Below are 144179 nucleotides of genomic sequence, written 5' to 3' on the forward strand. Positions count from 1 at the left end.
CAGTGGGTAGGATGCTCAGTGGGTAGGATGCTCAGTGGGTAGGATGCTCAGTGGGTAGGATGCACAGTGGGTAGGATGCTCAGTGGGTAGGATGCACAGTGGGTAGGATGCTCAGTGGGTAGGATGCACAGTGGGTAGGATGCACAGTGGGTAGGATGCACAGTGGGTAGGATGCTCAGTGGGTAGGATGCACATGTATTCATTGACTAGTCTAAAAATAACTTTGATAGTGTCCACTGTCCAGGCATGGTCAGCCATCTTAGTAAGAGAGTTCTTTGTCTGTTCTCATAGGGGGAGTTCAACTAGACTCTATAATAGTAGCATGTTCTGCCATGTTTTAATGTTATGTGTCCTTAAATTCTTGGATGCAGATATGTTGGCCACAAAAGATAGATTAGTAACTGTCTGCGGGTTCATTTGGTTACATTTGGACGGTCAAATTAACACCGGAGATTTGACTGTGTGGGCTTAAAAAAAAAGTGACTTGTTCTTCTGATAATGTGATGACCTTAATTTGAATTTGTGCAACTCTCCTTGAGATCAGGCTGAGTCAGGGTATACAGCAGTGAGCATGGTAGCTGGACATGGTCTGTCAGGGTACCGCGGTGTGTCATGCCCTAATCCTCTCCAGTAGACAGCTCCTTGACGCTCCACTAACTCATCTGAACATGCAAATGATGACCGCTGCTGACCCTACCTTGATCACGGACCCGGTCACCCTGTTTGTGTTTAATTGGATGTTGAAGTGCGTGCGTGCGTGCGTGCGTGCGTGCGTGCGTGCGTGCGTGCGTGCGTGCGTGCGTTGCATACAAAGGGATGTACATAGCACGCCATGATAGAATAGTGGAACTCATAGCAAAGAACATATCAAAATATCATGCATCCTCAGTGAGAATGTACAAACATTCCTGTGCCATTCCATCCATGTTCCAACTCTGTGAACCCAGACATCTTTGACAGCTAATACACCAGATGCTGTTGTGGTCGATGAAGAGTCCAGGGAAGTGTCTGTATTCGAGATGGCCTGCACTTTGACCACAGCCTAGAACTAGAGGATGCCTTTATGACCACGGTCATTAAATACAATCTCAGAGCTGGGCTATATACGTGCAGACTATTTGTTTTTATATTCGGCAGCCTAGGGCATACCCACAGACTGGTTGTTAGAGGGTTCCAACAAACTTGGGATGCCCAAAAAGGAGGCAAAAAGGCTGGCAAAGTATTGTAGTGTCTCTGCTATAATTGGCAGCTGCCACATATAGCGGAGACGCTGCTACTTATGCCCATAGATAGATGCTGAGTGACATGCCTGTTGTACCATGAAAATGACATAACTCTACTGCACCTTTACTGTGTGTGTGTGTGTGTGTGTGTGTGTGTGTGTGTGTGACTGTGTGTGACTGTGTGTGACTGTGTGTGTGTGTGTGTGTGTGTGTGTGTGTGTGTGTGTGTGTGTGTGTGTGTGTGTGTGTGGTGTGTGTGTGTGTGTGTGTGTGTGTGTGTGTGGTTGTTGTACATGTAATAACTGCTGTCAGTGAGAAACCACCTAACTCCAAAATTAATGTACATTTTTCAGGAAATTTAAAACAATGCAATACTGGTTGGTATGGTAATGTTGGTATTGTGACTTTATATTATGGTCAAATTACTTGCATGAGATTGGGAGAGGTGGTGGTTTGAGGGTCCATTGGAGTTAAGAGGTTTTTTTTGCTTTCTTTTTTTTTTTTCGAAGTGCTTTTCATTGCTTCAATATTTGTTTGAGCAACACACAGACGTAACAGGTGTTCGATAGCATTGATGATTCATGAAAAAAGAATAATCAAAAACCTGGGAAAAAATGGAGTTAGGTGTTTTTCTCCCGACAGCGACGATATGTAATATTGGTGAACATGGGAACTCTCCGGGACCCCATCAAGGACCCCTGGGGCTTTCCCAGGGGAGAAAAACGGCACATCGCCCACATAGAAACGGGTCCAGTATGAACACAGTGAAAAAAGTGTTTTTCCCTTTACGTTCAGAATGACAGGAGAGACTTATATCTTACGTTATGTACTTTCAACTAACTCAGCAACTTTTAAGTAAAAGCTATAAATGTGCAGCATAGAAATTGCATTATTTCCCTTGACCTATGGCACTTAACTGCATCGTAGAGGTACAGTAACACTTATTCAGGACAGCACTGCATTTTGACATTATGTTGAGCATGACATTTCACTTTTTACACGCATGTTTGCAATACCAATGGATAGCGGCGCGGTCTTGATACCAGAAGGTTCCTAGTTCGAATCAGCCGTCCGACACGTTAAAATTACCACCGCTGAAGTGCCCTTGAACAAGGCATTGAACCACTACGATGAAATGTGTTCTATGAGCAGGGCCTGGCTGGAAACAAGTTCTTGAGCTTAGCCCAGATACCCTGGGTAAATATAGATTTCATTTCATTTCATTTCAATCAGCACGTATAGAGACCTTTTCATTTTTTGAAGCACTATAGTCCTCGTGCTTGCCTGCCAACCAATGTTATTTAATTTGATTGTGTTACTATATTGAACAGTGTTGATGGTGATAGAATGCAACTGTGAAAATTAAATCAATTATGGCTCTCTGCATCTTGGATAGTCTTTTTTAAACAAGGCTATATAAAAAGACAAAATCCTTAGATGAGTGGTTTTCAGCAGAGCTGTGCAAAAAAAGCAAAGACGACTATAAATTGTTCTCGTTCATTGCAAACACCATTGCAGTGTGACTGGATGGTTTCATCATCATAACCTTTATTTAAACTCTGAGTACATTTAAAATGTAGCCGAATACAGAGCAGAAAATCAGCAATATACAACAGCAAAATTAAATATATGAATCAGAAGGCAGTTTAGTTTAGTTTGCAAGAGGCCAACTCCTTTCACCTGTGCAATTTCCAGCCTCTGCCTCAGCCAATTGAGGCTCAACCAATCAGGCTCTGCCAGTGGGCCGAAATGATTGCCAAGTACACTTTTCACAGTCAGTTTGCCCACTTCTCACAGCCAGGTTGCACTCTTCACACACAGGCACACAGCCACAGAGATCTCCAGCTATGTGCTGTGTCACACAGCCACAGAGACCTCCATCTATGTGCTGTGTCACATAGCCACAGAGACCTCCATCTATGTGCTGTGTCACATAGCCACAGAGACCTCCATCTATGTGCTGTGTCACACAGCCACAGAGACCTCCATCTATGTGCTGTGTCACACAGCCACAGAGACCTCCATCTATGTGCTGTGTCACACAGCCACAGAGACCTCCATCTATGTGCTGTGTCACACAGCACATAGATGGAGGTCTCTATGTGCTGTGTCACACAGCCACAGAGACCTCCATCTATGTGCTGTGTCACACAGCACATAGAGACCTCCATCTATGTGCTGTGTCACACAGCACATAGAGACCTCCATCTATGTGCTGTGTCACACAGCACATAGAGACCTCCATCTATGTGCTGTGTCACACAGCACATAGAGACCTCCATCTATGTGCTGTGTCACACAGCACACAGAGATCTCCAGCTATGTGCTGTGTCACACAGCACACAGAGATCTCCAGCTATGTGCTGTGTCACACAGCCACAGAGATCTCCAGCTATGTGCTGTGTCACACAGCCACAGAGATCTCCAGCTATGTGCTGTGTCACACAGCCACAGAGACCTCCAGCTATGTGCTGTGTCACACAGCCACAGAGACCTCCATCTATGTGCTGTGTCACACAGCCACAGAGATCTCCAGCTATGTGCTGTGTCACACAGCCACAGAGACCTCCAGCTATGTGCTGTGTCACACAGCCACAGAGACCTCCATCTATGTGCTGTGTCACACAGCCACAGAGACCTCCAGCTATGTGCTGTGTCAAATGCATCCAGGCTAACAATAAGCCATCCTTACATAGCCGACACAGCAACACACGTCTATAATTGAGGACTTCCGTTTGACAACACGGCAACAATTGCATCGTTCCCAAGTAGGCCGGTGGCCGACTGCGACGGGCACGTACAGGTCTAGTTATACAAACCCGAGAGATCTCTCGTTGGCAAAGACGGTTGCGAGCATGAATCCCGAGACTTTGCGTGTGTGGCAAATATTGTGTTAAATAAATGATCTGGTTTCTGAAGCTGTGGGGTCCATAAGCATTGTGAAATATGACAATTGAACGCTGTATTAATTGCCTTATTGAAATTCAGTTGGCTGCAGAATTCCCGCCTCTCCCTAACTCAGACCCTCGAGTCCTGCATGCCTGTCACATTGCTGAGCGTGCACATCTCTAAATACAGTCCTGGAGTAGGAGAAACGCTGCACCCCAATATACTGTAAATACAGTCCTGGAGTAGGTGAAACGCTGTACCCCAATATACTGTAAATACAGTCCTGGAGTAGGTGAAACGCTGCACCCCAATATACTGTACATACAGTCCTGGAGTAGGTGAAATGCTGCACCCCAATATACTGTAAATACAGTCCTGGAGTAGGTGAAACGCTGCACCCCAATATACTGTAAATACAGTCCTGGAGTAGGTGAAACGCTGCACCCCAATATACTGTAAATACAGTCCTGGAGTAGGTGAAACGCTGTACCCCAATATACTGTAAATACAGTCCTGGAGTAGGTGAAACGCTGTACCCCAATATACTGTAAATACAGTCCTGGAGTAGGTGAAACGCTGCACCCCAATATACTGTAAATACAGTCCTGGAGTAGGTGAAACGCTGCACCCCAATATACTGTAAATACAGTCCTGGAGTAGGTGAAACGCTGCACCCCAATATACTGTAAATACAGTCCTGGAGTAGGTGAAACGCTGCACCCCAATATACTGTAAATACAGTCCTGGAGTAGGTGAAACGCTGCACCCCAATATACTGTAAATACAGTCCTGGAGTAGGTGAAACGCTGCACCCCAATATACTATAAATACAGTCCTGGAGCAGGTGAAACGCTGCACCCCAATATACTGTAAATACAGTCCTGGAGCAGGTGAAACGCTGTACCCCAATATACTGTAAATACAGTCCTGGAGTAGGTGAAACGCTGCACCCCAATATACTGTAAATACAGTCCTGGAGTAGGTGAAACGCTGCACCCCAATATACTGTAAATACAGTCCTGGAGTAGGTGAAACGCTGTACCCCAATATACTGTAAATACAGTCCTGGAGTAGGTGAAACGCTGCACCCCAATATACTGTAAATACAGTCCTGGAGTAGGTGAAACGCTGCACCCCAATATACTGTAAATACAGTCCTGGAGTAGGTGAAACGCTGCACCCCAATATACTGAACACAGTCCTGGAGTAGGTGAAACGCTGCACCCCAATATACTGTAAATACAGTCCTGGAGTAGGTGAAACGCTGCACCCCAATATACTGTAAATACAGTCCTGGAGTAGGTGAAACGCTGCACCCCAATATACTGTAAATACAGTCCTGGAGTAGGTGAAACGCTGCACCCCAATATACTGTAAATACAGTCCTGGAGTAGGTGAAACGCTGCACCCCAATATACTGTAAATACAGTCCTGGAGTAGGTGAAACGCTGTACCCCAATATACTGTAAATACAGTCCTGGAGTAGGTGAAACGCTGCACCCCAATATACTGTAAATACAGTCCTGGAGTAGGTGAAACGCTGCACCCCAATATACTGTAAATACAGTCCTGGAGTAGGTGAAACGCTGCACCCCAATATACTGTAAATACAGTCCTGGAGTAGGTGAAACGCTGCACCCCAATATACTGTAAATACAGTCCTGGAGTAGGTGAAACGCTGCACCCCAATATACTGTAAATACAGTCCTGGAGTAGGTGAAACGCTGCACCCCAATATACTGTAAATACAGTCCTGGAGTAGGTGAAACGCTGCACCCCAATATACTGTAAATACAGTCCTGGAGTAGGTGAAACGCTGCACCCCAATATACTGTAAATACAGTCCTGGAGTAGGTGAAACGCTGCACCCCAATATACTGTAAATACAGTCCTGGAGTAGGTGAAACGCTGCACCCCAATATACTGTAAATACAGTCCTGGAGCAGGTGAAACGCTGCACCCCAATATACTGTAAATACAGTCCTGGAGTAGGTGAAACGCTGTACCCCAATATACTGTAAATACAGTCCTGGAGTAGGTGAAACGCTGCACCCCAATATACTGTAAATACAGTCCTGGAGTAGGTGAAACGCTGCACCCCAATATACTGTAAATACAGTCCTGGAGTAGGTGAAACGCTGCACCCCAATATACTGTAAATACAGTCCTGGAGTAGGTGAAACGCTGTACCCCAATATACTGTAAATACAGTCCTGGAGTAGGTGAAACGCTGCACCCCAATATACTGTAAATACAGTCCTGGAGTAGGTGAAACGCTGCACCCCAATATACTGTAAATACAGTCCTGGAGTAGGTGAAACGCTGCACCCCAATATACTGTAAATACAGTCCTGGAGTAGGTGAAACGCTGCACCCCAATATACTGTAAATACAGTCCTGGAGCAGGTGAAACGCTGCACCCCAATATACTGTAAATACAGTCCTGGAGTAGGTGAAACGCTGCACCCCAATATACTGTAAATACAGTCCTGGAGTAGGTGAAACGCTGCACCCCAATATACTGTAAATACAGTCCTGGAGTAGGTGAAACGCTGCACCCCAATATACTGTAATACAGTCCTGGAGTAGGTGAAACGCTGCACCCCAATATACTGTAAATACAGTCCTGGAGTAGGTGAAACGCTGCACCCCAATATACTGTACAGTCCTGGAGTAGGTGAAACGCTGCACCCCAATATACTGTAAATACAGTCCTGGAGTAGGTGAAACGCTGTACCCCAATATACTGTAAATACAGTCCTGGAGTAGGTGAAACGCTGTACCCCAATATACTGTAATACAGTCCTGGAGTAGGTGAAACGCTGTACCCCAATATACTGTAAATACAGTCCTGGAGTAGGTGAAACGCTGCACCCCAATATACTGTAAATACAGTCCTGGAGTAGGTGAAACGCTGCACCCCAATATACTGTAAATACAGTCCTGGAGTAGGTGAAACGCTGTACCCCAATATACTGTAAATACAGTCCTGGAGTAGGTGAAACGCTGCACCCCAATATACTGTAAATACAGTCCTGGAGCAGGTGAAACGCTGCACCCCAATATACTGTAAATACAGTCCTGGAGTAGGTGAAACGCTGCACCCCAATATACTGTAAATACAGTCCTGGAGTAGGTGAAACGCTGTACCCCAATATACTGTAAATACAGTCCTGGAGTAGGTGAAACGCTGCACCCCAATATACTGTAAATACAGTCCTGGAGTAGGTGAAACGCTGCACCCCAATATACTGTAAATACAGTCCTGGAGTAGGTGAAACGCTGCACCCCAATATACTGTAAATACAGTCCTGGAGTAGGTGAAACGCTGCACCCCAATATACTGTAAATACAGTCCTGGAGTAGGTGAAACGCTGTAAATACAGTCCTGGAGTAGGTGAAACGCTGTAAATACAGTCCTGGAGTAGGTGAAACGCTGCACCCCAATATACTGTAAATACAGTCCTGGAGCAGGTGAAACGCTGCACCCCAATATACTGTAAATACAGTCCTGGAGCAGGTGAAACGCTGTACCCCAATATACTGTAAATACAGTCCTGGAGTAGGTGAAACGCTGCACCCCAATATACTGTAAATACAGTCCTGGAGTAGGTGAAACGCTGCACCCCAATATACTGTAAATACAGTCCTGGAGTAGGTGAAACGCTGTACCCCAATATACTGTAAATACAGTCCTGGAGTAGGTGAAACGCTGCACCCCAATATACTGTAAATACAGTCCTGGAGTAGGTGAAACGCTGCACCACAATATACTGTAAATACAGTCCTGGAGTAGGTGAAACGCTGCACCCCAATATACTGAACACAGTCCTGGAGTAGGTGAAACGCTGTACCCCAATATACTGTAAATACAGTCCTGGAGTAGGTGAAACGCTGCACCCCAATATACTGTAAATACAGTCCTGGAGTAGGTGAAACGCTGCACCCCAATATACTGTAAATACAGTCCTGGAGTAGGTGAAACGCTGCACCCCAATATACTGTAAATACAGTCCTGGAGTAGGTGAAACGCTGCACCCCAATATACTGTAAATACAGTCCTGGAGTAGGTGAAACGCTGTACCCCAATATACTGTAAATACAGTCCTGGAGTAGGTGAAACGCTGCACCCCAATATACTGTAAATACAGTCCTGGAGTAGGTGAAACGCTGCACCCCAATATACTGTAAATACAGTCCTGGAGTAGGTGAAACGCTGCACCCCAATATACTGTAAATACAGTCCTGGAGTAGGTGAAACGCTGCACCCCAATATACTGTAAATACAGTCCTGGAGTAGGTGAAACGCTGCACCCCAATATACTGTAAATACAGTCCTGGAGTAGGTGAAACGCTGCACCCCAATATACTGTAAATACAGTCCTGGAGTAGGTGAAACGCTGCACCCCAATATACTGTAAATACAGTCCTGGAGTAGGTGAAACGCTGCACCCCAATATACTGTAAATACAGTCCTGGAGCAGGTGAAACGCTGCACCCCAATATACTGTAAATACAGTCCTGGAGTAGGTGAAACGCTGCACCCCAATATACTGTAAATACAGTCCTGGAGTAGGTGAAACGCTGCACCCCAATATACTGTAAATACAGTCCTGGAGTAGGTGAAACGCTGCACCCCGATATACTGTAAATACAGTCCTGGAGTAGGTGAAACGCTGCACCCCAATATACTGTACAGTCCTGGAGTAGGTGAAACGCTGCACCCCAATATACTGTAAATACAGTCCTGGAGTAGGTGAAACGCTGTACCCCAATATACTGTAAATACAGTCCTGGAGTAGGTGAAACGCTGCACCCCAATATACTGTAAATACAGTCCTGGAGTAGGTGAAACGCTGCACCCCAATATACTGTAAATACAGTCCTGGAGTAGGTGAAACGCTGCACCCCAATATACTGTAAATACAGTCCTGGAGTAGGTGAAACGCTGTACCCCAATATACTGTAAATACAGTCCTGGAGTAGGTGAAACGCTGCACCCCAATATACTGTAAATACAGTCCTGGAGTAGGTGAAACGCTGCACCCCAATATACTGTAAATACAGTCCTGGAGTAGGTGAAACGCTGCACCCCAATATACTGTAAATACAGTCCTGGAGTATGTCATATATTAATGTGATTGTTCATCATAATAATGATATGTGGTTGTGGCTCACGGGCACCCGTAGCAGCCTACATTTAACGACAGTGCCGTAAAGCACTATCGAATGTTGACAGGTACCCGGTCTGTCTGTACTATGTCTGTACCTGCTAAGAGTTATAATATAATAAATATACTGGAACATACAGTCGTTGTACGCCTCATCGATACATCACATGGTGTCAGAAAGTAAAAGTCGGGAAACGGAAGAAGTGAACGGTGAACGCGATGGCCCAGTTTCAACCTCCACCGCATCTAAGTTTGCAAGGCAATCTTGCTGAAAACTGGAGGAGCTGGATCCAAAGGTTTGAGATATTCTGTGTCGCCAGCGGAGTCGCAGAGAAAGACGAAAAAGTGCAATGTGCTACGTTCCTTCATGTCGCGGGAGAAGAGGCGATTAAAGTTAGCAACACGTTCGTCTTCGCGGCAGCGGAGGGAAATAAACTTGATGCGCTGAAGAAAAAGTTCAAGGACTACTGTGAGCCTAGAAAGAACTTGGCATATATAAGGCACATCTTCTTCACGAGAACTCAGAAGCAGTCGGAGCCGATAGATTCCTATGTGACGGACTTGAAGGACAAGGCGAGAGACTGTGAGTTTGGAGATCTGCATGATTCACTAGTACGTGACCGAATTGTGTGTGGCATAATCAATGACCAAGTGAGAGGCAGACTGCTAAGAGAAGGAGATTTGTCTCTAGAAAAAGCCATTGATATATGCAGAGCAAGTGAATTAACAAGTACTCAAGTCAAAGCACTGACGGAAGAAGTTGAAATGAACACTGTCAAAACGTTCAGAAAAAAAGACTTTAGAGTAAAACCAAGGGCAGAACAGACCGGGGTAAATTGCAATCGATGTGGGTTCAAACATGGAACCAATAGATGCCCTGCTATGGGCCAGATTTGTAACAAATGTCAAAAGAAAAATCACTTTGCCAAAATGTGCAGATCACAGAGTCAGTCAGGCTCATGGAAGCCACAAGACAGATCACAGAGTCAGTCAGGCTCATGGAAGCCACAAGACAGAAGAAGAATGAATGCTTTAGAGCAAAGTGAAGAGGAAGATGACATGTTCATTGGCACGCTCCGTGTGGAGCATGAAAAACACATCAGTGTGATGGAGTCTGTTGCATCAGAAAATAAGGAAGGAAAATGGACGGAAAGCCTGAGAATTAATTCAAAAATTGTGACCTTTAAATTGGACACAGGCGCAGACTGTAATGCCATGTCAGTTAACACATTGAATGCTCTTGACGTCAGAGGCAGGCTCAGAGCCAGTAAGAGCAAACTGGTTGCTTTCTTTGGTCAGAAAATAGCACCACTGGGCAAAAGAGCTCTGACATGTGAATATAAAGGCCAAAAGCACAACATTGAGTTTGAAATCATACAAGAAGAGGTACCAGCTATACTGGGCGGGGCCACATGTGTGAAACTAGGCTTAGTGAAGAGAGTGCATGAAGTGAAAAAAGAGGATGACATCCTTAAAGAGTTTGAGGATCTGTTCGATGGACTGGGTTGCATACCTGGTCAGCACCATATTCAAATTGACCACACTGTCACACCTGTCGTGCATGCTCCCAGGAGGATTCCTGTGGCACTTGGAGACAGAGTAGTGGAGGAACTACACCGCATGGTGAAAATGGGTGTGATAACAAGGCAGACAGAGCCAACGGAGTGGGTCAATAGTATGGTCACTGTTGTGACACCTAAGAAAATCCGTATCTGCATGGATCCAAAGGATTTGAATGAAGCTATTAAACGGGAGCACTACCCATTACTGACTGTAGAGGAAGTAGTTTCCCGTATGCCAAACGCCAAGTACTTCTCTGTGCTAGATGCAAATAAAGGCTTTTGGCAAATCAAACTTGATGAGGAGAGTTCAAAACTCTGCACCTTTAACACCCCAATAGGGAGATACAGGTTCCTGCGGTTGCCGTTTGGGATCTGTTCCGCACCAGAGGTGTTTCAGAGGGCCATTGCTCAGATGATTGAGGGTCTGGAAGGTGTTGTAAATATTATTGATGACGTGCTTGTCTGGGGAGACTCTGTAGAAGAGCATGATCACAGGCTCAGGTTGTTATTGCAGAGAACAAAGGAGAACAACTTGAAATTGAACAGAGACAAGTGCAAAATCAGAACAAACGAAATAAAATACATTGGACACAAACTCAGCGCCAGTGGCCTGAAAGCCGATGATGAAAAGGTCAGAGCAGTGACACAGTTTACACCACCACAAGACAAGCAGGAATTAATGAGGTTCAATGGCATGATCCAGTATCTCGCTAAATTTATTCCTAACCTGTCAGAAATCAGTGCTCCTTTAAGAAAGTTACTTGAAGGGGACACAGAGTGGCATTGGGAGGAGCCACAAAAGAACAGTTTTGAGAAACTCAAAGAGCTGGTCACAAATGCTCCAACTTTGAAGTTTTATGATGTGAATAAACCAGTAACTCTGTCAGTAGATGCCAGCTCAGAAGGCATGGGAGCAGTCCTACTGCAGGAAGGACAGCCGGTAGCGTATGGGTCAAGAGCACTCAGTGACTGTCAGCGCCGGTATGCGCAAATTGAAAAAGAGTTACTTGCCATTGTCTATGGATGTGAGAAGTTTCACCAGTATGTCTATGGAAAAGTCATTCAGGTCGAAAGTGACCATAAACCACTGGAGAGCATCTTTAAAAAGGCGTTACATCAAGCTCCAATGAGGCTTCAGAGAATGCTGTTGAGGCTGCAAAGATACAGCCTTAAAGTTAGTTATCGTCCAGGAAAGGAGCTTTACATCGCTGACGCGCTGAGCCGCGCATTTCTCAATGAGCAGAAAGAGGAGCTACTGGAGAAAGATTTGGAGGTGAACTTAATCACACTACCAGTGTCAGAGGAGAAACTGCACAAGTTCAGGTCAGCAGCTGCAGAGGACCCCGAAATGCAGTTACTCAAAGACGTCACGCTAAAAGGCTGGCCCAAGGAGAGAAATGCAGTACCAAAACTGATTCAGCCTTATTGGACTTTTAGAGAGGAAGTCACACACACATCTGGGCTGATGTTTAAAGGAGCAAAGCTCATTGTTCCAAGTCAGATGAGACAGGAAATGCTGAGCAAAATACATGAGTCTCACTTAGGCATTGTGAAGTGCAAAGAACGAGCCAGAGACATTCTGTATTGGCCACACATGGCTTCACAAATTGAGAGTCTGGTGTCTCGGTGTGCCACGTGCAAGGAGAACCAGAACAGTAATCCAAGAGAACCTTTGATCTCACACCCACTTCCAGAAAGACCGTGGGAGAAAGTGGGCACGGACCTCTTTCATTACAGAGGAACTGACTTTCTGTTGTGTGTAGATTATTTCTCTAAATTCCCAGAAATAGTGAAACTGAAAAACACCACCAGTAACAGTGTCATAGTAGCACTGAAGTCCATCTTTTCTAGGAATGGAATTTGTGACATTTTAATTAGCGACAATGGGCCTCAGTACGCAAGTGCTGAGTTTAAGAACTTTGCTAACCAGTGGGAGTTCAAACACCTCACGTCCAGTCCTGGTCACGCCCAGTCCAATGGACAAGCGGAGAGGGCAATACAGACTGTTAAAAACCTGTTGAAGAAAGCGGAGGACAGTCATGGTGACCCCTACATTTCACTCTTGGAATATCGCAACACACCACTGGAGGGGCTAGGTTTGTCACCAGCACAGCTGCTAATGGGCAGGCGGCTAAAAGGAAAACTGCCAACTTCAACCTCACTGCTTACTCCAAAAGGATCCGACCAGGTACACAGCAAGCTGAGAGAGAAACAGGATAAGCAAAAACTATACTTCGACAGGCAAACCAAAATCTTGCCTGATTTGCACGCAGGAGACAATGTCAGGGTGCAAAAAGGAGAGACCTGGCAGCCAGCTGTGGTCCTGCACCAACATGAGCAGCCAAGATCTTTTGTTGTCCGTACACCTGATGGGAGACAGTACAGGAGGAACCGAAAACATCTGCGGAAAACAAATGAGGAAACTTTTCATGACACTAATGAACAGGACATTGATATGAACTCAGACTCAGAGACACAAGACTGTGACACAAGTGTCAGCCATGAAACACCAGCAGGTTCACCAGAGCACACAGTTGTAGACCGACCAAACACAACTGGTGAACAATCTGAAACACTTTCATATCATACCAGGTCTGGTAGACAGAGTAAACCACCTGTCAGATATGGGTATTGACTGAATATGAATTGATAATTGAATCTGTGGTTCATGAATTGATACTCTGCACTTAAAGGGTGACAATTGCAGGAATGTAAAGTGATTTCTTTTGTTTTATGGGCACTTTTGATTGTTATGTATGAAATAAGAAAAAAAAACAAAGACAAAAAAAAAAAAAACACAGCATGTAAAAGAAAAAAAAAAAAAGGAAGGAAGGAAAAGAAAAAACATAAAAAGGGGGATGTCATATATTAATGTGATTGTTCATCATAATAATGATATGTGGTTGTGGCTCACGGGCACCCGTAGCAGCCTACATTTAACGACAGTTAGGTGAAACGCTGCACCCCAATATACTGTAAATACAGTCCTGGAGCAGGTGAAACGCTGCACCCCAATATACTGTAAATACAGTCCTGGAGTAGGTGAAACGCTGCACCCCAATATACTGTAAATACAGTCCTGGAGTAGGTGAAACGCTGCACCCCAATATACTGTAAATACAGTCCTGGAGTAGGTGAAACGCTGCACCCCAATATACTGTAATACAGTCCTGGAGTAGGTGAAACGCTGCACCCCAATATACTGTAAATACAGTCCTGGAGTAGGTGAAACGCTGCACCCCAATATACTGTACAGTCCTGGAGTAGGTGAAACGCTGCACCCCAATATACTGTAAATACAGTCCTGGAGTAGGTGAAACGCTGTACCCCAATATACTGTAAATACAGTCCTGGAGTAGGTGAAACGCTGTAAATACAGTCCTGGAGTAGGTGAAACGCTGCACCCCAAATACTGTAAATACAGTCCTGGAGCAGGTGAAACGCTGCACCCCAATATACTGTAAATACAGTCCTGGAGTAGGTGAAACGCTGCACCCCAATATACTGTAAATACAGTCCTGGAGTAGGTGAAACGCTGTACCCCAATATACTGTAAATACAGTCCTGGAGTAGGTGAAACGCTGCACCCCAATATACTGTAAATACAGTCCTGGAGTAGGTGAAACGCTGCACCCCAATATACTGTAAATACAGTCCTGGAGTAGGTGAAACGCTGCACCCCAATATACTGTAAATACAGTCCTGGAGTAGGTGAAACGCTGCACCCCAATATACTGTAAATACAGTCCTGGAGTAGGTGAAACGCTGCACCCCAATATACTGTAAATACAGTCCTGGAGCAGGTGAAACGCTGCACCCCAATATACTGTAAATACAGTCCTGGAGCAGGTGAAACGCTGCACCCCAATATACTGTAAATACAGTCCTGGAGTAGGTGAAACGCTGCACCCCAATATACTGTAAATACAGTCCTGGAGTAGGTGAAACGCTGCACCCCAATATACTGTAAATACAGTCCTGGAGTAGGTGAAACGCTGCACCCCAATATATTGTAAATACAGTCCTGGAGTAGGTGAAACGCTGCACCCCAATATACTGTAAATACAGTCCTGGAGTAGGTGAAACGCTGCACCCCAATATACTGTAAATACAGTCCTGGAGCAGGTGAAACGCTGCACCCCAATATACTGTAAATACAGTCCTGGAGCAGGTGAAACGCTGAACCCCAATATACTGTAAATACAGTCCTGGAGTAGGTGAAACGCTGCACCCCAATATACTGTAAATACAGTCCTGGAGTAGGTGAAACGCTGCACCCCAATATACTGTAAATACAGTCCTGGAGTAGGTGAAACGCTGAACCCCAATATACTGTAAATCCAGTCCTGGAGTAGGTGAAACGCTGCACCCCAATATACTGTAAATCCAGTCCTGGAGTAGGTGAAACGCTGCACCCCAATATACTGTAAATCCAGTCCTGGAGTAGGTGAAACGCTGCACCCCAATATACTGTAAATACAGTCCTGGAGTAGGTGAAACGCTGCACCCCAATATACTGTAAATACAGTCCTGGAGTAGGTGAAACGCTGCACCCCAATATACTGTAAATACAGTCCTGGAGTAGGTGAAACGCTGCACCCCAATATACTGTAAATACAGTCCTGGAGTAGGTGAAACGCTGCACCCCAATATACTGTAAATACAGTCCTGGAGTAGGTGAAACGCTGCACCCCAATATACTGTAATACAGTCCTGGAGTAGGTGAAACGCTGCACCCCAATATACTGTAAATACAGTCCTGGAGTAGGTGGAACGCTGCACCCCAATATACTGTAAATACAGTCCTGGAGTAGGTGAAACGCTGCACCCCAATATACTGTAAATACAGTCCTGGAGTAGGTGAAACGCTGTACCCCAATATACTGTAAATACAGTCCTGGAGTAGGTGAAACGCTGCACCCCAATATACTGTAAATACAGTCCTGGAGTAGGTGAAACGCTGCACCCCAATATACTGTAAATACAGTCCTGGAGTAGGTGAAACGCTGCACCCCAATATACTGTAAATACAGTCCTGGAGTAGGTGAAACGCTGCACCCCAATATACTGTAAATACAGTCCTGGAGTAGGTGAAACGCTGCACCCCAATATACTGTAAATACAGTCCTGGAGCAGGTGAAACGCTGCACCCCAATATACTGTAAATACAGTCCTGGAGCAGGTGAAACGCTGCACCCCAATATACTGTAAATACAGTCCTGGAGCAGGTGAAACGCTGCACCCCAATATACTGTAAATACAGTCCTGGAGTAGGTGAAACGCTGCACCCCAATATACTGTAAATACAGTCCTGGAGTAGGTGAAACGCTGCACCCCAATATATTGTAAATACAGTCCTGGAGTAGGTGAAACGCTGCACCCCAATATACTGTAAATACAGTCCTGGAGTAGGTGAAACGCTGCACCCCAATATACTGTAAATACAGTCCTGGAGCAGGTGAAACGCTGCACCCCAATATACTGTAAATACAGTCCTGGAGCAGGTGAAACGCTGAACCCCAATATACTGTAAATACAGTCCTGGAGCAGGTGAAACGCTGCACCCCAATATACTGTAAATACAGTCCTGGAGTAGGTGAAACGCTGCACCCCAATATACTGTAAATACAGTCCTGGAGTAGGTGAAACGCTGAACCCCAATATACTGTAAATCCAGTCCTGGAGTAGGTGAAACGCTGCACCCCAATATACTGTAAATCCAGTCCTGGAGTAGGTGAAACGCTGCACCCCAATATACTGTAAATCCAGTCCTGGAGTAGGTGAAACGCTGCACCCCAATATACTGTAAATACAGTCCTGGAGTAGGTGAAACGCTGCACCCCAATATACTGTAAATACAGTCCTGGAGTAGGTGAAACGCTGCACCCCAATATACTGTAAATACAGTCCTGGAGTAGGTGAAACGCTGCACCCCAATATACTGTAAATACAGTCCTGGAGTAGGTGAAACGCTGCACCCCAATATACTGTAAATACAGTCCTGGAGTAGGTGAAACGCTGCACCCCAATATACTGTAAATACAGTCCTGGAGTAGGTGAAACGCTGCACCCCAATATACTGTAATACAGTCCTGGAGTAGGTGAAACGCTGCACCCCAATATACTGTAAATACAGTCCTGGAGTAGGTGGAACGCTGCACCCCAATATACTGTAAATACAGTCCTGGAGTAGGTGAAACGCTGCACCCCAATATACTGTAAATACAGTCCTGGAGTAGGTGAAACGCTGTACCCCAATATACTGTAAATACAGTCCTGGAGTAGGTGAAACGCTGCACCCCAATATACTGTAAATACAGTCCTGGAGTAGGTGAAACGCTGCACCCCAATATACTGTAATACAGTCCTAGAGTAGGTGAAACGCTGTAAATACAGTCCTGGAGTAGGTGAAACGCTGTAAATACAGTCCTGGAGTAGGTGAAACGCTGTAAATACAGTCCTGGAGTAGGTGAAACGCTGCACCCCAATATACTGTACAGCCTAGTAGTTCTCAAAGTGTGTTTTCTTTCCCCGTTTTTTTTTAAGATATATTTTTGGGCTTTTTCTGTTTTTATTGGATAGTGTACAGCATGGGTGGGCAACTGGCGGCCCGGGGGCCACATGCGGCCCCCACCTTCACTTCATGCGGCCCTCATGTTAATATAGTATTGATTTCAGCTGTTACAATTCCAAACCCGCTTTAATTACTTCATGACTAGTATTAAATGACTAGTAGCCTACTTAATGACTAGTATTAAAATGTGATTGTCTTTTTGTGTCCAAATAGTTATGTTAACATAACTATAACTAAATGCATTTGAAATTCAATAATAGAGGTTACTTTTCAGGATTCCAATTAAAAAAATAGCAACAAAAATATTCAGGTTTTCAATTCAAATATAGCAAAAATAGCTGATCTACAAGCTTGTAGATCTGCTATTTTTGTAATAATATGCGCTGTGGCCCTTCTGGAGTGAGTGTGGAAATATATTGGCCCTCGCCATCGTCAAAGTTGCCCACCCCTGGTGTACAGTATGGTGACAGGAAATGGGGAGAGAGATGGGGTTGGGGTGACACACGGCAATGGTCGTCGGGATCGGAAGTCGAACATGCGACACGCTGTCAGGCAGCCTAGGTGCCCGGACCGCTACACTTGCTGCCCGGGCCTTTTCCCCCATGGGGCGATATAGCCCCTCCTATCAGGGACGAAATGTTCTTATAATCGTCGTGGGGGCATGCCCCCCAGACCCCCCCCCCCCCCCCCCCCGAATAATTGAAATGTAAATAATCTTGTTTCAACATTTCAGCATGCAATGATCAACAAACAGTAAATAATGAAATAGTAAAGAATTAAATTGTAAAGAATTAAAATGTTTCAGACAGTATCTTGTTTCAGCATGATCAATTCACGTACCATTCAGTGCATGAGGCTGACTGCTGCTGGCTACTGCTACTTTTAGATATATACAGTCCTGGAGTAGGTGAAACGCTGCACCCCAATATACTGTAAATACAGTCCTGGAGTAGGTGAAACGCTGCACCCCAATATACTGTAAATACAGTCCTGGAGTAGGTGAAACGCTGCACCCCAATATATTGTAAATACAGTCCTGGAGTAGGTGAAACGCTGCACCCCAATATACTGTAAATACAGTCCTGGAGTAGGTGAAACGCTGCACCCCAATATACTGTAAATACAGTCCTGGAGCAGGTGAAACGCTGCACCCCAATATACTGTAAATACAGTCCTGGAGCAGGTGAAACGCTGAACCCCAATATACTGTAAATACAGTCCTGGAGTAGGTGAAACGCTGCACCCCAATATACTGTAAATACAGTCCTGGAGTAGGTGAAACGCTGCACCCCAATATACTGTAAATACAGTCCTGGAGTAGGTGAAACGCTGAACCCCAATATACTGTAAATCCAGTCCTGGAGTAGGTGAAACGCTGCACCCCAATATACTGTAAATCCAGTCCTGGAGTAGGTGAAACGCTGCACCCCAATATACTGTAAATCCAGTCCTGGAGTAGGTGAAACGCTGCACCCCAATATACTGTAAATACAGTCCTGGAGTAGGTGAAACGCTGCACCCCAATATACTGTAAATACAGTCCTGGAGTAGGTGAAACGCTGCACCCCAATATACTGTAAATACAGTCCTGGAGTAGGTGAAACGCTGCACCCCAATATACTGTAAATACAGTCCTGGAGTAGGTGAAACGCTGCACCCCAATATACTGTAAATACAGTCCTGGAGTAGGTGAAACGCTGCACCCCAATATACTGTAAATACAGTCCTGGAGTAGGTGAAACGCTGCACCCCAATATACTGTAATACAGTCCTGGAGTAGGTGAAACGCTGCACCCCAATATACTGTAAATACAGTCCTGGAGTAGGTGGAACGCTGCACCCCAATATACTGTAAATACAGTCCTGGAGTAGGTGAAACGCTGCACCCCAATATACTGTAAATACAGTCCTGGAGTAGGTGAAACGCTGTACCCCAATATACTGTAAATACAGTCCTGGAGTAGGTGAAACGCTGCACCCCAATATACTGTAAATACAGTCCTGGAGTAGGTGAAACGCTGCACCCCAATATACTGTAATACAGTCCTAGAGTAGGTGAAACGCTGTAAATACAGTCCTGGAGTAGGTGAAACGCTGTAAATACAGTCCTGGAGTAGGTGAAACGCTGTAAATACAGTCCTGGAGTAGGTGAAACGCTGCACCCCAATATACTGTACAGCCTAGTAGTTCTCAAAGTGTGTTTTCTTTCCCCGTTTTTTTTTAAGATATATTTTTGGGCTTTTTCTGTTTTTATTGGATAGTGTACAGCATGGGTGGGCAACTGGCGGCCCGGGGGCCACATGCGGCCCCCACCTTCACTTCATGCGGCCCTCATGTTAATATAGTATTGATTTCAGCTGTTACAATTCCAAACCCGCTTTAATTACTTCATGACTAGTATTAAATGACTAGTAGCCTACTTAATGACTAGTATTAAAATGTGATTGTCTTTTTGTGTCCAAATAGTTATGTTAACATAACTATAACTAAATGCATTTGAAATTCAATAATAGAGGTTACTTTTCAGGATTCCAATTAAAAAAATAGCAACAAAAATATTCAGGTTTTCAATTCAAATATAGCAAAAATAGCTGATCTACAAGCTTGTAGATCTGCTATTTTTGTAATAATATGCGCTGTGGCCCTTCTGGAGTGAGTGTGGAAATATATTGGCCCTCGCCATCGTCAAAGTTGCCCACCCCTGGTGTACAGTATGGTGACAGGAAATGGGGAGAGAGATGGGGTTGGGGTGACACACGGCAATGGTCGTCGGGATCGGAAGTCGAACATGCGACACGCTGTCAGGCAGCCTAGGTGCCCGGACCGCTACACTTGCTGCCCGGGCCTTTTCCCCCATGGGGCGATATAGCCCCTCCTATCAGGGACGAAATGTTTTATAATCGTCGTGGGGGCATGCCCCCCAGACCCCCCCCCCCCCCCCCCCCGAATAATTGAAATGTAAATAATCTTGTTTCAACATTTCAGCATGCAATGATCAACAAACAGTAAATAATGAAATAGTAAAGAATTAAATTGTAAAGAATTAAAATGTTTCAGACAGTATCTTGTTTCAGCATGATCAATTCACGTACCATTCAGTGCATGAGGCTGACTGCTGCTGGCTACTGCTACTTTTAGATATGTCGGAATTGTTGGCTCTTAAAAGAGCCGTTGTAGTACTGGCAGGTTCTGTCGCTGTCAGCGGCGGCGGCGCCAGGGCGGCGAATTGTAGCGTCCCCTGGGTGAACCTCTTCCTCTTGGCTGCTGGTTTCATTGTGAACAACACTGAACAAGCAGATCACAGACAGTACTACCTGGCCAGGTGAAAACAAACGCCACCCTGGCTAGTAGCATTTGAATGCTTGATCTGAGGGAGGACCGGCAACCCCCCGCCCCCAGACTGGCCGAGCATGCCCAGGGGCGGGGGGAGGTGTTAGGAATGTAGAAAAACTAGAACCCGCAGCCCCCACGTAGTCGTCGTCACTGCCTCCTATGCTCATGCTTTCCGGGTTTGTGAGAACACAAACATTGGCCTGTGATTGGCTGATCACCCCATATCGATGATTTATCATCATACATCACATTCCGCACTCATCCAATTAAATCATCACAAAAGTAATTCTATCTTAAAAAACAAACTTATTGCCAAACCAATGCATTGTATTACAGCCTATATATGCAGTGAATTGCTTATACAAAATACCATGACGGGGCTTTATGAGACAAAGCATCATCAGTGGCCCTTTGTTATAATGCCCTCATGTAGCACCATCAACTGGATATTCAAAGTAATGCACAACATTGACATTAATACTACTGTTTGAAAATGCGGTGTAGGCGATATTCTATCGATCATTTTATTATCAATAGAATAATAAATAAACACTTTATTTTCTTTTTGTATAATAAAATCAAGAAACCCTTTTTACACTTACAAAAGTGGTTCTCAACCTTTTGTGACCACCCAAAATAATCATATTTGAAACTGGGGACCCACACCCACCCTGATAATTACATTTTAGGTTCCAATAAATATTGTGAAAATATTTCAGAAATCTCACCATTTTTTACTCTTTAAAAATTATATATATATATATTTGGCTAATATTTGACCAGTTCTTATAAAGTTTGTTGATTATACTTTTGATGTAATGGTCTTATTCTTTTTCTTTTTTGAGCTAAAGGTCTTAAAAGTCCTTAAATTGTCACTTCAATTGTCATCTAGGGTCCCCCCCCATAGAGTATATAAAAGGATAGAGACTGATCTGGCGCGAAGCTCCGCCCCCCCCCTGATCTGGCGCGAAGCTCCGCCCCCCCCCCCCCCCCCCCCCCCCCCGCTATTCATGTCAGTGGAAGTTGCTCAGTGGCGTTTTGAAGCACCCGGAAGAGCCTTCTACTTCCGCCTTTTTTTGGGCACCAAAATTTGGTGCCCAAAATGCGGAAGTGCAAACGCGCTCAACGTTAAAGCCCAGCTGCACGGGGTTTCCCAATCATACTTCCACGGGTCCGCCTGCAGTCCCTCCTCTTACCACTAGGGCCCAGTGCTTCAACGTTGGATAGCCTCACTGGCCCCTTGGTCCCCCCCCCTTGGGTGGGGTGGGGGTCCCGACCCACAGGTTGAGAACCACTGGCTGGCTTCTAGCGGGCACTCATAACTAGAAGGCCACGTACAGGTTGAATCCCTGCACTCATAACTAAAAGGCCACGTACAGGTTGAATCCCTGCAGCGTTTCCTGTCAACGTGTCCTTGTGCGAAGCACCAAACTCCCCTCGACACACTGCCTCACTGTAAGCACATGTATGAAGGCAGGAGCTACACGCTTACAGTGTATAGGCTACTGTACAATATTAAATGTCACACCATGACCTTGGGATGTCCTCCAGACTGCAGCATGCATGAACCACACCGCTCCTGGAGGGAATTGGTTTTTCTATTTAGCATGAAAATATGGAGGCCAATCTACAGTACTATAGGCCTACGCTTCGGCAAACAAATGCACATTATTCTCAAATGCAAAGAACGGTGTATGAATGTGGGAATCTGACGCCGCTTGCGTTGACTGTTCGCCGCTTCACCTCCCAATGTATGAATGAATGGACCATTGTAAAGCGCTTTGAGTAAGCACATGCATACAGTGCATAGAAAAGCGCTATAAAAATGCAATCCATTATTATTATTGTCCATGGGTGCAAGCGACTGAAGACATTACAGTACTGTACATGATGTAAACACTGATTCTATTCTTACGCGCGTGTGTGTGTGTGTGTGTGTGTGTGTGTGTGTGTGTGTGTGTGTGTGTGTGTGTGTGTGTGTGTGTGTGTGTGTGTGTGTGTGTGTGTGTGTGTGTGTGTGTGTGTGTGTGTGTGCGCGCGCGCAGCTGTTTTGTGCGGAGACATGAACACTACTTGCTTATACTGCAATGTCTCTCTCGTTCACTCTAACTCTAACTATGTGTCTCTCTACAATAATAAGGAATTGCATTTTTATAGCGCTTTTCCAAGTGCTTTACATTCATTCATACATTGGGAGGTGAATTCTACTACTTCTCCATTGCAGTATACATAAATGGTGCATTTAAATAGCGCCTTTATCCAAGGCGCTTTGCATAGATTATGCATCAATTCACCCATTTAACACACACACATGGTGGTGGAAACCATGCAAGGCACCAAACAGCACTTGCTCAAGGACACTTCGACACTAACTCTGGGGGAGCCCGGGTTCGAACAGGCAACCTTGCGGTTACCATCCAGCCACTGAGCCACCGCCCATTACATAAATAAAACAATTGAGTATTTTTTCCACCACTGCTCACACCCTACGAAAACAGTATACTCGCGTCCAGTCCAGTCCAGTCAAGTCCAGTGCCGGTCCCTGCAGACAGCAGAGCAACTCCCTGTGGACTCAGTTGTGTCTACAGTGCTTCCCTAATGAAAGAGTAAATGGCTCTGCAGAGCTGCTACTGTGAGCGTATAGTTAGAGAACCCTGGATCGATTTAGCCGAACTCTGTGTGTGTGTGTGTGTGTGTGTGTGTGTGTGTGTGTGTGTGTGTGTGTGTGTGTGTGTGTGTGTGTGTGTGTGTGTGTGTGTGTGTGTGTGTGTGTGTGTGTGTGTGTGTGTGTGTGTGTGTGTGTGTGTGTGTGTGAGAGAGAGAGAGTGTGTGCGGTTGCGCGGGCAGGCGTGCGTGCGCGCGCAGGTGAGAAAGGCAATTTCCTGAACAGGGCTTGTGCTGATGCAATGCTTTTCAACAGCTTGCTGTGAGCAGGATATTGTCAAGATTTGTAATGTTATGGTCGTGTGTGTGTGTGTGTGTGTGTGCGCCCGCATGTGCGTGCGTGTCTGTGCAGTGTGAGGCTTATGTAAAACTATGTACCGCCGCTAAATGGTCTGCTGATGATCAGGCGACCGGTCAAGGTCACTTAATGTTCCATTAGTGCGTGCGTGCGTGCGTGCACGCACACGCACACACACACAGCACAGGCAGAGCCATAACACGCACGGTACAAATCCTCTACTGTTGATTTAAATCCGAGAGTGTACCCGTGGGGTCCGTTCGGGTCAATTCTTACACACGCTGAGTTAAATGAATACTGAGGGCTTTACCGTGCACTCTATCCAGATGGGACAGCCCAAGGGCATTCCAGGGGAGAGCAGCAGCATGTGGCGGCTGATGCAGCAGAAACTCTATATATATATATATATTCATGCATGCACGTATCGTATATGCATGAAGGACATGGCCGCTTCCTGGCCTCGGCTTGACACAGACAGGGAAGCCACGCGGCGACTGCTCAGTGCTGCACCCCCAAAGTTCATATCCCCGAAGAATGGTGACTTGGGCAGCTGGTTGCCTGTCCCCATGGTGGTGTGTGTGGGAGGGAGGGGAAGGGGGGGGGGGGGTCACTTTGTTTGACAAGTTTAAGGAACTTTAATAAGCAGGGAGGGAGGAATAGCGGGAGGAGGGGATGGGTACGTGGTAGAGAGGGAGGAATAGAGGGAGGAGGGGATGGGTACGTGGTAGAGAGGGAGGAATAGAGGGAGGAGGGGATGGGTACGTGGTAGAGAGGGAGGAATAGAGGGAGGAGGGGATGGGTACGTGGTAGAGAGGGAGGAATAGAGGGAGGAGGGGATGGGTACGTGGTAGAGAGGGAGGAATAGGGCGAGGAGGGGATGGGTACGTGGTAGAGAGGGAGGAATAGAGGGAGGAGGGGATGGGTACGTGGTAGAGAGGGAGGAGGGGATGGGTACGTGGTAGAGAGGGAGGAATAGAGGGAGGGGATGGGTACGTGGTAGAGAGGGAGGAATAGAGGGAGGAGGGGATGGGTACGTGGTAGAGAGGGAGGAATAGGGCGAGGAGGGGATGGGTACGTGGTAGAGAGGGAGGAATAGGGCGAGGAGGGGATGGGTACGTGGTAGAGAGGGAGGAATAGGGCGAGGATGGGTACGTGGTAGAGAGGGAGGAATAGGGCGAGGAGGGGATGGGTACGTGGTAGAGAGGGAGGAATAGAGGGAGGAGGGGATGGGTACGTGGTAGAGAGGGAGGAATAGGGCGAGGAGGGGATGGGTACGTGGTAGAGAGGGAGGAATAGAGGGAGGAGGGGATGGGTACGTGGTAGAGAGGGAGGAATAGAGGGAGGAGGGGATGGGTACGTGGTAGAGAGGGAGGAATAGAGGGAGGAGGGTATGGGTACGTGGTAGAGAGGGAGGAATAGAGGGAGGAGGGGATGGGTACGTGGTAGAGAGGGAGGAATAGGGCGAGGAGGGGATGGGTACGTGGTAGAGAGGGAGGAATAGAGGGAGGAGGGGATGGGTACGTGGTAGAGAGGGAGGAATAGGGCGAGGAGGGGATGGGTACGTGGTAGAGAGGGAGGAATAGGGCGAGGAGGGGATGGGTACGTGGTAGAGAGGGAGGAATAGAGGGAGGAGGGGATGGGTACGTGGTAGAGAGGGAGTAGAAAAATGCAAGCATATTACTGCGATGGTTCTCAAACGTTTTCATGTCGAGGACCGACATATTAATATGTATAAGTGGCTGCCAACCCACATCAAGAATATTTGACGCCAGAGCCCCCTGACCTGACAAAGATTCTACGGGTCTTAAGCTCCCATGCTCTTTATTAATACATTAAACAGGTACGTTTCGACCCTTGACAATAATACCTGACGAAGACCCACAACTTCCACAAGGATCGAAAAGTTGTACCAGTTTATTTATTTAATAAAAAGCATGGGAGCTTCAGATCGGTGTGCAGACTTCCTTCTAAATTGTTAAAAATGTTTCCCAGATTTTTGCCCTGCAAAGCCCTCTTACAATGCCAACGTTAAAACATTAAGATATTCCACATTTTCATTTTTTTACACAAAAAAAGGCAGATCTACAAGCTCACCATCTGTCGCATCGAAATGAAATGAAATGAAATGAAATCTATATTTACCCAGGGTATCTGGGCTAAGCTCAAGAACTTGTTTCCAGCCAGGCCCTGCTCATAGAACACATTTCATCGTAGTGGTTGATGCCTTGTTCAAGGGCATTTCAGCGGTGGTAATTTTAACGTGTCGGACGGCTGATTCGAACTGGGAACCTTCCGGTATCTAGACCGCGCCGCTATCCGTTCGGCCACCGCTGCCACAGTCGGTTCGCGTGGTGAGCTGTTTATCGGCCATCTTCAAATAACCAATGTATAGATAGTGTTTAAGTGGGTGAAAGGTTTGATGCTGCTGTATATTAGCTCGTTTCTCTGCATAGGGACCCACTGGAACCCCTTCAAGGATGACTGGGGGGGGGTCCCTGGACCCCGGACCCCACACCCCACGTTCAACCACTGTATTGACAGCAGTCATTCATGCCTATAATGGAGAGAAAGGCAATACAAAGAGATATATATACTGTAGGCAGAAGCGTGCAGATCAATGTGATGTGAGCAGATATGCTATTTTCTATCATGCGACCGACTGACAGACTGCCAGACTGACAGACTGACTGACAGACTGACAGACATCCGACTACTATAACTGGAGAGTCAATGTTTGTCTGTTTCTGTTTACAGTGCAGACTGTAAACCAGTAGTCAATTGTTTCCAAACTTTTGTTCCAAACATTGCTTATAGGTTTTTTTACAACGTGTCACTGCAGACCAAAGTCAAAGTCAAAGTAGTACGATTAGTCACAGACGCATTTGACCCATCTCTTGGAACGGTGAGCCGCAGCGTGCGCCGCGCTCGGGAATCATTAGTTGATTTGACCCCCAATCCAACCCATTGATGCTGAGTGCCAAGCAGGGAGGCATTGGGTCCCATTTTTACAGTCTTTGGTATGACCCGGCCGTGGATCGAACCCCGACCTCCCAGTTTCAGGGCGGACAATCTAACCACAAGGCCACTGTCTGGACCAAGCCATCTAGGAGAGGGTCTGACTGTGTGTTCTGTTTGTTTGCTTGTCCTATAGGGCTAATCTTGCAAACCGTTTGAATGATCAGCACCACATTCCTTTTGCAGGTTGTGACATTTATTTATCCTTTTAGGAGGTGTGCATTTAATTAAATATTTAAATTAAATTACACAATGCAAATTGGGCTAAAACCTTGCCCAAATATAGAGTCATCATACGTCACAGATGACTGACGTCATCTGCCACTTGAAGTATGAAATCCACCCATCTTGTTCCATTTCAAAAGTGATATTTGGCCCTTTGTCCTTTTTTAAGATTTTCTTTAATCTGTTGATCAGTATGATTTACCGGATTACATTTCCTATCGGTTCCTTTTTATTTTATTTTTTTGTTGGGCGCTAGCCCCTCCTATATATTCCAGCTGTTGTACCAGCTGAAATATACCACTAAAATAAAGGTCTATCTATATTATTTGCACACTTCGCATGAATGTGAATGTGTGCCGAATGAATGAATGTGTGCCGTACTGTACCAGCATCTGCTATAAGGATACAGATAGACATAACAATGACCATGAAGGCACTAGCTAGTGACACTATACTGTCCCATCGTTTTCTTTTGAGGTGCTTGTGGTGGTACAGTAGGCCATTTCCAACTGGAGATTAATGTAAATGATGCATCGATGCATTGCACTCAAATCGACACACTTACAGTATGTACTCCAGTGTATGTAATCGATTATGCTGATAAATGTGACCTTGACCTCAGCGATTTTGTCCGTTGTCCGTTTATTCAAAGTATACAAGTTAAATGCATGAAGGGGAGAGAAGTAGCTGTGTGACTTTGTATTCATAGCTGGATTATGCTGTGTTTCCGTTTTTCTTTTGTGCAGCAGAGCAGTCTTATAGTGTCAAACGGTTGGATTCAGTTCAAACAATGACTTCTCTTCCGTAATGGTTCCTCTTTGTAGGTGGTGATCGCTCGTGATGCTGGTACCAGTACGATTCTGCCCTCTCCCCCCTTTTTTTTAATAAAAATACTTGTATGCCTTTAATTCTTTATGCCTATATGCCGGCCCGGTATAGCTGTGGCCAGAGCCTAGGCATTCTGTTTTCATGTTGCCATTGTGGTGAGATGCAGTCCAACAAACAACCTGCCATGACTGATCCAAAGCTGGGAACTGGGATTTGAATATTTGTACTAGTTCACTACAGCCAACTTTTGGGCATCTAACTACTTCCACATACTTGTGCTAGAATTCTAGTTCAAACTTCAGCTTTATGCAGTTATTTATGCTTCTGTTTTGTTTTGCCCAGCTTTGTGTGTCTGTGTACCCCATAGCGATGATTTGACTGGCTGACGGCTTAAGAAGCAAGGATAAAAATTGAGGACAGAAAAGTGAAGTGGATTGGCTGGAATGTGATGATGTATGAAGATATGTTAAGAGCGCCTCTCACTTCACACAAGTGTGATTTTTTTCTTTTTACAACGTTATTTTGTAAAGGTTTTTGCATCTTTCTAGGTTCACACAGAGGAGCTATCTGGTTGCTAATAAGTAACACCGCATTCAAACCTCTGTCGCTGCGGGTTCTCAGCGAGCCCCGCAGTTTCTGCAGGAGCTGCTTTTCCATGTTAAATGGGCCAGGGACGAAGATCACATTTCCCTATATGGCCGACGCCGCTGCATGCCCATACACGCTCTCGTCGCTGTAAGCGATGTAGAGGAAGGAGTCGTCATCGCGGTGCTCCTCGTACAACTGACCCATGGTGGCGGAGGCGGCGGGAATGACGTTGTTCACGAAGAAGAAGAGGGCGTCCTCGTCGCGCAGGTGAACCCTCTTCCGGATGTGGAAGTAGAACCTGCCGACCGGCATGTCGGATTCGACGAGGTATTTCCTCTTGTCCAGGTCTATCCTCGCTCCGGGGGCTTTCTCCACGATCACCGGTATCCTACCCGGGTGCTTTGTTCTCATTTCCTCGGCCAGGGACTTCCTTTTCTCGAAGGAGTGCATCTCTTTGTATTGAAACTTCATCGTCGCTGTCAGTTGTGATTCGTGATATAGACACTTCGGAGTAGTGCCCTACACCAACAAAAAGTGCTAATGGTTAGCTGTAGCTGTATATGTCCCCCGTGCGTTGTCCGTTGTCCACATTTATGCTGAGCGTCTTTCTTAAATGCTCAGCATAGTTGTGCTGATGCTGTGATGACCAGCCATGTCCAAATATGGAGTTCCATGACGATGAACAGAGGTATAGCCCAGGTATAGTCCATACATGATACTTGTGTATGCAGTGGTCTACAAATTACATTGCAACATTATTAAAAGGGATAAAGTATCTAACCCAAATATGGAGATGAATCCCCATATTTGTTGGTATCACAGCTGCATGCTGTACTGACATCATAGACTTTCCTCCAAGTGGTCTGACATTAGTGCCGGCCCGACACGGGCATGTCTATTTGTAAGTAGTCCAAAATTGAACTCAATGTAAAATTGTATTCGTTATTATTATTAAAAGGAACCTTGGCTAATAAGACTAATATGCTTTTAAACATTATACTTGCCCTCTATAACTAAAAATAAAAACACCTTAAATGTGTTCTTTCATAAATAGAGAGGGTTGGTGAAAGGGCCTTTCTGTGTGGAGTTTGCATGTTCTCCCCGTGTCCCCTATAGGGTAGGTACCCTCACAAAAAACATGCAGTAATCCTGGTCTCTAAACTGCCTCCCCCTGGCCAGCCGGGGCGCCCGATGGAGGGGAAAGGAACTGGTTGGAATAACGTGTTTATAAAATAGCTCAAGGCTGTATTGCTGATTACTTAGCTTAGGACCCCCGCAGTGGTGTCCGGTTAGAACTTAAACCAGGATGCTTTGACTTCTGCCTTCTCCCTGAAGCCGACCCTCTATATATTCTCCGACCAGGCTTGTCACGATGACTAGGCCAGTTAGATCTATCCATATATGGTTCTACCATATCTATCTGATATCAGCACTAGGTCGGCTCGGGCCCAAATACAGGGATTGTCATACTAAACATGTCATATATCATATAGCCCAGCGTCCTAGTCAGAGTCTTCGTTACAGCCACCCCAGATTTCACGTTGAAATCTATACCGCATCCAGAAGACTCAGACAATTTTCCTTTCTTTCGGCTAGGTTCTAACAGGCCAGGCCTGGTAGTTATCTAGCAAGGGAAGCTCTCGAAGATGTTAATCTCTCTCCATTAGTCTGCTGACGATCTGTGTATGCTCACAATCCAAGCTATTTGGCGATCAATGCTCCCTCAATATTATTGACTTGGTTTGGCTGTACGGCAGGAGCTACCTCGGAAGATACAGCCACCCCATGCAAAACTTGAAGAACTCTCATGATTCTGATACGCAACTCTTCAGGTTGACCCTTCAATCCGACCTGCTTGGCAACTGTGTGTAACAAAATGGTTCGCCCCGAACCATCATCCAGAAGTGCATATACTTCCATTACTTTACCACAATTGCAAATTAGAACTTTGCACACCTTTTAACATGACATTTCTCCCTTTGGGCGGTGGATAGCCCACATGCAAGGACTCTCCTGCTATAGTCAAGATTGCTGGCTGCGGTAATTCCTCTTGTAAATCCTGTCCCGTCTCGATCTTAGGTGTCCTAGGGTTCCGCAAATGTTCATCTGCTCTCCGGTTCAGCCGGGTCTGGCTCCTATTAATACTGTGAAAAGCCAGAGGGTGCCTTCCACCACAGTTCACTCCTAGTCTGTAGTTTACAGTTTCTTGCCTGATGACGACGTCCATTGCTGATAACACAGCTTCATCTGTCATATCAAATCTCATTTCGCCATTAAACTCAGTCGTTTGAACCTGCCGCATACCCCAAGATGGTGTGTGCCGCTATTACAGTACTGACAATGCGGCTTCTTGCCGTCTTGCTGGTTACTTGGTATACGATCGGCAGAGTTGGGTGCTACTACCGTACCATGCATGATGACTGTTCGTCTCCGGTTATGCTCATGGTCATTTCTGCAAGAGTGACCGTCCAGCCTCCTTGCTGGACTACTTCGGTCCCTATGAACCTGGACTTCTGGTCTGTCAGCTTGCACCTTCATCTCGATATCCTATCGGTGAACGAGGCCTCTGCCGTCCTCCGACTGCTCCAACATCTATGGGAATGATATAGCTCCGATGCCCTTGCATCATCATGCTGTCCAGACAATGCTCTCATGATATCCACCAGAGCCTTCTGGCCCTAAAGACATATAAGGCTCTAGGTGAAAGCCTTCGTTACATTCATTGCCACCCCCAGATTTCCCATGGAAATCTGTACCATATCAAGAAGGCTTGAACAGTAGACCCCTCAGGCCACCCCAATACAAGCATACTGAGGCTTGAACAGCAGGCGTCAGCCATTCAAGCCACCCCATTGAGGGCGTCCAGGCTTCCCGCTTTCTTCCTTTGATGTTACGGTGGGTCATAAAAACCTCAAGATCAAATCACATGCCACCCATTAAGGGCGTTCCCTGTCAATGGGTCAGAGTCAGCCAACACATGCAGTTCCAGTTTGAAGTAACGCCCTCTTGATCGTATCAAGGGTGGTCCACGACTTCGGACCCAGGCTTCTACAACACCACGCCGCCACTTCGACCCTGGCGTCTACAACACGACGCCATCACTTCATCCCTGGCGTCTACAACACGACGCCATCACTTCAACCCTGGCGTCTACAACACGACGCCATCACTTCAATCATGTCCAGTGCTCTCTCTCTCCTGCACATCACCAGTGCTCTGCACATCACCAGTGCTCTCTCTTTCCTGCACATCACCAGTGCTCTCTGACTCTGGGGGCCGGGGAGGTCTCGCAGCTCCGATATTCTGGCATCCAGATTCTGGTAACAGGGTGGGTCTCACAGCTTCGAGACGCTGCTGCTCACCTAGGGAGCAGCCAGGACCGCCAGAGCGTTCATGCTCTGGCGGCAACAGGGTGGGTCTCACAACTTCGAGACCCTGCTGCTCACCTAAGGAGCAGCCAGGACCGCCAGAGCGTTCATGCTCTGGCGGCAACAGAGTGGGTCTCACAGCTTCGAGACCCTGCTGCTCACCTGGGGAGCAGCCAGGACCGCCAGAGCGTTCATGCTCTGGCGGCAACAGAGTGCATCTCACCGCTTCGAGATGCTGCTGCTCACCTAAGGAGCAGCCAGGACCGCCAGAGCGTTCACGCTCTGGCGGCAACAGAGTGGGTCTCACAGCTTCGAGACCCTGCTGCTCACCTAGGGAGCAGCCAGGACCGCCAGGGCGTTCATGCTCTGGCGGCAACAGAGTGCATCTCACCGCTTCGAGATGCTGCTGCTCACCTGCGGAGCAGCCAGGACTGCCAGAGTGTTCAGACTCTGGCAGCGACTGGGTTACCATCTGGTTAGAATCTTGCCACTGAGTCATAGAAGCTACTCAAGGTATATGGGTTGTAAAGCCAGATACCTTGGTTCGTATGTGTCTGGAAGACTTCAGCATCCCGTTACTGCGGTAAGCCCTAATCCGGCTCGAAGGACCATATAAAATAGCTCAAGGCTGTATTGCTGATTACTTAGCTTAGGACCCCCGCAGTGGTGTCCGGTTAGAACTTAAACCAGGATGCTTTGACTTCTGCCTTCTCCCTGAAGCCGACCCTCTATATATTCTCCGACCAGGCTTGTCACGATGACTAGGCCAGTTAGATCTATCCATATATGGTTCTACCATATCTATCTGATATCAGCACTAGGTCGGCTCGGGCCCAAATACAGGGATTGTCATACTAAACATGTCATATATCATATAGCCCAGCGTCCTAGTCAGAGTCTTCGTTACAGTGTTCCTTCCACGCGCTACGTCCAACCAGGGAAACTCCCCCCTCAGGTGTAAAGGAGCAACTTGGACACTCAGGCATGATGGAAGCATGAGTTCAAGTCCGTTGCTCTCCCCATGTCCCCCATATATGGGGACTAGGTTGGCGGAGGGTGTGTAGAGCCCAGGATCACATTAGATAATTGACACAGGGGTGAAAAATGGGTTACAAAATTATGGGATAAAAAAAAATAGAGAATCTTTCACTCAATAGGAACTGCTACCATCGCAAGTTGATGATGTCATTATGTCCATGTGCCGTCCAGCCCTATGGAATGCACGTGCTAATATAAAGTATATAAACTATTTATTTGATACTCATATTAACTATAGGAAGTATTAAGTTGTTTTTTATTTTCACATGCATTCCATATACATTCCATAGAGCTGGACCACACATGGACATATGGCATCATCAACTTGCGACGGGAGCAGTTCCTATTGAGTGAAAGATTCTCTATTTATGAAAGAAATATTTAAGGTGTTTTTTTTAAAATTTATTTTAGTTATAGAGAGCAAGTATGATGTTTTAAGGCATATCTGTCTTATTAGCCAGGGTTCCTTTTAGGTTTATTCGGAGAGTGAATATAGTGTCATTTTGAGTATCCAACATCTATTGCGATGAATGGATTGGTACAATAACGTTTCCAGAAGATTTCCAGCCATGGTGACACTACAACTACATGCAGTTATCAGGTACTGTTCGACCGATTCGAGAGAACACAGTGCATGAGAGTAGTATCAGTCCAATTTGTCATACAGAAAATATTTTTCATCCATCCATCTTCAACCGCTTATCCGTAGTCGGGTCGCGGGGGCAACAGCTCCACCAGAGTGCTCCAGACTTCCCTCTCCAGAGCAACATTAGTGACTTCCTCCTGGAGACGTGTGTGTGTGTGTGTGTGTGTGCGTACACACACACGCACGCACGCACGCACGCACGCACGCACGCACGCGCACACACACACACACACACACACACACACACACACAATGTGTGTGTGTATTCCATGGGCACAAGGAGTAGTGTAACCATCCTAAGTTCGAGAACCTCTCCAACAACCAGTCCGTGGATATGTCCCAGGCTGGACCACCAGAGGATATGTCCCAGGCTGGACCACCAGAGGATATGTCCCAGGCTGGACCACCAGAGGATATGTCCCAGGCTGGACCACCAGAGGGTTAGGGATATGTCCCAGGCTGGACCACCAGAGGATATGTCCCAGGCTGGACCACCAGAGGGTTAGGGATATGTCCCAGGCTGGACCACCAGAGGATATGTCCCAGGCTAGACCACCAGAGGGTTAGGGATATGTCCCAGGCTGGACCACCAGAGGATATGTCCCAGGCTGGACCACCAGAGGATATGTCCCAGGCTGGACCACCAGAGGAATATGTCCCAGGCTGGACCACCAGAGGAATATGTCCCAGGCTGGACCACCAGAGGAATATGTCCCAGGCTGGACCACCAGAGGATATGTCCCAGGCTGGACCACCAGAGGAATATGTCCCAGGCTGGACCACCAGAGGATATGTCCCAGGCTGGACCACCAGAGGAATATGTCCCAGGCTGGACCACCAGAGGATATGTCCCAGGCTGGACCACCAGAGGATATGTCCCAGGCTGGACCACCAGAGGAGATATGTCCCAGGCTGGACCACCAGAGGATATGTCCCAGGCTGGACCACCAGAGGATATGTCCCAGGCTGGACCACCAGAGGAAACAATTTCCCATGCAGTCCACTCCTGCATTCTCGCCTGGTGTCATAACATTCTCGCCTGGTGTCATATCATTCTCGCCTGGTGTCGTATCATTCTCGCCTGGTGTCATATCATTCTCGCCTGGTGTCATATCATTCTCGCCTGGTGTCATATCATTCTCGCCTGGTGTCATATCATTCTCGCCTGGTGTCATATCATTCTCGCCTGGTGTCGTATCATTCTCGCCTGGTGTCGTATCATTCTCACCTGGTGTCATATCATTCTCGCCTGGTGTCATATCATTCTCGCCTGGTGTCGTATCATTCTCGCCTGGTGTCGTATCATTCTCGCCTGGTGTCGTATCATTCTCGCCTGGTGTCGTATCATTCTCGCCTGGTGTCGTATCATTCTCGCCTGGTGTCATATCATTCTCGCCTGGTGTCATATCATTCTCCGCAGCGTGGCTGATCTCATCGGCACAAAATCCACCCACTGTTGTTCCGACAGCGGACGGACACACCGCTAGGAGGCCAGGTCCAACGCCTCACTTCCTGGTAGAGGCTCATGGGAGGGGCCGCCAAGCAGCACCGGCTGTCAGTAATCGGTATACACCGATGTAGTGAGCAGTACCTTGTTGAATGCACGCTTGCGATGGTGTTGAAGCACACAGTCCAAGAGGCTACACATGCATAAGTCTGCACCCACTACATTAACGGTGGTAGTATACAACGGAGCAGTTTAACGTCATGCCCAGGACACACACACACACACACACACACACACACACACACACACACACACACACACACACACACACACACACACACACACACACACGCTTTTTTCAGATGTAAGAAGGGAGGATCCAAGGATGACTGATAGGTGACTGATATGATATATCCTCTGCATGCTGATGTACTAACGTCATAGACTGGCCTCGAAATACTCAACAACGGTTAGTATTGACGTCATCATAGATGAACTGGAGAATGCTGACATTTCCTCGTTATCCTGCTTTCTTTGGAATGTCACCTCTTTGTGTGTGAGACGGTCTTCGGAAACAGTACAAAGAGATCGGTCTGTGAAGTGAATAATCAAATCTCGGCGCGTGTGAGCGAGCACATGGGTTAGCTACCAAAGTGGATTATTTATTTTCAATTACACACAGCAGATATCTATGGAGAAATGGAAATGTCCCAGACTCTGGCCTTGCCAATGCCCTCTTATAATGACAAAATATAGCATGCCTACTGACTGTGGTTTGGGCTTTTGTGTTTAACACACACACACAGACAGACAGACAGAGCCATTTCCGCGCGCGGGTGTGAGTCTGTGCACGTATACATACACCGAGGAATTGCATGTTAAACATTTGAGAGTACAAGTCTACAAGACATTATCTACAAGAGTGTCAAAGCCTGTGAGTCTTATATGCATTGCACAGTGAGCCGCAGAGAGGAGGAAGATAGGGATGATTCAGAATGATAGAGGTCGAGGAACAAGGGCATGCAGGTTGGTGGCATGACAGCGGAGAGCGATGAGCATACAGCCATGAGACGCGGAGGAGGGTTGGAGCCTCCAACTTGGAGGAGGAGCAGAAGTGCAGCCAAGGAAGCAAACTAAATCAAAGTAGAAAAAGTGCCCCTCGGGGCACATGTCTCCACCAAGATAATAGCATTTGTGATGTTTTGACAAATGTATAGGACTCGGAGATATACAGTATATACTATATAATATATATATATTTTGGCAATAATCTGTCGTCTGGTGGTTGTATAACAGAGCAAATAACAGAGCAATACAAATAATGCATATGCATAATTTCACAAAAACTGCATGCTGTGTTCAAGGCTTCATTTGAGGCATTTTGTTCAAAATAGACCAATCCTGCAAACCTTGGAGGGCAATCTTAGCCAATGGGGATGGAATATGGGGAAGCGGCCAGGTCCGTGTTGATCATATGACTATAGAGATGGTGTATACCGATTTGCGTGATGCATGGATACAAAGTGTACGAGTAATATAAAGAAATGTGTTGTGAAAAAATCTGCCTCATGGTGGTGCTATAACAGGCCGTTGTGGAATAATTGGGGCAGAGGTTCGTCGTTGGCATCCAGGGAGTGTGTGTGTGTGTGTGCGCACAGTTTGGCCAACGGTGCCGGAGATTAGTTGTACGCAGACGGACGGACACACACACACACGGACGGATGGAGTGCAAAACATACTCTCCCCATGCCTTCGGCTGGTGGAGACAAAAACACGGAGTCAAGGAGGGGAGTCAAGTTATGATGGAAAGAATAAGAGATACGGGGGGGTGTAATGCTTATTACTTGCGCAAGCAGAGCGCGCAAGTACTGTGGTCGCTGGATCAAAAGTGGTATGCATGGTTATAATTGGCTGTTGATGGTGACGTAATTAAGATATTATGTTTAAATGTTGGGTGGGTTGGCACCTCGACAGAGTGCATTTCTAGTTTTATACTACTATCTTCAGTGAGGTTCTCTCTGGGAGTAACAAGGATGGATAGGATCAGGAACGAATACATCAGAGCACGTCAGATGTTTTGGAGAGAAAGCCATGAGGCCAGACTGAGATGGTTTGGACACGTACAGAGGAGGGATAGTGAGTATATGGGTAGAAAGATGTTGAGGTTGGAACTGTCAGGCAGCCTAAGGAGGACCAAAGATAAGTTTTATGGATGTAGTGAAAGAGCTAGGACATGAAGTTAGTTGGTGTGAGAGAAGGAGGCAGAAGACAGGGTGAGATGGAGGCAGATGATTCGCTGTGGCGACCCCTGAAAAGAAAAGCCGAGGAAAAGAAGATCTTCGGTGAGCAGTATATATAAATCAGGCTTAAAGTGCAGGTTCCTCAAATGGCTATATTTTATAGCTTTTATTTCCCCCCTAAACCACCTGAGATGAACTTCTTATTACAGATGGCCTATAAGTCAAATCCTGACACTCATTTATTGAAAATGGACTGTGTGTGTAGCTGCTGTGTGCATCATCATCTGCAATCTGCCTCTTGGCCTGATGCCAGCACTTCATATAGGATTCATTGTGAATACCAATGGAAATTGATACTTTAAGCCACAGGGATTTGGTTCTCAAAGTACAGTAGGACCTTGAGGAAGGTGCATGTAAATAAATGTGGTTTTTGAATTCCCAGCTGTTGCGTGGAAGCACTCCTCTGTGTCTTGCTTTTTCTCAGTCAGAATTATAAAATAAACGTGTTCCTTCCACGCGCTACGTCCAACCAGGGAAACTCCCCCCTGTCAGGTGTAAAGGAGCAACTTGGACACTCAGGCATGAAGGAAGCATGAGTTCAAGTCCGTTGCTCTCCCCATGTCCCCCATATATGGGAACTAGGTTGGCGGAGGGTGTGTAGAGCCCAGGATCACATTAGATAATTGACACAGGGGTGAAAAATGGGTTACAAAATCGTGGGATAAAAAAAAAAAAAAATTATAAAAGAAACAACATACTAGCAAGCAGTTAACATGCCTGAAAGTGATTTTTTTTGTATGACTTAAAAAAAACCTAAATCAGAATAAAATAAACAAAATTACTTTACAGGCTCATACTGTATAGGCTTGCACAAGCTTGGAACTCTCTTTCTTTCACTGCGTGCGTGCGTGCGTGCGTGCGTGCGTGCGTGCGTGCGTGCGTGCGTGCGAGAGTGCTGTGTGATGAGTGATGGTGGCATTTGAAGTGATGCCATAACTTCATGTCACGCTTACAGCTCGGCACATGAACACGACCGATACCCTTTAGCACCAGACATCTTGTCAAGCTGTTCCTTAAGCGACCACCATTGCCGCTTTAACATTACAGCAACAACAGCAAAGTCTGCACAACAGCAACCTCCTGCATCCTGTGACTTATTAAAGCAGCTTGGAAAGCCTTAGAGGTTGTCAACCATATGGCGGCGGTGGCTCAGGAGGTAGAGCAGCTGTCTGGCAGTAGAAAGGTTACCTGTTCGATCCTGGGCTCATTCTGGCTGCGTGTCAAAGTGTCCTTGAGCAAGACACTAAACCCCTAAACTCCAGATGAGCAGGTTGGTGGCTTGCCTAATAGCGTGTGGAACACCTGTGTGTTAGTGTAGTTAGTATTTGAGAGGTTATTGGAAGAAAAAGTGCTATAAGCCTTCGTACTATATAAATGCAGATAGTCCATTTAAGTCCCACTTATACTCCACATTATGTAGGCTACTTGTACGGATACAGATGGAGCCTTATGTCCATGTTCTGCATGTTTCACGATAGATTAAACCACATCTAGTTTAAGCAAGACACACAATCTGCCGGTGGCACAAAAAAAAGTCTTCGGCGGACAGTGTGATATGAGTCTGGCCTAGAAGCCATGCAGGCTAGCATAACTTGTCAAGGAGAGGTGGTGCAAGTTGGTGAGAGTTTGTCAAATGAGCAGTTGAGACGAATAACATGTGGTCAGGACAGCTGATCTAGGCCTTTTCAGAGAGGGGTCAGAATAAATTATGGACTTAGACTGTTATTCGTCTCAACTGTTCAAACCTCTGTCACCATCCATCATCGTGGCGCCGGGCCAATGGTCCATTTATGTTGTATTTTTTTTTAACTTAACTTCCTCCTCGACCTTGGCACAAACATGGCATGGCATGTTTGTTGCCAGAATAGTTTTGACTCTTAACTGCCTTTGGTTTGAATACCTAATGAAGACGATGTTAACAGTACAGGTAGTACAGTCAAAGGTTATGCAAATAGGATAACACAAAAAGTCTCAGTTGTCTTGTTAAACGCATCGCTTTGCCCCTGTGTGTTGAACTTGTGGATGTGCTACTTTTTATGCTTTTGTGTGGCGTTGTAGAAGGACCAAGTAGTTAGAGTATGGAAATAAGAGGTTTCTGCCTTACAGCAACGACATAATACAGTACATACACAATACAATACAAAAATGAGGATTTATTGCTTAAAGGAGCATTCAGTGATTTGAGTGATTTGGAAAACCACCCAGTCCGCCCCGGACTGGGTGGTTTTGTGTGCATGTGCGCATGTGCGCATGTGTGCATGTGCACACAAAATGTGCACATGCACGCTCTACAGTGGGGGGAAGTGCAACAGACCAACAGCATGTGCACCAAGGCCCGCCCCCACTCGATCATGATTGGAGGAAGGCCCCTCTCATCCTGATTGGATGAAGGCTTTGCCACCCGCCACCAAAACTGAAACTAGGGTTTTTTGACCCCAGGGGCTCACTGGGGACAGGGAGAAACTCCTTATATGGTCAGCACACTCTATAGTAGGGAGGATTATCCAGAAAAAAAGAAAAAATAAGTGATATTTAGATTAAGTCAAATCACTGAATATACCTTTAACATCCAAGCTAACATAAACCAAAAACACACAGAAACACATGGAGGCAGTGATGGTTACACCGTTCGAAACGGACGCATTTATTTTCAAAAATTGAAATATTTTTTTCCCCATTTTTTTGTTGCATAAATCAGTGCTATTGAAGTGCTACAGTCTGTGTGTTGGTTAAAAGAAATATTGAAGCAATGAAAAGTAGTGAAATGCGCTTGGACAAAACCTCAAAAACCTCTCCCCTTCTCATGCAAGTAATTGACAATATTAAAGTCACAACACCAACTTTGATGAGGCAGTATTGCTTTGTTTTCCAAATATAAGGTTTTCTATTGCCAAAAAAAGAAGCATTTTCTGAAAAATTAACATTTTGGAGTTAGCTGGTTTCTTCCTAACAGCAGAGATATATAATATAGGGACAGGGTAATGTATGGTAATTAAATTGTTATCTGGCAGTGAATTCTGCCAGATAACAGAAACGCATTTACATACAGTAAGGAGTCTACAGAAGCTAGATCGCCCTTATGTGTCATTGAAGGCATTTGTCAGCACAACTGGGGGGCCTGCTGTGAGTGACTCAGTGGGTTTTTGTCACAGACAAAACCCCACGGTAGCAAGTTTACGTCTTTACCCCCCCGATCCGCTGTATAACGCCACCCTTGAAGATGGAGGGAAGGTTAACGTTTGTCAAATGTCAGAAAAGCACTCTCAGGTCTGGCACTAACTGGGCTGATTCAGCTACTTGCCAGCCAGAGAGCCAGGAGATGTTCAAGGCCTCTGCATGTATTTATTATCCATTCCTCACAGTGGAACCGATAGGGCAACATTTTCATGCCAAGGACCCCTTAAATTGACACTAATTAGCCCATGGACCCGCATTTGAAGAGAAGATGAGAAGATGAGAGAAGATATTTACGGCTCTAGCAGTGATTCTCAACCGGTTTAATTTCAAGGACCCCCCCCCCCCCCAGTTTGACATACATTATAGTCTACAGACCCCCACATTTAATGGCATTTCTATCTCTGGGACCCTCAATTTATATTGTAAAATCAATGTTAATTTAACTCTAAGAGTGTACAAATGGAACCAAATGGACCTGTTAATTTGGTTCTATTTGTACACAGAGTTACAGACCCATAAGGGTCCATTTGGTTCCAAACTATCATTTAGCTGGGGACCCCCTGGAACTCCCTCATGGACCCCTGGGGGTCCCCGGACCCCACTTTGGGAACCACTGCTATTGACCAGGCCTGTCTTAACACTTAAACAGTAGCCTAATAACTGCAGCTTTTAATAGATTTAGCATTTGCTAAGGAGCTGTAGTAATTCAATATGGTTGTCACATGACAACCGTTTTTCATATTTTTGGGTCTTCAGAGTATGCTCCCCCATCCAAATCGTAATGGTCATAGCTACTGAACATAGCTAAAGGAAACCGCTATTGGATATTGTCCTATTGTCTCTGAGGCAGAAGTCCACTGCTTTTTACATCAGTATATTCAGAGCCTAGAGACAGATAGAGTGACAGTGCCACTTGGTGGATGATTCAAGAATTGCTGTGGTTCTACTATCCTGCGGAGGTTGTTTGTCCAATATCGCAATTTTTAATGCCACAATATTAAAATCAAATCGCCAAGTTCAGAATCAATTTTTATTCATGCATTTATTTATTTGTATTGTATTTCTTTTTTCATCCCATAAAGACTGACTGTTTTTTTCTGGCTGCATTATTTATGATTTTGTTATGGTCTATATTGTTTAGAATTGCTTTAAAATGTTCTAGTATAATTGAATTTTGCATCAGTCTTACAAAAATGTAATTGAATTGTATCATAGTATTTCATGTATGCAACAGTACTACATTACACTGTTTCCATCTTATAGCAGTTTTTCCCAGCTACCCAGTACCCACCCTGTCCTGCTGACCACCTTTGTCAAAAGCACACTCAAAACCCACCTTTTCAGACTGGCTTTGTATACTTAACCCCCCCCCCCCCCCCCCCCCCCCCCCCCACACACACACACACACACACACACACACACGCACTCACACACACCCTCACACACCCTTTTTGTTTGTCCTTTCTGATTTATTTTTCTAGTTTTTAACCTTTTAACTAGTTCTCTAATAACATTGTTTTTACTTCTGTTCTGTAAAGCGACTTTGGGTACCTTGAAAAGCGCTATATAAATCCTATATATATTATAAGCTTTGTTGCGTTTCTGTGTTTTGACTGTTGTGCGCATCTATCATCGGTTGTACATGAGAATTCAATCAATACATTATTACACAATTACTTTGTTGTCTTTGCATATGCGCAGAACTGTCTGTGGTCATGTTGTACCAGGCAGTGTGCATGGCCACTTTATTATAGAAATCTGTAAATCATATTTTGGATGTACATTACTTAATTTGAACTTAATCATAATAATAACACATAGTCAAGTTTGCAAGTAAACAGATTTATGTGGTGGCACAATTACAAAACATGAAGTATACAATGAAACAATAATGTGCAAAACGACGTTACTTAAAATGACTTTAATAAGAGAATAATATAGGCTATATTAATCAATATTATTAACATAGTTAAATATCAATATAAACATCTCATTACAGGTATCAGCAGCAACTGGATTTATAAATGTTAATAAGAGGTGACTGAGTGAGAGGTGACTGACTCTTATAGTGACTGAGTGAGCCAGATGAATACAGAGCTGACTACGCAGTGGCTATACCTTGTGGCTCAAGGTTTTTAAAGGGCTAATTTTCCTTCACATGTATAAATTGTTCCCAAATTCGTTACCCCAGCCCCCCCACAACCCACCCCCTCCCCTTCCAAAACAAAAACAATGGAAAAGAGAAAAATACCTACTCACAGTTTAACATTAAAGGACAACTTTAGTTTTTTTTTCTTCAACCAAGGTTCATATATTTTAGGCTTCCTGGGGTCTAGTAGGACTATAGCAAATAATAATGAAGACATCGCTGAAAAAATGAATACACATTTAGCAACTTGCTCGAATGGCCCCCTGTAAAAAAATCATGACAATCGCTAAAACGAAAGAAAGCAGTAATAATAATAATAAACTTTATTTATATAGCACCTTTCATACAGAGTTGCAGTTCAAAGTGCTTCACAGGCAGGACAGAGACAGTATTAGAAAAACTAAAGTTGTCCTTTGAAGTCAGCTTTGCATTAAATCCTGCATTATAAAAGGCTGCTCCAACTGCACACATGCATGGAAACACACCATGCATTACCTCAATCACATGTACAGTACTGTACGACATGCCATCTATCATCAAATTACCCTGACAAATTACAAATCTACGCAGTCCCATCTGGTATTTCTAACGGCATCGTTCGTATAGTTGTAGTGAGCAAGAATTATTGGAAACAAAGACATTAGAAAGACCTAGAGCAGAGATACAGGTAAAGTTACACCAAAATAATTAACTATTATTGGAGTAACGCCTGCTGCTACAGAGTTCATATTGTGAAGGTTGCTATTGCAATATTGCTATATATTATTATTTGCATTACTGAATCATGATTTGAGTCATACAGAGACCTACAGTATGACTCAAATCGTGACTATAGCACTTTTAATTAGCACGCAATTTAGCATATTCTATGATTGGTGCTGTACAGTTGCATGTGCATTGCACTTCTGTGAAAGAAAAAACAGACTAATGGCATTAACGTAATATTGTATGTATGTCAAGGTTTACTGTTGTAAATAGACCGTCCATCATCCTAAGTAACTAAACTAATACAAACTACATATGTAAATGATGTGCTCTATATCCATATGCTAAACCCTTTGATAATTACTCTAAAGCTTGATTTATGCTTTGCCATGTGTGTTGCACACAGTCAGAGTAAACAGATTCTTACATATTTCATCTCTGTAGTTTTGCCATTCTCATGGCATTCAAATTGTTCTGTGCTTTTCTTATTTTTTACACCGTGAATAGTTTACGCATTGTTCATTATATGATATCAAAGGCATGTTAGTTTACTATCATTCAGTTTAGTTTATGTTTAAGAACTATGAATGACCCTTTCTACTGCTCTGGATGCCAAAAAAAGAAAATCAGATCGGGTATTTTGGCGCACAACATCGCCATACGACAGAGTACAATGAAGCATTCAATGTTCAAGCATGAAGTGAAGGCACAGAGGTGTATTGTACTCTATAAAACACACTCTGGTGGCTGATGGGGTTGACAGACCCATGTTTGTCGAGGAGCATACTCTCCTGGGCAATGTTCATGCCCAGGAAATGTCAAAACTATTGAAAATGAATTGTCTGGTGTACTGCCATGTTTAATCTAAAATAGTACAATAATTAAAAACTGTTCTTAATCTTAATGACTCTGGTGGCACACCACTGGGAATCATGTAGGCCTATAAAACTCATGTACAACATATTCCCACATTACTGACTAGATCGACCTGAAACCTGAATGCAGATTAACTACGATTTTGCTTTCTGTTTAATTTTTCCACCTTTGTATTCCCTGATTAGCGATGGGAAGCACCGTCTTTTTTTTTATATATATATATTTTATCCCACAATTTTGCAACCCATTTTTTCACCCAGTGTCAATTATCTAATGTAATCCTGGGCGCTACACTTCCTCTGCCAACCTGGGGGGGGCAGCGGACTGACCTCATGCTTCTTTCTATGCATGAGGAGTCCAAGCTGCTTCTTTTCACCTGACAGAGGGGGATTTCCCCCGGCCGGACGTAGCGAGTGGAAGGAACACGTTATTCCGACCAGTTCCTTTCCCCTCCATCAGGCGCCCCGACTAGCCAGGGGGAGGTAGTTTTAGACATAGATATTAAAAAAATAGATGCCTCATTGGCCGCTCCAGTTCGTGTGTCGACGGGAGGGTGGAAGAATTTACACTGGGAGAGGAAGTACGCCGGAAGAGTGGAAGGCACGCTACGTCACGCTGCCACTCAAGTGATTACTGGCCAATCACAGCACGTCTTTTCCGGGACTTACAGACCCGGACATGCGCTCTGTGACGCACGCTCATGATTCCGTGGGGCTTCGCAAGGAATCTCGGGATTCTTTTGCCCTCCCTTGAGCACATACGCTCCAGAGCCGAAAGGGGCGTCTACCTATGTATGTCTATGGTTTTAGAGACCAGGATTACTGCATGTTTTTTGTGAGGGTACCTACCCTAGGGGACACGGGGAGAACATGCAAACTCCACACAGAAAGGCCCTTTCGTCAACCCCAAGCCACCGTGCCCCTGGGAAGCACAGTCTTAAGACATTTTGACCAAGTATTGCTCCAGACAGATGAACTGGTTTCATCTCTCCTATGGGACTATAGCAATTGGTCTGGTGAGCAGGGAATGTGAACCATGGAAAACAAATCACTGCAGGTCCAGATAACTGGACCTCGGATCAACAGTCCTCCTATGAGACTAAACACACTGTAGCCCAGTACAAATCAGACTTTACGATGACCTTATTTCAATGTATTAGCCCATGTATTAACCTTTAAATATGCTAGACTACTGCCAAACCATGAGGTACAAATCCTCCTAATACAATACATAATGTATATGTAACTTTAAACTATTAGACCATATAATTACACTGTACACTTTGCATGATCACTGTATTGATACAACCTTGTTATTATTATCATTTCATTTAGCAGTTAGTTTATTCGGTATTTTTTCAGAAGTGAATACACACCTTAATACACTGTAATAAGGTAATTGTATACATATACAAATTTAGTCCCCTCTACTATTATGCTAAATGTATATACTTTGTCATACGACTGCATTGTTCACCGAAAACAACAGATTTTTTCTGTTATTTTACATGACCGACACAATCAGTATAAATTATGGTTAAAAATCTCCATGCTAAATAATAATACCTTGAATAATAATTCAAACTAATTTAAATTACATTCGTCAAACTCCAAAGAGAGAGTTCCACGTACAAGAGCAGCAAGTACAAAAAAAGAAAAGAAAAGGAAAAACGCAAATGTAGGAAAAACAAAACAAAGAGCTCAACCCATCACCAGACTCACTGAGATTCAGCCCCCCTTTCACTATTTCCCCATTAATTACAACATATCTATCGATGCCAATATGGAGAAGATCCAGGTTAATTCCATTGCAGTTGGCAGCCACATCTCGGCCAAATACTTGCCTGATGTGTCAATGCAATGCAGAATATATGTGTCACAGGTCTGCTATGAATAAGTCCTGCTTTTACATGCAAAAGAGACTGTGATATTCTGCATCATTCTTTTTTTTGTCCTGTTATCTCGCCTATTCCTTTGCTTCTTTCTCTATTCTATATATATGACTATATTTTATAACGGCAAATCATAGGGAGCTTATACAGAAAATATTTGTGCCCGCTCTTTCACACCTGTAAACTTATGAGTTGAAACGTAAAGGACCACTTCACCACTTTTCAACCTATCTTCATATAATAGGTCCTCACTAATGATCATGAAAAAATGGTGCAATTCTTTTCTACTCAGTCTGTGTCTCATAGGAGGGCTGTGGGCAGTTCAGAAACCGTCCTCCAGTGACATCATCGATGGGGAATACAAGCTAATAGAAACTGCAGGCTTTCTAGTCCTGAAAAGTTGCAATGCGAAAATGGAAGCCATCGTTCTCACGATAATGAAAATCTAAACATTTTTGTAAAAAAATCTTGTTTAAAAAAAAATCTGCCTAATGATGATGTCACTGGAGGACGGTTTCTGAACTGCCCACAGCCCTCCTATGAGACACAGACTGAGTAGAATAAAATCGTGCCATTTTATCATGATTATTAGTGAGGACCTATTATATGAAGATAGGTTGAAAAGTGGTGAAGTGGTCCTTTACTGTATGAAAAAATACATTCATTCATTGTCAATTCCCCTCACGAGTGCAGGTCCCGCGCCATTCTCTAATGTCTTCCTCAGACGAGCCCACTGTTGGCCTGTTGGGTGGATGCTGACCAGTGACCACCACATGCAAACTCTGATACACGAGTCACCAGCAGTTTCTTTTCACCTGAAAGGCTTAACGTGTGCTGAGGGCCGTGCCATCTTCCCCAGTTCCCCTCTGTGCTTAACAGGCACCCCAAACAGTTGAGTCACTTTAGTGCAGTGGCAAGGTCATAGTTCCCTGCCCGCTCCCTATACCCATAAACAATCACATGAGACCTTGTTCACAAGCGCTCCCCCCCCAGAAAAATTGACAAAAAACCCCAAAAAAGACAGACTGACTACAATGGAAGTGACCTGGAAATTGTTTGGCGACTTTGGGCGTGCTTGATTTAGTTGTTGTGACGCCCCCCGTTGATGACGTTACCGCCAGGAGGGGAAATATGGATGGAGTCTAGAATGGGCCGGAGTATCTGTCCAAACGGCCTACAGAGAGGGGAGAAAAATATGTGAGAAGATTTAATTCCTTTTTAGTGTTTAAAATATAAGCCTGTTAAAGTAATCAGAACTAACTCCACCACTCTAAATATTACTCAGATGTGTCTGTCTGTGTATCTGTTTGCATCTATGATGGGTTGTCCAAGTGTTTGTTCATGCAATGTAGGAGGATGAGTTAGGATGGATTCCGTTTCAACCTAAAAAGGATTTAATTTAATTTTGTAGTTTGATAGTTGTAAAGTCCCACTGTTTTAAACTGGTCTATGGTTCAGACACCTTTCCTCCCTACACGCAATGCTGCTCACAACAGAATAAAATACTTTAAAACGTTGCTGTCCTATGCTCTGTAAAGTAAACAAGAGATATAGGAACAGATCTCCCATGATCAGAACGTCTGAAATCAGGTCACCCGCAGCACTTGCACTAGCCTCGACAACCTTACAGGCGTATGCAAAGGCTCAAATGACTTAATTTGGATAGCATATTATGTAGACATAGCACTCTATAGTGTATACTCAATTACTCAGACTCTACTGTTAGACAGATATTCTTAGCTTGCTTATGATCCTTGATGACTATTTCTATGTATTATAAGTGAGCAATGAAGCATCAATCTTGAAATAGAACTAGTTAGTTAGTTAGTTTCATTTATTTGTCCACGTATGGAAATTTGTCTTCGGTCTCTACACAAGTCACTGCTGCTTGTTTCCTCTTAAATGAAGACAATATATGGTAGCACAAAGGCAACATCTGAATACTTTTGCTGCAGATTGAAGAATGAAAAATGTCAGCCAGACAGAGCGGTGGCGCAGTGAATAGAGAAGCCGCCTGCATCCCAGGTTCAAGTCCTGTATCTTGACCTGTGGATTAGCTTCTTCAAGCAAGCAAGCACTGAGTGTTCAACAAAGCTCTTTAGCCGTTTAGCGGTCCCTGTTCCAGGGCTTCCACATGGAGAGCGGCCAGCAAAGTACTGCATGCAAAAAACATTACTTCATAAATTTAGTGGTAGTTACTGCAGATTACCCATCCATAACGCATACCAGGAATCAACATAAGGCAAAAACAAGTCATTGTCTGCGCTCCACTCACGTAGACAGGACTTCAGACGGGAGGTCGGTGATGTAGGAGGGGATGGAGTGGCCTGTGAGGAACTGAGCCACCTCGTTGGTGAAGGTGTTGCAGTTGTGTTCAAACAAACGATACTTGTCACCTCTGAGAAAAGAACGAGAGGACCAATATCAGACAGTGGCTTATTATGCAACAGCTGCTATAGGCTCCATTTTAACCATTTAAACCCTCTGTACGTAATATTATTTAGTTAACCCTGGTGGACTCTGGACTTAGTCTGCTCTTTTTTCTCCTCTACCAAGTCTCTTTGCTGAAAAAAGACAATCTACCAGGTATTTTTCAAAATTTTAAATAAATTGCAACTTTTGTGGTTAAATGGTTAATAAAAATCTACAGTGGTGAACACACATTACTAGGAGATCAACATAGAGAACAACATATTGAGTTTCCTCTCCTCTGCATAGACTTTTACTGTATAACTGCACTGCAATGCATCATGAAGCTGCTATGGATAAGAATGATTGCTACTACTAGACAATACATATAAAGTGTGTGTGTGTGTGTGTGTGTGTGTGTGTGTGTGTGTGTGTGTGTGTGTGTGTGTGTGTGTGTGTGTGTGTGTGTGTGTGTGTGTGTGTGTGTGTGTGTGTGTGTGTGTGTGTGCGTGTGTGCGTGTGTGTGTGTGTGTGTGTGTGTGAGAGTGAGAGTGAGTGACGTCACCTATACTCGCTCTCTCCCAGGGAGGAAAGGTAGTCCATGAAAATCTCCTCTGACAGTTCAGTCTCTCCAAGCTCCACCACCGTGTCTGGAGGACCAAGCATTGTCCCACCCTGACAAACACATCACCAAATGATTGACATTGTGTGTAAAGACACAGTCAGTGATACAAACACACAAAATGTCATTCTTCTATCAAGGGTGTGTGAAGTTGATCAGATCAGCGGTTCTACACACTGCGCTAGTCTCTTAAAAGAATGTGAGCACTACTCCTGCAAACAAAAACAAAACAAATCTATAATGTTTCCACAGTCCAAAGGTTATTGCAGACATGTACGTAATGAATCATTCAGGTGTCTATGGTCCAAATGGCATCCAATAGTCCAATGTTTCTAAGAGACAAATGTATTGATCTGATGATACATTTTTAACTATTGGAGCCAAAGGGAATGTATAGACTTCCTAAAGTTCCACGGCCACTGGCACTGAGAAGCCAGTAAGACTATTTATTATTCATAGCAATGAGTAGATTGCTCATTGAGGAGATTGCTCAGGATTACATGGGATAGTCCCAGGGGGAGGGGAAATTACTTTTACTGCTTCACCAAACAGATAGCTGCTCGTGAGTGCGGAATGAATCGCCTTCATGTTTGAGTAAATGGTTACGCCCCCTCGCAACTTTCCCTACTTGCGGCACTCTGGGGTACGAGGATTTACTATTCTGTCCATATCAGGTTGCAACTCGAACGGGGTTGAGTCGGCTAAGCGAAGTTCGGAACGTTTGACACGCTATAACTTGCACGCTTTAGCGCACTCTGTGGTGTCTCTCGTTGTGGCTCAAGTTCGATTGAGACGGCGCCCCTTCGTCGCGGTCTAAAACTGTACTTTATCCCCTGCTACTAGTAGGAGGGGGGCATGACCATTTACTCAAAGTTGAAGGCGATTACGCACTCGCATATCTGCTCAGGTGAGTGTACGGGCTGTTAAGTGTCTTGCTTAGGGACACTTCCACAGGTAGACTTTGCAAGCCACGGGTCAAACCAGCAACCTTCCGATTCCCAGGCAGCCTCTCTACCCACCCTATAAGGAAGAGCAGTACCAATAGTTCAATAAACTGATGGCAGAGGACTATGCCAAGCTCAGTCTCCAACATAGAGGTCTTAATCAAGGGCACTTGGCAACTACATTACAAGCGCATCACAGATGGTGCCAGTGCCAGGAATCAATGCAGTAATCCATCTATTATTACCCGTAGGCCAACCCACCATGCATCATGTTTATAGACTTGATGTAGTACTGTTCTATAATTGTGTGCCATGGGATTTAATGTCCTACTGAAAAGCTCGGTAGCACCAAAGAGTCAGTTTGTAAATCTTGTGTTTGCCGTGTCAGTGCCAGTGGTGGAAAGTAATAGAATGTACTCAAGTACTGTACGTATGTACAATTGAGGTACTTTTACTTTGCTGTACTTTTATTGCACTACAATTATTTGAAAAGTTTAGTTACTAGTTACTTTGTAGATTTTGATTATTATTATTACAATACATACATTAATCACTTCAGCCATATACACATTTCTGCCATTTGATAATAGCGGATCTACAAGCTCAAAATGTGTCGCATCGTGACACATTGTGAGCTTGTAGATCTGCTATTTTCAAAAGATTTTTTAAATACATTGTATACATTTGAAAACTTGTGAAATGGGACATTCTGCATAATGACTACTTTCTGCTTTTGGTACTTGTATTTCTGCATTGCAGTACTTACTGATACGTTTATTTAATCAAAAGGTTTTAATTTGGTCAGTGCAGCAGTGCGAGACAGCTGGCCTACTGCATATACTATACATCAGCTTTCTTGACAAAACATTTTGGCAGATAAAAGAGCAGCTCACTCGGTGGAACATGTCAGAGGTTCCACCCCGGCCAGTGACTCTCATAATGTGTCTTTTGGAAGTGCCCCCTTTATCAAGTCCCACCCCTGGTTGTGCCCCTCTTCGAACCCATTGGTTACCCTTTCTCTCCATCCACTACCAATGAAATAATGTGTTTTTTCAGTTGCTTCGTAGGCTATTGATGTTCTGTGCATTCATTTCTTAGTTTAAACTTGGTGTCAATAAAAAGGAACATCACAGGTACAGCATGGTGACTGGGCATATCATGTTTGTTTTTAGTTTTATTTTCTTCAAAAATAATGTTTTAGCAAATTCAACATAAACAAGGTGGAACCAGGCAGAAAAGAGTCTGCTGGTTAGTCAGTTAGGGACCAATCTGAAGGCTGACAAATACAGCTTTAGTAGTCCTATTAGTATAGCTCTGCATATTATGTGCATCATATTCTGTCATCTGCACTGCTGTAATATAAGCCTAAACATTCAGTCACTTCCTTTGTTTAAACCTCACCGGTGGACAGCTGGTGATCCCTATCCCACCGAAGAAGAATTCATCTCCATACACCACTATGGCCGTGTGCCTGGAAGAATAAAACACCAAGAAATGCATTATATGTGACGCAAGAGTGCAATCTAGCCAACACCAACTTAGGACTCCTGAATTGCTGCGTGTGTGTGACGTGTGTGTGTGTAGGCTACAGTATGTATAAGACTTATATAGTAGGCCTATGCTACCTGCATCTGCATACCTCTGCAGCCAACCTTTGTCCAACACAGACACATCTGAATTGAACAGACCTGTCATACCAGTTGAATGGCATAGGCCTATATGTGACTAGTCTAAAATCAGAGCTGTAGTAGGTAGGTACAGACAGACTGGACATGACTATAAACTCTGGGCTCACACCAGAAATAGGTCTGGCCTACTTGTTCTAAATGGTTCCATAGAAATGCAAAGGAGCTGTTGTCATCATCATAGCCCTAATGTTACTGTGCCTGAGGTAAGTAACAGTCAGGTGCTGGACCACAAGACTAAATCAATGAAAAGATAACAGTGAATAGATCAGATTCATACCATATTCCGTCCAGTTGCTTCCCTGTAAAGAGAAAGGCAACAGAAACAGAGGCTGTGATCAACAAGTGATGAACATAGCAAGCAGGTACACACACACACACACACACACACACACACACAACTTGTTAAACAGGTGTGGAATTCTTGTTACCCGTTATAAAATCACAGTTTAATTAAATGGATTAATATATCTCACACATGAAGTCACATCACTCCACGCCCCACGTTAATGCTCCCACCGCTCCCACGCCACAGGGACAGATGTTTTAGCCTGTCACTCTCACTCACCTAACATGATGGGACTGAGGCTGCGGGCCATCCCCCTTGATAGGTCATAAATGTACAGCTGCACGCTATACCTCGTGACATTCTGATTATCCATCTTTGGAAACCGCAGAACAATCAGGCTGGCTGGTTGGTTTTCTTGATGTGGTTTCCTTCTGTTAGCTGGCGAGCTAACGTTAGCGCAGGGAAGGAACAAACACACTACACAGCTGGGTCTCGATCGTAGCAGTTGATTCAATTTGTGTCACCGACCGTTGTATCATCACCCGTGAATTGTGTCACGATCCGTCAGAACGAGATAAACGGTTCATGGGTCTTTACACCAATACAGCGATGTGAGATTGGTTATCTCATGTGCCATCTGAAGCTACTATTTACCGGTATGTCCAAAGGTCGCTACTGTAAGCATCATACCCAGTACCACATATTGATTGGAAATGGACAAATAAGAATGCAATACAATCTTTGGCGCCGCCAAGTGGCCGCTTAATTGTTCGGTCCCGTTATTATTAAAGGGCAAGTTCACTCAAAATATTTCTATCAACACATGTTTTGTCCCAGGGTTTGCGCACTTTGCGGTCACATTTTCTCTCTCTCTCACACACACACACACACACACACACACACACACACACACACACACACACACACACACACACACACACACACACACACACACACACACACACACACACGGTTTCGGGTTGCCTTCATAATAAATAGGAGCATCATACCGTTTTTCAAAATACATTAATTACTTTAAAAATGCATATTATCATCAGGCAACAGCCCAGCTTTAATGATCTTAAATTCATTTAGATCGTTTTTTTTAATTACATAACATTAAACTTCAAACAATCAAAAAACAGTTGTAAAACAGTTGTCATGTCATGTCATGTTTTAAAGTATTGTAGAGTAACAACTAAAGTCTCTTTAATGTTTATGTTGTACCATTACTACAAAACAATCTAAAATAAAGGGATTTTAAGATCATTAAAGCGGTGCTGTTGCCTGAGTCCAATGCATTTCTCTGCCTACATTCGGTCCATGACTTGTCCCAGTTGGTTGTCCCCAAGTCTATGTAGGAGTCAAGCCGCAATTGGACTGGCCCAATAGACTGGCCCCATGAAGTGAACGCAGTTTGCGTAACTCTGTCTATACACCAAGTTTTCATTCAACGTCCCCCATTCAATGGAATGAAAACTTGTGGATCGGGTGGTTTATTATCTAAGGCTCTGGGCTGCATGAACAGCGCTCATTTTGCCGCCCCCTCAATGTCGTAACTCTGTCTCTGGTTTCCAAGGTTTCCAGTGAGTCACACGGGACGGGTCGGTCAGTCAGTCAGTCAGAGCCAACCCTCCCGCAGCCACCCAGCTACCAAAACCAAAATAGACTAGCTGGCAACACTTCAGCTCACAGCGGCCGAGATCCTGAACCAGAAATGGCTGCCACCGGAGTTCTCCCCTTCATAAGGGGGGTAGATCTCAGTGGAAACGACTTCAAAGTAAGCATTTTTTGTTCCCTTTAGTATTATTTGTGGGGTTTGATACTGATATCCGTTTAGCGAACATGTACGATCGGGTAGCCTGCGAGCTGCTGCTATACGCCTGCCAAGTGTTTACAAGGCAACTACAGCGATGCTAGCCTGAGCTAGCTGCTAACTTTTAGCTTGCACTGGCTTAGCTTTACTAGCACTGGGCGTTAGCCAGTTGTCAAACTGTGACATGAGTTTTCCTGTCTTGGCTTGGCTTAATACATTCTGGCCCTGGTGTGTATTAGAACAGCTTCTAGTTCTGTTTTGGGAATAATAGGATAGCCAGTTAACATCTCTTGGCTGTCCAGTGCGGAGAGATCAAATACAATAAGACAGCTGGCTGTTACAAACTGTAAATGTTGTTGTTTCAGTAATTGTTGGCTAACTTTCTAGCATAGCCCTTGGCTTTCTCATAACTTCTCTTGACTTTACACCACTAAGCCGGTTTAACAATGTTGAGATAGAGGGCCATATAAGAACAGATATTTTTGAACAGGTCTTTGGCTAGATAATGACATCACAATTGTTTGTTTTGACCCACATGGAGATATAAATAGCAGTTTCGCCAGGCAGCAATGTAACAGCTGACACAGCCTGGGTCTGGCTGGCATGATTGCATTAAGTGACTGTACTGTTTGTATAGTATGGCTTTATAGCTAGCTGCCATGTCAGTCTGTCAGTCAGTTGGATATTAGCTTTGTCATCATCTGCTATCTAACAAATGACTTCAACTAATCTTATCAATAGCAGAGCCTCTGCCATGGAAGCAGGTTTGTTAGTCTAACAAACAGACAATATTGGTAGCTCAAGTTGTACATTGTGGTGTTTTCCTGAGGGTTCCGAGAGGGGCTATGTTTTCCTCTGCCTTCAAGCTAGGTAAATGTTGTAGGTTCAACATTTACAAATCAATTGAGTTGCTAGCATACCAAATTGCGATTGCCAAATTGGTTGATTCACTCACACCCTGCAAGGGCAAAGCAAGCAGGAAGAGGGAGGGTGATGACTTCATCCTTTCACCCTGTACTGCATGTTGACACATTGCTCACGCACATTATGCACGTGTGGAAAATGTTATGATCTCATTGTTGGCCATATATTATTGGGACAAAACAATCTGTAGAGTTTTGGGATTATTATTGTCTGCCAAAAACACCAAACTGGCAGTGCCAGTTTGATTATGCTGTTTTTGTTTTTTCAACACAGAGATATGGCTTACATTCCCAGGTCAGTTTGTCATCCCTAATTACTTTCCTGAGGTTTTTTTTCTGCAAATTGTTAGTATTCAATCAATCAGTCCATATAAGAAAAAGTATCGACTTATACCCATACCATTCCGATACAGTGTATTTTTGAGGGGCTTATATGTCCAGCTTTTAGTTTGTGTGTAAACACAAACTTTGTCCTAACAAACATTAAATGCCATTGAATTTGATAATGAATGGCCGGTTTTGACTTGAGTGTTTGTGTAAACACAAACATTAAATGTTTGGCCAGAATGAGATGATGTATGTCTTGTCTGATGATATTTATATACAGTATCGGCCGATAAGGCACCATTTCTGTCTCTATTCTGACTGATATCAGACAGGCGTCACACATTTAAATTATTTATTTTATAGTTTGAATCTGGAACGTTAGAAAAGGCTTGATCAAGTGAAATCCCAAACGAGTACTTTTCCAAAGTGTTACGTTTTGGCCCTGTTCATTGCGATCTCTTGCTAATACACAAATCCTACTCTGTAAACTACCTAGGATTATATGTACATATTTTAGTCGGATGATTTGTGAGAACTACAGTTGGTGTTGTGTTCTCTCTCACATCAGTGGTTCCCAAACCTTTTGGCCCGTGCCGTGACCCAAACAGAAATCAGACATTCACCCGGGACCCAAACTAGTAAAAATAGCAGATCTACAAGCTCACAACACGATGCTTCACTCCGTGTTGTGAGCTTGTAGATTGGCTATTTTCACTACTTTTTAAATATGTGTTCTAATTAACTCATGGAATTTCTAAAGAAATTCCATGAGTACCATGAATTTCTTTAGAAATTCCATGAGTGGGGGGGGGGGGGGGGGGGGGATGTTTTCGAGAATGTTTTGAAATGATAATTTAAAACAAAATGTAGGAAACGAAAAATAATAGGGGAGGGGAGCCATAAAAATGTGTCCGCGACCCACCAATGAGTTCTGACCCAGTTTTGGCGGAAACAGTGCTATACAAGTAAACATGATGTCACTAATAAAGATCACTCTGACAGCTACTGTTGACATTCATCTGTCTTTGTACTGTAGTTATTATGTCATGAGTCATGACCGTCGATGATAATCCTTTCCTCACTTTTTCTCCCCTCTATCTATACTACCTTCAGGGCGGTTATTTCCCGGAGCATGTCAAGTCTATGAGCAGCCTGCGATGGCTGAAGCTGAACAGGACGGGACTGTGTTACCTCCCAGAGGAGCTGGCCTCTCTGCAGAAGCTGGTGAGGTCTTCTTCAGGCATTATTCACACACATTATTAGCCAGACCTAATTCACATAATGGAGACATAGAGGCATAGAGAATTCCTATCATTAATAGCACTGGGATCAGATGCTTTAAGGGCCTTGCAAACGTTAAGCGAGGAACGCAGGTGTTGTTGCCTGGATCAACACAGGTCTCCTCCAGGTCTGTTGAAGAGGGGCGCAACAACGCAAGCGTAAAAAAAAGCTAAACAGAATCCAGGTCTGGTGAGTCGCGGGCGTGTGCACGTAACGAGCGCAACAAATTCACTGGACCGCGCTCACGTAAATACGCTTGCGTTGTCGCACCGCGACTTCTCTGAGCAAAAACACAGGTCTCACTGAAAATGAACTATTGGCGCGTTTTATCAAAAATCAAGATTCACATTTGAGCAATTCTCCCTCTCCCTGGAGTCCAACACCAAATTAATGTAATCTGTCTCTGCCGTGGTGCGTGCAGTTCACAACTCTGTGATGTTGTGTGCTCTCAGTCAGTCACTCATCCATGTAGCCCTGTCCAGTGGGTCATCCATGTAGCCCTGTCCAGTGCGTGAGCGTCACTCATCCATGTAGCCCTGTCCAGTGCGTGAGCGTCACTCATCCATGTAGCCCTGTCCAGTGCGTGAGCGTCACTCATCCATGTAGCCCTGTCCAGTGCGTGAGCGTCACTCATCCATGTAGCCCTGTCCAGTGCGTGAGCGACTCGCTAACGCAGACACAGAACATGTCCCAAACGCTGAGGTAAACTTGTTGTTGTTGGACTAAACATTACGTGCAACTGGAAAAGCTCATAGCTTATCAATACCGTGTCCTGACCTACTGTCCCTTACACTGTTTATTTTGCATCGAGGAGCCATGTGTGTCTGTGTTCGTCGCCTCGGCTAAAAACAAAGTGAAGTGACTTATGCTTTGTTGTACGACGTGTTGCATACTGAAAATAGTCTAATCTACAAGTTGTCTTAAACAGACAACATCAAAGTGCTTGACTTAAATCTCTCGTAAGGTCTCTCTCTTGTAGCAAAAAACACAAGAGTAACTAAAATGAATTGGACAGACAACTAGTGCTGCTCGATTCTTGCACAAATTTAGGAATTGAGATTGTGTAGGTGTCTTGAATCTAGATAGCGATCTTTTTTTAGATTCATTGTGCCACACTATAATGGAGACCTGCATAGAGAATTCATAATAGCAGCTTTATGCACAAATGGATAAGATCATCTGGCAGCTATACTGACTTGTTTTAAAGTTCCCTACTTTGTATTGAAAAAGAAAGTATGGATATGGAATGGATGGATGAAATTAATTCCTTCGATTGTGATGAGATGTGTTTACTATGAGATAACCGTGCTCTAAGCAAGCTATACCAAGAATAGGGGTGGACCGCATGCCCTGATATGAATGACTGACGTTTTCCTTGAGTAGGAACCATGACAATAGATACGGGTTACGGGCCAATGCATATTACGTTTCTAACAATAGAAACTGGTCACATTATACACACTGAGTCAGTTCAGTTTGACCCACCAGTTTTGGAGATATGTCTTATAGAGTAATGTCTTGCAGAAAACAGCGAGTTGAGAAAACAGGCTTGAAAGGTTTACATATGTGGTCTCTAAAATGACACCTAGCTACATGTTTAAGCATTTCATATTTACATGTCGATTTGAGCTCTGACACTTATTTCAGACATGCTCTAGTATGTGAAGAGTCTGCCTGTGCTATTAAGTCATTTCTGGAGAAAATAAGTTTTTCTCCTCTGGTGAAAAGCTGGAATTTGCGCGATGGCAGGCTCTCAGTCCAATCTGGCCACATGTATATAAATAAATCTTGGCAGAGACCAGATCATCATTGGATAAAGAATAACTTTGTATTGATTTGCAGTGTCCCTCTCCCTATCTTGATGCATATACTGTATAGGAGACGAGAGAGGAACATACAGTCAGCTGGGTCTTTAAAAAACACCCACACACAGTTGCATAATGCTTGCTATGCCAGGAGGACGTCGATTGTGTTTACTTAGTTGGTATGCCAGGTCTCTAATTAGACGACTGCAATGACAGACTGACAGCAAGGGACACCACATTAATCACGCTGTTAACCTCCCAGTAGGATGGGAAACCAGCCGTATTGCTGTGGAATAATGGTTAAATAAATGCCAATAGTTCACTATATCGATGGGTTTGTGAAACTCTTCCCAGCAAAACAAGCCTTGTCTCCAAGCTCCTCTTCAATTCTGAGAAGCTGGTATTGTACTTGGTTGGCCAGATGCTCAGAGTGACAGGGTGCACCAGTCTTGATCTGTCCAGTCCATAGGGCTCCTCCTGTCTACATGTCGAAGTGTCCTTGGGCAAGACGCAACCCCAAATTGCTCCCGATGTGCTGGTTGGTACCTTGCATGGCTTCCACCGCAATCGGTGTATGAATGTGTGAATGGGTGAATGTAATGCACTATGTAAAGCGCCTCGGAGAAAGGCGCTATATAAAAATGCACCATTTACCATTATATATAAAAATGAACCATTTAGGGTTAGAATGTTTCAGTCAATCCATAATCTAATTCCCTGCATTTTAGACTTATCAGTACAAGGTGTGCACTGCAGCAGGCCCTCACTGAGAAAACACAGGTTCTCCATGCTTTTATGTGTCTGGAGAGATTATCTAATCTCGATGTCCTAGATCTACGGAGGTATGTGAACAACAGGTCACGGATAAACGCTGACAGCTATGCTATACATTTGATCTTTTTAATGGAGCACATCAATAACATTAGTCTGTTATCTCCGCCACCCATCTCACACCCGTCTACGTGTTGTAGTGGTGAGGTAATGCTGCTGGCGTCGGCGGTAATGGCATTTCAGTGCAAGTGATGATGCATCTTACAACGGAGCACAATATGCCTCGTTTAGGGCAGATCCATGTTGGTGTAGTTTTAGAAATGCTGTGTGGGTGTGTCTATTATATATTTATTTAACCCACACATTTTGCAGCCCATTTATTTTCACCCGGTGTCAATTCTCTAATGTAATCCTGGGCGCTACACTCCTTCTGCAAACCTGGGGAGAGCAACGGACTAACCTCATGCTTCCTTCGATGCATGAGGAGTCCAAGCAGCTTCTTTTCACCTGACAGGGGGGACGTAGCGCGTGGAAGGAACACGTTATTCCAACCGGTTCCTGTCTCCTCCATCAGGCTGGCCCGGGGGAGACCGTATTAGAGACCAGGATTACTGCATGTTGTTAACTTGTTTGTGAGGGTACCTACCCTAGGAGACACGGGGAGAACATGCAAACTCCACACAGAAAGGCCCTTTTTGTTAACCCGACCCAGGGCATGGGCATGATGACGCAGAGGACCCCCCCCAGTGCCCACAGTGTACCCGGCGGAAATCGAACCCAGGACCTTCTAGCTGTGAGGCGGCAGCGCTACCGACTGTGCCACCGTGCTCCCGGGTCTGTGTATAATTAACATCTGTTTTCTCTGTCCCTTCTCAGGAGCATCTTTCAGTGAGTCACAACAGTCTGACAACATTACATGGAGAACTGTCCAGCCTACCTAACCTGCGGGTAACTAACACACACACACACACACACACACACACACACACACACACACACACACACACACACACACAATGTTCACTCTCATGTTTCATTATTTCTTCGCATGAAACGTATAATAATAATGGCCTAAATGTTTTATTTTGTGTGCAGGCGGTGGTGGCCAGAGCCAACAACTTGAAGAACTCTGGAGTCCCTGATGATATCTTTCAGCTGGATGACCTGTCTGTGCTGGTATACAATCCATATTTGATATACTTTCACCCTCCCCCACCCCCATACATAAACAAAGGTGAACATGTTTACATTCGGTCCCTGGCACCCCGCCCTCACTAACTTCTGTGTGCCTCAGTATGAAATACACCAAAAAGTGTTTTCTCTCAATCTGCGCTTAAACATGACAGACCAACGGACGGTATGGTCCTTCACGCAGGCCCAGTCTTCGTCTAATCTGTTTGTTTAGACAGTTCATATTTGAAAGAACTTCAATGTTTATCCAATGCAACTCTCTCCTTCCTCTTCATTGCATCTTCCTGGCGCTCATCCCTTTTTCCATAGCCATATTTCTACTTAACACATTGAGAGCCCACGCTTAACTGCCCAAAATCACTTTCACCTAGAAAATCCATTCACATTTTTTATAATTCAGCTGACTGTGGAGACACATGCTGGAACTTTTTACTTTGAAATGTTTTATAGTTTCTGAGTTATTTAATTTAAACGCCAAATGCATTCTCAATGGCGAAAAAAACTAACTTTGGCACCACGTGTTAAAAAAAAAAAAAAAAAAGTGTTTTGATTTTTCTGATTTTTTTCACTAAAAAAAATAATTAAAAAAAAAAAAAAAAAAAAACTTTTTTTTTTTTTTTTTTTTCCCAAGACGTCCACAGACGTCTTGGGCTATGCACGTTGCGCAATACCCAGGACGTCCACAGACGTCTTGGGCACAAGATGTGTTAACACTTATTTTTCTGAATAAAGGCACTAGAGTGCCAAGCAGAAGAGGCTGATTTTACTCTGAAAAGCCCCGCCTTCCAGGCACTCTGCTAATTCCGATCTCACACTTGCTCCTGTCTAAATAACAAGCTACGACATCATCTAAATCACATTCTTAATTATTGTCGTTGAGAAATTGACCAAGATATGTCTGCACAATCGTTTGCATCGTTCATTCAAAAGACAAGTTGGCAAGATGGGGTCCTGAAGTGCACTTCTTCTCCTTCCACACCGACAGGACCTGAGCTACAACCAGCTGACGGAGATCCCGCGGGACCTGGAGAACAGCCGCAACATGCTGGTGCTCAACCTGTCGCACAACGCCGTGGACGCTATCCCCAACCAGCTGTTCATCAACCTCACCGACCTGCTGTACCTGGACCTGAGCGACAACAAGCTGGACAGCCTCCCGCCACAGATGAGGCGCCTGGTGCACCTGCAGACGCTCACCCTCAACAACAATCCCCTGATGCACGCGCAGCTACGGTAAAAAAACCCAAACCCAGTTATCTAATCATGTTATCCTGGGCGCTACACTTCCTCTGCCAACATGGGGGGGGGGGGGGGGGGGGGTGCTTCCTTCTATGCACGAGGAGTCAAAGCTGCTTCTTTTCACCTGACAGGGGAGAGTGTTGCATTTTTGTTTAGTTTTTTTTTTTTAACTTTAGATTTTTGCTTTAACGACTATATTATGCTGTATAACGGATGCACAGTTACTACGTTTTGTTGATTTCAGTGTACTGTTTTTGCCGCTCTGTTTGTATCTCACTTTCTATTGTTGCTTAATTTTACCCTGATGTTCTTGTTTTATTTTTAGCTTATTTATTGTACAGCACCGTGTAACATTTAAGGCGCTTCATGAATGAAATGACCAAACCATACCTTACCACATGCAGCAACTAGTAAAATCTTTATAACCTTTAGGGAAAAGCAGGCCTTTTGGGTTCGTACGGTACCATTTTCGGGGTTCTTTACCGTTCTAAAACTGTGTTTGTGTGTGCGTGCATGCGTGCGTGTGTGTGTGTGTGTGTGTGTGTGTGAGTAGCCAGCTGCCAGCCATGGTGGCCCTACAGACCCTCCACCTGAGGAACACACAGAGGACCCAGAGCAACATGCCAACTAGCCTGGAGGGACTGGCACACTTAGCAGGTAAACACGCCACGATAAACGTACTGTACATCATGCACCATTAAGACCTGGAACGCATCTGTGTCGCTTCAGCGTTTAACCACATTAACCATTATTTTTTAGACTTTAGCTGTTGGAAAAATAGCAGATCTACAAGCTCGTAGCGCGGCACCGAATGCCGCACTACGAGCTTGTAGATCTGCTATTTTTTTCCTTAAAAATCTGACAATATATACATATTGTCAGATGGGCGTCGGCGGCCAATTACATAATGTGTTGGGGTCCTTGACATGAAATAGTTTGAGCACCACTGATATAGAAACATAGTTTTTTCAGAAAAAACTGTCATGTCATGTCAAGTAATTTGTAGAATCTGGTCTCAGGTGCCAATGAGTTTTAAAGAAAATGCTTGAAGCATAGGCCATAGCTGAATGGGGTAGAGAGGTTGTCTGCAAATCAAGAATGTCCCCCGTTTGCACATGGGACACATACAGTGCACCTACACCTGCATGCCAACATGTTCTTCTCCACCGTCTCCTAGATGTGGACCTGTCGTGTAACGACCTGACGCGCGTGCCAGAGTGTCTGTACACGCTGGGCAGTCTGAAGAGGCTCAACCTGAGCAGCAACCAGATCTCTGAGCTGTCCCTGTGCATCGACCAGTGGACGCAGCTGGAGACGCTCAACCTCAGCCGCAATCTGCTCACCTCTCTGCCCGTAAGGAGCCATTCCTTCTTGTCACAATTTATTAACAACTTGCTTAACCCCTAGCATCGCTATTCTGGGCATGTCATCGCAATAGCCAACCGACAAGCTCACAATGTGTCGACACACGTTGCGAGAGATGTGGGTTGGTGGGGGGACCAAATATTGACGCCTGTGGGAGGCCGGTTAAATGAAGTATAATGGGGTTTAAGTAGATCATTAAGCTTTGAGATATAGATGCAAATTGCTGCCTTCATTTAACTTTATTGGCGCACTGACTGCGAATAGTGAAATTGTATCTGCAATTGTCAACAACCCTCTTAGCATTGTTATTGTAGACTGTGTAGTCCATGTGGAAATGAATGATTCAGCGTTTGTGGTAAAGTAAATGTCTAAAATGAAGGTCTATCTTTTAAATAATACATTTGTAGCCTTATGGTGTTGATCTGACCTCCCCTTGCTAGAAAGCCGTTCTCAGCAGTACAGGTCCATCTCAATGAATTCAAATATTTAGTTAATTTTCTTCCGTAATATAATTCAAAAAGTGAAACTTTCATATATTCTCAATTCATTGTACATAAAGTGAAGTATTTAAAACCTTTTTTTTAAATCTTGATTAAGGCGTACAGCTCATGAAAATCAAAAAATCTCAATTAATTAGAATATTTTACGAGACCACTAAAAAAATGGTTTAAACGAGAAATGTTGACCATCTGAAAAGTATATTAATGTATGCAGGTAATACTTGGTCTGGGCTACTTTTGAACAAATCATTTCATCAATGGGGCATAGAGGTGATCAGCCAGTGGCACTGTTGAGGTGTTATGGAAGCCCAGGATTTATTTTATAACAGCCGTAAATTCATTTGTATTGTTCAGTCTTATGTCTCACACCTTCCTCTTGACAATACAACCTAGATTCTCTGTGGGGTTCAGGTCTGGCCAGTTGGCTGGTCAGTTAAGCACAGTAATACCATGGTCAGTACACCAGTTACTAGTAGTTTTGGCTCTGTGGGCAGGTGCCAAATTGAGGTGTAAAGGAAAATTAGCATCTCCATGAAGCTTGTCAACATACTAAAGCACAATGTACTCTAAAAAGATGGCTGTGTTGAAACCATTTTAAGTTTTCACTGTCAGTGGATCAACACCAGCAGATAACACAGCCTAAATCATCACTGTGTTTTGTCATGTCCAGAGTCTCAACACAACCATCCATTATATTTTAAAGCTCTGTGTGCCTCCGTACATTAACAAGCTTTATGTTGGTGCTGATCTCTTTTTCAGCAGCGTGTGTTGACAGGACTGCATCCTACATATGACGTATCTGTAGGATGTTAACCCATTTTGGGCGGGAACCCCTTTTGCATTATGTTATGCTTTAGCTATTGAAAAATAGCAGATCTACAAGCTCATAGCGCGCCACCGAGTGGCGCGCTACGAGCTTGTAGGTCTTCTATTTTAGAAAAATCGAAGAACGACTGACATAGAAACATAGCTTTTTCAGAAAACTGTCAGGATGTAGAAGACATTTTTTAGAATCTGATCTCAGGTCAAAATGGGTTAAAAATATTGAACAAAAAAACTGCGTGTGTGTTTCTGCATTCAGTCGGCGATCTGCAAGCTGACCAAGCTGAAGAAGCTGTACGTGAACTCCAACAAGCTGGACTTTGATGGGGTTCCGTCGGGAGTGGGGAAGCTGTCCAGTCTGGTTGAGTTCATGGCTGCTAACAACAACCTGGAGCTGATCCCAGAGGGACTCTGCCGGTAGGAAACAACAGGCATACTGTACAATACAATACCAGTGTTTTTGGCAGCACATTTCTATTTTTGTTTTAGTCATAGTCCTTGGAATAAAACGTTTTAGTCACCTGGAATGTTTTAGTGTTGGACTAGTTTTAGTCGACTAAATCTACAGTTGATTTAGTGGCAGCGGTGGCCGAACGGATTGCGGAGCGGTCTTGATACCGGAAGGTCGCCAGTTCGAATCAGCGGTCCGACACGTTAAAATTACCACCGCTGAAGTGCCCTTGAACAAGGCATTGAACCACTACGATGAAATGTTCTATGAGCAGGGCCTGGCTGGAAACAAGTTCTTGAGCTTAGCCCGGATACCCTGGGTAAATATAGTTATCATTTCATTTCATTTCAACTAAAATGTATTTCGTCGGGCCTTGATGCCGTAATGACTGATTTTACACTTGCTGAAAATAGCACGTTGTGAGCAGCGACGAAGAGTCTGTGGGGGCCGTGGGGGCCGGGGTCCCCATGAGGAATTTCGGGGGAATTCCTAAAATTTTAACACCTCTTGGACCTCTCCTCTGGCTGTCCAAGAGGTGTCAAAATTGTTGGGTGCGGCCCCCACCCAAGTACTCAAATGAGTACTCAAATGCTAATCGGGTTTCTTTTGTTTTCACCTAGCCAGGTAGGTATAAAATATGCCTACAGTACTGTGCTCTGCTTACTTGTATTCATTCACAATGAAACCACCACCAGCTAAGAAGCTCTTCGTCCAGAGAAAGCTACAGTTCACCAAGTTCACCGCTACTACAACGGCTCTTTTAAGAGCCAATGATTATTTATCTAAAAGTGTCAGCAGTAACCAGCCAGCCGCCTGTGATGACTCTGAAGACAGCCAAGACACTGTCCTACACCGCCCTCCCCTGGCTAAACCAAGCAGCAGCAGTGTGAAATCACAAACGAAACTATCAGGCACAACAGTTGGACCTAAAGAGCCCAGCTGTACCCAAACAAAAGAAGATTCCCATCCGATTCGACACTGGAGGGGCTCCTCCACACGTCTTCGAGACAGCAGAGGACGTGTACCGCCAGCATTACTTTGAGGTCATGGACATGGCATCATCATCACTGAACTGCAGATTTAACGCTTCTGTGTTCAAGCACATGCAAGATGCCGAGAACTTTCTGGTTGGGAAGGGCGACTGCAACAGCATAGTGCAGTTCTATGGTGCTGATTTTGACAGTGACAGGCTGACACTGCATCGTGACATGTTGGTTGCCATGGCACAGCGAGATGGACTTCCACTGTCTACTCTTCATGATGTCGTGGAGATGCTACAAGGTGAGAAGGGGGCGACCGCCAGAGAGGTGTTACCAGAAGCCGTGAGGCTGGTTCAACAACTACTGACTATCCCTGTCACATCGTGCAGCTCAGAAAGATCATTTTCAGGGCTGAAGAGACTTAAGACCTATCTGCGATCCACAATGGGACAAGCGAGACTCAATCACCTTACTCTGTTACACTGTTACAAGGATTTAGTAAAGAAATTGGACGTGTGTGCCATAGCTAACGAGTTCATTAACCGCTCAACTGTAAGGAGAAACACTTTCCTCATGTGCTGAATGGTACGTAAATAATTGATCATGCTGAAATGCTGCAACAAGATGTTTAAACAATTGAATTCTTTAATGTTGATCATTGCATGCTGAAATGTTGAAACAAGATGAGTGAATCATGTGTTCTGAAATCGTACCACTGTGTTTATTACCAATCTGTAAATAAAAGTACCAGCGAAAACAACAACTTTTTTCCGGGGGGGGGACGGGCCCCCTTGAGGATCATGAAAAGAATTTGTCGCTGGTTGTGAGCTTGTAGATTGGCTATTGTGTAAAATCGGCTAAGTGTAAAATGGCTTGTACTGGATCTGTTGTCCACTATAGTCCCTTCCTAACGTTTTAGTCTAGTTTTTATTTGTTGACGAAATTGTCCATACATTTAGTCTTAGTTTTAGTCATCAAAGCTTAGTTTTCATCAGTGAAAAAAGGTAGTCGATGAACATTTTTTGTCATAGTTTTAGTCAACAAAATCAACACTGGTACATACTGTACACACACACACACACACACACACACACACACACTGCATCCGCTTCGGTTTGGCGTTTTCTGCATTGTCCAATCAGAAGAGACTAGCCACTCTCAAGACATGAAAGAATGAATCAAAAGGGGGTGGATTCTGTTTTTAATGCCCAGGAACAATATTGAGTGAAGTTTAAAGGTTGTGCTTTTATTGTGTTTTCTATTGTCTAGGTGTGGTAAACTGAAGAAGCTGGTTCTGATATTGTGTTTTCTATTGTCTAGGTGTGGTAAACTGAAGAAGCTGGTTCTGATATTGTGTTTTCTATTGTCTAGGTGTGGTAAACTGAAGAAGCTGGTTCTGATATTGTGTTTTCTATTGTCTAGGTGTGGTAAACTGAAGAAGCTGGTGCTGAATAAGAACCGCCTGGTGACATTACCCGAAGCCATTCACTTCCTCACAGACTTGGAGGTACAGTACACCAGTGGTTCTCAAAGTGGGGTCCGGGGGACCCCCAGGGGTCCTTCAGGGAGTTCCAGGGGGTCCCCAGCTAAATGATAGTTTGGAACCAAATGGACCATTATGGTTCTGTAACTCTGAGAGTGTACACATGGAATAAAATGGACCCAAATGGGTCCATTTGGTTCCATGTGTACTCTGTCAGAGTTAAATTAACATTTACAATATAAATTGGTGTCTCGGGGATAGAAATGCCATTTAATGGGGGTCTGTAGACTAATACATGTCAAACTGGGGGTCCTTGAAATTAAACGGGTTGACTGGCTAGAGCCATTAGTAATACAATAGCACTAATCTAAAGCAGTGGATCTCAACTAGATCCGCACTGGAGCAACATGAATAACAATGTTCTGTTGTGTTAACCCATTCTGGGAAGGAACCCCTTTTAGTGTTTTTTTTTAAGCATTATGTTATACTTTAGCTATTGAAAAATAGCAGATCCACAAGCTCATAGCGCGGCACTCAGAGCTTGTAGGTCTGCTATTTTTGAAAAATCGTTAAAATGTGGTGCAAATCTTTGAATATATATTCTTTCAGAGCGAACGTTTTTAAGTCAAATCATTGCTTCTGGGGGGTCCCTGGAACAATATATGTTCAGATGGGGGTCGGCGGCCAAATACATATATATTTTTGGGGGTCCTTGACATGAAAATGTTTGCGAACGACCAACATAGAAACATAGGGTTTTTCAGAAAACTGTCATGATTTAGAATCATCCTCGGGTCTAAATGGGTTATTTGTGTCCAGGTCCTGGATGTGAGGGAGAACCCCAACCTGGTGATGCCTCCCAAGCCGGTGGACAGAACGGCCGAGTGGTACAACATCGACTTCTCTCTGCAGAACCAGCTGAGGCTGGCAGGGGCCTCCGCTGCTACTGTAGCTGCTGCTGGAGGAGGTGTGTGTGTGTGTGTGTTGATTTTGGCAGTACATTTTGATTTTAGTTTTAGTCGACATTATACGATTTTAGTCTAGTCAACTAAAAAGTATTTCGGTGGGCCTTGATGCCGTCGTAATCATCAGTGGCGTGCACAGACATTTAGAGGGGCAGGTGCTCAAGTTAAAAAAGGGCACCTTGTGCAGCGCGTGGAACCGGCCGGTTGCCTTAATCCATTTTGGGCGGGAACCCCTTTTGGTGTTAGCATTATGTTATGCTTTAGCTATTGAAAAATAGCAGATCTACAAGCTCATAGCGCGCCACCGAGTGGCGCGCTATGAGCTTGTAGGTCTGCTATTTTTGAAAAATCAAAAAAAAAAGAGAAAAAAAAAAGTTTTTTTCCCCCTTTTTTTTCAAAAGGGCACATTGCCAAAAGGGCAGGGGGTGCTCTAGCACCCCCTAGTGTCTATCTGTGCACGCCACTGGTAATCATATATCGTAATCGTATATAAAGGATAGAGACCGAACTGGAGCACTAGCCCCGCCCCCAAGCTATTCATTTCGATGAAGTTGCTCAGTGGCGTTTTGAAGCACCCGGAAGACTGCCGGAAGTACCTCCTCCGGACCTCAAATTTGAGTTCCGGGGTGACGTAGGGAGTGATGGTCCTACGTGTCCGTGCATGGGTCCGCCTGCAGTCCTTCCTCTTACCACTAGGGCCCAGAGCTTCAACGTTGGAGCGCCTCACTGGCCCCTTGGTCGTAATGGCTGATTTCAAAGTTTCTGAAAATAGCCGACCTACAAGCTCACAAAGCGCTGCGGCGTGATGCGTTGGGCGCTTGTAGATCTGCAATGTTCAGCATGCAAGTGTAAAATGACTTGTGTCTTTTACGGTTTCTTGTCCACTAGTCCCTCCCTAACCTTTTAGTTCCTCTGCTGAACAGTATTAGCATTAGGCTAATCAGTGAATAAAACCTGCATGAGGGAAAACATCCAATTTTCAGAAAACCTAACTTTTAAATGTATTCAGTACATCAACAATAATGAGTTGACCCATTTAGACCTGAGGACGCAGCAGAGGACGCACAGAGTGCCGCGTTATGAGCGTGTAGATCTGCTATTTTAGAAAAATGTGTGCAAATCTTTGAATAATATATTCCTTCACACTGAACGTTTTTAACTGAAATATTTGCTTCTAGGGAGGTCCAAAACATATTTTCAGATGGCTGAATACATAGCATTTTTGTGGTCCTTTACATTAAACATTTTCAGAACCACTGACATAGAAACACAAGGTTTTTCCAGAGAACTGTCAGGATTGTTAGACATTTTGTAGAATCTTGTCCCAGTCCTAAATGAGTTAACCCATTTAGACCTGAGGACGATTCTAAAAAAATGTCTTCTAAATCCTAAATGTTTTCTGAAAAACCTTTGTTTCTATGTCAGTGGTTCTCAACCTTTTTCATGTCAAGGACCCCCAGAATTATCTGGCTTGGCCGCCGACCCCCATCTCAAAATATGTTGTTCCAGGGACCCCCCCAGAAGCAAAGATTTGAGATGAAATCGTTCGCTCTGAAAGAATGTATATTCAAAGATTTGCGCCATTTAAAAAAAAAATAGCATATCTACACGCTCGTAGCGTGTGCTTGTAGATCTGCTATTTTTTGTTTTAAATAATGCTTAAAACACCAAAAGGGGTTCCCGCCCAGAATGCGTTAAACAAGTGTGTCCCCGTGTCCAGGAGTCAGCCCCCGGGACCCCATGGCGAGGAAGGCGAGGCTGCGGAGGAGGAAGGACTCGTCCCAGGACGACCAGGCCGCGCAGGTCCTGAAAGGCATGACCGACGTGGTGCAGGAGAAGAAGAACATGGAGGTAGATATCCTTTTAGCATAGCCTTTTTGATTGTACTGCCATACTGTTAACAAACATGTTAACAGTAAGTTGTGAGATCTATGAAACAATTCAAGGATTATAGGCTGATTCAGGGGGACATGTGTTTTTGTGTGGATTTCTCCGGATTGTCAAAGTTTTTCATGAAAACCAGAGACCTATTTAGATTTAACATGGGGACGGCAAACACAAGGGCTTACATACAGTGCCTCAGATAGTGACGCCCTTGAATCATGAATCTGTAAAAATGTCACTTAGACAACTGGTCTTGTTTCCAGTATACAGGAGGAGGAGGGGAGTGGGGGGAGTTCAGACGAGGATGGGAAGAACACGAGGAAGTAACATTTCATTTCAGTAAACGTGACGTCTGTGTTTTTTTTAGTTACAGGAGAACGGTGACCTGAAGTACGCCAGTCTGAAGGTGCGCCGATGGGACAAGAGCCTGGAGAAACCTTCTCTGGACTATTCAGAATTCTACGTGGAGGACATTGGGCAGGTGCGTGTGCGTGTGTAGTGTACGTGCGCAAAGTGCTAAATCACGTGTCTCAATTCACCGTGGCTTAAAATTGGCTCAACATTGAAGCAATACTAAAGGTCCACCTTGCAATGCTTATAAGTGGTGTAACCTTATTGAACTCTTATCTGGCTGAATAATACGTTTTTAAAAAAAAACATGCAACCATGCAGCACAACAAGTGTTGATGTCTTGGCCCTGTTGTTTGTATACTCACTGGATCCAAACATCTGTTTCCGTGTCTTGTCCCTAAACATGTGTCCGTGTCTTGTCCCTAAACATCTGTGTCCGTGTCTTGTCGCTAAACATGTGTCCGTGTCTTGTCCCTAAACATCTGTGTCCGTGTCTTGTCCCTAAACATGTGTCCGTGTCTTGTCCCTAAACTTCTGTGTCCGTGTCTTGTCCCTAAACATCTGTGTCCGTGTCTTGTCCCTGAACATCTGTGTCCGTGTCTTGTCCCTAAACATCTGTGTCTTGTCCCTGAACATCTGTGTCCGTGCCTTGTCCCTAAACATCTGTGTCCGTGTCTTGTCCCTAAACATCTGTGTCTTGTCCCTAAACACCTGTGTCCGTGTCTTGTCCCTAAACATCTGTGTCTTGTCCCTAAACATCTGTGTCCGTTTCTTGTCCCTAAACATCTGTGTCCGTGTCTTGTCCCTAAACATCCGTGTCTTGTCCCTAAACATCCGTGTCCGTGTCTTGTCCCTAAACATCTGTGTCCGTGTCTTGTCCCTAAACATCTGTCCGTGTCTTGTCCCTCAACATCTGTGTCCGTGTCTTGTCCCTCAACATCTGTGTCCGTGTCTTGTCCCTAAACATCTGTGTCCGTGTCTTGTCCCTAAACATCTGTGTCCGTGTCTTGTCCCTAAACATCTGTGTCTTGTCCCTGAACATCTGTGTCCGTGTCTTGTCCCTAAACATCTGTGTCTTGTCCCTAAACATCTGTGTCTTGTCCCTGAACATCTGTCTTGTCCCTAAACATCTGTGTCTTGTCCCTAAACATCTGTCTGTCTTGTCCCTAAACATCTGTGTCTTGTCCCTAAACATCTGTGTCTTGTCTGTCCCTAAACATCTGTGTCTTGTCCCTGAACATCTGTCTTGTCCCTAAACATCTGTGTCTTGTCCCTAAACATCTGTGTCTTGTCCCTGCAGGTTCCCGGCGTGAGCATATGGCAGATCGAGAACTTCATCCCTATGGCGGTGGAGGAAGCCTTCCACGGAAAGTTCTACGAGGCCGACTGCTATATCGTCCTCAAGGTAATAATAATAATAAAGTTCTACGAGGCCGACTGCTATATCGTCCTCAAGGTAATAATAATAATAAAGTTCTACGAGGCCGACTGCTATATCGTCCTCAAGGTGATAATAATAATAATAAAGTTCTACGAGGCCGACTGCTATATCGTCCTCAAGGTAATAATAATAATAATAAAGTTCTACGAGGCTGACTGCTATATCGTCCTCAAGGTAATAATAATAATAATAAAGTTCTACGAGGCCGACTGCTATATCGTCCTCAAGGTAATAATAATAATAATAATAAAGTTCTACGAGGCCGACTGCTATATCGTCCTCAAGGTAATAATAATAATAATAAAGTTCTACGAGGCCGACTGCTATATCGTCCTCAAGGTAATAATAATAATAATAAAGTTCTACGAGGCCGACTGCTATATCGTCCTCAAGGTGATAATAATAAAGTTCTACGAGGCCGACTGCTATATCGTCCTCAAGGTAATAATAATAATAATAAAGTTCTACGAGGCCGACTGCTATATCGTCCTCAAGGTAATAATAATAAAGTTCTATGAGGCCGACTGCTATATCGTCCTCAAGGTAATAATAATAAAGTTCTACGAGGCCGATTGCTATATCGTCCTCAAGGTAATAATAATAAAGTTCTACGAGGCCGATTGCTATATCGCCCTCAAGGTGATAATAATAAAGTTCTACGAGGCCGACTGCTATATCGTCCTCAAGGTAATAATAATAATAATAAAGTTCTACGAGGCCGACTGCTATATCGTCCTCAAGGTGACGTCACCTACCTTTTTTTCCTCCTTTCCTTTACTGTAATATTTCTTGATTTCTGTAAACCGCAGGGGAATAAATCCAATAATATCATCTGGTGACTATAATAACTGACCTCTATAGTCAGTTATTATACATTTGTCGGTTATTAAACACTTTGATTGCTACAGAATCTCCCCAGGCCTATTTTGATGTTGCTACCGTTTAACATTGCACAAAGGCCTTGTTCGGGGGCCCACAGCAAAATGTTCTCTTATAGCGAGAATCACACGCATACATCAAAAGAAAGCTGAACTTGTCCATTTCAATTTAAAAAATACATTTTGATTTTACCATGTTCCATTCTGGAGATATTGACCTTTTTGCAACACCTGTATTTGCCTGGAAGTGGTTATCTTGAACAGCGAGCAGAGTTATGGATGGTTTAAAGTCAGAGACATTGACAGGCAGATATAAAATTGAACCCAATAAATATCCTATACATCCTATACACCGAATGAAAGCCCTGAATGTGTACTTTTACGAGGAAAACAGTACACATTGATCCCATCTACAGTTAGACAGTAATTGGTTATTGAATGCAGCTTGTGCCCACCAGATAACTTCAGAGAAGACATGGACGTGAACTCCTCAATATTCACAAAATAAGGCCTATAGCGACATATAAATACTATATACCGTATGAAACAGAAGACTCTCTGCTTTCATAAGAAAAAAACTTCTACTGTAGTAATACTAAAAATCACACCCATGTGAAGTGAGTGGTGCAACTCTGTCCCATATTCTGTTCTCTGCTTATTCAATACAGCTCGCTATATACGGACTGAGGCAGAAAGTGAGCGGTGCAACTGTTCTCTACAGTTGCGCGGTGCAACTGTAGAGAACAGTTGCACCGCTCACTTCACAGGGGTGTGATTTTTATTATTATTAGTAGAAGTTTACAGACCAAACTGTAAATAAAAGGTTTACATGACTTTCTGTCTCAGTCCGTATATAGCGAGCTGTAGTGAATAAGTACAGAACAGTTGCAACGCTCACTTCACAGGGGTGTGATTTTTATTATTACAGTAGAAGTTTACAGACCAAACTGTAAATGAAAGGTTTACATGACTTTCTGCCTCAGTCCGTATATAGCGAGCTGTATTGAATAAGCAGAGAACAGAATATGGGACAGAGTTGCACCACTCACTTCACATGGGTGTGATTTTTATTATTATTATTATTACTACAGTAGAAGTTTTTTTCTTATGAAAGCAGAGAGTCTTCTGTTTCATACGGTATATAGTATTTATATGTCGCTATAGGCCTTATTTTGTGAATATTGAGTTTGGGTCTTCTCTGCAGTTATATCTGGTGGGCGCAATGTGCATCCAGTAGCCAATTTATGACAAACTGTACATGGGATCAATGTTTACTCTTTTCCTCGTAAAAGTACACATTCAGGGCTTTCATTCGGTGTATAGGATGTATAGCATATTTATTGTGTTTATTGTTATATCTGCCTGTCAAATGTCAATGTCTGACTATAAACCTTCATAACTCTGCTTTCTTTAGATGAGGATGATGATTGCCTCGCCTCGCCTAATCTCTCACTGATTTCATTGTCTTGATCGCAGTAACATTGGGGGGGGGGGGGGGGGGGGGGGTCATGGGCACATTGGGCAGCAAAAGTCTTGATCCGTACGGCTATAAAAAGTCCCCTTCCACCGTTCGGTTCAGAACTATAGTATAACGGTGAGACGCGTTGTCATCATCAGCTGATTTTGTTTTTCAAGCTAGTATAGGGGAACATGCCTGGGCATGCAGCCCGGCTGTGATGTCGCTGACAAGGAAAAAATTACTTCCACAGATCACAACACCACGGTTTAGGACGCGGAAAAGTTCGTTATACATTACACCCGGGTCGATTACGTCCCCGACGCGTTCATTGCGGTCTTATCACTACAATTATAATGAATAAAAAAGCGTTACAATCACACGTCCGAGCGATCTCCGATTATGACGGCTCTGCATGGCGATACGTGAGCCACCAACGGTACACTGTCTGTTGTCGTGGCGGCCCCTCGATACTGTGGTTAGTTCGTAATATTGTAGGCTCGGGGATCGTTTGGTCGCTACAGTATGAAGAAGGAAACATGCATCTGTCCATGTGTGTTGCAGACGTTATGCAATGCCGATTCGGTGCATATGTGTTTAGGCAGCGTTCCGTTCATCATGTTTTTTTCCGAGAGACAGAGCCCCCATCTCGCAAGATCCTCCTCCTGGAGAAACAGGAGGGGAGGGGGGAATCGAGTATTATAGTGTTGGGTGAAATGTCCGAGGTGGGGGAAAGCCTGGTGAGGCGAGGTTAGGTGAAATTTGATTCTTTTCACACACCGACTAGATCATTGCATGGGCGCGTCCATTTTACACTGGCTTCTACACGTAAAGCGGCCCGCCCTCCTGTTTTCAGGCGGAAGTGCACCTCTGGCGCACTTCCGCCCTCACGTCGATACAGGTCGCTCCAATGAACCTCAGCGGCCAATGAATCAGCTATTTGTTTTTAATATCTATGTCTTTCCATGCAGACCTTCCTGGATGACAATGGAGCGCTGAACTGGCAGATCTTCTACTGGATCGGACAGGAAGCCACGCTGGACAAGAAGGCTGGCTCCGCCATCCACGCCGTCAACCTCAGGAACTTCCTGGGAGCCGAGTGCAGGACCATACGCGAGGAGATGGGCGACGAGAGCGAGGAGTTCAGCGCCGTACGTTGAAATATATCTTTGAAATATATCTGAAATATATCTTTTAAATAGTAAAGTCCTATCTCATTGCAGTAAACAACGTTCAACTCATTTTGTCACTCACTTTGCCACTCAATTTGCCACTCACTATGCATGCGAATACCCTATATACACGCGTGCGCCATAGATCCATCCACAAGCATATTTCTGCTACTTGTAATACTTTCTGTCGAGTGGCGTAATCTTTCATACAGAGAACTTGTGGTTGGTTTTGCTTAAAATGAAATGCTAAATGCTTACAACTATGACTGTTAAAGCAAACAAGACAAACAAGGGTACAGGCTTTAGTTCACTATTATTGGTGCGACAGTCATTAGACCGACAACCTACCCAAACCCAACCATAACCGCAAGCACAGGAGCAGGAGCAGCGCTAGTCCCACCGTTGTTCCCGCATGTCGGACTAATGAATTACCATCGGATCCCGACAAACAAACATAAATAATGGATCTCACAACTTGTACCTGGCTCCCTCCCTAGCTAATAAAAGTGCCCGTGTGATATTGTAGGTCTTTGACAACGAGATCTCCTACATCGAGGGAGGAACAGCCAGTGGCTTCTACACTGTGGAGGACACATCCTACACTGTCAGGTGAGCCTTTTAGTGAAGCGCTTTAAACTGCAAAATGCGTCATGAGAATAGGCACACACACCATTGTGGCCCCTTCCCTGCTTCCGTTAGCGATGATACTAATGAAGGCTTCGTTCCATTCTGATCAAACAGAGTCAGTGTTAATGATACTAATGAAGGCTTCGTTCCATTCTGATCAAACGGAGTCAGTGTTAATGATACTAATGAAGGCTCCGTTCCATTCTGATCAAACAGAGTCAGTGTTAATGATACTAATGAAGGCTCTGTTCCATTCTGATCAAACAGAGTCAGTGTTAATGATACTAATGAAGGCTCCGTTCCATTCTGATCAAACAGAGTCAGTGTTAATGATACTAATGAAGGCTCTGTTCCATTTTGGTCAAACAGTCAGTGTTCATGATACTAATGAAGGCTCCGTTCCATTCTGGCCCTGTATGGGTGTGTAACTCATGGTGTACAAATGGCCCTGTACGGGTGTGTAACTCATGGTGTTTCAAATGGCCCTGTATGGGTGTGTAACTCATGGTGTTTCAAATGGCCCTGTATGGGTGTGTAACTCATGGTGTACAAATGGCCCTGTATGGGTGTGTAACTCATGGTGTACAAATGGCCCTGTATGGGTGTGTAACTCATGGTGTACAAATGGCCCTGTATGGGTGTGTAACTCATGGTGTACAAATGGCCCTGTATGGGTGTGTAACTCATGGTGTACAAATGGCCCTGTATGGGTGTGTAACTCATGGTGTTTCAAATGGCCCTGTACGGGTGTGTAACTCATGGTGTACAAATGGCCCTGTATGGGTGTGTAACTCATGGTGTACAAATGGCCCTGTACGGGTGTGTAACTCATGGTGTACAAATGGCCCTGTATGGGTGTGTAACTCATGGTGTACAAATGGCCCTGTACGGGTGTGTAACTCATGGTGTTTCAAATGGCCCTGTATGGGTGTGTAACTCATGGTGTACAAATGGTCCATTTGGTTCCATTTCCATTTACCAGAAGCTTAAACACTTTTGAATCCTGATTTTGTCCCCATCTATAATGTCATAGTGTTCTTAACCAGATGGTGGCTGCTTTGCTTCTTCCTCCAGGTTGTACAGAGTTTATGGCAAGAAGAACATCCGGTTAGAGTCTGTTCCCCTGAAGGCCTCCTCCCTGGACCCACGGTAACGCACGCACGCACGCACGCACACACACACACACACACACACACACACACACACACACACACACACACAGTTTTATTCAAATGACTGACTAAATCTAAATTAAAAAAAATGTTTATGTCCCTCCGTCCGTAGGTTTGTTTTCCTGCTGGACACTGGCCTGGAAATCTTTATCTGGAGAGGAGCCAACGCCACACTCAGTGGTACTACCAAAGCCAGGTTAGCACACACGCACGTCACACACGCACGCACGCACGCACGCACGCACACACACACACACACACACAAAATTCTGAGATTTTAGCCATGATTAAGACCTGAGGACCTGAGGACCTCATTCTACAAAATAATGTCTTCTAAATCCTAACGGCTTCCTGAAAAACTTATGTTAACTTATGTTACTATGTTGGTGGTCACCAACATAGTAACCAAGGACGCCAAAAAAATGCTGCGGACCCCCCCATCTCAAAATATGTTGTTCCAGACACCCCCAGACGCAAAGATATGAGTTAAAAACGTTCGTTGTGAAAGAATATATATTTAAAGATGTGCACACGTTTTTAAGATTAAAAAGAAATTAATAATAATAATTCAATAGCTAAAGTGTAAAATAATGGTTAAAGTGGTTAAAAGCTATAAGGTGACACAGATGTGGTCTTAACCCATTTTGGACGGGAACCCCTTTTGGTGTTGGCATTATGTTATGCTTTAGCTATTTAAAAATGGCAGATCTACAAGCTCATAGCGCGCCACCGAGTGGCGCGCTACAAGCTTGTAGGTCTGCTATTTTTGAAAAATCGAAATACGACTGACATAGAAACATAGCTTTTTCAGAAAACTGTCATTTTCAAACAGACATTTTTAGAATCTGATCTCAGGTCAAAATGGGTTAAATGGAATGCTTACAATTAGCTTTGAGCATATAGAGTTTGACACATGTCTCACAATTACAGTGATTTACACATGATGTACCGTTGTCATCCCTAAAGGCTGTTCGCGGAGAAGATCAATAAGAACGAGCGCAAGGGCAAGGCAGAGATCACCACCCTGGTCCAGAACCAGGAGCCTCCGGGCTACTGGGAGGTCCTGGGAGGACAGCCCGACGAGATCAGGAAGCACGTGCCGGACGACTTCTCCCCCGTCAGACCCAAACTATATAAGGTAACAAAACAAAACAAAACATGAAAACAACTAAGGGTGGCACGGTGGTGCAGTCGGTAGCGCTTTTGCCTCTGTGGCGCATTTCTGGCTTGTAAATCTGCCATTTCCACTATTTTCAACATGAAATAAAATTTCATAAAAAAATTCTATATCAGTGGTTCTCAAACAGAGAGAGAGAGATCGAGTTGCTTTGAGCTTTGCTAGTTTGCTTTCACCTTGTTGAGGTCAACACTGTTGTCGGGATCCGTGATATAAAGTAGAATTGCACACCGGTGTTTTCATTCAAATCAGCACAAGGCAAGCCAGGACGGGGCAGAGCGCACATGCAGCGGACAGAGAGTCTACAGTCAGACTGACACACACTGAATGTTTTATTAACATTTGCAAACATAAAAAATGACAGTACACACACACACACAGTAGCCTACGGGTCTTCTCGGATCCACTCGGGATTAAACATAATGATTGACAGACCCGAGGTCCGCGGGGGATGCGGCCGATTCCGACCCTGCCCAATTGATTACGATAAAACACGGCTCCGTCCCGTGCGGGTCTCGGGTCCACTCGGGTATTTTCGGAATCGGGGGCACCGGCGAAGAGCTCTACTGTGCATTTATTTACCTGTTTATTTACATGCGTGTGTGCGTGTGCGTGTGTGTGTGTGTGTGTGTGTGTGTGTGTGTGCGTAGGTGGGTCTGGGTCTGGGCTACTTGGAGCTGCCTCAGATCAACTACAAGCTGTCTGTGGAACACAAAAACGCCAAGGTCAAACTGGACACGGTGCCAGAGCTCAGACTGGTAGGTACAGTACCTCTGCTGGACGCTCACTGTGGGTCAGTGTGGTGTTTTGTAGGTGCAGATACACAAACATTTGACTTATCGATTAACCTATTTTGACCTGAGATCAGTCTTCTATATCCTGACAGTTTTCTGAAAAAGCTATGTTTCTATGTCAGTCGTTCTTCGATTTTTCAAAAATAGCAGACCTACAAGCTCGTAGCGCGCCACTCGGTGGCGCGCTATGAGCTTGTAGATCTGCTATTTTTGAATAGCTAAAGCATAACATAATGCTAACACCAAAAGGGGTTCCCGCCCAAAATGGGTTAACCATGCAACAGAGTTGAGCAAATCAACTGCAGTAATTGAATTGTAGGTTTAGTAATGTATCATGTGAAAAGGTCTCATATGTGCCATTTACAACTTCACCAAAATATATGCTGGTAAAAAAAAAGGCTAGTTGCTCCTAGGGATGTCAATTATCGATTAATTAATTAATTGGTCATTGATAACCTTATAGATGTGCACTGTCTTGCCTGTCACATCACATGCAAAAGCAGAGACCTTTCTGTGGCTACCAAGGTGAGAGGGACCGGCCCACATGCGTGTTCCTCAGTCGCACCATTCACAGAAAACCGCCCAATGATAGACCTGCAGAATTTTCGATTTATTGTTAGTTTTTGAGGGGCGCTAACCACCCCTATATACAGCTTTTCCCCCCCATAAAATGTCCGCAACACAAACATTAAATGCCATTGACAATGGAAGGGAAGATTTACGTCATCTTGTCCCCACACGTCTCATATTTGCCATCGACAATCAAAGGAGAAATTAGGACAAATGTCCGCCAAATATGACGTAAATCTGTGGCAACAGGCATTATGATTGGCCAGTATGAGGTGATCCATGATGATGTACGATGACCAGAGCGCCCCTTACTTCAAACGGGTGTGATTTTTTTTAAGTTTAATTGAAGAATTTCTTAACGCCGATTAACAATGAACTATTAACATCCCTAGTTGCAGGCAGCTCTAAATGTAGACTAGCGGTTTGGAATCAATTTGTTAAAACGTGATTTTCATTTCCCTACCTCTCCGTGTCCCTCTCTCTCCCCCCTCTCCTGTTATTTTCACCCGTGTTCTCTCCCATCCGTTTCTGCCCATCTCGCTCACTCTTTCCCGCTTCCTTCCATCCCTCCCTCCCTCGTCCATCTCAGAACCACCTTTATCCATTTTAGACCTGGGAACGATTCTAAAAAATGCCTTCTAAATCATGACGGTTTTCTGAAAAACCTCATGTTTCTGTATCAGTGGTTCTCAATATTTCATGTCAAGGACCCCCAAAAAGTATATGTAATTGGCCACCGACCCCCATCTGAAAATATGTTGTTCCAGGGACCTCCCCAGAAGCAAAGATTTGAGTTAAAAACGTTTGCTCTGAATATATATATATATTCAAAGATTTGCACCACATTTTCACGATTAAAAAGAAATAGCAGACCTACAAGCTTGTAGCGTGGCACTCGGTGCCGCGCTACGAGCTTGTAGATCTGCTATTTTTCAATGGCTAAAGCATAAATAACCTAATGCTTAAAACACCAAATGGAATTCCTGCCTAGAATGGGTTCAGCTAATTTTTTGAGTGGTACAACCACTCCAAGGAACAGCAATGTCTGTGTTAACCTATGTGTTAACCTATGTGACTATGAGTACCAGTAGGGGCAAAAGTGGCGCTGTTGTGCCAGAAACGGAGAGAGAGAGATAGTGCTGCACTGTTGCCTGCTAATGAGAGAGAGAGGGGGGGGGGGGGGGCAGTTGCACCACTCGGTTCACACGGGTGTGATTTTTACAATACAATTTAAATCTCCCTCTGTCCTCCGTGCAGCTGCAGTCTCTCCTGGACACCAAGGGCGTGTACATCCTGGACTGCTGGTCGGACGTGTTCATCTGGATCGGACGGAAGTCTCCCCGCCTGGTGCGCGCCGCCGCTCTCAAGCTGGGCCAGGAGATCTGCTCCATGCTGCACCGGCCCAAACACGCCACCGTCACACGCAACCTGGAGGGCACCGAGTGCCAGGTAACGTTGTTAACCCCATTTAGACCTGCAGGACGATTCTAAAAGAAAAAAAGGCTTTCTAAATCCTGACGGTTTTCTGAAAAACCCATGTTTATATGTCAGGCGTTCTCAAACATTTTCATGTCAAGGACCCCCAAAAATATATGTAATTGGCCGCCGTCCCCCATCTGAAAATATGTTGTTCCAGGGACCCCCCCAGAAGCAAAGTTTGAGTTAAAAACGTTCGCTCTGAAAGAATATATATTCAAAGATTTCCGGCACATAAAAAAAATAGCAGATCTACAAGCTCTATGAGTTTGTAGATCTGCTATTTTTCAATAGCTAAAGTATAACATAATGCTTAAAACACCAAAGGGCCCTGAATGGGTTAACACATGCACACACACACACCTTTTAACCCAATCAATGCCAAGCCCGCAAATATTGCTTGCACCCTTGTGTGCCAATCCCGGGAAATCTTGGGTTTCTTTAATGTCTATTAATCCAGAATTAATAGTATATTATTTACCGTCTGTTAGCTGTAGCATCCCGTAATGAATTGTAGCGTTAAGTGACTAATTGTCTTCTTCTCCTCTGCCCAAGGTGTACAAGTCTAAGTTTAAGAACTGGGATGATGTGTTGAAGGTGGACTACACCAGAGCAGCTGAAAATGTAGACCAGAAAGCAAAAGATAATCTACAGGGCAAGGTAAGCGTGTGTGCATGCATGGTGGGGGGGACCCACAAATTAGGAATGTGTGTGTCGTGGCTTGTAAATTGATCAACTCAGCTGACCAATACAACTGTAATTTCATGGTCAACTTGGTGTGTGTGTGTGTGTGTGTGTGTGTGTGTGTGTGTGTGTGTGTGTGTGTGTGTGTGTGTGTGTGTGTGTGTGTGTGTGTGTGTGTGTGTGTGTGTGTGTGTGTGTGTGTGTGTGTGTGTGTGTGTGTGTGTGTGTGTGTGTGTGTGTGTGTGTGTGTCCAGGTGAAGAAGGATGCAGAGAAGAAAGACCAGATGAAGGCTGACCTCACCGCCCTCTTCCTCCCCAGACAACCAACCATGGCCCTCACTGAGGTAAAACAAAGAAACATACATCTCTCTCGCGTAGCCAGACAACTATTCCACAATTTCCGAATGCTATATAGAGTCTGGAACTACAGCTCCTGAATGCTATATAGAGTCTGGAACTACAGCTCCTGAATGCTATATAGAGTCTGGAACTACAGCTCCTGAACGCTATATATAGTCTGGAACTACAGCTCCCAAGAGCCGAGTAACGGAAGCCGTCTCTGCTGCTCAGACCGGAAAGATCTTCCATCACCACAACAAGTTGCTTCTCTAAAATAGCCTGGCCAGCATTTCACTGAACAGTGTTCCTTCCCATGTTCCCCATGGAAATGATTATGTTGGAAAAACCAGGCTTGTGGCCGGGACGGTTAGCTCAACCGTCTGGGCACCTAGGCTGCCAAGCCAGCCGGACGGCGTGCTGCGGGTTCGACTCCCGAGCCTGACGCCCTTTGTCGCGTGTCACTCCCCATCTCTCTCTCTCTCTCTAAAAAAAAAGAAAAAGAAAAACCAGGCTTGTAATTAATCAAATGTTTTTGAAAAATTATCGGATATACATTGTTTTTAGCTAGTGATTTTGTTCATAAAATAACATTACGTGAATAATGTAACATTAAAATGCAGTGCTGTGCTGCACAGGCTGTGTGTAGGCGGCCTAATGTATACAGGATATCAGATCATGTCACGTGACAAAAGTAATAGATCTACATGCTAACAACATGTTGCACCGTGATTAACGTATTTTTTTGGTGAACGTGAAGCCTTCGCTCGAGGTCTTGGGGCATTGATAGCACCCTGGTTAACGTTAAAGTTTAGAAAGTTCATCGTTAATAATATGTGGGGACTAGCGATGTCCCGATCACGTTTGTTTGCTCCCGTACCGATTACGATCATTTGAACATGGAGGTGATCGGCCCCGATTTCCGATCACGTGATGGGATCTGGACAACCCTAGTGGGAACCCTGAATGATCAATTCTGCCGGAGGCAGAGCTAGCTTGGCTGTGACAGCAGCAGTGTTGTTGTTGGCAGCAAATTTCTATTTTAGTCTAGTCATAGTCTTTGGAATGAAACTTCATTTAGTTTTAGTCACCTGGAATGTTTTAGTGTTAGTCTAGTTTTAGTCGAGCCTACAACGCGTCGCGCTGCGATGCGTTTGTGAGCTTGTAGATCAGCTATTTCAGCATTCAAACCAAGTGTAAAATGACTTATACTGGAGCTCTTGTCCACTAGTCCCTTCCTAACATTTTAGTCTAGTTTGTATTTGTTGACGAAATTGTCAATATATTTATTCTTAGTTCTTAGTCATCATAGCTTAGTTATCGTTTAGTTTCCATTTAGTTTTTGTCAGTGAAAAAAGGTAGTCAACGGACATTTTTCATCGTAGTATTCAAATCAACACTGGACAGCAGTACAGTTCCATAGCAGAACGTTTGGTGACTGTGTTCTCCAGGCGGAGCAGATGATGGAGGAGTGGAACGAGGACCTGGACGGCATGGAGGGCTTCGTGCTGGAGGGGAAGAAGTTTGCCCGTCTGCCCGAGGAGGAGTTCGGACACATGCACACCCAGGACTGCTACGTCTTCCTGTGCAGGTGTGTGGACGATGCAACATAATGTGTTTGTGTGTTTATTTAACCACATTAACTCTGGGCATGTTGTTATAGGCCTATTAACCACCTTTTAAGACCACCTTAGGACGTCTTCTTAAATTTGTACACATTTGTACACTCACAGAGTTACAGACCCATAAGGGTCCATTTGGTTCCAAACTATCATTTAGCTTGGGAGCCCCTGGAACTCCCTCAAGGACCCCTGAGTAGGGTTGGTATTCGTTAGGATTTTAACGGTTCCGGATCCTTCCCGGATCCCTCTTAACGGTTCCGGATCCTAACGGTTCCCTTAACGGATCCTAATATTATTTTTTCCCCTTTTTTTCTGTCATAGATTATGCTTATATTATAACTAACCTAACCAAGTACATAATAAACACAAATTCATTAAATCAATTATTGAAAATGCACTTTACAATTACGAGGTGGCACTATTATTTAAACTTCACCACCACCACCACCACCAACAATGATATTGTTGTGGTGGCTAGCTGCTACAATATCATTGTTGCAATTTGTACTGTATATATATTGCAATTTGTATACTTTATATTAAATATACAGTACACATTGCAATAATGATATTGTTGTGGTGACAAATGTCTTAATGTTCAGATTAATTTAATATGAAGGACCCCTTACCCTAATGGAAACAAGTCATAGTGCTTTCTTGGATTATAAAATCCTCTTAGCAGACCTTGTATTGAACTGTAGGCTACGTTCCTGTGCTTTTTTCTGCAAACTGTTTATAAAGTATAAATCTATGGAGATATGCACCTAAACGCTGGGCTCTCAACATTCACGCGATTAATTTAGAGCCAAATCAAAAGCAGTTGAGTTGCTTATAAGTTGTAAAAATAAGTGCAGACAAATTGATTTGGCTCTATAGTTAACGTGATTCATAAAATATCAGACAGAAAGACATCGAGTCATTGGCGTTCTAAATTAACACCATTAACAACAGTTGTACAATACGCCTAATGAAAAGCTCTGTAGACGATAGTAGTTTTTATTTTCTATTACGTTACTAGCCTGGGGAAAGTAAACCAGCCTTGCATCAGATCGTCCCCCGCCAGCTGTGGTGGAGCTGCGGGGAGAGCGGGCACGGCTTTCCGCATGGCTCACAAACGCCAAGATATTCTCGTGAGTTGTGGACTCGTGTAGGCATATTGATTTTGATGTTTCCTCAATGTGGACGCGGTGCAACTGGTACAAGTTGCAACAACCTTTGCAGGAACTATAGCGTCGCATTTATTGCACGTTGCGTGCTCAGCCTCAGTCATTTCCCTCTCTGTTAACCACACTTTGGAGATCTGTGCCATAGATATATATATCTATGATCTGTGCGACATACTGTCCCCCTCGCTCCGCGGCGGTCGCTGAATGCACAGAACAGTGGCCGTACCCCGACCTCACTCACTCGTGTAGGTGGGGTGACGTCACCCCAGGCTCTGCTTGCATGCATGCACACACAGACACAGCGGAGCTAAATGACGACTGATGAGATCCGTTTGGGGAACCGTTAATAAAAAAACGATGGAACCGGCTCCGGATCCGCAATGTCGGAACCGGGTCTGAAATGGACCCGGTTCCGAATCCCAACCCTACCCCTGAGGGAGTCCCATCTAAGCATAGAGTTATGCGGTAACACAAAAAAAAAAAATACTTTCTGTCCTTGACAGCTCATACATCTAAACAGGAAAGCCCTAGTATCTGATTGCATTAAACGTCGTTAAATGACAGCCCTAGTAAAGCACAATGTCAGCAGTCCTTTGGTCGCTGCAAGAGGGAAACCGTTCTTCTGACCTCCGACCGCATGGATTAAAGTTCTCAGTCGCCACTGGATTCCATAGAAGTCGGCATGTCTCCTATATCTATAGAAGTGTGTCCTGCATCAAAAATGTACTGTAAGCTTACAACACGTTACGTGTTGCAAGCTTGTAGATAGCCTAGTTTCGGTTCCAGAAAACCCTAATGATCTCAGAGATATATAACCGCAATCGTTAACGCCCCAATCTGCAATTTCTTCAACTGGTTAGCTGTATGGCTTGTTTGGCTACCAAAACAGCACTAGTGTGTGGTGGCTCTGTATTACATACAGTATTAGGACTTGGCCTAGCAACATTTTTCAGCCGTGAGATTGTATTTTGCTTTAAACAATGCAACCACATTTCCACAGATACTGGGTGGCAGTGGAGTACGAGGACGATGACAAGGACAAGGAGGCGATAGTGGGGCGAGGAGGACGAGTCAGAGGAGGAGGTGGAGGTGAAGGAGGCGCAGAGGAGGACGACGACAAGCAGCCAGAGGAGGACTTCCAGTGCGTGGTGTACTTCTGGCAGGGCCGGCAGGCCTCCAACATGGGCTGGCTCACCTTTACCTTCTCCCTGCAGAAGAAGTTTGAGAGCCTCTTCCCCGGCAAACTGGAGGTATGCAGTATGACAGTTGTGACTCTCTTTTTGATACAGAGACAGTCATGGCGGCAAGACTAACTGTTCAGGAGAGGAGAAAAACAGGGTTTCTTTGCTCACATACTAGAGCTAGATGTCTGCAATATATGTCGGAGCTGATAAATATGAAATAAATGCTTAAACATGTAGCTAGGTGTAATGTTAGAGTCCACAGAAGTTCACCTTTCAAGCCTGTTTTCTGCAAGACATTAATCTATAAGCCATATCTCTAAAACTGGTGGGTCAAACTGAACAACCAATATGTCAATTCGACTGACAGAAACAGTCACAGTAGTTTGAGAGCCTCTTCCCCGGCAAACTAGAGGTATGCCAGTTGCGTTAGAAGTAATCATACCTACGTTGGTTGCCAATCCTCCAAAGGGTATTTTGGCTACATCTAGCTACATCTCTGAAGCTGCAAATCACTGGGCGCATTGATTTAATGGTTCCAAATACCCCCGGGCGATACCCCCTTGATCTTACATATAAATTGGGGGTCCCAGAGATAGAAATGCCATTAAACGGGGGTCCGTACGTAGACTAATGCATGTCAAACTGGGTTGTCCTTGACATTAAACGGGTTGAGAATCTCTGCTAGAGCCGTAAAGAATATTCTCTTATAGGGGTCCGCAGGCTAATTAGTGTCAATTTGGGGCTCCTTGACCACTGCTGTGAATCACATTTAGCTTGCATCCTGTGTGAAAAGCACTATATATGAATAAAGGTTTATTGTGTTTCATGTTTAGGTGGTGCGTATGACGCAGCAGCAGGAGAACCTCAAGTTCCTCTCGCATTTCAAAAGGAAGTTCATCGTTCATAAAGGGAAGAGGAAACTGAAGACGGACTCGGCCCAGCCCTCTCTCTACCACATTCGCACCAATGGCAGTGCCCTCTGTACCAGGTACAACCCCACGCACACATCCGCACACATCCGCACAGCCGTAGGGTCTCCCTTAGCATATTCTGTTCCATTCTCGTGTTTAACGCATTTTGGGCGGGAACCCCTTTTGGTGTTAGCATTATGTTATGCTTTAGCTATTGAAAAATAGCAGATCTACAAGACCTACAAGCTCGTAGCGCGCCACCGAGTGGCGCGCTACGAGCTTGTAGGCCTGCTATTTTTGAAAAATCAAAGAACCACTGACATAGAAACATAGCTTTTTCAGAAAACTGTCATTTTCAAGAAGACCTTTTTAAAATCTGATCTCAGGTCAAAATGGGTTAACTTGTTCGTTCTCTGTCTCAGGACTATCCAGATCGGAACAGACTCCAGTCATCTCAATTCAGAGTTCTGCTATATTCTCAAGGTGAGTGTCTTTTGAATCGTGGAATGGCCGCAAGTGAAACAGCTTGAGATTGAAGGACGTCGTCTTTCAAACTCGGTGTTGTACAGTACTTAGTTTTCATAAACAGCCACCTCACCCTGTCCAGTGTCACCTGGCTAATTTACATTCAGCGCAGTGTGCAGCATATTGATATGCAATCCATGTGCAAGGCCATACCACGAGGTACAAGGTGTGTGTGTTTGTGTGTGTGTGTCTCAGGTCCCCTTTGAGAGCACGGACAACCAGGGCATCGTTTACACCTGGGTGGGACGAGCTGCCGACCCTGACGAAGCCAAGCTGGCGGAGGACATCATGAACAACATGTTTGATGACACGTACAGCAAACAGGTGTGTGTGTGTGTGTGTGTGTGTGTGTGTGTGTGTGTGTGTGTGTGTGTGTGTGTGTGTGTGTGTGTGTGTGTGTGTGTGTGTGTGTGTGTGTGTGTGTGTGTGTGTGTGTGTGTGTGTGTGTGTGTGTGTGTGTGTGTGTGTGTGTGTGTGTGTGTGTGGGGGGGGGGGGGGGGGGGGGTTCATCCTCATGAAATATTTTCGTCGGGATTCCGAGTGACAATGAACTCTGGCGGTCATCCGGTATTCATAGAACCATAGTTATATACATAACTTGCGTTCTATTTCATACCTACTGACCGCCAGAGGGCGGTGATTTCATCACCTGGATGACTCATACCAACATGGTCACGAGGAATCTGCGCTTACCGAGGTCGGTTTGCAGATCTAATGGACAGCCAAACAGCCGTCACCACAGGGTGAGGGAGTCAGGTTGGCTGACTCTTGGCAAAAGCCCAAAACAGATGGAGCCCATTTGGCTGCACTGCAGCACAGATGTCCACCCCCTGGTCTGGCATGTCAAAATGCCTCTGGGGAGGCCTTGAGGCCTACTGAAGAAATCTACCTCAACGCAACAATCAAAGTACCTCTAAGTGTTGCGTTAGTCTCTGTTGAATCAAGGCACAGCCCTTCCTGTGCCCTTTATCACAGACAAAAACAACCAAACAGCCATCACAGCTATGCCGTGCCACAGAGCCCGGACAGGGCACAATAGGCAGGTGCCTATAGAATGCTCCATGCCTGGCTGTGGAGCAAACTAAAAATGATAGGCTAGCCAACGTGAAAGGCAGAAAGTCCTTGAAGACATAAGAGGGATTGGCGAATGGTAAACCCAGACCCATCGGCATCCCAGTCTCAGGCACCGGGCAGGGCCTGAAGACAACCTACTCACTTCCGTAGGGTCGCAGTGAGGGCAAATGGTACTAGCAGATAGCCATTTGAGAACGGCCCGATCCAAGGGCTGGGGACAAAGTCCATCCAAACCTGGTAGAGTGGTACCTCGTACCAGATGGTAGGGGGCGATTGCTCGCCCCGTCAGCGTGGCTGATGGCATACCCACAATAAAGTGTGACAGGCGCTGTCCAGAGAGAGCGCAACCTTTATTAGAGCCATCATAGCCAATGAAGAGCCGTTCTGACCACCAAGTGCATGTGGTAGGTCTAACATAATAGGCTCTCATAACAGTTCTCAATCACAATTACTCTCCTGGTGGAGAGGTTAAGGCTGCCAATATCACAGGCAGGTATTGAAAACACAGAGCAACATGGTGGTGCTTTGTCTCAACTAAACCACAGTTTACTTGTGTTGGCGTGCAACGCCCTGGTGCAGGATGCACAAGAATCAAGTAGGGTTCGGACAATAGGCATGATTGTCAGTGGTCAGTTTACGCAGCCGAAGGTGACCCGGGTGAGAATGCACCCTCTCCCTAAACTGTGACAGGGGATTCTGTCTGTGGGGAGGCCAAAGCACTTCATCGAGAAGCTGCAGTAGATGATTCGGCTGCAGTGGTAACCAAAAACGAACCTCAAGTCGCGTATAGCCCGCCCAATATGAAAAACAAATTGAGGCGGAAACATGGAAACTCATACTTCCTGACCGGTATGGTGGCACCATACTACTGTGCGACTGCCTCTGCCTATCCTGTGAAGGATACACGACACCAAAAGTGGCAGTGTAGAGAAGACTTACAAGAAGTCGCCTGGCCAGGGGTGGGCCAGAGTGTCCTGCCCTAACGGTCAGCGCCGGATGGGAGAACTACAGTTGGCCACGCGCCAAGCGCTCAAGGCCAAAGATCCTGCTCTGCCGTACATATGCCCAGTGATACGAAACATCATCGGATCCAAGAGGCTTGAATGGGAAGCATGTCCGCCGCCTGGACTGTATACCCAACAAGAGCATTGCTATGAAACCAGCAAGATGAGGCAAGACCTCCTGCAGAGACTGACTGGATCGAGCGACCCCTTAGTGGGTCGGAAGATAGACTGTTGACATAACATGTTACGAACAAAGTCTAAACATCCCAAGGGCCAAGTCCACTGCACACTGGCCCAGTACATCACAGACACTGGCTGGAGATGGTAGGCAGTAGAGCGAAGCACGCTTAAATGCCTGTACATAACTGAAACAGTAACCCAACCGTATCCACGGTGGTAGGCAGAATTCTGGGGTTCGAGGCCCAGAAATTATAGACAGAACATGTAAAAGGGTGCAATGAAAGCAGCCCTAGAGAAGCAACTGTCTACGTCGCTTCGGTGTGCCCAACAACCAGAGGAACTGGCTGGCAGCACTGTACTCGTCCAAGACGAGACAGGTCAGTGGAAGCTGTCCGTCAGCCCCCCATTAACTCTAAGAGTTTAAGCAAGGCCATGCTTGCAGACCATTCTCAATCTGGCACCGCCTGGAGCACATCCACTGTGCCCAGCATACATGACCAGAGGCAACTGGTAGGTCTGAGATCGAGGATCAGGCGAAAACCACCACCGTCATCAGTCACATCATGAATCAAGGAGAAAACCTTCAGTTGAACCAAACTGCTTGTTCACCGTGAGCTATGCTGCAAGGTCTGTTGGGTGGCAGGCCCAAACATCCGGTCTGGAACGACAGGCAGAGTGTTAAGTGTCCCACTGTACTTCCCTGAAAGTGGGGCCTGTTAGAATGCTGAGTCTATAATTGATGTGCAAGCTAGTTCAGCTGTACGGTTGCACATACGCAACATGTGTCCCCTGCATTCACTTATGCTACTAGGAGCAATGAGCAGCCATTCTACAGCGCTCGGGGAGCAATTAGGGGCTCAGACCGGGACACACATGGGCACATTGCTGGCCGGATCTGGCATTGAACCCGGGACATCCAGGGGCTCTGGGTCGCCAGGCGGGCTCACTAACCCGCCGTGGCCGCCCCTCTGGGCCACACTAGGCCCCAACATCATCAGGGTAGTTAGTTACCACGTAAGCTAACGCCTAGAACAAGCATCACCCATAGGTGCCGTGCCTGCGCATCAATGCGCGCAGGCCAGAGGGCCAGGATGAGGTGACCATTAAGGGACCGTCCAACACGTCCCAGTCCAGCTGCCGTGGCATGGATCTAGTTGGCAGACCAGTGACTCTACACTGCGTGCGGCCATGGGCAATAGCCATACTAGCTCGAAGGCTTCATCTAGTGACACCACCAGAGAAGCAGGTTAGGGACCCTGTCTCGTTGGTCACCCCCAGAAGGCAATCTAAAGGTCAGTGCTACTCATCACAGACCACGAGTAGCGGCTCTGGAAACAGCAGGAAAAGAGCAGCACCCATGTATCAACCCATTAAGACAGGAACAAGTCTGGGTTGCCGCTGCTATGTAAAGTATATAGCCATATGTATACTCTTCTCAATTCATCAAATCGACATTTGAAATCATTCCGAGACCTAGGTCCGGATTCAGAAGGTGTTTACAGCATCGGCCCTAAATGGGTTAAGACGTTCTTAACCTGAGCAACTTGGTGGCCAAGAGTACCACCTTGAAATTTCACCTAGTTGAGAGAGCATCATCTCACAACGCTAGCATCCTTGTGGGAGGCAAATCAGCCACAACCACGGCCAACACAGTTGGCATACGTGCCAGCAGTATGCAGCCACAATAACAGCAATATCTTCAAAATGGCCTTGGATCGTCTCGGGATCCCCCAGAATGAAGTTACTAATGCTGCTCTGGAGAGGAAGTCTGCAGCTCTCGGTATGGAGCTGTTTCCCTCGCGACCAGACTACGGATAAGCGGTTGGAGATGGATGGAAGAATGAACCACAGCCATAGCCTGTGTCCGGCGCCCAAGTCGAAACCCGACTACAGGCGCAAGTAATGGACCTCCTCTGTGGGACCAGAGAGGACCAGCATGTTGCACTAATCCATGAACAGCAGCAGAGCGAGACACTCTAAATACTACTGGTTATGTAGTTGTAGCGAAAGAGCGAAAATCACTCAAGCTACAGTGTCAAGTAGTGCCATAGTATAGTGGCAAGGCCAAACACTTGGACTGTCATATACAACCATTTTAATACCAAGCATATTGGTAATATCTGGCAGCAGCAGAGTGACGTACACTCAAGCTATGATAGCAAGTAATCACAGTATACTGCACATGTCAAAGCAGTAGTGAGTACCAGGTACACAATGTCGTGGTTATACGAAGATCTAACCCTCAGCAGTTCGCTATGGGACGCGTCCCAACTTGGGCGCGGACAACAGAAGTACTTATAGTACACTCACATTCTATTAAGTATATAAGAGAATGGGCCTCTTTTGCGTCATGACGTAGCACGTGCCCTCTCGATGAGGGCATAAAAGCACGTACTCGCGCATGCCTCGCTTATATCTCTTATAACCATGGTTACCGCGTAACCGTCAGAGAATGGCAGCAGAGCGAAACACACTCTCAATGCCAGTGAACCAGTCAGCCACAGCGTTACGCTTATTGATCATCTGTACGCACAGTATGTTAATACAATGCAGACATGGCGAAGAGCGGAGACTACTCATGCCTATGTCAAGTACACAATATGATAGTGGCGGGGCGGTACATGCCCTCGGTGCTAGTGAAAATGACCATCTGTACACACAGTATGTCAACAATACTATGTAGACATGGCGAAGAGCGAAGACCACTCAAGCACACAGTATGACAGCAATGGAGCGAAACACACCCCCAGTGTCAGTGATAATGCAGCAAAAGAGCATGATCACTCAAGCTACAGTACTTCTATGTACAGTAGACATGGCGAAGAGCGAAGACCACTCAAGCCCACAGTATGATAGCAATGGAGCGAAACACACCCCCAGTGTCAGTGATAATGCAGCAAAAGCTACAGTATCAAGTACACTACATATGTACCCGCCAATGTATCCTGTTGTCTTGCCCCCAAGACGGATCAGGGCAGTTGCTGCAAAGGCAGCTAATGAGGACTAGTCCAAATAGGAATAAGCACAGCATTATATGCCTATTGATATTGATTATCAGTACATGTTATGTACATGTATAACGCTGAGGAAGGCCATACAGGCCGAAACGTGTAAGCTTGTTCACTCTCGTCAGAGGTAAATAAAAATCATGCAAAAGGACATACAATGAGTGCTGCATTTGCTTCACCTCAACTTATCAGTACATGTTACCAATACTATGCAGACATAGGGAAGAGCACTCAGCCCATGCCCAGTGGCGTATCTACAATAAGGCGAGGACAGGCGTCCGCCTGTCCAAATCCATTTTCTGCCTGGCCAAGATGTAATTCTTGCCTGCTCAAAATGTAATGCCTGTAAATGCCACTGCCCCTGCCAAGTAGATAGTTTGATAACCATGCAATGGTAAAGCGATAGACGCTTGAACCATTATATTAGTAATTGTACTGCCAAGCACAAACAAGTATTACCCAAACAGCAGCTGAGCGGATCACACTCAAGCTATGAAATACAAGCACTATGCCTATCTCAGATAGCAGTACACACTTAAGTTAAGCTGTGACGTTAAGCACACTGTGACAACATTGTCATATTCCTGCTTGATATAACGAGCAAAACAAACTAGCAAGTCAGCACTGAGCTGCGTTTACAACTTGACATGCATTTGAAAAAGTTTGTTCCTTAACCAGAAATCGTCTGGGGAGGAGCGCTCATTAACGTCACGACCACACAAACCTCCTCTTGGTAGACATCGTTGCAACCAAGCGCCACATGTGGTTGATTGCACGTCTGCGACAGAGCAAAACACTCTTCTGCAGAAAACACGTGGAGAGGAGTGGTCATTCAACATGACTAGCGTCGCGGCAGTCGCTCTATCGAGGCGAAGCCTCTATGAGCCCATAGTTACCAACGCCATAAAACATTGCTGTGTTGCTGTTCATTTTAGTATCGTGCCGCGGCCATTCAACGTGAGTATTGATTAATAGTCAATAAGCGCCGCCGCGGTCGCTCTGTCGAGGCGAAGCACACCTCTGCGAGCCACATTAACAGCACACAGTCACCACGAAACATTAAATACAAAGTTAGCTTTTAGTTAGTGAACACACAACCGCTAACCCTTAATGCATTAATCGGGAGGATGGACGGCCACTGCCGCCAACGACAATTCAACAAATCATACAAGTTGGATTTCAGCGAACAAACACTGTCACCAACCCAATGTAACGCCACACAGCAAAGCGAAAATAACGCAATGCTGTAGCAGGCACGCCCGCCGGGCAAGTAAAGTAACACGCAACTTACCTGTAGAAAATAAAGTCCAACATAATAGTTGGACCAGGGAGCCCGGCGGAAAATTATCGCCGCCATGAAGCCTCTGGAGGACGCAAGGTAGCTCCAACCGAACGGTTACGAGGCTTATTAGGCATGGCCGGCGTCGAGAGCCCCCCCATACAGCCTCAAAGGGCTAGTAGCAGGAGCTCAATAAAATAAATCGACCTGCGCTCAAAGGCGAAAAGATGAAAGAGGATGAACCCTGTGAACTGGGCACCTATATCGGTGGCTCACGCCCACAGGGGGTCACGAGTGACAGTGTTGGTATTAATATTCGACCTCTGCGCGTGCGCGCGATGTATATCCAGGTGATGAAATCACCGCCCTCTGGCGGTCAGTAGGTATGAAATAGAACAGTGGTTCTCACCTCAATCAGTGGTTCTCAATGGCCCCCAAGACAAGTTAACAAGCTTGTTTGGGTCCATTTGGAATCCCTTTAATGTAGCTATAAGTAATACCAATAATATATCGAAATTTTAATGACAGGCCGAGCCTAAAATGTATGCTGATTGGTCGGGTCGGGCCGGGCCGAGCCTCGCCTTCCATGACTCAGGCAGCCGAGAACAGGCGCATATATCCCTGTCTGTCTGTCTGTCTGTCTGTCTGTCTGTCTGTCTGTCTGTCTGTCTGTCTGTCTGTCTGTCTGCACTTGAAGTCATTGAAGTCTAACCAATCAACCAAGGATAATCGGAGACGTTACAAAATTGCTTCCGTATGTAGCCCTACGAGCGGCCCGGTTGTTGGGATGACGTCGCATCACGTCAGCTATTATTTACATGCTTTCTGGTTAACCCATTTTGACCTGAGATCAGATTCTAAAAATGTCTTCTACATCCTGACAGTTTTCTGAAAAAGCGATGTTTCTATGTCAGTGGTTCTTCGATTTAAAAAAAATAGCAGACCGACCTACTATGAGTATTGCTTGGCTGTGTCCGTTTGTCGCGCCGTGCACTTAACATAACAGGTCTCCTGTCTCCCAGGTAATTAACGAGGGGGAGGAGCCAGAGAACTTCTTCTGGGTGGGGATTGGTTCCCAGAAGCCGTACGACGAGGACGCAGACTACATGAAATACGCTCGTCTCTTCAGGTGAGATGCGCTTGCGGCACCGGTCGAGATGTCGTGCCTTTTCTATCTGTCCTAGGGCATGGTTTATCCTTCATTGTATGGTGGGTGACATGCGGCAAAAATAGCAGCTCTACAAGCCCACAACGTGTCGCAATGCCATGCATCGTGAACTTGACGATCTTGCCGTTTCTACATGTTTACCTGTGGAACAAACCACCGTCTAAACCAGTGGTTCCCACACTTTTTAGCCCGTGACCCAAAAGAGAAAACTATACATTTCCCCGGGACCCGACTTAGTGAAAATTGCTGATCTACAAGCTCACAACGCGTCGCTTCGTTGTGAGCTTGTAGATCGGCTATTTAATTCACACCACCTTAAACATTTGTTTTCTAATTTATGGAATTTTGTAGATTTTATTTTATTTATAAAAGTACTTTCATTTGTTATTCATTCATGAAAACTTTAGCTTTTTTTGGAAATGTTTTTTTTTAATGTTTTAAAATAATAATTAAAAACAAAATGTTAGAAAACCAAAAATGAAGGACCCATAAAAATTGTCTGCGACCCACAAATGGGTCCAGAACCACTGGTTTAAAGGCTTCCCTCTCTCTGTGGCCAGGTGTTCCAATGGGAAGGGTTATTTATTTGTGTCAGAGAAGCTGTTTAACTGTTTGACAGCCATCGACCCCTATAGTGGCTGATGGTTTCATTACCGTTAACAGCCACATCGACCCCTTTTGGGGCTTTATTCGTTTTTAATTGAAATGAATAGATCAACTCTCGGCGCAGCCTGTCATAACCCCCTTGAAGTCTGCATCCAGCTAGAATACAAGCTCAAATTCTACCGGTTGAAGCTAACTCCATAGAGATAAATAGGCTGGCTGTCAGGTTTCTCTCTCTGTGCCCTGGTGTTCCAATGAGGTTATTTCTAAAGGTTTTTCTCTCTCTGTGCCCTGGTGTTCCAATGAGGTTATTTCTAAATGTGTTTCTCTCTCTAATGCCAGGTGTTCCAATGAGAAGGGTTATTTCTAAAGGTTTTTCTCTCTCTAATGCCAGGTGTTCCAATGAGAAGGGTTATTTCTAAAGGTCTCTCTCTCTCTCTCTCTAATGCCAGGTGTTCCAATGAGAAGGGTTATTTCTAAAGGTCTCTCTCTCTCTCTCTAATGCCAGGTGTTCCAATGAGAAGGGTTATTTCTCTGTGTCAGAGAAGTGTTCAGACTTCTGCCAGGATGACCTGGCTGACGATGACATCATGCTGCTGGACAACGGCAAGGAGGTCCGTAGCAATGATTTATTATTACCGTGTGTGCTGCTCAGCCCGTGGGCCCCCAAATAATTGGCATTAAAACCATGGTTTTAATGATGATATAACATGAATATATATTTTTTAAATGCATACGTAAAACAAATGTCATGGTACGTTTTTTTTTTTTTTTTTAACCCATTAAGACCAGAGGCAGATTTCTTTTTTTAAAGAATCTGTAATTCTCACACTGTTTGTAAATCTTTCAAACATGTTCAAAATTAGCAGATCTACAAGCTTGTGAGCTTGTACAGTATATTCGGTAGTGGCCCTGGGGTAGAGTGGCTGGTAGAACAGCCGGAGTTCGATCCCGGGCTCCCCCAGAGTTGGTGTCAAAGTGTCCTTGAGCAAGACTCTGAACCCCCCCCCCCCCCCAATACAATTTGGGAATTTTTAGCAGACACTCTTAATCCAGAGCGATTTACAGTAAGCAAGAACAACACATAGTAATACATCAAATACATAGAAATAGTCATCAAGGATCATAAGCAAGCTAAGAACCTAACATCCGTCTATCAGAATAGCTGTACAATGAAACTATGAGTATACACTACAGAGTGCTATGTCTACATAATATGCTTATGCTATCTAAATTACATACGTTTAGCCTTTGCAAGTTCTGTGGGTTAAGGTGGAGTCCGAAGAGTTTTACGACTACGGCGGAAGATTGTATCAGTGTATGGCACAATATATGTATAGCGCTTTGGATAAAAGCGCTATATAAATGTTCTATGCATCCCAAATAGAGCCAGACAAATGTATTTGACTTTTTTATTTTTTTTACGACATCAGTATCAGCAATTACGCAGCCGAGCTGAGTAGTGTGATACAGCGTTTGTATCTGTGTAACGTGTATTCAGTCTAATGTGTGTCTGCCTCATTCTCACACAGGTCTACATGTGGGTTGGAACTCAGACCAGCCAGGTGGAAATCAAACTCAGTCTCAAAGCCTGCCAGGTAGGCGCACGTGTGTGTGCGTGTGTGTTCATGCGTGTGATTCTGTTTACATGTGTGTGTGTATCCCTCTACTGTGTTGTAAATACTGGTCCTCCCCTCCTAGGTGTACATCCAGCACATGCGCTCTAAAGACTCGGAACACCCCAGGAAGCTTCGACTGGTCAGGAAGGGGAACGAACCTCACTGCTTCACGCGCTGCTTCCACGCCTGGGGAGCCTTCAAAACCCCGCTCGCATAGACACACACACACACACACACACACACACACACACACACACACACACACACACACACACACAATTAGACAGACACACACACCCACAAATACATGCGCCCTCCCATAACATGTACACACTTTTGACACATTCTCATGCCATGTTCACACAAGTAGATGCAAATATACAGTCTACCATTCATTTTCAATGGAAGCCAGCGACATGAACATCCGCCGTTTGTAGCTGCTACAAAAGACCGATACAAAGATACAAAGCTACACATAAGTCGAACTGGCTTCAACGTCGGATACAAAGCTACAAATATGCTGTGCGTAGCTTGGCATCTTTGTATCTTTTGCATCTGCCCATGTGAACACGGCAATACAGAGAAAGTGGGCATCCTCATACACAGATGAAAACGCAAACCAACATATTTGCTGCCATGTAGTTATTTTTACCAGTGAAAGCTTTCTATGCCTTTCCCAGCTTTATCTGATGTCCACCTCTGTCCCTTGTCTCTTTCTCTCTGTTTACTGAGACATTGTTTTATAGACTCGGCTGTGTGCTACATCGGAAGGCATTTGCTCTTTAGCTAAAAACGGCAAACGAGCAGAACAATTGAACATTTCTATGTGTAAGGTAATTGTCCAGACAAATGAGAATGGAAGTTGGGAAATGTGTTTTAATACAATGTCCAGGAACTCAACTTACATTTTCTTTTGAATGCATCTTGGCTTTTGATTTCTGCGTAATTTTTGGTGATCCTTAGTTCAGTGTCTACTTCTCCAAGACAGCAAATCTACAGTAAGGTCACATTTGGGGGAATTCTTTTTTTCTCTTTCTTTGGCATCTTCACCTGCCTCTGTAAGGTAATGGATCACGTCATCATAGCTGTGGCTTTAGAATAATTTCCTGAGCGAGGGACAGAGGTCTTGCTATGAGCATTATAGCAGCAACAGGCATGATTATCATCATTATGGAATGAAAATCAGAGATGTATGTTGGCGATAACTCTTAAGGTGTACAGATGTTTTGTGAAGAGTTCTCTGCCGCCGTTCCCCAGCTAACACATCCTACTATGTCAGTGGTTCCCAAAGTGGGGTCCGGGGACCCCCAGGGGTCCTTGAGGGAGTTCCAGGGGGTTCCCAGCTAAATGATAGTTTGGAACCAAATGGACCTGTGGTCTGTAACTCTGAGTGTACAAATAGAACCAAATGGACCCATTATGGTTCCATTTGCACACCCTCAGAGTTAAATTAACATTGATTTTACAATATAAATTGCGGGTCCCAGCGATAGAAATGCCACACACTGGTGGTCCTTGACATTAAAAAGGTTGAGAATCACTGCTAGAGACGTACAAATCTGCTCTTATGGGGGTCGCTGGCATATCTTTTCAAATGGGGGTCCGCGGGCTAATTAGTGTCAATTTGGGGGTTCCTTGACATGAAAAGGTTTGGGAACCACTGCTCTGTCATGTGACTCGCACGAGGACAATGTCATATCGCACAGGCCAAGACGTCTCCCATGGGGCGGCGCCACCGTGCTCGCCCTCATGTCCGTTTTCGCTACTCTTTGACTTTGCGGTGCCGTTAACGTGCACGTCACCCGAAGGTGGGCCCTAAAACAGGCCCTAAAACAGGTTCAGAATGTTTGATCGTTCATTTGTGTACATCATAACAGAGTCAGAACAGGCAGTGGCATCATTCGTTTTTTCCTTTTTTTTTGAGGAATGTCTGTTTATATATTTTTAGGTCCGTTTTTTACGTGGTCATGAGATGGTGTTTTATGCGTGTTGTTTACCCTGGACGCCTTCAGTCAAATAGCTGGTCTATATGGTCAGTCTCTTCTCATCTCCTCAGTTAGACACATTAATAACCAAACTCTGGCCATGTTCATGTCTGGAAAGGTGGAAAAGAGAAAATACCCAGAGAAATCACATTATGGTCCCATGATATAGTACTTATTACAGTAATTATTTGCGGCAGTTTTTCTTGTTTCATGGTTACATGGCCTTTAAACTAGTCCCTGATTAGCAAGCTAGGATCAAAACCAACAGTGCTTCATGTAGCTAGCACTAGACTCAAGAACCACTTAACCCATTTAGGCCTGACCTCGAAATTTAAAAAAACATCTTCTAAATCCTCCAGTTTTCTGAAATAAATATTTTCACGATTTTTCAAAAATATTATTTTTCAATAGCTAAATTATAACAATGTTTAAAACACAAAGGGGTTCCTGCCCAGAATGGGTTAATGAATGGTTGAAAAGTGAAAACAATTTATTCTGCAAGTACAACATTAGAGCTACTATTAACTTGCTTGAATGTTTTGCCCTCACCGAATTAGGCAAATGGAAGTAACGTGGTAGAGTCCATCAACCAAACCAGTCTTTACTTTTTGAACGTAGTCCTCCTGATTCAGCAGCAGAAAGGATGACATGACATTTTGCAGAGTTTTTGGTACAGAGCCTAGCGTTACCTTTAGGGACGGAGCTGTTTTAAACGTGCAATCAGCAGAGCTTGGTAAACTGTTGGCGACGGTGCATTCTCTTGTCAAAGTCACAGGCTGCGTTCACATTATCAAGATTCTTCCTCCTTATTTTTTACCACAGCCTTGTTAGTAAATGTTTACCAGAGAGGTTTAGGCAATCTGGACACAATCTCAATGGGAGAATTTGTGCATCATGTTAGAAGCATGTCTTGACAAATGTAAAGCCAACCCTGGTTTCCTCTGATTTCAGATGGTCATTACATTTTATGACATAATGGTTATTGTGAAGTTAAACTGATTCCAGGTCAGTGATGCCAGGGAGATAGCTTTACTGTGGAGTCTGCAGGGATTGGTCCAATAAGCGCCAGTTGATGTAGAAGTAAATGGTAGTTCAGTTATATTTACATTTTACAAAACCGCTGCTTACCACAACCCTCTTGTTTCTTTTTACTGTATTTTTGTTGGGTGAACTGTATGTTTGTTTGTTTGTCTGTTTGTCTGTGTTTGCCGACTGTGTCACACACACAATGTGTGTGGTCTTGCACACGCTCTTGATGCCACCCGCAGATGTTTTATTTATGTATTTTATATGAAAAATTAAAGTTTCACGTCACTATAATCTTTTACCGGACATTGATTTTGTGTGTGTGTGGCATTCTTTGATCAATTCAGACATATCATCCCTGTTTGCCATTGAAGCTGGAAAAATTAAAATTGTGTTTTTTTTTTCATGACATACTATATAGTTTTCATTACATTACATTATAGCGCCCAATCGATTTATAGCAACGGAGCACTTTTACCGACAGACCGGAAGTTATACCGGATGTGGCTGGAGCAGCTAAATGTAGCCAAAACAATCTAATGGCGATCGACAACGGGAGGCATGATTAATGGCGGCAGGGGAAACCCTCGAAGATGTTAATATCTCTCCTTTAGTCTGCTGACGATCCAAGTTCTCTGGCGATAAATGCTCCCTCGATATTATAGACTTGGTTTGGCTGTGTGGCAGGGAATACCTCGGAAGATACGGCCGCCCCGTGCAAGATCTGAAAACCCTGAAACCTCTACTCTACTATAGTAGACAAGTCTGGATTGTCCAAATAAAAACATACCTTTCTTTCCTGTGATTGATTGATTGATTGAAAATTGTATTAACAGTTTGCAGAATTACAGTACATTTCAAGCACAAACTCAATACAAAGGCTGTTAACTGTGAGTGGACGACCCAATTAAACATTACAGATTCAGATTTTACGGGGCCAGTTTGGAATTGCAGCCATCCGTAGGTGCCCTTTGAGAGCGGTTTTGAAGGAGTCAAGGGATTTGCATGTCTTAATGACTGTTGGTAGGGAGTTCCACATTTTGGTGGCATAGGAGCGAAAATAATTTAGTCCCTTGTTTGTGCCGAATCTGGGTTGAACATGGTTCGTTGCACTCCCTCTGGTGTTGTGGGTGTGGACTTCGTTAACATTAAGGAAGTATACACAGGTACATGGGTATCTTGGTGGAGTATCGAATCTTGTGGACCAGACCCATTGCAAGATGCTGTACTCTGTCGCCAACCCTAAGCCATGCCAGTCTGTCAAAGTGGGCAGGGGTGAGGTGGGTTCGGGGGGTGAGGCCAAGTAGGAGCCTGACCAGTTTGTTTTGGGAGGTATGGAGCCTAGTTTTAAGGGCCTTTGAGGTGCTGTGGTACCAGGAGGTGCATGCATAGTCAAAGAAGCCTTGTACAAGGGCTCCTGTTAAGGTCTTCAAGGTGTTTTTCTCGACCAGTGAGGAGATCCTGTAAAGGAATCTTGTTCTTTGGTTGACTTTTTTGATTACGTTGGTGGCCATTTTATCACCGGAAAGATTAGCCTCCAGGATGGAACCTAGGTAGGTAATTTCATCTTTACGTGTGATAACATTGTCACCCACTCTAACCAAGAAGCCATTTGCCTTGCTGAGATTACTATTAGATCCAAAGAGAATGGATTCAGTTTTTCCCAGGTGTAAAGATAGTTTGTTATCAGCGAGCCAGGTGCAGATTCTACCGAGTTCAGAGCTGAGGGCATTTTCAACCTGCAGTTTGTCCCTGTCCGAGACCAGCAGTGCTGAGTCATCTGCGAACAGGAACAAGTTGCAGTCACAAGCTGAAATCATGTCGTTTACATATATTAGGAACAGTAGAGGCCCTAGTATGCTTCCTTGTGGAACGCCACAGCTCACTGGGAGGGGGGGGGGACAGTGTTCCGTTCACTTCCACCATCTGTTCTCTCCCCTCCAGGTAGGATTGCATCCAGCTCACTGATGTGCTATCGAAACCAATTGCTTTTAGCTTGTTAACCAGTATGGAGTGGTTCACGGTGTCAAAAGCCTTTTGGAGGTCCAGCATGACCATGCCGCAGTATTTGCCAGCGTCCACCTCTTGTTTGATGTGGACTGCTTAATTAAGTTAATTTTTAATAGGACCTTCTAGCAGTTAATTTCGTTAAAGAAACAAATTTCTTCCATGTAAAGCCCATGTTTTGTAATGGCATCATCATGCTATTATGCCTGTGGATATACAGAGTGAACTTAACAATGATAAATTAATATGATAATACCTTTTATATAATCACCAACATGAATTATGTTTGTTATTTACAGCTAGGTAGAGTAGTGGGGCGAGATGGAAAAGGGGCGACCGTACCTGTTACCCACCAGACTGTGTGTGTGTGTGTGTGTGTGTGTGTGCGTGTGTTTTTGTCACACCCCAGGTGAGAGAGCATGTGACATCATGTGACATAATACCCCATATATGGATATATGGATTCACCCAAGCCTCCATGGTCACGTATTGTGACATCACAGGTGTCTTACTCTGGTGTAAGTTAGATAGCATTTTATGTAGACACTATATCAGGGGTGGGCAACTTTGACGATTGAGAGGGCCACTATATTTCCACACTCACTCCCTAGGGCCATATATTACTGTCGTAGCAAAGAATAGCCGATCTACAAGCTCAAAACGCGTCGTGCTGCGACGCGTTTTGAGCTTGTAGATCGGCTATTTTTTGCTACATTCGAATTGAAATCTTGCATTATTTCTTGCTATTTTTGAATTGGAATCCTGAAAATTAACATTTTTATGTAATTTCAAATGCCTTTAATTTATACATGTGTTGAAGCATTGAGCTACTAATTTAGACTGAAGTAATTAAAGCGGGTCATGTTTGCATGTTGTGGAATTGTAAACAGCTGAAACCAATATTATATCAGTATTCTGAAATTAACCCGAGGGCCACAAGTGAAGGTGGGGGCCGCATGTGGCCCCCGGGCCGCCAGTTGCCCACCCCTGCACTATATGCACTATATAGTATATATGCATATGTTTCATTATGGATATATAGATCTATAGATATTCTTAGGTTACGTATGATTCATGATAACTATTTCTTATGTATGTGATGTATTGCCATGCTTTATGTTCTTGCTTAATGTTGAGTCGCTCTGGATTAAGAGCGTCTGATAAATGCCAATATTTTTAATTGTGCCAAAGTCTGTGCTATTGTCATTGACAATGCATTGGGCAAGTTAAATAACTCAAAAACAACATATTTCAAAACAAAAGTTTCCAGCATGTGTGTCCGCACATAGTAAGCTGAATTATAAAAAGTGTGAATGGAGTTTCTAGGAGAAAGTGATGTTTTTTACAAAATATTGTTTGTTCAATTTGAATTCAGCAAACAGACATTTTCAGAGTTTCCTTTTTTTTGTTTTTTTGTTTTTGTTTGTGAAAACGCATGAGAATAATCACAAAAATGGTAGTAGGCACCTTTAGTATAATTATGTTGGTTCAATTTGAAACCAGCAAACATAAATGTATGCCTATACACATCACTATAACATTTTAAAACAATTATAAACAATATCAAACGTTAAAAGTTGAATCATCATAGGCCTATACTTCAATGCAGCCAGATGACGTCAGTCAGTCAATACAAAAAAAAAATACAAAAAAATAAAAAAAAATAGACTAGCTTAGTGTGTGTGTGTGTGTGTGTGTGTGTGTGTGTGTGTGTGTGTGTGTGTGTGTGTGTGTGTGTGTGGTGTGTGTGTGTGTGTGTGTGTGTGTGTGTGTGTGTGTGTGTGTGTGTGTGTGTGTGTGTGTGTGTGTGTGTGTGTGTGTGTGTGCGCGTGCGTGCGTGCGTGCGTGCGTCTTTGCAGTGGGGGTTCTGAGTGTGTGCGTGTGTGTGGGGTGGCTTGAGGATCCATAATATTGCACGTGCATGTATTTAAGTCATCAGGTCGTGCGCGCCACCTCTTGGTCACACCCACACCACACACGCGCACAGAGTCACTGACACACACGCCCAAACAAGCACGCTGCTACAGTGTTTGTTACAACAAGCCGTTTGTTTTAATTATAATATTAAACACCTCGGAATGTAACTTTCATTGACATGGAGTTAATGAGAGTCGACAGTGTTTTTACCAGGCTGGTGAAAAACTAGACAAATAAAAGAAACACTTCTACAAGAAGCCGTGGAAACAGAAGTATCATCAAACTCAGGTGAGTGAGTGTTTGCAGGTGTACCTGTTATTAGCTCAGTGCTTTACAACCTTTTACACATCAAGGCCCATCATTTAATAATTTTATCATAAGTACAACAGTAAAAAAAAATAAAAGAAGGTATTTTACTAGAGTATTTCAATTTCCAGGACTTTTACTTCACTTTTACCACTACATCTCAGAGGCAAATATTCTACTTAAATGTTAAGTAATTTGAAAACTTTCGTTACTGTATGTTAGTTTGTACATTTAGATCAGTGGTGGTTTTCAACCCTTTTCATATCAAGGCCCATTATTTATTTATTGGGCATTTGAGCCACGGAACCACCATTTGATGACATTTAGCCTCTCGGACCCATTTGAGCCACGGACCACCATTTGATGACATTTAGCCTCTCAGACCCATTTGAGCCACGGACCACCATTTGATGACATTTAGCCTCTCGGACCCATTTGAGCCACGGAACCACCATTTGATTACATTTAGCCTCTCAGACCCATTTGAGCCACGGAACCACCGTTTGATGACATTTAGCCTCTCAGACCCATTTGAGCCACGGAACCACCATTTGATGACATTTAGCCTCTCAGACCCATTTGAGCCACGGAACCACCATTTGATGACATTTAGCCTCTCAGACCCATTTGAGCCACGGAACCACCATTTGATGACATTTAGCCTCTCAGACCCATTTGAGCCACGGAACCACCATTTGATGACTTAAATCCCATCTCTTTTCCCTGGCTTTCAATGATGTTTGTCCTAATTAACATGTGTTAATTAATTTGTGTTGCTTTGATGTTTTATTATGCTGTTTGTGTTAATTGTATGCTTGTTTTATGATCGTGTACAGTACTTTGGTTGACCTTCTGGTCTTTGTTAATGTGCTCTAGAAATAAAGTTTGATTTGATGACATTTAGACACTCAGACCCAAAACTAAAGAATATTTTGTTGTCGTTGTTGAATAAGAGTTTCTCCACACTTCCATGCTGTGTTGATGTTGGTACCATTAGGACAGATAACAGGCCAAACGTTGATCAAAATGACAATTATTTTCCATCTAATTGTGTAGACTTCTGGAAAATTAATTAGCCTAACGCAGTTATTTAACAATATTTTGTTACTCTTGACGGGTCAATTTGGTTTCATTCTATCTCGAGTTAGATCTAATAAGGGTCCATTTGGTTAAACCCCATAGCTGCATGGGGACCACCTGGAACCACTCAAGGACCATGGTGTACTGGTAGCCGCAATTTGCAACTCTAGATTTTTTTGCAAATTGCGGCTATAGGTGGACTGGCTTAGCTAATTGGCTGCTTATATCATTAAAGGAGTTGATGGAATTGCGTGTAATTTCACTTTGATGTAGCAGCGAATAGTTAGTTAGACCAGTGGTTCCCAAACTTTTTCATACCAAGGACCCCCACATTGACACTAATTAGCCCACGGACCCCCACTTGAAAAGATATGCCAGGGACCCCCATAAGAATATTTTGATGGCTCTCTAGCAGTGATTCTCAAGGACCCCCAGTTTGACATGCATATTAGTCTACAGACCCCCATTTAATGGCATTTCTATCTCTGAGATGAGACCCCCAATTTATATTGTAAAATCAATGTTTATTTAATTCTGAGTGTGTATAAATGGAACCAAATGGATCCGTTTAAAGGGTCCATTTGGTTCCATTTGGATACTCAAGAGTTACATACCCATTAGGGTCCATTTGGTTCCAAACTATCATTTAGCTGGGGACCACCTGGAACTCCCTCAAGGACCCCTGGGGGTCCCCGGACCCCACTTTAAGAACCACTGAGTTATAGAAGCATTGTTGTTTTGTGTGATTTTCAATACATTTTACTTTTCTACTCTATCTCAGAGGCTTGTGTGTGTGTGTGTGTGTGTGTGTGTGTGTGTGTGTGTGTGTGTGTGTGTGTGTGTGTGTGTGTGTGTGTGTGTGTGTGTGTGTGTGTGTGTGTGTGTGTGTGTGTGTGTGTGTGTGTGTGTGTGTGTGTGTGTGTGTGTGTGTGTGTGTGTGTGTGTGTGTGTGTGTGTGTGTGGGGGGCGCGCGGCGCGACTGTGGCTCAAGAGGTAGAGAAGGTCGTCCAATGATCCATGGGTCGGCGGTTCGAATCCCGGCTCCTCCTGTCTACATGTCGAAGTGTCCTTGGGCAAGACACTGAACCCCAAATTGCTCTCGATGTGCTGGTTGGTGCCTTGCAAGGCTTCTGCCGCAATCGGTGTATGAATGTGTGTGTGAATGGGTGAATGTAATGCATAAAGCGCCTTGGATAAAGGCGCTATATAAATGCACCATTTACCATTTGTGTGTGTGTAATAGTTTGGCTGTTTGGACATGTGAGCTTGTAGATCTGCTATTTGTATACAAATCGTCCCCACGGGTCCACAGTTGATATAGCTTAATGTGCAACATTGTGATTTGGATTGAGCATAATGGGATGAATTGAGAGTTTCAATACCCTCAACCAATTTGCTTATGCGATCTGCTTAAGTATTAAACAACTCACCAACATTGCAGCTGTAGGGCAAGATCCTCTTTCAATCTGCCAAGCGTTTGTTTAAATCTGTCAAGAAATTCTCTGCAGGTGATTGACAAAGTAGCTCATAACATGTCTACGGTCGATTTTTATGAAACAAAAGCTCGGCAGATTGAAAGAGGATAATTCAAGCTTGGCCTAGAGCTGCAATGTTGGTGAGTTTAACGTCATTTAATACTGTAAGCAGATCGCAAAAGCAAATTGGATGAGTGGGGAGTCAATGGAGGGTATTGCAACTCTAGATGGAATCAGTTTGGAAATTCCTTTATGGTTAAGAGTCATTTAGCCACAATTTGCAACACTTAACAATGCGATGAATGTAGAGTTGCAATGCCCTCCATTGACATCCCATTGGTCCAAATTGCATTTACGATCTGCTTGTATTGAACGGGGGTCCTTATGTGTGTAATGTGGTTTTAGATATGTTAGATTTTAGCAGTGAGCCCAGTGTCTCTGTCATCGACTCTGTGCTCACTTTCTTCCTGGACTACAATTCCCATAATGCTTTGGTGCACTGCTCCTCGTGGAGCAGTGCACATGTAGTCCAGGAAGTAAGTGAACCCAGTGGTCCATGACATCAGAGACACTGGGCTCACTGCTAAAATCTAAAACATCTAAACCCACATATTACACACATAAAGACCCACCAGGAAAGTGTTCTAAATCTTCTATGTCATCATTAACACTTTAATTGCCCTGGGTTATTTAATCCATTACATTAATGCGCCCATATGATTTATAAACACGGACCCCTTTTCCGGACGGACCGGCGGAAGTTGTTGTGTGTGTAGAAGCTAACAATAGCCACACCACTCTAGAGTCGATCGACAACAACGGGAGACAAGAATACATCTATCGAGACTATAGCGACTGGACCGCGGAGCGCCGTCTAACACAGGATATTTTTTCATAAAAAGACGGGATGATTTAGATCGCGAGTTATGAATGTTTTAAGATTTTCGTTTTCATCAGCTAAACAGGGAGTTTTTCGATGACGTCTCACTCTTGCGCGTCACCGAGGATTGCCCAGGAGGCGCGCCTGGGCTATACAGCCAGGCGATCCGTTCTCATATCAATAATCTTCGTCTTTTGGACAATACTTCGTCCTGGGCGTCGGGCGTTACTAATAGAAAGGACAAAGTACTTCGTCCTGGGAGATGGGAGTGTTAACATATAGCAAAAAGGGTCAAGTTTCCCTTTAAGTAGTTCTGGTCATTTTGTGGGGGGCACTGGGGTAAAAAAATGTGAGTGCTTTTTTCTACCACTGCCTGAGGCTAGCCAAAGACAACACCAGGGGACGGCTGCCAGGGGCTTCCATGGAAGGAAGAGCCTGTTAAAGACCTCTTTCCCTCCCAAACATACGGTACCCCCTTTTGGTGTTTTAAGCATTAGGTTATGCTTTAGCTATATTGAAAAATAGCAGATCTACAAGCTCGTAGAGCGGCACTCTGTGCCGCGCTACGAGCTTGTAGGTCTGCTATTTTTGAAAAATCGTGAAAATGAGGCGCAAATCTTTGAATATACGCCACCATATACGGGCTTCAGTCCGTCATGCCTCGTGACACAAGAAGCGAGAACAGAGCGACACGGAGGCTGCCATGACACTCCATATATAGGCATTGAATTGGGACTTCATTACCCAGACGGGTTTTGCAGGTTTTCATAGTAATTGTCTTCAAATGTATAAATGGTATACAAATATTTTGAAAATGGCAGATCTACAAACTCACAATGTGTCACATTGCATGCTTGTAGATCAGCAATTTTCAAATGGCCGAAGTGTATATAGGGCTTAATGTGATTGATGTGTGTTTTGTAGTAATGCTCTAAAACTGGTTCTCAAATCCGTGGGGGGCACTGGGGTAAAAAAATGTGAGTGCTTTTTTCCAGTCCGAGAGGCTAAATGTCATCAAATGGTGGTTCCGTGGCTCAAATGGGTCTGAGAGGCTAAATGTCATCAAATGGTGGTTCCGTGGCTCAAATGGGTCCGAGAGGCTAAATGTCATCAAATGGTGGTTCCGTGGCTCAAATGGGTCTGAGAGGCTAAATGTCATCAAATGGTGGCTCAAATGGGTCCGAGAGGCTAAATGTCATCAAATGGTGGTTCCGTGGCTCAAATGGGTCCGAGAGGCTAAATGTCATCAAATGGTGGTTCCGTGGCTCAAATGGGTCCGAGAGGCTAAATGTCATCAAATGGTGGTTCCGTGGCTCAAATGGGTCCGAGAGGCTAAATGTCATCAAATGGTGGTTCCGTGGCTCCAATGGGTCCGAGAGGCTAAATGTCATCAAATGGTGGTTCCGTGGCTCAAATGGGTCCGAGAGGCTAAATGTCATCAAATGGTGGTTCCGTGGCTCAAATGGGTCCGATAGGCTAAATGTCATCAAATGGTGGTTCCGTGGCTCAAATGGGTCCGAGAGGCTAAATGTCATCAAATGGTGGTTCCGTGGCTCAAATGGGTCCGAGAGGCTAAATGTCATCAAATGGTGGTTCCGTGGCTCAAATGGGTCCGAGAGGCTAAATGTCATCAAATGGTGGTTCCGTGGCTCAAATGGGTCCGAGAGGCTAAATGTCATCAAATGGTGGTTCCGTGGCTCAAATGGGTCCGAGAGGCTAAATGTCATCAAATGGTGGTTCCGTGGCTCAAATGGGTCCGAGAGGCTAAATGTCATCAAATGGTCGTTCCGTGGCTCAAATGGGTCCGAGAGGCTAAATGTCATCAAATGGTGGTTCCGTGGCTCAAATGGGTCTGAGAGGCTAAATGTCATCAAATGGTGGTTCCGTGGCTCAAATGGGTCCGAGAGGCTAAATGTCATCAAATGGTGGTTCCGTGGCTCAAATGGGTCTGAGAGGCTAAATGTCATCAAATGGTGGTTCCGTGGCTCAAATGGGTCCGAGAGGCTAAATGTCATCAAATGGTGGTTCCGTGGCTCAAATGGGTCCGAGAGGCTAAATGTCATCAAATGGTGGTTCCGTGGCTCAAATGGGTCCGAGAGGCTAAATGTCATCAAATGGTGGTTCCGTGGCTCAAATGGGTCCGAGAGGCTAAATGTCATCAAATGGTGGTTCCGTGGCTCAAATGGGTCCGAGAGGCTAAATGTCATCAAATGGTGGTTCCGTGGCTCAAATGCCCAATAAGTAAATAATGGGCCTTGATATGAAAAGGGTTGAAAACCACCACTGATCTAAATGTACAAACTAACATACAGTAACGAAAGTTTTCAAATTAATGTAGTGGAGTAAAAGTAGAATATTTGCCTCTGAGATAAAAGTGGTAAAAGTCCTGGAAATTGAAATACTCTAGTAGAATACCTTTTTAATTTTTTTACTGTTGTACTTATTGATGGATTTATAATGAAGATAAAACCAATTAGTTGCATATAAAATGCAGAAGGGACAATTAATGATTCACAAAGATATAAAGGACTGTATAATACTGAATTACTGAGCCACACAGGGCTATAACTATAAAAAATACTCTTGAGAAAGTACTCAAAGAGTACACATAATACTCAGCACCACAATGGTAAATGGCTACCAAATCTTTTAGATGTCCAAGTTCACAATTAGTTTTAACAGGATTACTTTAAGCAGGAAATACTCTTTTAGAAAAATACCTTAAGTAGACAATTAAAAAGATGATACCACCAGGAAGAAGGATTGTCCAGTCAGCAGATTATGGTTTAGTGTCTATTCATTTTCAGATCAGAGAGACAGAACAGATCCACACACAGCCAAATTACAAAAAACTCTCACCCTGTGCGACAAACTGCACAGGGTTCTCTCTCACGAACAATTCCTTTCACAGGCATTAATACTGTAGAATACGTCAATTGTTGATACACCTTCATTGGCTGAATACACAGTTAATTTCCACTATGCCACGCTGGCACTGGGTGTCGAGCGCTCATTGGACCAGCACATAGATGATGAGACTGATATTGGGACAGCTTCCTTAGTTCTGTCATGGAGGGCATAGACCGGGAAAGCACTGAGGCTGGCGTTGCTATGGCAACCTGAAGATAACATTTCCTTCCCTGTTAGCGGTGAACTCTTACCAGAGAGAAATGCTCTCTCACTAGGCCCCAAGGCCACACTGATATCGAAGCAGCTGCATGTAAACTAAATCAAAACAGCACACTACAGTATGGTGACTTTTGTGGCCACAGGCAGACAGTATGGAGACTGACTAAGATATTAAAATCTGAAGGTGGCGTCAGGAAATCCATAATATAATAATATAAAGGATAATATAGGTCTGAGATGATTAAGCCTGTGGAGGGTGACATGACATAAATAGGATAAGGAGAACACGGTCTGGGCCAAAAGGAAACATTGACACAAGTCCACAAAAATACCAAAATAGCAGATCTACCATAATTCAAAATTATGTATCACTTATGTTCTTTTCCTATATAACAACCGTCCAAACGTTTGTGTAACTATCCTGCCAGAATGGTATACCCCTGCTTTAAAGGAGTAATGTCACGTTTTTCTGGACGGTGAAGCTATGCCCGATTTTGGCCTGAAATCAATTCAAACACTTGAAAAAGAAAACTTTTCTTGTTTGGTTTATTTTTGAGTGGTGTAAACCACTCCAACAACTGGCTTTGTTAGTTTTTGAGTTGTGTAAACCACTCCAACAACTGGCTTTGTTAGTTTTTGAGTGGTGTAAACCACTCCAACAACTGGCTTTGTTAGTTTACGTGTCCACGTGTCCACGTGTTTGTTCGTACCAAAACAATGAGAATGGTTGCTATGGTCACTCAGTTCACACGGGTGTGATTTCATTACGTCAGACATTACGTCAGACCACAGCTGATCAGGCTATATAATACCTTGCACCACTCAGTTCACACGGTGTGATTTTTTCAGTTCCCATTGACAATGAATGGAGAATTTATGTCATGTGTCTGAGCAAATGGACATGCGTTACGTCACGATAATGAGACAAGAGCACAGCTCACTTCAAACGAGTGATTTAAAAAAAAAAAAACAGTTTTTGTCCTCACACGTCTCAATATTTTGCCATTGACAATGAAAGGAAAAATTAGGTCAAATTTCCATCAAATATGACGTAAATTAAACATCAAAACATTAAAGGCCATTGACAATGAAGGGAAAAATTACGTCAATGTAGACTAGCAAATCCTCTAACCAATCAGATGTCGGTGGGAACACCGGGGACCACCATTCTTAATGATGTTGTATGATGATGATGATGATGAGCGCCGCTCACTTCACACGGGTGTGATTTTTGGGTGGTGCAACCACTCCTATAGAAAATAGCGTTTGTTCACCACCAAGTGTCACTGTTGCACAGCCTAACACACAGACACAGACGGGCCAGTACAGTACAGTACAGTACAGTACAGTACAGTACAGTACAGTACAGTACAGTACAGTACAGTACAGCACCACTCACTATAGACGGGTCTGATTTTTTTTTCTTTTTAATATATATACTTTTTTTGTTTATTTTTAAAGGAGAATGATGCCTGGTGCTCTTATCTGGAACCCTCCTCAGAACAGCGGGGGGGAGAGGTACAGATTTGGCTCCCTGCCTCTCCCCGGCCTGTGGACCCGCACGACCGGTGAGTTGTTACAATGATGTTATTACAGTGTTACAATGTTATTGCAAGGTTACTACAATGTTGTTACAATGTTATTACAATGTTGTTACAATGTTCAAAAACAGTTTTCAAGGGAATTTGAGTACTTTCAGTCATTCCTTTAAATTTTGAGGTATTTGCACTACATCTCGGATCCACATATTATACTTTTACCTCCACTGCTTTTATTTGAAAACATTAGTTACTTTGCAGATTTTCTTTATATTTATTACAAAACATACATTAACCATTTAGACCCGAGGACGATTCTACAAATGCCTTCTAAATCCTGACAGTTTTCTGAAAAGCCCATGTTTCTATGTCAGTCGTTCTCAAACATTTTCCGTTCTATGAGCTTGCTATTTTTCAATAGCTAAAGTGTAACGTAATGCTTAAAACACAGAGGTTCCCGTCCTGAATGGGTTAACCACTTCAGCTCTGTATACATTTCGACCATTTAAAAAATAGCCGATCTACAAGCTCACATTTGAAAACTTGTAAAGGGACATTCTGCATAATGAATACTTTCTACTTTTGGTACTTTATGTACATTTTTAAAACCAATACTTTTGTACTTTTGCTGAAGTACATTTTAAATTCTGGACTTTACAGAAACAGAATTTCTATACAGCACTATTGAGGACAACTTTAGATGTTTTTCATCCAAGGTTCATGTTTTAGGTTATTGGAGAAAGTAAATTTTCTTTCAATTGCTGCTTTCTTTCTTTTTTGATCTTTGACAGGGGGGTGGGGGCATTCAAACATGGGGATAATTATGTTTTTCTTTTTTTTTTTACAAAATGTTATAGCGATTTATTTTTTTAATTTTGAACTATAGTCCTAGACCCCATAAAATTACATCTGGCCACAAAAGATCACGGGATCTGTTGAATGTGAAGGATGAGGTGACAAACTGATATATTGAGTCTATATGACAGTATGGTATCCCCCCAGTATCCTCCTTCCCATTCAGTTGATCCCGTGATCTTCTGTGGCCAGATGTAATTTCCTGGGGTCTAGTAGGACTATAGTAAATAATACTAAATTATTAAGAAATCGCCAAAACATTTTGTAAAAAAAAATATATGTATTTAGCCCCATGTTCGAATGCCCCCCCCCCCCCCCCCCTGTCAAAAATAACTAAAATCGTTAAAACAAAAGCAAGCAGCAAATGAAAATAAACAAACACTCATCTTTTACTTTCTCTAATAACGTAAAACATGAACCTTGGTTGAAAAAAACTAAAGTTGTCCTTCAAGTCAGAAATGAGTACTTAATTCCAACGCAAATACTTTTAAATAGTATTCATCATTGCTGTTAGAAAGATTGTATTAGTGTAGCTACAGCATTGCAGTGGCAAAGAAAATACCTTGCACTGCGAGCTGTTGTGAGCTTGTAGATCGCCTATTTTCAAAATCTTTGCCTTTCTGATGTAATTACTAGGGGTGGGACTATATGGGTTCCTCACGATACGATATATATCGCGATATTAGGCCCTCGATAACGATAATATCACGATATTCGATATATTGCGATATTTGCGATATATCGATATATTGTATGAAATTTCATCAACGATATATCACGATATCTGCAACTACAAAATACTTGGAACTGAAAAAATGCAGCATTTTGTATTCCCACAAAGCTGTTTGGAGACTTTGGACAAATCACCATCCAGTAATTCAATACTTCTGGTTGCTGTGGAATCTGAGTGGGATTTGCTTCATTTTAGCTGTAATTTCCTCCTTTTCTAAACATGTTGTTCATCACTTCATTATGAACATTTCAAATTTCTAAAAAGAAAAAAAAAATATCGATATTTTAATAATCAATATCGATTATTTATCGCGGGAGGACGTATCGATATATATCGCCATATCGATATTTCAGCACACCCCTAGTAATTACCAATTTGGCTAATTAGTTTATTTTTATTTGTCATTTCAGAGATTTAAAAAAATAATAAATGTAGTGGAGTAAAAGCATAATATTTGCCTCTGAGATGTAGTGGAGTAGCAATTAGGGCGGAGCTATGCCCGATTGTGGTCCCAAATCATACTATAAATGCGCCACGTCTCTGCACGCCTGCAGGGTTGTAATGCACGTAACTCAAGAACCGTTTGCCCCACCGACTTCAAATTTGACACACACGTTCCACACCCCCACAGGGAGTGCAGTGCCCGACCTTGAGTCGGTGGCATACACCGTTGTCCAGAAACACCACAAAAGGCTCTGGTCAGGCTCTGCCAGTGGGCCTAATGAGGCCAAGTACCCTCACCTGTGCAATTTCCAGCCTCTGCCTCAGCCAAATGATTGCCATGGCAACCCCACACCTGCCAATTGATTACTTAACCAGTCCACTTTTCACAGTCTGTTTGCACTCTTCACACACAGACAGACAGACAGATACAGAGATCTCCATACACAGTATGGGCACAAAAGGGACACAGACAGACAGTTAAAATGGGTGCTATGCCAAATTGACAACGGGTATTATTAGGTTCCCAAGGTGGGGGGGGGGGGGGGGGGTGTGTGTGGGGCACGTGTGGCTGGCGCGTGTTTGTGGCGCGTGTGTGTGGGTGGCACGTGTGGGTGGCGCGTGTGTGTGGGTTTGTGGCGCGTTTGTGTGGGTGTGTGGGTGGCACGTGTGTGTGTGTGGCACGTGTGTGTGTGTGTGTGGCACGTGTGTGGGGCACGTAACTTGAGAACTGCGTTCCACACCCCCGCAGGGAGTGCAGTGCCCGGCCTTGAGTCGGTGGCATACACCGTTGTCCATAAACACCACAAAAGGCTCTGGTCAGGCTCTGCCAGTGGGCCTAATGAGCCCAAGTCCCTCACCTGTGCAATTTCCAGCCTCTGCCTCAGCCAAATGATTGCCATGGCAACCCCACACCTGCCAATTGATTACTTAACCAGTCCACTTTTCACAGTCTGTTTGCACTCTTCACACACAGGCAGACAAACAAATAAAGAGATCTCCATACACAGTATGGGCACAAAAGGGACACAGACAGTTAAAATGGGTGCTATGACAAGTTGACAACGGTTATTATTACGTTCCCAAGTTGCATCGTTCTCAAGTAGGCCGGTGGCCAATAGGCGTGTAGTCATTTCTTTTTTATCCCACGATTTTGTAACCCATTTTTCACCCCTGTGTCAAGTATCTAATGTGATCCTGGGCTCTACACACCCTCCGCCAACCTAGTCCCCATATATGGGGGACATGGAAAGTCATGTCTAACACTTATTTTACACTTTTATTTTTGTTTGTTTATTTTTAAAGGATATGATGCCTGCTGCCCTTGATGTCTGGAATGCTCCTTGGGACGCCGGGGGTAGGGTCGAGACGTGAGGGTCTCCCCTCCAGGACAGTGATCTTGGGACGTCGGGGGTAGGGTCGAGGGTCGAGTGGGCGCGCTATGTTGTCTGGAATCCCCAAATGTACCTCTGGAGCCCTGGGTACATTGAGGTACATTAGGCCCGTTTTTTTGTTTGTTTATTTTTAAAGGATATGATGCCTGCTGCCCTTGATGTCTGGAATGCTCCGGGGGTAAGGGGTCGAGACGCGAGGGTCTCCCCTCCAGGACAGTGATCTTGGGATGCCGGGGGCTGGCTCGAGGGTCTCCGCTCCAGGACAGTGATCTTGGGACGCCGGGGGCTGGCTCGAGGGTCTCCCTGCCAGGACAGTGATCTTGGGACATCGGGGGGAAGGGTCGAGACTCAAGGGTCTCCCCGGCCGGGCAACGATAGTGGGCGCGCTATGTTGTCTGGAATCCCCAAATGTACCTCCGGAGCCCTGGGTACATTGAGGTACATTAGGCCTGTCACAAGTATTAATACATTATTTAAATTACAAAAAAAAAATACAAGAATTGTGAAAGTAGCAGATCGACGAGATCAAAACAGTTTTGAGCTCCTAGATCTGCTACTTCCACTACTTTCCGACATGGGAACGATTATGACTATTATCCCAAAAGTATTGCGATTATCACAAATACTTATGTAGTAATTGTGATGGGCCTAAGGGTGTGGGTGTGTGTGTATGGGGGGTGTGTGTGTGTGTGTGTGTGTGTGTCTGTGTGTGCGCGCGCATGTGTGTGCCGTGTGTGTGTTGAATCTGTTTTTGATTGGCCCGACGCGACGTGTAATCTACGAGCATGTTGATATTTGGGGCCCGACGTTGACGACGTTAAATCTACGAACTGGACGACGCTGGATCTACGTCAGCTATAGTGTAGTTCTCCCCGAGGAGGGTTGAATCTGGGATCAATAATCGGGCATAATGGGCAGGCGGGTTGTGGAGGAACCGGGTGGTGCAGCAACCGAGTTGTGCCCAGCGGTCCCTCGTGCGACCCCCGTCCACTGTGCTCGGCTACCCAGCCTCCCGTACCTTGGTTTTCAGGCTAGTTTTCTCTCCTCTCTAGCTATAGTGTAGTTCTCCCCGAGGAGGGTTGAATCTGGGATCAATATCGGGCATAATGGGCAGGCGGGTTGTGGAGGAACCGGGTGGTGCAGCAACCGAGTTGTGCCCAGCGGTTCCTCGTGCGACCCCCGCCCACTGTGCTCAGCTACCCGGCCTCCCGTACCTTGGTTTTCAGGCTAGTTTTCTCTCTACTCTAGTTTCAGGTTTCAGATCACATCTCTTCACATCTCTTCAAACTGTTGAATATCTTGTGTTTCCTTCCCAAGGTTGTATTTCCTTCCCGCCAGGTTGGCCAAATGTTTTCCCTATCTTGTACTTTCCTTCCCGCCAGGTTGGCCAAATGTTGTATTTTCTGTTTGATTAACCCCCTTTCGTAGTACTTTTCAGGTGGCAAACGTTGAATTTGTGTCACTCTTCTAGTGACATAAATGAACAGATATTAATTAGTGCAGCTCTGTACCGTGTGGTGGTGTGGATGTGAATGCACGCGTGCGTGCGCGAATGTGTGCATGTGTTTCATTCAATGAAACAATTGACAAATTTAATTTCTTCAAGACAATCTACGAATTTCATTTAATTTCCCATCATTCCTTGGAGTCCCATCATGGCAAGGTAACTATATTACCTATACTATTTGGATTAAGGGCATCTGCTAAATGCCTAAATTGTACATTGTTGATTCAATAATATTAAATATATATACACACACAGCAAGGTGTGTATATATTTTTATTATTTTATCAACAATGTACAATTTAGGCATTTAACAGATGCCCTTAATCCAGAACAATTTACAGTAAGCGAGAACAACAACTTGCTAATAATGAGCATCTTTCTCTCTTTCTTTCTCTCAAGGTTACTGAGCCTATAGGTTGAAGCTATATATTAAGTGACAGATCACATACTACTTCAACAGAAGATGATGCTACAGATCTTGACTCCTAACCACTATTGCTAATGAGGAACCGTACGGCCATGCTACTTGGACTGCTCATAAAAGAAGATTGATGTATGAGGAGAATATACCAGCATCTCTCCAGAACCTCGACTCGACCATCGACTAGCCAGTGAGCTTGGCCAGGACGGAATCCACAGTAAGAAGAGAGGGCAAAAATGCTGGGCTGGATGGCATTCCCCCGATGGTCTTCAAGAACCGATCTCGACCGAACGTCATCCCAGTGCTTATAAAGCTGGAGACCTCTCGAAAGCAGACGACTACCGAGGCATCATACTGACACGTACCACCACAAAGGTCCGTCCATCCATCTTCAACAGCTTCTCTGTAGTCGGGCCGTGGGGACAACAGCTCCACCAGAGAGCCAAGTGAAGAAGCAGCGACTCTTCTCTGAGTCCTCGAATGAACTTCTCACTCTAAGGGACATGCCAGCCACCCAGGCTCTGATAAGTCATACTCCGCTAAGATGCTGCGTGTTTCCACCCAAGCCCTGGTCTTCTCTGCAGTGGAATACTGCACCCCAGTCTGGAGCAGAAGCCCTCATGCGAGAAAGGTTGAATTGGCAATTAACGACGCCCTCCGAATCATAACAGGATGCCTGAAGCCCACCCATGTGTTCCTCTTGCCAGTCCTTGCGGGAATAGCACCGGCCGGCCTCCGACAGGAGGCTGCCACCCTCTTCCTGGCCAGGAAATCTCAATGACATGACTGGCACATCCAACACCACAACAACTCCAGCGCCTCCAAGCAGACTCAAGTCCCACCACCTCTACTACAAGGCAGCACAAGAGATGCTCAACTCCACCTCTGAGGACATCTCCAGTGTGGGAGTCAGCCGGGCCCTCCTGCATGCATCGCTACATCTGGGAACCAGGAGATGACGCTATAGGAGGACATGACCTAATGGACTACACTGGACCGCTTACAAACTGAGGTTGGGTGCTTCAATCCATCAATGCAGAACGCCGACCATATCATAACACCTGACCCTTATACAGACCACCCTCGAGTTGGACCTGACGTTACACGAAAGAAGTCATACCCAGCATGCACTCCAAGAGATGACCAACAATCTACATGAGCATGGAGAAAAGGTTCCTTTGCGGATAAGCAAGAAAAGACCAAGGCTATGACGTCAGACACGACCAACACCTTCCACCACTCACCCTAGGCTAACACGACATAGCGTACATTGACAACTTCTCCTTGGAAGTAACATCTCAAGTACGTAAGTATTTTGTCAATCAGAATTGGCAAAGCTGCAGGAGTGTTCCAACGGCTCTACAACATTTGGTTGTCTAAAGCCATCACTACGGCTACCAAGCTACGCCTCTCAGTGGTAAGTGGTCAACCCCACAGTGACCTACGCCTGTGAGACGTGGATGAAGACGGCCAGCATCACCAACAAGTTGGATGTCTTCCACCGACGATCCCTCAGATCTATCGTGAGGATCTCATGGAGAGACCAAATCCCCAACGAGGAGGTGATGAGAAGGGCAGGTGTAGCACCACTGTCTGACATAGTCACTGAAAGGAGAAGGAGAATGGCTGGGCACGTACTCCGACTGCCAAGAGAGAGACCAGCAAGTGTGGCAATGGACTGAATGCCAGAAGGTGGAAAGAGGAAGAGAGGGAGGCCAAAGAAGACATGGAGACAGACGGCCAAGGAAGACCTAAGCCTGATGGGTGTCAGCTGGCACGGAGCAAGAAGGGTCGCCAGAGACCTGAGCAAATGGAGGGGACTCGTCGCCCAATGTTCCAATAGGAACGGGAGGAACTAAGTCTTAAGTAAGTCATGACCCACACTGCATGACCATAGTTGAGAGTAGGAACGAAGATTGCTCTTTTCACAACAGTGCGGTACAGTGACTGCAATACCGCCCCTGCTGCTCCGATTCTCCGGCTAATCTCATTTCCAGTCCTGCCCTCACTTGCGAACAAGACCCAGAGATAGAGCCCTCGATCTGCGACACAAGCTGCTTCCACTGGTCTCTGTTGCTCATTGCCACACCAAGTTTATTCACAGCCAGTCCTGTGGTCTCTACTCAGAACATCTGGAAATGTGAGAGGTCTTGTTCCTCTCGATGGGCAGGGTAGTCTCCACAGAAGAATATCCGAAATTACCTGGTCTTTTGCTCTGGCAGTGTCCAGCAAAACAGTCTTCTTTGTGCTACAACAACTGCGATGGGAGGAATGATGCCTCCATAAATCTGAGCTTTAGTGGGATGGTCCTTCCATGAGAGGTTTTGGACATGCATGAGGAGTATGTTCAGTCAACACCATCCCAACATTGCTTATTCATTGTCCATGTTTCGGCACCATAAAGAAGGATGCTTTCCACACAGGCGTTGAACAGGTTGGTCATGGTAGCTCTTGAGATGTCTGACTGCCATTTACGATGTAGCGTATTACAAGCATCCCAGGCCTGTCCTTTCCTTGTCAGGAAGTCCTTTCTGCTACTGACTACATATGATCCAATATATTTGAATTCCTCCGTTTCTTTGATCACCCAACCATCCATTCCATAGACAGCTGTGACATCATTCTCTTCATAGTGATAACAGCCCTTGAGCAGAGGATATGTGTTCAGCAATCAGTGCGATGTCGTCCACGTAGTCAAGGTCGGTCAACCACCTCTGACTTTGACGACCAGATCTTCTGCCTATTGTGAGACCTTTGGAGGAGATGGTATCTGTCGTGTGCCTGAGGACATAGTCAACAGCAATGACAAAGAGAAAAGGAGCCAGTGTGTCGCCCTGAAGGATGCCTGTGGTTGTCTGGAATTATTTTGTTGGTCCCTCAATGCTCTGCACAAAGCAGACAGGGCTCTCATAATTCACTGCTATTGTCTTCACCATTTCTTCTGGTATTCCATAGTTGAGCAGCACTTAACTTACTTGGACTCCACAATCCATCGGTTCACTTAAACTCCTTCTCCTTCCCTACATGGACTTCACAATCCATCGGTTTTCTGCTGTGAACCCTGGCCTCAGATGTGGAGATGTTGATCCTCACCTAAAGCCGCCGTACACGACTGCAAACAGGTCCAGTGAGAGCTGAAGGTCTTGGACCTATGGTGCCATCGAAGAGGTGAAAAAGGATAGCCTGACTGCTGTACTGTACTTCCACTTCAAAGATCCATTTGACTTGATTCACAGAGGCACGATGGTGGAGATCCTTGAGGCCTGCGGTGTCCCTCCCAACTTACTCTGGGCGACAGACCATGTATGTAGAAACAAAGGGCCAAGGTGGTGCCCGAGATGGCAAAAGTGAGGAGTTTGACTTCCTTGGGGTAATGCAAGAACCCTTCCTCTTCATCATAGTTCTAGATTATGCACTCAGGAAGGCCATCAGTGGACGAGAGCAGGATCTTTGCTTCACTCTCACTCCAAGGAGGTCGAGACGGCACCCCCGGTAGTCCTGACAGACCTGGACTATGCAGACGGCATCAGCCTGCACTCCAACAACGTGGAACAAGTACAACTGCTGAAGAGTGGAGTTAGTGTGGCAAGGTTGGCCTTAGGCTAAATGCCAAGAAAACGGAGCTTATAACATCTTACTGGAAAATCCCCCTCTGACAACAGTAGACGCTGTGCTAAAATAATTCAAGGTAAGTAACTAGGCTCAACTAGTTCAATTCAGCCGAGCAAGGTCTCAAAGAGGAAGGCACTTGCATGGACAGGAAGGCCATCAGTGGACGAGAGCAGGATATTTGCTTCACTTTAACTCCAAGGAGGTCGAGACGACACCCCCAGTAGTCCTGACAGACCTGGACTTTGCAGGCGACATCAGCCTGCACTCTGACAATGTGGAACCAGCCCAACAACTACTGAAGAGTGGAGTTAGTGTTGGCCTTAGGCTAAATGCCATGAAAATGGAGCTTTCTGTGGATGATCCTACCAGAACATCCACCAGGAGGCACTGTGCTAAAGGAAGGCTCATGGGTTAACTCAGCCAAGCAAGGTCTCAATGAGAGGAAGGCACTTGCATGGATGGTCCTTAATGGCATGACCAGTGTATGGAACTCCAACCTCTCCATCGAATCAACCTCTGCTTCTTCTATGCAACGGTAGTCTTGTCCTATATGGCAGTGAATGCTGGACCCTGAAGCCAACCCTGCTGAAGTCTCTAGACGGGTGATACACCAGAATGTTGCGTGCAGTACTTAACATCAGCAAGAATGTGCATGTTACTAACAAGATCCTGTATGAGGTAATGCCAAAGTTGAGCAAGACAATGGTAGCAATGAGAATGAGCCAAAGACGACGCCAAGTGCTGTGAGAACCAACACACATAATCGACATCCCACACTAACATGCGGATGTACTAAAAATGGTGCAGAAGTGCAGAATACCAACGAACTGGCCAAATCTATGGAGAACCAGGATGACTGGAAGCGATGATCGTCTGGACTCGTCTGGCTCCAGCATCCAGGAACCCATGCCTGCTGTCTCACCAGATGTCCTGCCTGCGCCCTCTGCACCTTCATCAGCTGACGACCTGCCAGAGCCCTCGTCAGCTGTCCACCCTTACACACTTATCTGCAGTGTCCTCTGCAAAACAATGTCACGAATGCCACACACAAAAACTGCCCATCTCCACTCATTATTGTTCATATCAGAAAGTGTGGGTGTAGGACGTCCGATGATCTTGGAAGCTCTCGGGATCATAACTGGTTGCTTGAATCCCACCCCCATGTTCTACCTCCATATCCTAGCTGGAACTGCCTCAACCGACCTCCGAGAGGCTGCTACCCTCGCATCCTCGCCCCGAGGAAAGCCCAGAAACATGACTGGCAGTCATGAGACCACTATGACGTGGTTGCCTCCAAACAGACTCAAGTCCCTTCACCCACACGACAAGAGATGCTCAGTTCTGTCCCTGAGGACCTGTGTCTACAAAGGCATGGATGTAGTCCTCTTGGAAGGAGGAGTGGGACTCTGCTAGGCCCACACGTTGTCACCACCACATCTGGGACCCAGAAGAAAGCATCACAGAAGGAAGGTCTGCCACTACGACAACTGACCTTGCTGAACACACTGGGGTTGGACACTTAAAATCATCCACGAAGAAGTGGGGCCTGGCACACGGCACAGTATGCTTGAGCAGACTGCCGATCACATAATCACCACCTGTCTCCTTTTACTGTCGATGACATGATCACCACCTGTCTCCTTTTACTGTTACTGTCGATCACATAATCACCACCTGTCTCCTTTTACTGTTACTGTCGATCACATAATCACCACCTGTCTCCTTTTACTGTCGATCACATAATCACCACCTGTCTCCTTTTACTGTCGATCACATGATCACCACCTGTCTCCTTTTACTGTTACTGTCGATCACATAATCACCACCTGTCTCCTTTTACTGTTACTGTCAATCACATGATCACCACCTGTCTCCTTTTACTGTTACTGTCGATCACATAATCACCACCTGTCTCCTTTTACTGTTACTGTCGATCACATGATCACCACCTGTCTCCTTTTACTGTTACTGTCGATCACATAATCGCCACCTGTCTCCTTTTACTGTTACTGTCGATCACATAATCACCACCTGTCTCCTTTTACTGTCGATCACATAATCACCACCTGTCTCCTTTTACTGTTACTGTCGATCACATGATCACCACCTGTCTCCTTTTACTGTTGATCACATGATCACCACCTGTCTCCTTTTACTATCGATCACATAATCGCCACCTGTCTCCTTTTACTGTTACTGTCGATCACATAATCACCACCTGTCTCCTTTTACTGTCGATCACATAATCACCACCTGTCTCCTTTTACTGTTACTGTCGATCACATAATCACCACCTGTCTCCTTTTACTGTTACTGTCGATCACATAATCACCACCTGTCTCCTTTTACTGTTACTGTCGATCACATAATCACCACCTGTCTCCTTTTACTGTTACTGTCGATCACATAATCACCACCTGTCTCCTTTTACTGTTACTGTCGATCACATATTCACCACCTGTCTCCTTTTACTGTTACTGTCGATCACATGATCACCACCTGTCTCCTTTTACTGTCGATCACATAATCACCACCTGTCTCCTTTTACTGTTACTGTCGATCACATAATCACCACCTGTCTCCTTTTACTGTCGATCACATAATCACCACCTGTCTCCTTTTACTGTTACTGTCGATCACATGATCACCACCTGTCTCCTTTTACTGTCGATCACATAATCACCACCTGTCTCCTTTTACTGTTACTGTCGATCACATAATCACCACCTGTCTCCTTTTACTGTTACTGTCGATCACATAATCACCACCTGTCTCCTTTTACTGTCGATCACATAATCACCACCTGTCTCCTTTTACTGTCGATCACATGATCACCACCTGTCTCCTTTTACTGTTACTGTCGATCACATAATCACCACCTGTCTCCTTTTACTGTTACTGTCGATCACATAATCACCACCTGTCTCCTTTTACTGTTACTGTCGATCACATAATCACCACCTGTCTCCTTTTACTGTTACTGTCGATCACATAATCACCACCTGTCTCCTTTTACTGTCGATCACATAATCACCACCTGTCTCCTTTTACTGTTACTGTCGATCACATAATCACCACCTGTCTCCTTTTACTGTTACTGTCGATCACATAATCACCACCTGTCTCCTTTTACTGTCGATCACATAATCACCACCTGTCTCCTTTTACTGTCGATCACATAATCACCACCTGTCTCCTTTTACTGTCGATCACATGATCACCACCTGTCTCCTTTTACTGTTACTGTCGATCACATAATCACCACCTGTCTCCTTTTACTGTTACTGTCGATCACATAATCACCACCTGTCTCCTTTTACTGTTACTGTCGATCACATAATCACCACCTGTCTCCTTTTACTGTTACTGTCGATCACATAATCACCACCTGTCTCCTTTTACTGTTACTGTCGATCACATATTCACCACCTGTCTCCTTTTACTGTTACTGTCGATCACATAATCACCACCTGTCTCCTTTTACTGTTACTGTCGATCACATATTCACCACCTGTCTCCTTTTACTGTCGATCACACAATCACCACCTGTCTCCTTTTACTGTCGATCACATAATCACCACCTGTCTCCTTTTACTGTTACTGTCGATCACATAATCACCACCTGTCTCCTTTTACTGTCGATCACATAATCACCACCTGTCTCCTTTTACTGTCGATCACATGATCACCACCTGTCTCCTTTTACTGTTACTGTCGATCACATAATCACCACCTGTCTCCTTTTACTGTCGATCACATAATCACCACCTGTCTCCTTTTACTGTCGATCACATGATCACCACCTGTCTCCTTTTACTGTTACTGTCGATCACATAATCACCACCTGTCTCCTTTTACTGTTACTGTCGATCACATAATCACCACCTGTCTCCTTTTACTGTTACTGTCGATCTCATAATCACCACCTGTCTCCTTTTACTGTCGATCACATAATCACCACCTGTCTCCTTTTACTGTCGATCACATAATCACCACCTGTCTCCTTTTACTGTCGATCACATAATCACCACCTGTCTACTTTTACTGTCGATCACATAATCACCACCTGTCTCCTTTTACTGTCGATCACATAATCACCACCTGTCTCCTTTTACTGTCGATCACATAATCACCACCTGTCTACTTTTACTGTCGATCACATAATCACCACCTGTCTCCTTTTACTGTCGATCACATAATCACCACCTGTCTCCTTTTACTGTCGATCACATGATCACCACCTGTCTCCTTTTACTGTTACTGTCGATCACATGATCACCACCTGTCTCCTTTTACTGTCGATCACATAATCACCACCTGTCTACTTTTACTGTCGATCACATAATCACCACCTGTCTACTTTTACTGTCTGATACCTGTCCATTGGGCCTGTCCCAAAGTTATTAGTGCAGCCACGCCCCGGTAGCCGGCGAGTTCTCAACAGGCCTGAAAATTAAGGCCCAGGCCCTCATCAAACCCTGCACACTCAAGACACTGCCCCCGCTGCCACCCTTATATCTCCATATATGGAGCTGACCTGTTCTGACATTCCATATGTTGATCTGACTTCATCAAACCCTTTACACTCAAGACATGCTCTATATATGGCCAGTACAGAATTAATTCCATGTGTTGATCTGACCCCCCCCCCATGCCAAAGCGCCACTGCTCGCCCAGCAGTCTGCCGTCACCCAGACGGATGCGTAGGGCAAGGTCGCTTCTCGCCCTGAGGGCAAGGTCGCTTCTCGCCCTGAGGGCAAGGTCACTTATCGCCCTCAGGGCGAGGTCGCTTCTCGCCCTCAGGGCGAGGTCGCTTCTCGCCCTCAGGGCGAGGTCGCTTCTCGCCCTCAGGGCGAGGTCGCTTCTCGCCCTCAGGGCGTGGTCGCTTCTCGCCCTCAGGGCGTGGTCGCTTTTCGCCCTGAGGTCGCTTCTCGCCCTCAGGGCATGGTCGCTTCTCGCCCTCAGGGCGTGGTCGCTTCTCGCCCTCAGGGCGTGGTCGCTTCTCACCCTCAGGGCGTGGTCGCTTCTTGCCCTCAGGGCGTCTTACTATATTATGCTTCATGTTTACTGTAATATTATGTATGTATATATGAATGGATGGATGGATGTAAAGGATGGGTGGATGGATTGTTTTTGATTGATAGATTTTGATTGATATTGATAGATTTTTGATTGTTTTTGGTTGATAATTTACTTTGTGTCCTGCACACAAAGTGCCCAACCCTTATGGGTTTATAAGACACCATTTCACGTTTATGTTTACAGCATGCTAAATACATTATATTCATAATCCATTGTATGGTCGCATGTATTGTATTGTATGTATGTACGCATGTATTCATGTACGCATATGCATGTATGCATGTACACAGTGTGTTCTGAGCTGTGTTGTGCTCCCCCCCCCCCCCCCAACAGGGAACTAGACGTGTTCATAAACAACCACCTGGGGTTCCAGAAAGCCCCCAAAGCTACCTGAATAAGTCACTTTTTGTCTTTTAAGCAACACCCAATAGAGGAAGTGCAGGCCAAAGTGTCATCGAGGGTCTTGACCAAGCGGCCAGTGAGGCGCTCCAACGTTGAAGCACTGGGCCCTAGTGGTAAGAGGAAGGACTGCAGGCGGACCCGTGGATTCATGACGAGGAAACCCCGTGCAGCTGGGCTTTAACATTGAGCGCTCGGTTGCACTTCCGCATTGGACCACCAAAATTTGGTGGTCCAATGCGGAAGTAGACGTTTTGAGACGGTCCTTCCGGGTGCTTCAAAACGCCACTGAGCAACTTCCACTGACATGAATAGCGGAGGGGGCGGAGCGTCGCGCCAGATCAGTCTCTATCCTTCTTTATACTCTATGGTCTTGACATCTCGCTGGACATCACGTCCTGGGGATGCCTCTGCCAAGTGTGGTGACCGATACACTCAGGAGACACGTTGAGAAGGTGCCAAAGGAGACACGTTGAGAAGGTGCCAAAGCTGGCAGAAATATTGCAGACATTTTTAATTGCACAAAGTCAACTTTTTCAGGCGAATGAGGTTCAACGTTAAGCAATATAAAGCATGGGCCAACTTAAAGTTCATTTCAGGGTAAAAGGATAACACTGTTAACACCGTCTTCAGGGGAATGTACTCAGGTAGGTATGTCACTCTGTTTCCATATCCGTGTACTCAGGTAGGTATGTCACTCTGTTTCCATATCCGTGTACTCGGGTAGGTATGTCACTCTGTTTCCATATCCGTGTACTCGGGTAGGTATTTCACTCTGTTTCCATATCCGTGTACTCGGGTAGGTATTTCACTCTATTTCCATATCCGTGTATTCGGGTAGGTATTTCACTCTGTTTCCATATCCGTGTACTCTGGTAGGTATTTCACTCTATTTCCATATCCGTGTACTCTGGTAGGTATTTACTCTGTTTCCATATCCGTGTACTCGGGTAGGTATTTCACTCTGTTTCCATATCCGTGTACTCTGGTAGGTATTTCACTCTGTTTCCATATCCGTGTACTCGGGTAGGTATTTCGCTCTGTTTCCATATCCGTGTACTCAGGTAGGTATTTCACTCTGTTTCCATATCCATGTACTCGGGTAGGTATTTCACTCTGTTTCCTTATCCGTGTACTCTGGTAGGTATTTCACTCTGTTTCCATATCCGTGTACTCGGGTAGGTATTTCACTCTGTTTCCATATCCGTGTACTCTGGTAGGTATTTCACTCTGTTTCCATATCCATGTACTCAGGTAGGTATTTCACTCTGTTTCCATATCCGTGTACTCGGGTAGGTATTTTACTCTGTTTCCATATCCGTGTACTCGGGTAGGCTTTTCACTCCTTTTCCATATTCCACTTTCTTTATTTGTGGATTCATGCACATTACAGGTACGTAATTCAACTCAAATCATCACCGATTGGTTCAGGTTAACTGAACAAGATCCCACAGATAAGTACGGTTTAACTCTCTCTCTCGGGTTTCAGATAAGGCAGTTCAACTCAGATACCAGTAAGTATATATATATATAGCCTATATATAATCCAACAGTCTATGAAGGTGGATAGGATTTATCCCCGGTAAGTATTTCCACTAAGCCTGTTAGTAGAGTAGAGTATATTTTTACTCCTTTTCTGTAGACCGTGTACTCAGGTAGGTTTTTTCACTCCGTTTCCATATCCCGTATATTACTCCTTTTTATACCGTTTGCCACACCTGGGCGATTCCACACAGGTGCGGCGTGATCAAGCTGATGCAAGAGATGGACAGGTGTGTATCTTCCTTCTAATGACGCGGCCCAGGCTGTTGACGCAGTCTTCTTTCTGTGTCTCATCCGCTCTACCGGGAAGACCCCATGAATTATTAGGGTCTGTCTGGCAGGCACACAGCGCAGCAGCATGCTCGAGCAGACTGCCGATCACATCATCATCACCCTGGTCCCCTTTGTATAGACCACCATCGGAGGGCCGGTAGGCTACCTGAGACGAGGGCGTGGCTGCGCGGCATCGAGCTGGACATCCCATGATGATGATACACTAAAGAAGACGTCTAAGTCTTGCTCTCATTTTGTAATTGTGTATTTGTAATATGCGTTTCATGTTGGTTGTAATGTAATATTATTATATTATGCTTCATGTTGACTGTAACATTATAATGTGTTTACCCCATGTGTTCTGTGCTGTGTCCCCCCCCAACCCCTCCCCTCCCCCTGTTTGGGGGGGGGGGGGGGGGGGGAGGGGAGGTCCCCACTCTCGGCCTGCACCTTGTCGTGGTGAGTGGGCTTTAAACCAAGACAGGCCATTTATACTCATTTACTGCCACAGCGAATTAATAAATGTGGCCAAATTTGACTGAGCGACTGCCTTTGGATTTTTTTTAAAATTTGTTTTTGTTTTTCATGTCATATGAAAGCGGGGAATCATAGCTTCAAATTGACATGTTGGTTGTTCAGTTTGACCCACCAGTTTTGGAGATATGGCTTATAGAGTAATGTCTTGCAGAGAAATGGCGAGTTGAGAAAACAGCCCTGAAAGGTTGACTTCTGTGTTCTCTAACATTACACCTAGCTACATGTTTAAGCATTTATTTCATATGTCATATGTCGATTTCAGCTCTGAAATTTATTTCAGACATGCTCTAGTATGTGAAGAGTCTGCCTGTGCTATTAACTCATTTTGGATTAAAAAAAAGAAAAAAAAGGTTTTTCTCCTCTGAAAAGCTGGAGGTTGCGCGATGGCAGGCGCTCAGTCAAATCTGGTCACAAATAATCCACTCCTTGCCCGTGATGTTTTGTTTTTCCTTACTTTTCAAGTTGTCACAGAATGTTTGTCTCAATTACGACCCTGTTGATAAACACAGGTTTTCTCTGTTCTTACGACCGAACCCACGACCCCGTTGATAAACACAGGTTTTCTCTGTTCTTACGACAGAACCCACGACCCCGTTGATAAACACAGGTTTTCTCTGTTCTTACGACCGAACCCACGACCCCGTTGATAAACACAGGTTTTCTCTGTTCTTACGACCGAACCCACGACCCTGTTGATAAACACAGGTTTTCTCTGTTCTTACGACCGAACCCACGACCCCGTTGATAAACACAGGTTTTCTCTGTTCTTCCGCGAAAAATAAAAAAAACTTTCGGTCATCCGTCTGGATCCGTTCGGTTCCCGTCCGTTCTGGACGGGAACCCCTGTTGGTGTTCCCGTCCAGAATTATGTTATGCTTTAGCCATTGAAAAATAGCAGATCTACAAGCGCGGTCTACAAGCACTCTGTGCGGCGCTACGAGCTTGCAGGTCTGCTATTTTTGAAAAATCGTGAAAATGTGGCGCTATATAAATTAACAATTTTACCCCCACTGCCTCCCCAGTGTCTGCCCAGTGTCTGCCCAGTGTCTCCCCAGTGCCTCCTCAGTGTCTCCCCAGTGCCCCCCAGTGTCTCCCCAGTGCCCCCCAGTGTCTGCCCAGTGCCCCCCAGTGCCCCCCCAGTGCCCCCCAGTGTCTGCCCAGTGCCTCCCCAGTGCCCCCCAGTGCCTCCCCAGTGCAATTTACAATTTACAATTTAGGCATTTAGCAGACGCTCTTAATCCAGAGCGATTTACATTAAGCAAGAACAAAAGCATGGGAATACATCACATATATAAAAAGCATTTATCAAGAAACATGCGTAAGCTAAGAACGCCCCCCAGTGCCTCCCCAGTGCCTGCCCAGTGTCTGCCCAGTGCCTCCCCAGTGCCCCCCAGTGTCTCCCCAGTGCCCCCCAGTGCCTCCCCAGTCCCCCCCAGTGTCTGCCCAGTGCCTCCCCAGTGCCCCCCAGTGTCTCCCCAGTGCCCCCCAGTGTCTCCCCAGTGCCCCCCAGTGTCTCCCCAGTGCCCCCCAGTGTCTCCCCAGTGTCTGCCCAGTGCCCCCCAGTGTCTCCCCAGTGCCCCCCAGTGTCTCCCCAGTGCCCCCCAGTGCCCCCCAGTGTCTGCCCAGTGCCTCCCCAGTGTCTGCCCAGTGTCTGCCCAGTGCCTCCCCAGTGTCTGCCCAGTGCCTCCCCAGTGTCTGCCCAGTGCCTCCCCAGTGTCTGCCCAGTGCCTCCCCAGTGTCTGCCCAGTGCCTCCCCAGTGCCTCCCCAGTGCCTCCCCAGTGCCTCCCCAGTGTCTCCCCAGTGTCTGCCCAGTGCCTCCCCAGTGCCTCCCCAGTGTCTGCCCAGTGCCTCCCCAGTGCCTCCCCAGTGTCTGCCCAGTGCCTCCCCAGTGCCTCCCCAGTGTCTGCCCAGTGCCTCCCCAGTGCCTCCCCAGTGTCTGCCCAGTGCCTCCCCAGTGCCTCCCCAGTGTCTGCCCAGTGCCTCCCCAGTGTCTGCCCAGTGCCTCCCCAGTGTCTGCCCAGTGCCTCCCCAGTGTCTGCCCAGTGCCTCCCCAGTGCCTCCCCAGTGTCTGCCCAGTGCCTCCCCAGACTTTACTGTTGAAATGTAATGAATGTGATTTATTTTGGAACCTGTAAATTACAACCAACCAAACTAAGGCACTGGTTGTGGTACTTCTGGTTTACCGGAACGGGGTTCAACTCCCTGTAGTGCCCTCAATTTGTTTTTTACATTTATTTTGATTTTCTGCTCATCGTGTTGCCTTTTCATAGATGATAACCCCCAGGTTCTTTACTGTGTTTGTAGTCCTCTCCCTACAGTTAGTCTATTTTTTTTTTTTTAAACAAAATGTTTATTGTTTTTTTCTTTTTTCATACATGTACACAACATGGTGATGCTGAAATATAGGAGCGGAGAGGGTCAATGGAGCAGACCAAGAGACAAAAACAAAAAACAAAACATTTAGCAGAAGTCAGTATATAAACAGATAAATGAGTATAGTATAAGATCACTACAGTATTATGAGGCATTTCCATTATCATTACGAAGCATATTCAACACATCAATATTCGTTAAGAGTTGGGTGAAGGGTCCCCAGACTTCATCATACATTACACTTTTTTTCTTCAGAATATAAGGTATCCTTTCCATAGCACAACAGCTGCTCATTTCCCTGAGTTAGATGCAATTGTGCGCTTTGCTTGGAGTAGTGACATATCTATGATAATGTGTTTATTCCTTGGTATAACCATGGTTACCGGGTACAATCCCAATATGCAGAGTTTTGGATCCAATGGTATCCTTACATCTAGCATTCTATAAAGTATGTGTAAGATCTCGCTCCAAAATGCCACAATCTCTCTGCATTCCCACATACAGTGAAAAGGTGTGCCCTTTGACTGCTCACATTTTACACAGGTGTCTGGAATATTTTCATTGAACTGGTGTAATTTAGCTGGTGTTTATATAAGTGCGCATCAACCAGTTATATTGTAGCAATCTTAATCTAGTATTTGCAGTTTGTCTGTGTACTTTTGCACATATGGCACCCCAGTCAACCAGGGATATCCTCTTGTACATCTTCCTTCCAGTCTATCGTTAGAGCTTTCAGATGAATTGGAAAAAGAGACGAAAATCACTCCGAGACCATGGGCTATAGTCCAAGTGATTTTCGTCTTTTTTTCAAATCCTCAAAGATGATGAAAAACGGCGTGCTATAGTATGCCGTCTGAGATGGGCTATAGCCCATGGTCAAAAATGATGAAAAACGAGGATTTGCGAAAAAGACGAAAATCACTCCGAGACCATGGGCTATAGTCCATGGTCTCAGAGTGATTTTTGTCTTTTTTCAAATCCTCGTTTTTCATCATTTTTGAGGATTTGAAAGAAAGACGAAAATCACTTCATCATTTATCATCCTTTATCATTTATCATCATTTATCATTTATCATCATTTATCATTTATCATTTATATACGACAACCTTCCCCGTGTTTCTTCACTAGTCCGATCCAGAAAAACACGGCCACTGCGACAGAGCTATGATCATGAGGTTATATCTTCCCTTCTTCTCTGGAATCCTGCCTCAAAGCAGACCAGAAGTAGAAACTGTCGTTCTCTGATGTCCTCGCTATAGGGACACAAGGACCGGGAAGTCTGGCGTGACATTGTGAAATCCATGATCTCGACCGCGGTCGAAAAATGATGAAAGACCAAGGTGGTGGAATACTGGCAGAGCAACTCCTGTCTCCCTCCAGAAGAAGATGGAGATGATGGACTGGACACCTTCAAGTTATGGGGAGTGCAAATTAACAACAAACTGGGCTGGACTGATAACACTGAGCATGGCCGGATTAACCCATTTTGGGTGGGAACGCCTTTTGGTGTTAGCATTATGTTATGCTTTAGCTATTGAAAAATAGCAGATCTACAAGCCAAACTGTAAATAGCGCGCCACTCGGTGGCACGCTATTTACAGTTTGGTCTGTAAACTTCTACTGTAATAATAAAAATCACACCCCTGTGAAGTGAGCGTTGCAACTGTTCTGTACTTATTCACTACAGCTCGCTATATACGGACTGAGACAGAAAGTCATGTAAACTGTAAATAAAAGGTTTACATGACTTTCTGCCTCAGTCCGTATATAGCGAGCTGTATTGAATAAGCAGAGAACAGAATATGGGACAGAGTTGCACCACTCACTTCACATGGGTGTGATTTTTATTATTACTACAGTAGAAGTTTTTTTCTTATGAAAGCAGAGTCTTCTGTTTCATACGGTATATAGTATTTATATGTCGCTATAGGCCTTATTTTGTGAATATTGAGTTCGGGTCCATGTCTTCTCTGCAGTTATATCTGGTGGCCGCAATGTGCATCCACCCAGTAACCAATTTATGACAAACTGTACATGGGATCAATGTTTACTCTTTTCCTCGTAAAAGTAGGCCTACACATTCAGGGCTTTCATTCGGTGTATAGGATGTATAGCATATTTATTGTGTTTATTGTTATATCTGCCTGTCAATGTCTGACTATAAACCTTCATAACTCTGCTTTCTTTAGATGAGGATGATGATGATTGCCTCGCCTAATCTATCTCACTGCTTTCATTGTTTTGATCGCAGTAACATTGGGGGGGGGTCATGGGCACATTGGGCAGCAAAAGTCTTGATCCGTACAGCTATAAAAAGTCCCATTCCACCGTTCGGTTCAGAACTAGTATAACGGTGAGACGCGTTGTCATCATCAGCTTTTTTTGTTTTTCAAGCTAGTATAGGGGAACATGCCTGGGCATGCAGCATGGGGGCGATGGAGAAAAAAAAAAGCTTCACCCGGCTGTGATGTCGACGACAAGGAAAAAATGACTTCCACAGATCACAACACCACGGTTTAGGACGCGGAAAAGTTCGTTATACATTACACCCGGGTCGATTACGTCCCCGACGCGTTCATTGCGGTCTTATCACTACAATTATAATGAATAAAAAAGCGTTACAATCACACGTCCGAGCGATCTCCGATTATGACAGCTCTGCATGGCGATACGTGATCCACCAACGGAACACTGTCTGTTGTCGTGGCGGCCCCTCGATACTGTGGTTAGTTCGTAGTATTGTAGGCTCGGGGATCGTTTGGTCGCTACAGTATGAAGAAGGAAACATGCATCTGTCCATGTGTGTTGCAGACGTTATGCAATGCCGATCCGGTGCATATGTGTTAAGGCAGCGTTCCATTCATGTTTTTTTCCAAGAGACAGAGCTATGGAGTCAGAACCCCACAGAGCCCCCATCTCGCAAGATCCTCCTCCTGGAGAAACGGGAGGGGAGGGGGGAATCGAGTATTATAGTGTTGGGTGAAATGTCCGAGGTGGAAAGCCTGGCAGTGGTGAGGCGAGGTTAGGTGAAATTTGATTATTTTCACACACCGACTAGATCGGCATGGGCGCATCCATTTTACACTGGCTTCTACACGTAAAGCGGCCCGCCCTCCTGTTTTCAGGAGGGGAGGGTTTTTTTTTTTTTCTTCTGATCACGTGAGCGGGACTAAGCAGCAATGACAGGGATCATACATACGTTCTTCATTGTCCGGGTGGGTAAAAAGATGAATGAAAGTATGCTATAAAAAAGTGATTAAAACGTATGGATACGTGGTTAGCACCGGACGTTTGATTAATTGATAACGTATTGATACGCGATTAGCGTTCGCTGTGTTAATTGTCTCCACCAGGCCGAAGGCATGGGGAGAGTGTGTTTTGCACTCCGTCCGTCCGTCTGTGTGTCCGTCCGTCCGTCCGTCCGTCCGTCCGTCGGCACCGTTGGCTTGATCGCAGCCATACTCTGCACACACACTCCCTGAATGCCACAGCTGAACCTCTGCCCCAAGGTTTTCACATTGGCCTCTTATTTTCTTTGTGCAAAAAAGATTTTTGGACAGTACACCTACAGATTTTGTCCAAACATCACGCAAATTGGTAGCCTACACAGTCTCTCTAGAGCCATTCAACAAACAAAAAGTTCGCAGGAGTGCTCAGTTTCAAACAAAATGCCGCAAATCATGAACATATCGTGTGATTTCCGTCAAATTGTGCAAACACATACCCACTAGGCCGAGGAACAAATGCCACTGGAACATTTTCAACTCAGCCTCATGGTGGCGCTGGCCGATTAGTGTTTTTACCTCTAACTGCACGGATCTGTGTAAAACTTTATATGCACACTCCCTAGAGGCCAAGGACAAACCTTTGCCTGGAATTTTACACATCTGCTCTTTATAGCGCCACCAGGAGGCCGACATATGTAAAACACATTTTCTAATAATATTAGAAAATACATGTTTATATTTCTCCTAAACATTTTGCCAAACATCACACACACCCCTGTCCTCCTGGTGGAGACCTGTGCCCAGAAGGGCACTTTTTCTAGTTCTCTCTGTGAACAAAATGTCAGATTACACTCTCTCTGTCTCTCTCTGTCTCTGCCCTACTGTCAGTCCCAATCGGCATCCCTCTAAGGGAATGATAACTTAATTAAACAGTGTGTGTATTATTTTATTATAGATTAAAAGATGAAAGTTTCATCAACATCATCAAATCAAGTGTCTGCAGCCTGTGTCTCAGGACACCAGACCCAGCTCCTCCTCCATCTTGCTATGAAATTAAATTAATTTCAATTCAAAGTAGCTTTACTGGAATGGGAAACATAATATAACATATTAAGACCTTGCCAATGGCAAGTGTGAGTTGAATGCAATGTGTACAAAATTACAATACGTTTATAGTAGGTAAAATGAACGGCTGTATACTAAAGTCTGGTCTATGATGCGCATGTACGATCAATACGATTTGTTTTCATTGTCACTTCCACAATATACACAGGGCATACAGGGGAGCAAAATACCGCGTTCTCCACCAACTCATGTTGTTAAAAACAATAGACATATTAAAAAAGGTATTAAATAGGTAAAAAGAGCAGGCAACGTGCAATATAGACACTCAATATAAACACTCAAACAGTCTTGCCAAATAACCTTTTTTTAATGAATACAATGTTGGTAGAGTATATGTTATAATACAATATCTCTTATACAATGAGTATGTTAATACAATACAACTTATTTTGTCTCCCTGCTCTTCTATTGAGACATTTAGATTAGATCGTGTCAAAGGTCATATCTCACCTTGACACAATTTACAATTTAGCCGATGCTCTTAATCCAGAGTGCGATTTACAGTGAGCGAGAACAACACACTAGGGACGCACGATATAATCGGTAGCATAATCTGAATCGGCCATATCGGCCATAAAAATGCTATATCGGTATCGGAAGAGTCTAAAAAAGAAATCCTGATTATTTAATCGGTCTTCACTAGCAAAAATTAAAATTAAAAACTTCATCAATAAGTTAAATATAAATCAAAAGTTTCTAGCACCTCTAGTCTAGAACAATATTAAGGAATGAACAAACAAGGTCACAGCAGCAATAGCCGCCTGCACATAACAGCGAGAGACCCGCTATGATGTCAATCACAACGGCGTTCCCGAAAGCCCACAGGTAGACAGTCTTGTCACAATATTGAGCCGACGTAGAATTAGTGTAGTTGGGCTCATAGACGGAGAAGGTCCACACGTGACCTAGGAAAAAAAATAACAATGAAAAAGAACAGCATTGTAACATATAAAGCATTATGAAGGAGCCAATACTGCCTAGGTGGAGTGATAAGGATCACAGGTGAAGGAGCCTAGGGAGGAATGGCATGGCACGGGCACACACAGGCGGAGATTATAGGGTTTTTACCGTTATTTTACATGCATTGATAAAGTATGCTGTTTCCTGTTGGTGACATATGTGGGAACCTCACCCAACATGTAGTTGCACTGTTTGGACATTCAATGATTTACTTTAATGCGTCAAAGACCAAATCTTTGGTCGTTTTTAGTTTTTAATGCTTTTCCAATGGGAGTCACATGGTTTGACCAAACATTTTTGTTTGATCGTGTTCTGTTTGATGGTGTTCTAGGCATAGCTTTACTGAGGTTAAGGTCAGGAATAAGGTTAGGTTTAACCGTTTGAGCATAATTTACTTGGGTTACTTTAGGAATACCAGGCCGCGCAGTTCCGCCGGCTGTACGCCTGGGGCGAGTTGGTAAAGGGGCGAGACGTTTGGTATTCTATAGCAAGTACTATCAGAATATAGACGTTTAACCTTTTACCAATAAACTTGAAAGATTACATTCAGCAGAGTGCATATCTCCGCCAACACTAGCCTATACAGTATACGCAACTGTCAATATTATGTCAGACTCATTTACACCTTAAATAGAAGATAACAGGTTACATAAAAGCAACGTAAAACCCATCTGGGGTGTTGCCCGAGTAGACGTTAAAAATGGTTTCAAAGTGAAATACCCCTTTAACACATGCACGTGCGTGCGCACGCACACGCACACGCACACAGAGAGAGAGAGACACAGCGTTCCATGTTTATGGAGAAACCAGACTTTCAAACTCACCAGTGATGATCCAGCATACGAGGAACGTAGAATCCACTACAGTCATAATCTTTAACCCCAGTGCCGCAACGGACTCGGAGTCGCATGTTAAGATAAGCACCTCCGCCTGCAGCCGCATCAGGCATATACCCAGCACCAGCACGTAGGTAGGGATGGATGGCTCGATGGGACAATGATCCAAGTACAATGCACCTGTGGGAGGCATATAGCATTTGTTCCTTAACTTGTTGATGTGTGTGCTAGTGATTCTCAAACTTTTCCTCCTGGCTGTAATGAACTGTTTTCATGATAATAAAATAAAACCTCGCTACTTTTTGGCGAGGAAATAAATAATTAATAATAAACTAAACTAATAATGATATAGGAGGCTTTTCTAACTAAACTAATAATGATATAGGAGGCTTTTCTAATTAAGGTGAAACCTGGGGTCCTTGAAATGAAAATGGCTGGAAAAAAAATCACTGAGCTGTAAAAATCTTCTCTTATGGGGGTCCCTGGCATATATTTTCAAATGGGGGGTCAACTGGCTGATAAGTGTCAATTTGGAGGTCCTTGACATGAAAAGGTTTGGGAAACGCAGGGATAAACAAGTGAACAATGGAACACTACTGTATAAACTGGGTTCTATCTTTCCTGACTGGACGAAACTGTCAACCCACCTGAAAATGTTCTGTTTATAAAAGAGTTTACTGGAGGGGGGAAAAAGTATGAGTTTATTTTTTCATATTAAGGCTGTCAAAGTTAACGCGCTAATCGTGCGTTAACGCAAAGTCCGCGTTAACGGCGTTAATTTAATTAACGCGCGATTAACGCGCGGTGAAGTTTGACAGAACGGTTGAGAGCCCCGCCTCTCTCTCATTCCCCCCTCTCGCCTCTCCGTCAGACAGCCTGTGCAGCCGGGGTGCGGAGTGTACTAGTGTGGCTGGGAGCAGTCGTCAGTTAGGCAGAATGCCTCCGTTGGGCACGTTATTAATTAATTTGCTCCACGATGTGTTAGACCAGAAGCTCTTTGAAGTGGGCATTGGGCAAAAGCAAAACTCTGGCAGTTTTGGTTGACAAACATAGCAGTTAGTTGTGAAAGCATTACTTAAGTTAATTTACAAGAAGTCTACACAATTAGAGAACTTAGAAAACATGTTATTTTGATCAACATTGGCCTGTTATCTCTCCTAATGGTACCAACATACAGTTCTTTAGTCATCAAATGGTGGTCCGTGGCTCAAATGCAGAATAAATAATGGACCTTGATTAACTATGGGCAATCATGCGATTAATCGCGATTAAATATTTTAATCGACTGACAGGCCTATAAACATATTTATTGTTTATGACAATGCCATAATATAACAGAAGTACTGTATTCTTCCACAATATTTGCCAGCATTCAAAATAAGTGACACACGCGCAGCACCTTTTATTATAAATTAGAATACATAATCATCTACTCACCGATTATAATGTGGGCGAGGCTGTAAGCTGCAACCACTGCCGCTGACACGAAAACACGAAGATCTGCCATTTTAATCGAGATGACTGAAGCCTAATGAATACAAAAATAAACAAATTAATCGATGTCGCTCCTTTCTAAAACATCCATCCATCCATCCATCTTCAACCGCTTATCCGTAGTCTGGTCACGGGGGCAACAGCTCCACCAAAGAGCTCCAGACTTCCCTCTCCAGAGCAACATTAGTGACTTCCTCCTGGGGGATCCCGAGACGTTCCAAGGCCGGTGAGTCGATGTGTTTCCTCCAACTGCGCCTTGGTCTGCCCCGGGGTCTCCTCCCAGTGGGACGTGCCTCGAGGACCTCCCTTGGGAGACATATCCTAACCAGATGCCCGAACCACCTAAGCTGGCTCCTTTCCAAAACATTACAAACAAGCCAGGTCAGGTTGTGGCCTCCTGGTGGCGCTATAATAGGCCAATGTGAAAAGGGTGCCATTTCAGATCCGACTTGAGCACATGACCATAGAGATACTGTGTAACGATTTGTGAGTTTTTTGGACAGAATCTGGAGGAGTAATATAAAAAAATGTGTTATACAAAAGTCGGCCTCCTGGTGGCGCTATAAAAGGCAGATGCGGAAAATGCAGGTCAAAGGTTTGTCCTTGGCCTCTAGGGAGTGTGCATGCAACGTTTCACGCAGATCGGTGCAGTTTTAGGTAAAAAATGTGAAAAGCTGCCTCATGGTGGCGCTATAACAGGGCGTTCTGGAAAATGTGGGGCAGAGGTTCATCGTTGGCATCCAGGGAGTGTGTGCAAAGTTTGGCATCAACCGGGTTAACGGTGCTGGAGATTAGCTGGTAACGGACAGACGGAAGGACGGACACACACACACACACACACGGACGTGCAAAACATACTCTCTCCCCATGCCTTCGGCCTGGTGGAGACAACTAAAAGAACATGTTTTATAACAGCAAGGTATGCATTATACAGTATAACCTGGCTATGACTAGCAACACAAATACAACAAAAACAGCAAAACAAAATATTACAGATTTGGATCACATCAATAAAACAGTTCTATATTCAAAAGAACAAATTAAAAAGTACATTATGAAGCTTTGAAGTTATTTTGTACTTTTACTCAAGTAAGTAAATTCCAGACTTGTACTGTGCCTGTGACAGTATTTCTATATTACAGTATTGACATACTTTAGTACAATCTTTTTCCACCAGGGCGGGTTCACACAGCCAACATAATGTGCTGTGTATGCAGTTATAAAACTGACAATGACTGATAGGAAATAGAGATATAATAACGTACTGTTCTCACTGCACACTGGATAGTATGATCAACACACAGTCAGATGAACTCCTTTCTTCAACCACAAATCTGTTGTTTGTAGTCAACAGTTTGTAGGCCTATGGCTTCAAGGATGAACTGCAATACAAAAGTCAAAGTCATACGATTTGTCACACACGTTACCGCAGTGAAATTTGTTCTCCGCATTTGACCCATCTCTTGGAGCGGTTGAGCCGCAGCCAAGGAGCGGTGAGCTGCAGCCGTGCCGCGCTCGGGAATCATTTGATTAGTAGATTTGACCCCCCAATCCAACCCTTTGATGCTGAGTGCCAAGCAGGGAGGCATTGGGTCCCATTTTTACAGTCTTTGATATGACCCGGCCGGGGATCGAACCCCCGACCTCCCAGTTTCAGGGAGGACACTCTAACCACAAGGCCACTGTCTGGTAAAAACATACAAGATTAAACTCCTTTAATTCCTTCATACACATCAATGCAAGAAAATTATACAGTATGTTTGGCAGCTAGAATAACTATAGTACACAATGTTATATCAACAGCTAGAATGACTACACAACATTATACACGATTCAGTCCAAATCGATGCGATTTCGATTTTGTGGAATTTCATGGAATTTGATGCGATGCGATTCGATATGATACGGTGCGATCTGACACATTTAACCTTTTTTAGATTTTTTTATTTGAAGCTAGATCTATAAAGAATAGGGTTGGGACTTCATTAAAAACATCGAATTAATTGGAGGCTTTGTGATTAATTAATCTCAATTAATCACATTTGAATCGCATATCAATAGGCCTATTTGACCTGAGCAGTGAGCTTTTTTTTTCCAAATGGATTTGGATATGACTACATAAGCATAGGCAATAAAACAAGTAGCAATAAATAATAGTGATAATAATATTATTTATATAATGCTTCTGAGTACTTAAAGACACTTTTCAAGGAGAACATGAGAAAACAAATAAAAACAACTTTATTAGAGAAAAACTAAGACTATGGAATAAAAATAAATGAAAGTGGAATGAGATAGCAATATTCCAGAGGTGGGTTTGAATTTGTGGTGGTGGCATGTCTCTGAGTTTTGGGAAGTGCATAGTTTTGAGCTCTCCTTCATGGAGTAAAGTTGTGAAGAAAGGGGCGGCCCCAGCACCAGCAGGGGTCGGGGAATGTCGCTGCTCGGTCGGGTTTGCGTGCTGCTAGTTCCACAGGACGGAAGAGACCCGGTGCTGTACCCATAGTTGGCACGAGTGTTGTGAGTAATATACACACTGTCACGTCTACACTTGTGAGTGTATTTGCCACTAAATTCTCCCCAGAGCTAGAGGCTACAACACTTGCTATTTATCTCAAGGATAAACTTCACCGTGAAGTCACTTGTCATAAAATTGATAACGCTCGCAGCAGATTTGGGTCATTCAAAGTAACTGCTGTATGTGGTGACATGTATAGTCCTGAGCTCTGGCCTGCTGGGGCAATTGTCAGGCGATATTATGAACCTCGTAAGGCCGCACTTGTTGGGTCACACTAACCCCACCGTCGGGGAGGGAAACGCGCCTAATGGTGTCACTGAAGGAGCGTTTGTCCAGAAGGAGGCTACGGCCAGACCATCCACCTCCTAGGTGATATTATGCGTTTTGGATTTTATAACTGTCGGGGGCTGCGGCTTGGTAACAGTGCAGGAGACTGTGCCAGACGTTTGCATCTTGATAACTTGCTGCTAAAATGCGATATCCTTTGCCTACAAGAAACGTTTTAGCCAAGCAGGACTTGGGACAGTTGAACTGTTTTAATGACAATTTTCACGGAGCTGGTGAGTCCACAACTGACCTCACGATGGGTATAGTGAGAGGAAGGATTTCAGGAGGAGTGGCTATATTGTGGCGCAAAAACTTGGACCCTGTGATAAATGTCGTCAGGCTTGACACTGACTGGTGTATTGCTGTGCAGTGTAGGATCAAGAACAAAGTGTTCACTATACTCAATGTATATACACCATATGAATGTCAACAGAATGAGGATGAATACTTAAATAGATTAGCTTTTATAAACTCTTTTATTTCTGATAACCACTCTACTAGTGTTTATGTGTGTGGTGATCTGAATGCAGACATCTCTGACAGACATTCATTGTTTGCTAAACATATGATCCATTTCTGTGAGGAAAATAACCTCATATTATCCAGTCAGGTGCTCTTACCTGCAGATAGCTTTTCTTATATAAGTGAAGCCTGGCACTCAACATCTTGGCTTGACCACTGTATAAGTACCGCTGATGCTCACTCTATTATACAATCTATGCAGATTGACTATGAGGCATCTATGGCAGACCATGTGCCTGTGATATTAGTGCTTGATGTGGACAGTCTCCCTGAGATGTAGATAGCATCAGAAAGGGGAAAATAGATTGGTCTAAACTCACTAATGATGATGTCTTGGCTTATTATGAGAGAACTGATGATGCTCTGAGTGATGTAAATTTGCCCTATGATGAATTTTATGTTCTAATGTCAATTGTAATATAAATTCTCACAACAAGGACCTTTGTACCCTATATGAATGTATTGTGGGGGCTACAGTTGGAGGCCATCGATATTGTCCTTTTCTTTTTGCTGAGGTTTGCGTGATCTGCGCAAAAGGACAGTTAACCCATTTTGGGCGGGAACCCCTTTTGGTGTTTTAAACATTATGTTATAATTTAGCTATTGAAAAATAGCAGATCTACAAGCTGGCGCGCTACGAGCTTGTAGGTCTGCTATTTTTGAAAAATCGTGAAAATATTTATTTCAGAAAACTGGAGGATTTAGAAGGATTTTTTAAAGTTTTGAGGTCAGGTCTAAATGGGTCAAATGATAAGGGACAATATCGGTGGCACCCAACTGTATGTACGAGGCTAGTAGACCTTTTTTTTCTTTTAATAAGAATGAAAACATTAAGCCTGGTTGGAATAAGCATGTGGCTGCACATCATGCAGAGGCAAAGAGGGCCTATATATTCGTCTTTGTGTCTGCCCGTGTAAACGCAGCAGCGAGTGTGAGGGGTTGGGGAACGGATGGAAAGTACATAGTGTTATTAAGGAGGACTCCTTCTAACTCCTTCTAACTATATGGAAGTTAAACTAACGTTAGCTCCCATGCTAGCCACTAGCTAGTAGCTTCCCTCGTCAGACAACAGATGAACAGACCACCACAGATCGGGTGGAAGCTGCTGATATCGCTGCTTGTGCCCGTGGATGGGAAATAAGATTTAAAAGGCTATGGAAGCGTGGATGAAAGCACAGATGTGTGCAATAAAGTTGTGTCGGATCTGCCTGTGCATCCCGTCTGCTGCTCGTGTGCGTTGTGGCGTATGGCTGTCGCTGGCTGCTGATGCATAGTTAATGAGCGTCATAAGCATGCACCCTTCCTGCGCTGGAAGTAGCAGATCTACAAGTTATCTACCCGTCGCAATCTATATACTCTATGGTCGCAATGCACAGCGCTTTGGGCTTGTACATCTGTGTTTTTCCCGCAGTTAGTTGAATTATATCGATTCACAACTTTAGGATCGAACCAACGTCCGA

The 144179-nt window shown here is 44.6% G+C and overlaps 3 protein-coding genes across 4 annotated transcripts; 1 reads left to right on the forward strand and 2 right to left on the reverse strand.

Moving 5' to 3' along the window:
- Positions 1-28472: 28472 nt before the first annotated feature.
- Positions 28473-28841, reverse strand: LOC306936301 (gamma-aminobutyric acid receptor-associated protein-like; the record flags this gene model as incomplete). Its single annotated transcript, XM_079519790.1, has 1 exon — positions 28473-28841. The coding sequence occupies one exon, from the start codon at positions 28839-28841 to the stop codon at positions 28473-28475; it is 369 nt and encodes a 122-aa protein (XP_079375916.1).
- Positions 28842-45385: 16544 nt separating this feature from the next.
- On the reverse strand, positions 45386-52565 carry desi1a (desumoylating isopeptidase 1a). 2 transcript variants are annotated; one of them, XM_079519691.1, is made up of 6 exons: positions 52196-52565; positions 51908-51929; positions 51344-51413; positions 48942-49051; positions 48243-48365; positions 45386-47141 (listed from the first exon to the last, which is right to left on the reverse strand). In XM_079519691.1, exons 1-6 carry the CDS (start codon positions 52287-52289, stop codon positions 47048-47050), a joined length of 513 nt encoding a protein of 170 aa, XP_079375817.1. In that variant the 5' UTR covers positions 52290-52565; the 3' UTR covers positions 45386-47047. The 2 variants fall into 2 exon arrangements, with proteins under 2 accessions (XP_079375817.1, XP_079375818.1); XM_079519692.1 differs by lacking the exon at positions 52196-52565 and adding an exon at positions 52104-52149 and having other exon boundaries at positions 51908-51959.
- Positions 52566-53345: 780 nt separating this feature from the next.
- Positions 53346-100501, forward strand: flii (FLII actin remodeling protein). Its single transcript, XM_079519681.1, has 31 exons — positions 53346-53696; positions 56096-56206; positions 59716-59787; positions 59935-60015; positions 61016-61263; positions 61823-61926; positions 62447-62622; positions 64216-64373; positions 66810-66894; positions 67690-67837; positions 69556-69686; positions 70087-70200; positions 71371-71475; positions 74817-74996; positions 75544-75626; positions 76719-76793; positions 76929-77012; positions 77783-77954; positions 78644-78751; positions 80615-80806; positions 81389-81493; positions 81772-81861; positions 83305-83444; positions 85642-85891; positions 86659-86813; positions 87159-87219; positions 87457-87585; positions 94829-94935; positions 96086-96191; positions 97110-97175; positions 97279-100501. Exons 1-31 carry the CDS (start codon positions 53634-53636, stop codon positions 97411-97413), a joined length of 3834 nt encoding a protein of 1277 aa, XP_079375807.1. The 5' UTR covers positions 53346-53633; the 3' UTR covers positions 97414-100501.
- Positions 100502-144179: the final 43678 nt, after the last annotated feature.

This window comes from Electrona antarctica, assembly GCF_951216825.1.
Source record: "Electrona antarctica genome assembly, chromosome: 14".
Lineage (NCBI taxonomy): Eukaryota > Metazoa > Chordata > Actinopteri > Myctophiformes > Myctophidae > Electrona > Electrona antarctica.

Coding starts and splice junctions, on each gene's coding strand:
- flii (XM_079519681.1), top strand. CDS start 53,634: ATGGCTGCCACCGGAGTTCTCCCCTTCATAAGGGGGGTAGATCTCAGT. Junction 83,445..85,641: donor TGCTACGTCTTCCTGTGCAG/GTGTGTGGACGA, acceptor ACATTTCCACAG/ATACTGGGTGGCAGTGGAGT. Junction 94,936..96,085: donor AAATACGCTCGTCTCTTCAG/GTGAGATGCGCT, acceptor CTCTAATGCCAG/GTGTTCCAATGAGAAGGGTT.
- desi1a (XM_079519691.1), bottom strand. CDS start 52,289: ATGGATAATCAGAATGTCACGAGGTATAGCGTGCAGCTGTACATTTAT. Junction 51,414..51,907: donor AAGCAACTGGACGGAATATG/GTATGAATCTGA, acceptor TTATTCTTCCAG/GCACACGGCCATAGTGGTGT. Junction 49,052..51,343: donor GGATCACCAGCTGTCCACCG/GTGAGGTTTAAA, acceptor TGTGTTTGTCAG/GGTGGGACAATGCTTGGTCC.